Genomic DNA, 144,179 nt, shown 5'->3' with positions numbered 1-144,179 from the left:
ATGAAAAATAGGAACATTTCTGAATTACTTTCCCAAATCTTTGTTTAAAATATGGTAATTTGTGATACCAGCTTCCTTAGAGGAAAGAAGTTGGATTATGTTCTCAAAAAAATGGTTTCCTACAGAGAAGTGCACAAACATACAAACATTTCATGACTTTATCTATGTGAATGACTCATCCTGTTAACAGTTTTAATGAACCTATTTTGTACCTGCATTTGTCCTATTTATTGGACTTTGATAATAATTCTTCACAAATTCATTATTTTTTTATGATTCGAGTATCAATATTTATCTAGCATGTTTTATATCTTTCTATATACCTTTCGCACCTAGTAACTTTCCAAAAGACTTCGTGACTTGCTTTTACACGAAAACTATGTTCTATGTTGGTCATTAAATATCATGCACTTGAACTATACACTTTTTCATATTTTTTTAGCAAGTCTCGTGACTTTGTGAGAGACACCACGTGATCAATTAAAGTATTATTTTCTTTAAGTTAAAATTCCGGAAACTTCAACCAATTATCTATCAGATGGGTCCAAGTTGGCCTTTGTATATTGGAATGTACAATTGATTGAAATCGAACCACGTTAATTTTTGGGAAAACGTAAAAAACTACTTGAAAATTAAAAGGTTAATAAGCTCTACGATTATAAGATTGCGGAAATCAATATAAAAAGCTATGTAAACTCCACCTCATATGCAAAATATTGTAAAACGCCTATCCTACCTCCATGACAAATATGTTGTTGTCCCCGCAGATAAAGCCCCAAACAACATTATTTTTTTGTGTGTAAAACTCATTATATTAACTGGTTGATAAACGAATTAGGTATTGACAATTCACTTAGAAACTTAACATATACCCTCACGACACTTACAAAAGAGGAAATCCTGAATAATCATAGGTCTGTTCTATGTTCCTTTGGAATTTCAACCAAAGATGAAGAACTGGATCTTCCATCACTGTATTGGGTACCTAAATTACATAAGTGTCCTTACAAACAACGGTAAATTGCTGGGTCATCCAAGTGCTCCACAAAACCTCTTTCTAAATTATTAACATCTATTTTATCAGCAATGACAGTTATTGTGAAACTGCCTATTTTAGAGGTGGCGTGAACCAGATGCGGATACTTAAAATTTACAAAGATCTTGCAATCTAACCCTCTTTCATCTTGTAACAGTATTTAAACATTTGACTTTTCTACCCTTTACACAAGTATTGCACATTCCAAACTAAAAGACAAATTGAAAGAGTTGGTATTGCTTTGCTTCATAAAAAAGAATGACCAACGTAGATACAAGTATCTTGTTTTGGGGAGGGATAAATCCTACTTTGTAAAGGATCACTCTGATTTAAACCAAAAAATTCTCTGCAACTGATATTATCAAGATTGACAACACATTTGTTACGTTCGGAGGCCGTGTTTTTTAAAAGACTGATGGCATTCCAATATTGTCGACTTGTTTCTTTATTATTATGAGGCTGACTTCATGCAGGAACTTCTTAGGACGAAAGACAAGAAGATAGCAATATCCTTTAACTCTAATTTCCGCTATATAGATGATGTTCTTTCAATAAATAATTCAAAATTTGTGGAATATGTGGAACGCATCTATCCCATCGACCTAGAAATAAAGGATACTACAGATACAGTTAAGTCATATCTTGACTACATTTAGAAATTGACAATGAAGGTCGATTGAAAACAAAACTTTACGACAAAAGAGATCATTGCAGCTTTCCAATTGTGAACTTTCCATTTCTTAGTAGCAACATTCCAGCAGCACCTGCATACGGGGTATATATCTTCCAATTGATACGATATTCCCGTGCTTGCATTTCCTATCATGATTTTCTTGATAGAGGGTTGCTGCTCACAAGGAAGCTATTAAACCAAGAGTTCCAAATGGTGCAATTGAAATCATCCCTTTGTAAATTTTACAGCCGCCATCATGAGTTGGTTGACTGTTATGGAATAACCGTTTCACAATTGATATCAGATATGTTCCTTACGTCGTAACTATAATCCCCTTCATGAATGTGACCTACCGAATTAGACTATTTACCGGATTTTTTTTATCACATAAGCAACACGACGGGTGCCACATGTGGAGCAGGATCTGCTTACCCTTCCGGAGCACCTGAGATTACCACTAGTTTTTGGTGGAGTGCGTGTTGTTGATTCTTGAGTTTTCTATGTTGTGTCATGTGTACTATTGTTTGTCTGTTTGTCTTTTTTTCATTTTTAGCCATGGTGTTGTCAGTTTATTTTAGATTTATGAATTTGACTGTCCCTTTGGTATCTTTCGTCCCTCTTTTAGATATATATCCTACTGACTGTTTTCATATCGAGAATTTGATATCTATGAAAGATCTTTGGTATTAGTTTAAACTGCTCTTTACTCGAGCGATTTACAATTGAAAGGTTTTTTTTCATCACTTGTGTATTCTAGTAGTCCTTATTTTGACTTTAAGTATTGTTCTCTAATTTACGCACACCTGCTATTAATCTGTTTTCATTTATATTAATTAAGAAGTCCGCTGTGTAGCCTTTCGGAAAAAAAAATTATTAAGAAAATAATTATAACCAGATGAGGATCAAAGTTCTCCAAGGAAATAAGATGTGTCCATGCTAATAAAAGTGAATACCAAATATTATTAATCATTATATATACATCGTTACCTCATATTTGTTGTATCTTAATTTATTTTAGTTCCCTGTAGAAATTTAACATTCTTTATTTTCTTTTAAATTTGTTTCAAACTAGTACCCGAAACTAGTTTGTCATTTTTTCTTGAAAACTTCAACACTTTTCCTTAGTTAAACAAATAATTATAAAACAACTTTTACATAAAAATACATTCAAACCCGAAACCCATATCTATAACTTATTTGACTGCAACAAATACGGCAGGATTCTTATTAAACTACAATTAAACTTCCAAAGTGTCTAAAATGAATATTCAAGTCAGGAAGAGGAAGTCAAAAATGTTAATTACTGAAACCAAAGGCACTTACTCTTTCAGTCGATCAAGGTGATGATGATTAACGCTCAATGAATTTATCCCAAGACTGTATACATTTATTATATCTTCGTATGCATTTTCTTTATATAAAATTATTTAAAGCTGATAGTTTCAAAAAATAACAATCCTTTCCTTGCTCATGAACAAACCTGACATTCGTAGATTGGACAATCTGGTTTACCTTTAATCGTGATTTTGAAAAATTTGAAACACACACAATAGAGCAAGCTTTGTAAAAGTATTTTCGGTCGTTCTTTTGTCCGTCTGTTTGATCGTTCGTACGTTCGTCTGTCCGATTTTCTTCGGGTTAGAGTTTTTGGTGAAGGTTATTGTTTATGGTAATGGTAAAATCACAAAAATACTGAACTCCGAGTAAAATTTATAACAGAAAGTCCCTTATCAAATGGCCAATTCAAAATTTAAAGCTGAAACACACAAAACGACTGGATAACAACCGTTATATTACTGACTTGGTACAGACATTGTCTTATATAGAAAATGGTGCATTAGACCTGGTTTTATAGCTAGCTAAACCTCTCGTTTGTATGATAGACGCATCAAATTCCATCATATTGACTACGATGCTCAAACAAAACAAAAATAATAGATTAAAATGTCAAAAAAAGGTACAGCAGTCAACATTGTGTTATAATCTTAATCCCAATAAAAGAAACAAATATTTAACAAATAAGCACAAAAAGACATATATCAATTTAAACAGCCTCATTCATTGCTTTTCTGCATACAAAATTGTATGTATGTATGTTAAAGCCACTCATAAAGGATTGAAAGATTTTAATTCCTAGGATTAAATAGATTAACATTAACTCTGACGTTGACTCGCGCGTATGACGGACGTCAGTTGATCAGAAACTAAACGTCAACATGGTTGAGATATAAAATGATTTTGTCGTTCAACAACATGTTCAAAGTATAACAAAAATATATTCTTTATTTCTTACAGGCATATCCTCTGCAGAATGAAGTTGAATTCCAATCAACTTGAAACTAGAACACAGGTTCCCTATGCTATGATATTTCTAATTTTGATGCCGAATTAGAGTTTTTATCACCATTTACGGTCACTGAACATAGAAAATGATATTGCGTATGGGAAATCTGTGTTCTTTTGAAGCATTATTGTTCTTCTTTATATTAAACATGGAAAACTGTTTCACGATTTTTTAAGAACATCCATATAATTTCTTCATCGAGTCAACATCTAATCATCAATATATAATTATACTCTCTGTAAAAAAATAATTAGTAGCCAAATGGTATTCTGGTAGTTTCCGTCGTATAACAATGCACTTTGTTACATGAAATAAAGAGAATTTAAAGAGAGGGATTTTACATTTCGTCATGATTAGGTTTTTATAGCCATCAATTTGGTAAGGATTTTGTTCATTATTGTAAGGCGTGCTTAAATAAACTATAGTTATCCTCTGTTGGATATTTATTCAATTGCAATATTACTGCATCTTCTTTTTAATTGCAATTTTGAAAATTATAGTTTTTTTAAACACAAATCGTTGGTGGTATGGCATAATTTGAGGATCAAAGATAAACAAAAATACGAAAGCGGTTTTCTGTTTCTTAACAATGGCAACCAAAGGTATGTGTACTTCTGAACACTCAATTTACATTACCGGTCATAAATTACGAGGCGCATAAATTCAAAGGATTATGTAGTAAATATGAAAGATTGATCTGCAATGGTTCTTGAATGAAAGTCTTAACCAGTCATGCTGATCTTAATTTTCAACAAATAAAGAGGGGCCGAAGATAAATTCATGATGTCGTCAAAGACTTTCAGTCAATTTCGATCATAATGGTGAAATCATTGTATGCCTGTGTGTTTTTATATTGAACCTTGCCCAAAATACATATACAGTAATACCATTTATAGAAACAAAATTATAACAAAAACAGTGATGAATACATAAAAAGAAGATGTGGTATGATACCCAATGAGACAACTCTTTACCAGAGACCAAATGACATAGAAAGTCACAATTATAGGGCATCGTATAACATTGGACAATGAGCAACGCACATACTACATTGTTAGCTATAAAAGGCTTCAGAATGACAAATGTAAAACTATTCAAATGAGAAAACTAACGGCCTAATTGATGTATAATAAAAGAACGAAAAACAAATAAAAAATTATGTAAAACAGCAACATATGACAACTACTTATATATAGGCTCTTGATTTTTGACAGGCACATATAAACAGATTTGATGTATACACATCGAAACTTACAAAAAAAATCACAGAAATTAACAGAGATGGTATTATCCAGATTTTGCTTAAAATTTTTAGCAATACTTTTCTTTTTTGTACTTGTTTTTGCTGTTAAAGAATTCCTCTTTTTGTATATTGGTTGAGGATAATATAAACAAAACGCTTCTGGTATTCAAAATTAGAAGATTTGGATCTTTCATAAAGCTTTTTAAACCTGTACATTTCTAGAATCAAAGATGCCACCTAAAAACCATAGGGAACAAAATAAAAGGCAGTTTCGTCATGTTCATATACTTTGACGTGAAATGAAATGTTATTTTAATCTATTTCAAAAGTATTTCAACGACAATACAATTATCCGTATTTCTTCAAAAGGTAATTTTTGAACATATGATAAAAGACTTTAAGGGGACCTGGAAGCACATTGCCCTAATAATGAGTTAAACATTGCACCAATATCACTGATTCGTCGTACATTTTTAGGAGCATGCAACCAAACTCTAAAAAGTGAAATGAAATATAGCATCATTGACTAGTGTACAAGTATCAATATTATAAGAACATTTATCATACTGTGAGATATGTCAAAATTATTGTGAATACGTTGCAATATTGAAAAGAAACCTTATACAAAACAAAGGTGTTAAGTTTGTAAAATAAAAAAAGGTTTTGTCAATAATAGATAGAAAAATCACAAAAAATACTTAATTTAAAAAAGGAAAGTTCCTTATCAAATGGCAAAATTAAAAGCTCAAACGCATCAAACGAATCGATTACAACTGTCATATTCATGACTTGGAACAAAAATTTTCTTATGAATAAATGGAGGTTTAAACCTGACTTTGAAGCTAGCTAAACCTCTCACTTGTATGACAGTCGCAATAAATTTCATTATATTGACGACGGTGTGTGCATAAAACAAACAAACACAATAAGTAAAATGTCAAAAATAGGGACACAGTAGTCAACATCTTAATCACTATAAAACAGTCAAATATGTAACAAGAAGCACAAAATGGCTAATAGACCAAGCTTATAAACAAAAATTAAATAGGTTAGCATGACTTACCCATTTGACGCCTATCGTTTTCCGTTGTAAGTCCTCGTTGTTCTAAAATTGTGTAATATCTATACCATGCCCGTACCAATGCCTTTAATTCTGGTACGGACATATTTCTTAAATTGTCAAACTGTGTATTAAAAACAAGACTAAATGAACAACTAAAAACCAATGTCAGGGCAAACAAAACCTGCAACGATGAAAATTGACATCTGTAATATCTCATTATCTCTGACTCCTATCGTTGTCCAATACCCTTTTCAGTATGTATTGGAATTTATCCATATATTTATACAAACATCTTAATCTGTTTTGGCGATAATCGAATGATCATTTGATATAAAGGTGATAAAAAGGCGTGGATTATACCACTAAAAAAGTATGAATTGGAACTTAATGTTTATATTTTTGCACGTAGTTACAGGTAAAAAAAATGTTCATTCTTCAACTTCATTTGGTTGTCAATATCTTAGAATATCTGCTGACAGAAAGGTTTTCTGTGAATTATTTATTGCCCTTCTAAAACAACACGGTTAGACAATTTGGTCAATCAAGTTCATATTTTATGAACTTGTGATGGAAGATTATGCCTTTCCAGTATCTTTGATTATTAAATAAAAGTTCCAGACAAGGCGTTTATCTACATTTTTTCTGAGTGAGAGAAAAAAACATGATTAATTCTTAAATGTAAGAACAGACACAATTGTAACCATGCAAGTGCAAAATTTTAAGTCTTATTAATGAGGTCTTTCTTCATTAAATTAGACTTATCATATGGTATTATTTTCAAATTTAGAGTAATTAGTGAAAGTGGCATAAGGAATAAAACTGAGATTTCGATCCAGCTTTTCAAATTGAGTCATTCAAGCTTTCATTAGGATTAACTTAACAAAATAAAAATGATGAAGTTTCAAATGTGTCCTATTCTAATGACTTTTGCTAAAAGGTCATGCAAATATCCAAATAGAACAATGGATGAATTGCAAGCGTCATATATCATTCGGGCTTCAAGAATCTTAACTCATACGCATATAAATGAGCTAAATAATAGCACAATTAGAAGTAATCTTTATTATTTTTATACATAAATAAGTGCTACCATTTCAATTGATCCACGGTATATTCCTGCATCACATGGACACTGACCATTTTATACTTCGAGGTTGTTTTTAAGTACTTTGCTTTCCGTTGAAAGTAATAAGAGATTAAAAAAAACATTTAAGCGAGAAATATTATTATTTTTCATACAATCATTATTTACTTAACTTTAAGTTAAGGCACATTTTATGTACCGTAAGAGAATTTTAACTGCAACATCAAATGATAATTTTGACCCAGCTATTTTAATATAGGGTATGTTAAACTTCATAACATTTTTATACGTATACAAACATTGTATGAATCTATTCATTGTTATATAGATATTGTTATTGTTGTCGAATCAATAAAACCTTAGCTTTTCCCTTTTTTATTTGATATTGTACTTGTATTTAAAAAAGTAAACTATGAAATTAAGGATTTCTTAGGATGGATTGCATTTCATAAGATGGTACTAAAATGATAGTATAGTACGACTAGTAGTTGACAAATGATTTATTTCTTATATTCCTTGATAAAGAGTGAAATAACAAAAAATCCGAACTCTGAGAAAAATTCAAAGTAGAAAGGACATAATCGAATGGCAAAATCAAGAACTAAACACATAAAACGAAAGTTTAACCTACCATATTCTTGACTTGGTTCAGGCATTTTCTTATGTAGAAAAAGATAACCTGTTATTTTAGCTATCCAAACCTCTCATTTGTATGACAGTCGCATGCAGTTCAATTATACTGACAACAACGTCTGAACAAACTAAACAGACATTATCTGGATAAAATGTCAAAAATATGGATACTGCAGTCAACAATAATTTTAATAACTAGAAAAAAAAACAATTATATTATCAAAGACAAAGCACGTACGCAAACATGAAAGACAATAATACACAAATATATCAAAACGCAATAACACAATGACGAGATGTATAGATACAAAGCCTCGTCAAATAGAAATTACTAAAAGAAAAGTAAAATATACAGTTAAAGTATAAATGTACAAAGATAGGTAAAAGAGACTATAACACGTAATAAAGATGATAAACAATGTCAATCCCTTGAATGCGTCAATACCATTGTGTATTTGTGTGAAGTTGATACGAAATATTTAGGACAAGGTCTTGGTTCGATCGTTTGTTTTTAGAAATAGCACAAGACGTTCTTTGACTGAAACCTGCTTCGTAAATTTTTCGCTCAGACATTGGTAAATCAGCTGCAAACTCGTGGATACCAAATGAGTTTGGAAATGTATATTCCAAATGCAGGTGAAATGAGTATAGTGATTCTTAAGTAAAGGAAATTAACAATTTCCAAACTAAAAATTGTCTCGTGTGTCATTGACCCTGGTATATATCTAAATGTGAAATTGAATGGCTTACTTGATCTTCATTTTTTTTAAAGTGTTTGAAGAAATTCCGACTCAAATGAAAACAAAATGAGTCGGCAAGCTCAGTTTGGTAATATAGGAATGCCCTCATTATTTTTTTTAAATCTCCCACCAAAATGTTGTAAACTAGACAATCCAGCAAGCTTATCGCTCATTTCTATCTGTGTACCGTGTTTTATCTTTTTTGGGCAATATTAACAAAATATTCCGTATGGTTTCATAAAGTTACAAGTTAAAGCGTATGCTACCATTTTTATTTTGAAAAATATTGTGGAATTTTTCTTTCGACGATTATTTAATTTACATGGGGAATATTTGTAATACAATCTAAACAAATAGAAATATGCCACAGGCAATTGATTAAAACATTACTGGTAAAGAATCGGAAGTCTATATATTGTGTTCTACAACACCGTTTATGAATATTTGATAAAAATGCAATTTTAATATTGATTTTTTTTACTTCTGTCGAATAATCTATATGAAGCACATCAACTGTTTAAAAACGCGAAAACCACATTATTTGTGAGGTGACAGAATAGGGAAAACGTCAGTTATGATCAAAGTCTAAATGCACTAACATCGCTAAAAACAAATCCAGGAAAACATTTCGTCAAAAAATCGCATGGTGCCGTATATCATTCTGATCTTTTTTTCAAATAAAACGATTTATATATATCTATTCTAATGTTATTCAATCATAACGCATAATAATTTATTTGATGAGCGATAATAAGATTTAAGATGGCCACTATAAAAACCAATATCTGAAGTCTTCATGTGACAGTTTTTGTCATTTGCGATAAATATAGAATATAAAATTGAGAATGGAAATGGGGAATGTGTCAAAGAAGCCATCGCACAGACAATAGCAGAGGGTCACTAACAGGCCTTCAATGCAGCGAGAAATTCCCACACCTGGAGACGTCTTTCAGCTGACCCTAAACAAAAATATATACTAGTTCAGTGATAATGAACGCCATACTAAACTCCGAATTGTACACAAGAAACTAAATATATAGGAACCCTTCTGCAGCAAGCGCTTAACTAATAAAATATGAATGTCAAAGTCAACACCTGTCGTTGCCATAAAGGCAGAACATTATTTGTGAGACATTTTTTTACGTTTGAGCAGATGATTTCCTAATGACTTTACTTGTATGATATGATACGCATTATGTTTGGAGTCAAGGTTTTTGAAAGTTGTTTAGTTAAATTATTTCAACACAATGATTTATCCTGTGATCAGCCTCTTGGAAATGACAGGTATACAACAAATGGAAGGTTTAACGACCTTGACTGGCTATACAGCCCTTGCATGGTTGGTCAGGTATACAAGTTAATTTGTGTTTTATTTCTACAAATAAAATAAAAATCTATGTTATTCTATGTTGAGCAAGAGGTAGTATGGATATTGCTTTTTGCGTAACAATTCATTTTAGGGTCCTCTTCGTGGTCTGCGGTTAAACTATGTCGATTTTTTTGGAATATAATAGACAATGATTCAGATTTTAATAACTAAAGTTGTTGGGTGTAAATTTCAGGATGAAAAACAATATATGTACATTGTCAGAAAATATTAATATCATTTGTACTCGCTACGAATCAAGAGAAAAACTCGACGAGATCGCTTTGCGTCATGTTTATAAAAAAAATGAAGCTCACACAAATACATTTTTTTTTTAATTTTTGACAATGTATATATTATATTGTATTCTTATTTTCTATTGAACTTTGACCTTGGAGCTTCATCAATTTTGGTTTAAAAAAAATAGCTGACAACTAGCCGACATTCAATATTGGTATCATTTTCAAAAAATTAGTTCAGCAAGACAATTGGTATAAGCACTGTCATACTTTTTAATAGGTAACATGTCAATACCTTCCCTTATATCATTTTCGTGATATTTTATATGAATGAATAGCAATCAAACGTCCGCACTTTTAAGAATTGCCGCCCCTCCCGCCAATTTCGACTTTCAGAGTAGGTTCATAGCTGAAAATATTATCAATGACATATATTAATACTTTGCCAAATTTCAGGCTTTTACCACAATCTGAACAATTTTTCCAAAAATCTCCACAAATCGGCTTGACAAGTAATTAACTAAAAAAAAATATACATTAACGTACTACTTTAATCTGGGATATGTTGTCGTTTCGACAGATATCAATACAATACAGAGCAGCGCCAAAATATGAATAGTTTAGAAATTAAGATGAATTTATAAAACCACAATTTCCTATTATAGACATGCAACTTTTATCAAAATAAGATTCTTGAAAACGACTTTTATGAATACGTATTATGAAATAAAAAAAACATTTTCCAGTTGTTTCTTGTTTGTCATTGAGCTGAATTGTTTTCCATATTTATTAAGGAACTTTTTTTATTTTGCTTTGATATATTCTATTTCACTGTGGTATTCAGCAGTACGTCCCATAAACTATTTTTAGAAAAGGATTTGAAACTACGAACTTACCCCTCAAAGAAGCATACACATTATTAACTATCAAGCTATTTTTAAAAAATGATTTGAAACTACGAACTTTCCCCTCAAAGAAGCATACACATTATTAACCATCAAGCTTTTTTTAGAAAATGATTTGAAACTACGGACTTACCCCACAAAGAAGCATACACATTATTAACTATCAAGCTATTTTTAAAAAATTATTTGAAACTACGAACTTTCCCCTCAAAGAAGCATACACATTATCAATCATCAAGAAAATTAGTATTGAATCGATTGTTTAATCAACCATGTAAAGTAAATCATTGTGTTTTGAGAATGTTGATATGCGTAATAATGAATTTTACTCGAAAATGATAAGTGACTGTTGTTCATTCGATTACATACAAAAGGGATATTCGGAAATCATAAAGCCTTCCGGTGTTTACAGTCCACACTCTAATTGACATTTAACGTGGAACCTTATTGTCTGGCATTTTTCATATAAGTACGTAACACAATTCATACAGAAACTCCCCGAGACACTAAGAAAAGTTTGGATTTTACCCGAAATTCTGATGTTTTGAAGATGAACTCACTCTCAATAATTCACATAAAAATTAAAGCTTACATTTTAGATATCCATGTGAGCTTGTGATTATTATACTCCATAAATATAAATATCTATTTTATATCCTGACATTTTCTTTGGTAATGACCTAGCTCGACCACCTATAAATGAAATCAAAGACGAACGTCATGATGTGACTATTTTAATTCCCAAAAATCATACTTCAAGTTCTCTGTTATCAACTAACAGTTAAGCTTGTTTGAGCTTTTGATTTGCTCATTGTAATACAGACTTTACGTTTTGAATTTTCAGAGTTTGGCATTTTTGTTGTTTACATTTTATATACCTCTGCATGACAATTGTCAAATCAGATGCTATATGTTGAAGTATGTTGTAGATTTTGGCGATTGAATGAAGAAACTCATGACTCTGGTCACCGAGCTATATAGTTTTCTTTAAAATCATAAAATCATAAAATCATAAAATCAACAAGTCAACACCCCGGGTAATCAGACAACTTCAATGTTTTATTAGTAACATAGTGTCCAGTGAAATAAAACGTTATAATTCGGTGCCTAAATATAACTAATTTTAAAAAAATATTTCAACGAAATTTTTCATTTTTTGTCTTCAATAGGTTACACAAATTAAGTACTTTTTGTAATTAAATAATATGAAATGTACTTTTTTTAGCCAGTCACATTCCTCGAAATGTAATGGAGATAAAAGTACCAGATGGACAGTCAAACTCATAAATCGAAATAAAAATGACAACACCTGGATAAAAATGAAAAAAACAAACAAACGAACAATGAAAAAACATTACACAAAGAAAACTAAAGAATAAGTAACACGAACCCCAGCAAAAACAAGGGGTGATATAATGTGCTGCGGAAGAGTAAGCAGATTCTGCTCCACATGTGGCTCCCGTCGTGTTGCTTATGTTAAAACAAATCTGGTAAGATAAGATGTAATGTTTGCATAGCATCGCACTCTGTAGACGTGAACTATAATTGAACCTTGACTAGCGGGGATGTAAACACATCTTTTGATTATTGTTTCTGCTGAAATAAACTTTCACTTCGAAAATTATTAACATTTGAAATCATAAGTAAATAAAGTAAAAAAAATTCCTAACATCATTCAAATATTTGTAATCTGTTTTCTTTGGTAAGGAAATACCATTGATTAAATTGGGATTAGGGAATCTAAATTTAGAACACTTTTTCATTTTAAAAAACCTGGAGGCATATCTTCAATTTTAGTATCATTTATTCTGAAACTTCTTTAAACACTTTCTCTAAATCTCTCTCAGTTTCAAGATTTGTCAAAAGTTCCCTGGGCAAAGAAGATGAAGATAAATCTATCTTTTTTTATCAGAACCAAACAGAGCATGATAAGACGATTGATCAATTACTCTGTGATATGATATATTTTTCTGAAATTGCACGAAGTACAAACCTTCAGACCACTGTTGTGTGTCATTGTCATTCATCCATGATATAAGCATTTCTTTAATATCTGCATTTGCTCTTTCTACAGACCCTTGACTTTGGGGATGTCTTGGTCGCCCATAAACTATTACTTATTTTGACCATAACGATTTCAGTTCAGTAAATAAATGTGCAGTGAACTCTCTCCCATTATCGATTTCGAGGATATGGAATGCATCGAAGAGAGAAAAAAATGTCAAGTAATTTATACGCAACTTCAGCAGCTCTCTTAGATTTCAGAGCTCTAAGAATGCTCAATTTGGTAAGATGATCTTGATAGTGCATTATCCATTTACATTCATGGTCGGGGACAGATTGAAGGTCAAAAGGTCAACCTGCCCTCTACAGTTGAAGTAAGCAGAAATTATAAAGTGGGTATTAACAATTTTTATCACAATATTCATATGATAAATTAGTGTACAAGTTATAAATGAAATTAAGCCTTGTTTTGTACAAATTACATGTACAAATTGTAATTTGTACAAGCACTTTCTGTACAAATTGTAATTTGTACAAAATGATAACTTGTACACAGCATATACATTTACCTGTTTTGTTTTCATTACTTATACACTTGTGATCTTATTTTTGTTCTTCAGTGTTAATGCATAATTAGATATAATTAGATGTGGTTTGTGTGCCACGGAGACAACTTTCCATTAAAGTCATAATTTGTCAAAATAAACCATTATAGGTCAAAAGACGGTCTTCAAGTGTAACACGTAGCCTTTGCTCACACAGAAAATCAAGCAGTAAAGGGCCCCAAAAAGTTAATTTTTTACTTTTGATTTTATCGATTAATCTGATTTTAGTACCTTGAACCATTCATTGGAAATATCAAATTTGATTTAGAAATTCGAAATACCAGATTGGATTATCAGGATACTTTATAGATAGTATGTCTTGATAGACGTAACAATTCTGATCTATTATATCATTAATAAGTATAATTCCTTTGTTTATCCTTTTTATATAAATAAAAAACTAAACGCTCTCATTGAAATTTATAATTTTGTTTTCCAATAATAAAAATGTGTGGTCTCTTAAATTTGAGAATAGATAATAGAATTTGTCAAGGAGCCAACCACCCGACCAAAGAGCAGACAACAGCCGATGGCCTGCAATGGGTTTGAAAACACAAAGTTATGTAAATTTTGTACTTTGAACCAGGGCTTTACAATTTATAAGTGGAGTTTTGTTAAAATTTTATGTTTGTCTTCTTTGGAATAGATAATATCCAGATGCAGGTAAAATAACATGTAATCAGCACCAAATCTATTTAAGTAACATGCCAGTAATACTTTTTAAACAAATAGTAAACTAATCTGTTGATATTCTTTTGAACCATGTTACTTGAAGTACATTTATATAATTGTATATATCTGTCGTCTCAAAACCTCCATGAGTAGTATGTTTTGTTTGTTATAGTTTTTCTCTTTTACCCTCTTATATAAATCTGTAAATGAGAGTTTTAAACTCTTGAAAAATCATGTGGTATTTTTGTGATTAGAGATTTATATGTAAGGTTTGGTATAATTGGTGATTTAACAAATGTTATTTTACCTATCTTTGTTTTCCAACTGCTAACTTGTTTGTCACATTTTTGTACATATTTTTTTCAATATAAAGCTCGTCGCATTCAGCTCACATTGTTTTAAAATGAAATCCTAAACATTTAACTAATCCTTTATTTCATTTCAAACCTTATCTTTACAATGTTTTTATAACGAAATGGCATCTGCTGTGATCTGTTGTGATGGGTTGTGACGTACTTTATGTTTCAATTTTAGAAAAATTGTTGTGTCCATTTGGGTCTGACTGTATCCTTTGTCTTTTAACTTTACTATTTAGATTGCAGTGTGTGCACTTGTGTTTCTAGTTTGCCATTTTTGAAATTATATATGAAAATAGAACATTGTCCTCCTGCAGAATTTTTTGATAATCTGGTTACTTGCAATTCAAAGATACAGGCTTAAAAATTCGTTAGCCCACCGACCGTGCGAGTGCTGTAAAGCCAGTCAAGGCCGTTAAAGACTTCAGTCATCATCGTTCGCCAAACTTGCAGTTCGTCTTCATTAATTAGAAGGCCTTATCAAATACCAAAGTTTTAGCTTTTATAGTCAACAACTCGAAAAGGATGTTCAAAATACAACTAAGGAAAACAAGTGAGAGGTTTAGCTAGATATAAAACCAGATTCTATCCACCATTTCCTACATTAAAAAAGTGTTGTTATCAATTTGTTCGATTTTTCGAGCTTTTGATTTGTTTAGGGACTTGTTTTGTAAAATGTTTATATAAAATGAAGATATGTGATATTGTATTTAAATCCATTTTTATCAATCAGGATTTGAGTTTGAAGGTTATGATAAAGGGATTTTAACACGTCAGTGTTTTTTACATGAGATTAGATGAATAATGATGAAAGGTATAAAAAAAAAGTATACCATTTCAATTAACGCCAAGGATATATAATACTAAGTTGACGTCATGCTTAAAAAGATTCTATTTACCTTCAAAAATCATTTTTCATGTAATCATATAACTACCTTGACCACCTGATTTGTATCCAACAATTTGTAGTTATCTAGACAATGTTTGTTAACAGGTTGATTTTTTTTATCTTGAATTTTTTTATTTTAAATAAAAATTTTGGTTAATGTTATAAATATAAAAAAAAAAAAGAAGATGAGGTATGATTGCCAATGAGACCACTCTCCACAAGTGACCAAAATGACAAATAATTTAGCAACTATAGATCATCGTACGGCTTTATAGTTCGCTTTAACTTCAAGTAGCATTTGGTAATCAATTTGGCATATATGTTTGTATATTACACTGTAAGTTCGTGTTAATATCGTTTATAATTTTTTTGTTCAAAAGGCATTAGGATGCTTATAGAAAAATCACAAATATCTTAGCCAGATATAAATGGATCTGCAAACTAATTACCCCGAATTAAGTTCAAATAATTTTGAATGAATAAGTATTGCTAAATTGTTTTCTGTGAAGTGCTTTGGGGACTGTTCCTTTACTGTATTGTGTTATACTTTTGCTCCTGCTATTGCCTTTTTTATTAAATGATACTTTAAATGTTTTGCTAGTTATCATATAATTAATGATAAGATAGATATAAACTGTTCATAGATGACAGGATTAAAATTTTGTACGCCAGACGTATACAAAATGTTTTACTATTTCGAAAATTAAACGTTTTATAAACATTAGATTTATAATTATGACATATGAATGATAAATCATGGCAACTAAGAAATTCCGTCCTTCTTTACCCTTACATGCCTTCATGACAAGGTTTCAATGTTCAGAAAGATAGAAAAGTTGTTATCCAATCATTTGATGTTTTTCAATCTTTTGATTTTGCCAATTGATTACTGACTTTCCTTTTAGAATTCTTATCAAAGTTTAACATTTTTGTGGTTATAATTCATATTAAAGGACATTCAAACTTTTAAGTCTAAAATAAACTGACAACATAAGGGAGGGGAATATAAAAATCAAAAGGCAAAATACAGATAATAAAAGACTGCGCAACACGAATCCCGATAAAAACATGGGCTGATCTCCGGTTCTCTAAAAAGGTAAGTAGATCCTGCTTCACATGTGACACTCGTCATGATGCCCATGTAAGTACAAACCCACTTACAAGTCTAATTCGGTAAGTCTCATTCGATAACAGGAGGCTTGATAATGGTTACTTCGATTGGAACATATTATGTTGTCAGCTGTGAAACCAATATTACAAAAACGCTAAAATAACTCGTGATGGCATCCATAAAATGTCAACCTAGTTTCTGTTGAAGTTCTATTTAGGTTTGAGTGCATTGCTTTGTTGTTCTTTGTCCAATTGCCATTACATTTGAGGTTAAATCTCCTTTGATTTGTACTCTACTATATATATCATGTATGATATTAACTTACTAACCTTTAATGGCACAGATATTAGCTAAAGTACATGTTTAAAGTCGAACACTTTTTATTACTAAGTATTAATAAACAATTGATCTAGAAACCTAGAAACCACACTTTTCATATACATAATTTTATCAAAGGTTGGTGCGCTTATCAAAACAGTTTAAAAGCTTGATTATGAAAATGAATACCGCTCAGGATAAGTAATAAATTTAATTTATGTTTTCAATTTTAACAGAAATTCAAAAGAGTTGATACGCACGGCTGCACCTAATGCATACAGTGTTATTTCGTTTTCATTGTAGGAATATCCAAATCTTCTTTCTACAAGGCAAAGCAGATCACATCAAAAAGTAAAACAAAATTCCTCTGAAAAAAATAGATAACAAGGAGAAACAGCAACGAACAACACATGTTCAATATAGACTATCTTGGTACAGACACAGACTCTGGAAAGGTAAACAAGTTTAACATGAGCACAACTCTTAACTTTGTCTATTTAAAACATATTAAGCGTCAAACTAAAACACACATTCTGTTATGAAAGATTTGCAAAATGCACAACATACACAAAAATGAAAATAAACTATCAATGCAATGACAAAAAGTGAAAAGGACCAAAAGAAAATCATAAGTACTAGTATACAAAACACATCATTCAAAACTGAACACTGAGAAAACACGAACCCTACCAAAATAAAAATAGATATGTCCTAGCGGCCAATCAACTGGTGTTGGCTTCCTTAAAACAAATCTTGAAGGGAAAGAAACTGTTGGTTGATAGCCAGAACTCTCTTTCAAGTAAAATCATCAAAGGAAATGTAAGTACTGGAATATAGTTTAAGATTGGAGATTAATACTCCATATGTAGTTGCTGAGAATGACTTTGAATATTCTTATCATGGTTTTGTAAATCCTTATCTCAATATTATTATAACATCTTTCATCTATTCGTTTAAAATTTATTTGAAAAATGATTAAAATTTAGATATGTCCTTCAAAAAAGCAATAATGGTGCTTCACAAAAACATTAACACAAAACATCAAATGGAACATCTTGAGAGTGAACACAGTTAACATTTCCAACTTTGAAACGGCCATTGGCAAATAATATTGATTTCAAAACGACGAAAAGAAGGAATGACGAAATGACTGAAGGATAAACATATAAGATCAATTCACGGTTCGGGCACTTGGTGTGGGGGAGGGGTTATGAAAAAAATCCACATTTTACATTATGGAAAAATAACAAAGAAAAATTCATTTATGGGTACAAAACCTCACAGTACCACATAATAAAGAATTGACTTGTTTAGCATTTTACAAATCGTGATAATACTTAAAAAAATGTCGTAAGGAGAATAGACATAGATTGTATTTGATCAACATTTGTCAGGTATAACTCACAAAAAGTCATAAATATATTACGATACCGCTTTGTTTTCGTGTCATATTTACCAAATTCTAGAGAACGAAAATGTTTTAAATTTAACACACAACACAATCTCAAAAGTAAAATCTAAGATAAGATTGCAGTATTTTCTTATTTGATACTGTAGGTTCATAAGTATTCGTTGGATAACAATTGTTTGCAGATTTCGTCGGTACAAGGCAACCGCGAAATTTATTGATCAAACAATTATTGTTTTTAAAATTAATACATTACAAATTCGACTAAAACCTCACGGATTTGTAAATCCTTATCTAAATACAAATAAAATATATTTCATCTATTCATTTAAAATTCATTTAAAAAATAATTCAAAATATTTGAATCCATTCAAAAAAGCAATAATGGTGATTCACAAAAACATTAAAACATCAAATGCAGACTCGTGACAGTGCGAAATTAAATATCCACGAACATGCGAGTTTTCCTCAACCCACGAAATTTGGAACCCAAGAAAAAATAATCAAATTCACAGTAATTAGATTATCTATAAATACAAATTAGTAAATGTCTCTTATATAGCAATCATTAAATTTTACACATTAACATATCGAAATCAATGAACCGCATTTAATTCAGCAGTTGATGAAAGGAGTCCTTAAAAGTTCACAATTTTCCATTTTCAAATCGATGTGAGGATCAGGTTCAACAAGCTTGACTTTTATTTCTAGTTTGCATTGAAGGAAAATCCGAGAGACACATCCATTTCATCTTAGTCATGCATATAATACCGGTTGAAAGAATTGTTGACTTTTTATATCAGTTGAAACAATAATTGATTAACCCCAAAGTTATGACATCCAGTCGCAGCCGTTAACCATGGTGAGTAGCATATCTCTACGGTTTTTAAATGATTGAATTAAACTCATAAAAAAATTCTTGTTATTAAAAATCAGTTTTGTTGATGCGAATATATTTTTTCTTTTGAATGAAATTCTTCTAATGTCGTCAATAGTTCGTCAAACAATATAATGAAAAAATCACAAATTTACAGACTATCTTAGGGAATAATTACTATTAGTAATTTGATGATTGCAGGAAATCATTACTTCGAATTAAATAGATTCAACTAAAAAAAAGGAGCCATTACAGGTTAAAAATGACAAGTTGAATGATTGCCAATGAGACAGTTATTCACTATAATAATGTAAAGATACTTGTATATGCTGTAGAGGTATAATGAGCAAAATACATTCGGTATTATAAACTATAAAAAGATCTAGCATGACAAATAAAAAAAATACATTCAAAAGAAAAAGCTTAACGACCTGATTATCCTACATAATATTCAACGAATATATTGTATGACAACCAATGAAAACCACAGAATCACAGCTAGGTTTTTAAATTTTGAAAGGCACATTCAGAACGTTGGGATTTTTTACTTTGTTTTAAGTGCCAATCTCTCCGCTAACCTAGGACAGATTAAGCTACACTTGAACTAAAATCGAATAAACTTAAAATCTCTTTACACCAATCATACACCTTATCGCTATGTGTCCGCCATTACTGGATATCACACAGGTTCCCGTTAAATTTTGACGTCATAAAACTAAATGTCTGACGGCACAATGGAAAAGTGATTGTTGTATGCGTCAAAGGATCAAGCGGCTGGGTCAGCCTGGATTAACAATAAGGTGTATTTGTAGGATTAAATAGTGTCCCCATGAAATTATGTCCCATGAACAAAATTTCACAGACATAATCTATGAAATTTGGTCCAGGACATAATTTTATTATAAAATGTTGTCCACCTCTATGTAAAAGTGTCCCTTCACATGAGATTTTATTGTGACCTTCGTTGGACATTTTTTCATAGTGAAATCATGTCCATATTGCTTAAAAGTCTTGTCTAATACCGAAAAATTTATTTAACAAAAAATAATAAGACTAAATTGACATTTGTATATAAATAAGCAATAGGAATCTATGAATTGTTTTAACATCTTTGAATTATCTTTTTTAACAAGATCAATAATTTCAGGAATAATGTTCATAAATGCTTGATTGCAATTATGATCAAATCACAAGTTGTAATGTTTGCTTTTGTGTTGTTTTTTTTGTCACTATGTATATAATACATTTCATTGTTTTTAATTGTTTGAAACTGCTTTGCCTTCTTTCTAAATGATCTCCTATCATTATTTTTAAATTCTGGAGGGTATTGACCATCAGACACATAATTATACAGCTGTTTATACTCATCACTTTCCATTTTTGTTCTCATCTGTGTTGTCTTTATTTAAATTTCAACTATGATTTAACTAATTGATTAAAACATTTCAATGATTTATAAATTATTTCCCTTCTATAGGGACAGAAAAAATAGCTACACTATGAAATATTGTCCTTTGTGACATATTTTCATAAACATCCATGAAATTATGTGCAAGTACTAGGGACAATTTTTCACTAAGGGAGACACTATTTTATGGTTTACAAATGTGATATGTTGTCCCATGAACAAAATGTCACGGCTAAACTGTGAAATAATGTTCTAGAGGACACAATTTCATGGGACACTTTTTTGGCTTACATATTCTCTATGAAGGGACAGATACGTTTTACACACAAATTTCTTGGACTCAACCATACAATTAACAATGTCATACTTTTAATTAGCTGGAAAAAGTAATAGGAAAGAGAAAATGAGACAGCAAGATGAATTAGCATCAAAACTGATTTTTTTACCTGAGAAATGGAATTAAAACATATACATCCATGCGCTTAACGGAATAATAAGAAAAAGTAAATGTATTCAAACTTTTCCTACTTAATCAAACAAAACGTTTTCAAGCTTATGATTAAAATAAGTCGAAACATATGTCTTTCCCAAATATGTTAAGTGTAGAAGTCATCACGAAAGTTAAATGAAAGATTTGCAACCTTTAAATAAGCACAGAATAAATTGAGAACATATTATTAAGAACTTGAAATTTACAAACAAATGTATTCAATAATGATCCAAATATCAAATTATGGCCACTAGATAGATGGCAGTCTCAGTGTTGATAGAGCATTTTCAGTTTGAACGACAATTGAACATGGGATGATAGAGGACTACCAGCGCGAACAACCCATAGATATGGAAAGTACTCACAAGAATTCTGTAAATCACTACCAACCCGAACGACAAATGAAAATGGTTGGAACTCCAGGGGATGATAGACAACTACTAGCAAGAATGACCGATCAAAATGGATGGTACGTCAGTGGCTGATAGATGACCAATCGCACAAACGACCCTTAGACATTATGGTACTCTCAGGGATGATAGACCACTACCATCACGTACGACGAATGAAAATGGACGGTTCTCTAAAGACTGACAAACGGCTACCGCGCGATTGACCCTTTAAAATAAATGGTACTGTCGGATCTGATATAACACTACTAGCGTGAACGACCCATAAAATGGATGGTTCTCTCGCGTGTGATAAACCACTACCACCACGAACTGATTGATACATTTTAAAGCCACAAATTTATAACGAGCAATAGAAGAGCTAGACGAAGACACTGTTTAGATAAAAAATCATTTCACTTAAACTTGATATGTGATTTAGGCACGTCTACGATAAAGTGTATATGATAAGGTTTTGTCAAGACCACACTATATAATTCCAAAAGCTCAGCTAGATGGATTATTATGATACATGTATGATATTGATAAATTCGTATGATATTCTCAATAAATATATAATAATACAATCACCTTTTCTACCAATGTACAAAACATTTTTAAAGGAAAGGGAATTTACAGAAATACATTGACGAAATTCAAAGCGGTCTATCTTAGAATTATTATTCTCTCTTTCTCGTCAAAATGACCATATTTTCTTCAATGCTTTTTTTTTTTCATCTGATATTCTACCTTTTATCATACTTCTCGTTAAAATGTACATTTTGATCGGCTAAAACATAACAGATTATCAATTTAATCCAATGGCTCAGAGAGAGAGAGAGAGAGTGAGAAAGACGCATTTCTGAATGTCAAACTCTCCTGCTGACAAAAAATTAAAAAAAATCGATAATTGAATTTACTGTAATGAATGAAAGACAATGCCGAAGTTGTTTGTATTGGCCAAGGACGGTTTTTTTAGGCTGTCAATATAAAATAATTATATTGCTTCACTTATGTTACTTTTTTAGTAACTGTTACGTTGTTGTGTACGTGACGTTATAAATTTTTCAATTCAACACTTAGCTATAAAAGATGGTATTCAAAGATTATTTAGTATTTCAAACTAATAACACATTGTCGAGATAGTGAATATAGGTACCCAACGAAAATACATAATCAACTCGACTTCGCCTCAGTTCGCAGTGTTTTTCTTGTGTCACAACCTGCTTTCTCAACCTCTCAACTATGTGTTATTTGTATCTATCGTCTAACTTTATACTTGGTATTTTTTACTTAATGATAAGAAAATATTTTCAAATAAAAAACAAAATAGTTTTTTTTAAACTGTATTTATTAGTTTTACATTTTGGCAGAGAATGATACAATAACTTTGATAGGTGGATAGTACTGATTAATGGGCAGTTATTTATTAAAAAAACCTGTCAGGTTCTTTCAATAGACATTTTTTCAATCCTTACTGAAATACTTGTGTTTTGTTATATAAAGACTATTCAATACAAATTTTAAAAAAGGGTATTTTCGACAATTAAAAAACGTAAAAGCACACAATTTAGATAATATTTACACCTTAATAAAAACGACACGGTTAACTTTATTTTTCTAGGTATCCCTGATTTGTCATGCGATCAAAATTTCATTAAAAATTACAGAGCAGACTCTTTTTGGTTATTTGGCTAATAAATTGTGACACATATATCGTATTCGTCAACCATTTTATGCTGATAAATTAAATATTTTTATATTTGTCATTCTCCGTAACCAAGCCAGCGGGTTTTTTTTTATTTCTTTATTTCTTTATTTTCTTTATTTTCTTTATTATTTATTTTTGTGTAGGTAGTAAACTTCTGTTCATGAAGTGGTATAGTGCAAACGTGGACGAGTGTAGCGTATGAGTTCAGATATTATACATGAGGTAAAAACATCCAGAAAAATGCTTTGTATGTACAAAATTTGAAATAAAAAATCATTTAGCCATACTCTAATTAAGTAATCTTAAGTCTACGCCTACTAACGAAATGTTTACTTATAGTTATCTCAATTAAAACATACATCAAGTATCTGTGAAGCAGACAATTGTTATCGGTTTTGTCTTGCAAAATGTACTATTATTTTCTTCGACAGACAATATCATTGAGCTTATCATATTATGTTTAAAAGTACGATATAGTATACTTTTATATAATTGAACAAAAGACACAAGTCTATGAAAGCAAGGACAAGGTCAAGTGTTAAGGATAAAGTTCCATGTTCGTAGATAGTTATAATAAAAACATTATTAATGAAAACATAATATGCACCGATCGGAGTTAGTTCTACATCTTAACATCATTTCTCAAAACATTTGATGCATGATTTATTATAAAAGGAAGGATATGGGTATACATCTTCGACACAAAACCAGTTTATACACAGCAAAAACACAAAAGCAAAGGAACAGCGGTATGATGGTTGTTTGTCATCGCAAAGTCATATCAACACCTTCAACGTGGAGCGAAAAAACTATTACATCACAATGTTTAAGACGGCCCTTAGCACCATGGTATGGATATATTAAATCAAGATGTCTAATTAGAGTTATACATTATAAAAAAAGAAGAAGTGGTATGATTGCCAATGAGACAACTGTCCACAAGAGACAAAAATGACACAGACATTAACAACTATAGGTCACTGTACGGCCTTTAACAATGAGCAAAGCCAATACATTGCCTATTTGATGACTTGTCTCTTTCAACAAAAAATAAATTCAGCCATTAAAATTAAATTGATGTTTATACATTATGCATGTCGCCTCCATATATTCAAACAATATGAACACGAACGTGTATTTTAGTGTTAATTGATGTTTGTTTGTTTTTTCTTTTCACTTTTTAATACACTTGACGTCTTAGTTAGATGTGCATATCAAATCTCTTTTTATTTACGAGTATTCATTATATATTCATTGTGATATTGTTTCAATATTTAGATAAAGGAGGATAAGGAATGAGTGCCAATGAGACAATTCTCCATCCAAGTCACTATTTATAAAAAGAAACCATTATAGGTCATGGTACGGCCTTTTAACACGGAGCCTTGGCTCACGCCGAACAGAAAGCTATAAAAGGCCTTAAAAAATTCTAGTGTTACACCATTCAAACTGGAAAACCAACGGCCTAATCTATATAAAAACGAGAAACACTTATGAACTACATTAACAGACGACAACCACTGTACATCAGAATATGTGTAATATATTATTTTCTAAGTGTGTTTGAATTGTGATATAACATTATAATACGCATATTTCATAATTCTAGTTAAGAGACAACCAGGGGAAAATAAAAAAAAATAGAACTGGATGAATCTGAATAAGATAGTGATGAAGGAGACTTATGCATCCTTAGATAAAAAAAATATCTGGATGCATATGCCTGCACGCGTCTGATAAAGCTTGTGTGTCTGGTAGAATATAAGGTACATCTATCAAATGTAAAAGTTATTTGTATAGCACTCATTACCATGTTGATGTTAAATTATATGTTTAGGCATACATATAATATTACTACCCTCATCAGTTTGTCTTATTATTTATACACGCCAAGATAGAGTGAATGACTCTAGTTATTTATAGACCCTCTATTTCAATTATATATCATTGTACCTTACATTATAAATTACATATATTATAAACAGTTATATATGGTAAAACATTATATCATGACATGGAATAATTCAGTTAATTTTGATTCACTTGCAAGGAAGGACAAACAACCGTAAAAACAACTTACACCAACTATGAATAACCCTTTTGTTCACTGGCAAATTACATTTTGGGCGTCTTGATTTTAATACGAGTTATTTGCAATGAAAACTGCGTTACACACTTATGTAAACAAAATTGCAACGTTCAATTTACAGAGATCCAATCGCGTGGCAAGCAACAAGGATTTAGACATGCATGTAGTTCCGATGATATTTCTTATAAATGGCCATGTTCTGTGCCTTCCATATTTAAATCAAGATTCTACCTTTGTTGAGAAATTTTAAGGGAGCAACCATGTAATTTCAAAGAGGGGTTATGGTTTTTTCTTTAAAGTCAGAAATGCTCTTTAAACATCGCAACTTCAATGAAAGAATAAAACATAGATTACAATTGGCTATTTCAAATTTTGAAAGGCCTGTTTTGATTTTTTTTTTCATAATGATAGACTCGTTTTGTTATAAAGATTAGATCGTTGGTTTTCATGTTTAAATGTTTATACATATTTCAATTTTGGAACTCTTTATACCTTGCTGATTGGTGTTAGCCAAGACTCCGTGTTGAAGACCATACTTTGACATATAATGTTTCACTTTTACAATAGGATGAGAGAGTTTTCTCATTGGCACTCACTCCACATCTTCTTATAAATATTATCAGAAAACAATTTGTAGACAATTCCCAACTGGTTTGGAATTGACGGACGCAAAAAAAACTGTTGGACAATTGAGCGACCGTGTATAATTTCTCTTAAATGTATTTTGTTATTTCAGTGTTATGTCAAAGTATATAGAAAGGCAAAAATGTTATGGAAATTTACTTTTATATACATAATACATCACTAGCGACATATTTTTGTCGTTTAAGATCTTAAGATGCAAAAATTGCTTTCTGATCTGTAAAGTTATTGGTTGTGCTTTATATTTGTATGTGACAGTTTAATAATTATGGGTTCGTATGACGGATAATGTTGCATAACCTAGCGTAAGTTATAATACGCGCGGCTTGTTAGGAGGTAATATTTAAATTGGCAATACATCATTTTTGTTGGTATATCTTAGATTGCTTATTACAAAACGGCTATTGGACTAAGATATCCAAGTCGAAAACTAAGTCCACCTTTCGAAAGTGCGATACCATCATGATTGTATTATGTATGATTTATGTTATATATGTGTCTTCGGTCACTTCTTATCCACAATCACGTTCCTGTTTCCCTGATTGTGACACCATCGTGTAACACTAATCACCGGCTTTGTACTGTTCATGATTAACGTGACAGGTGTCATATGTGAAACAAACTCTACTCACACTTGCTGGACACTATAAATAAAGGCAACAGTCATAAACCGGTGTTCAAAAGTCATTAAAACGATTGAGAGGGGGGAAAATTCGACGTTCAAACAAACACGGAGGGAAACTCATCAACTCTGTAAGAGGATAAAAAAGGATCCAGGTTTTAAGTGGGGTTCCATATGCTTAGTTTTCAGTTTTCTATGTAGTGTTAAGTAAAATGGTGGTGTCTCTTTGTCATTTCTAGTTTAAGCCATGATATTGTAAATTTTTTCGAAGAACATTGATTGTCCTCATGGTAAGTTTGACCATTTTTAGAACATTCCTATTTTGTAATGTAAATGTTAAAGCATCATGTTATTAACCAATTTACTCAATCATATTTTAAACATTATTAAGTAAGCCAAATGTATCTCAAATATATATGTTATTGAAATGCGTAATTAGCATAATAACATCAAGTTCAATACATCATTTTCTACATGAGAAAATGCGTGTACAAAGTCAAGAATATGAAATTTGTTGTCTTTTTGTTTGATGTGTTTTATCTTCAATTTTATCATTTGATTGGGACTTTCCGTTTTGAATATTCCTCGGAGTTTAATATTTTTTTGTGATTTCACTTGACATTGACAAATAACCTATACCTATTTGATTTCAAGCCAATTGAATCACTGATGTCAGTTTCAATACCTTTACACTACAGATAAAACAGCCGAAAAATCACAAAGTCTAGACGATGATACTAGACAAGCTTTTTTGAAAGGGTAAATGCGTTACTCACCTTTCATGCAATTGGACAGTCATAAATAAAAATTGCAGCCACTTAAAACGGGAAGGTAGTAAATATAAATTCATATATACATGACATTTAGAAAATATCAGTATTGATCAGTTTAAACCTTTAACAAATTTGCAAGACTTAGTGCTTAAAGGGACATTGTCGCAATAAAGATGAATTTTGAAATTTTATTGTTTTCAACATTGTATTTGGTTAATAGGAGAATAAATAATAAAAAAATACCAGACTTATAGTTTTGCTATGCACATTCTTTCCCTTAAAATTCTTACCATGTTAGAATTGAAGTAATAGAAATAATTAAGCTTTATTTAGAGTCGGTAATGTATATAAACATAGACAAACATAAGCTCTAATGCGCTTTTAACCGACATATGAGACATTTTTAACAATAGAACATTTATAACAATACAACACATAATTTAGTACAAATGCAATAAATATCACAGCACAAAAATGAAGCACTACAAGCAAAATATAAGCATACGCTAGGTATTAAAGCTAAAAGCATATAAGTGTAAACTAGGAATAAAATCTGGCAAAAATGTATAGCATAAAATTTGAAAAAATGGGTTTTGATCTAGATGGTAAATACATTTGCAAAATATATAGACTAAACATCTGCACAAACTGTGCACTTACAGTCATTTCCATTCCATGACTTTAAAATATTTTTGAACTGACTAAAATTAGCAATTTTTCTACAATCATCAGGTAGATCATTCCATAAACAGCAGCTGTGTATTCAAAAGAGTTCTTACCATAGGTTGGTGTTTGGACCCTAGGTATATCTACAATATTAGAATATCGAAAATTATATTTACAGTCTTTCAATACAACTAAATCATGTAAGCATGGTGGTGACATTTTATATAAAATTTTAAAACACTCAATAGCCATGTAACGCATACGTCTTTTTTTCAGTGATGGAACATTTGCTCGTAAAAGTAGTTCAGTTCATCATATGAACAAACATAGTCTTCATATATAAATCGTAAAGCCCTTTCCTGATTTTTTTTTTATTTTGGTGGTGTTATTTTTGTTGCACAAATGCCATGCCAAAGGACAAAAATTAAAATTAGATAAAATAATTTTGTGGAAAATGGTCAATTTATTCAATTTAGTAAGGTAGCAGCCTTTGCGTTTTAAAACATTCAGTTGCCGGGATGCTTTACGACAAATATTTTTAATGTGGTGATTAAAATTTAGTTGATAGTCAATATCAATACCCAAAAGTTTGACAATCTCATCACAGGATATTTTTGCTGACTGTATATTAAAAACAGGCTTTTTTGCAAATGTTTTATTTCTAATTGCAATGGTAGGATTTCCCTGCATACAATTAAATCTGAACAAGTCAATTAAAATAGCACTTTCTCTTTCGAGTGTACATAATAAATTATCAAAATCATTGTCAGCATAAGACAGAGTATTGTCATCGGCATAATTATATAGGGTACCATGTTCAATAAAAAAGAATATATCATTTATAAAAATATGAAATAATAGGGGTCTCAGGATTGAGCCTTGGGGTACCCCTTTCTGGATGTCAGCCCAACTGCTTAGTACTCCCTGAAGTTTGAGTTGTTGCCTACGATCTGTAAGTTAATTTTGAAGAATGAAAAAGTGCAATAAAAAATATGAAAATAGACGAGTCAATAGAAAAATTCTAATCATATAAGTGTAGTGTTGACCTTAAATAGATAGCTGCTGTGACATTCGAGTTCATCATAACATTTGACAAAAATTACCTTTTAATTCCTTAACATTTATACGGTTACTGGCAAACTTAAATGTATCGAGTCAAGTAACCAAGGGGGTTAGGTATCCCTTTACGGTTGAACAGGTACCGGATTTGAACCTTCAGCATAAACGGCCGCGAGACAACACTAGATTATATGCCATACATACAAATATAAACTGATCCAGTGTATCAGATTTTCTCATTGTAGTTCAGTTTACATATTTGCCTTCCGTCTTTCTAAGTTTTCCTTCGAATCCGTTTTTAAAATCCTGCTCGATTTCTAATGTTGCAATTCCGATCCACATAATATATAAAACTGAAACATGAAAAAAATGAGGAAAACGAAGACCAATAAATCTGAAAAACAAACGGGTGGTTTTATAAAATGTCAAGCAATTAATAGCAATAGTTCTATAAAAGTTGAAACTACAATAAAAAGTTTCTATTAAAGTTCTACCATCAGCATTATAACCTACGAACTAACAGTAATATATCTTAAGATAGTTTTTTCGATATAGCAAAAGAGTCAAAATAGACAAAATAGTCAAAACATTTACTTAACTTTATCATCGGTACAAAGACATCATTTGTAAATATGATTCAACAGGCAGACATCTTATACGTTCAGGTATTTCACATTTTGTTTAGTTTCTTTTGTTACCTATTCTGAAATCGGACTTTGACTTCTTTTGGACTAGGTTTTACTGTTCATATTGTTGTGTGGTTTTTTTTTTCTACATTAGCTCAAGACATAGAAGGAGATTTATGATCTCAAAAAAAAATATTTAACCCCGCCGCAGTTTTGCACCTGTCCCAAGTCAGGAGTCTTTGTCCTTTTTTAGTCTTGTATGATTTTTAATTTTAGTTTTTTGTGTATGTTTCGAAGTTAAGTATGACGTCATTATCACTGAACTAGTTTACATTTTTTTAGGGACGAGCTGTAGCGGGTGCGGGAGTTTCTCGCTGCATTGCAGACCCATTGGTAGCCTTAGGCTCTTTGATTTGGTTATTGTCTCTTTGACACATTCCCCGTTTCCTTCAATTTTATTTTCAAGTGAAAAATGTGTATATATTGTAATACAACTTAACAATGTTTAATATTATACTGTTCAGATTCTGTATAAAATGATTCATTTAAACCTGATACAGGCATTTTATTTGGCTCCTAGCAACAATATTTTTCGAATAAATTCAGCTGAACTGCAGACATAACAAACAGGGTTTTATAATTGAAATATAAAGCACATGGCGATGAACTAACAAGATCATCAATTTAAATAAAATATCTTCAGTTAAATCAATCATTTATAACGCAAACTTTTTATCAGACAATGGTATTATGAGAGTTATTGTTCAGACGAATCATTCATGATCATTATCATTAAAGGTACCTACTTAAAATGGTACGTACATGTATTGTTGTTCACTTCAGGTTTCTTGTTCTTTGTTGTTTTCCTCTTATAATTGGTGTGTTTTCCTTGGTTTTACTTTGAGACCCGGATTTGCTCCGTCTCAATCGATTTATGACTTTCGAACAGCGGTATACTACTGTTGCATTTATTCATTCTATTATTGTGTACTTTATAAATATATAAAACAAAAACGTGACTTTTATTGCATTAGTTCAATGTATTATTTAATACATTGCAATATACAGGTTCCTTGTTATGAACGTAAGATTACATTAAACATTGAACCTACTACTAAACATACTTATTACACATATCAAAACTACTCTTCGTTATTATCGGATAATTCCCTAAAAAAATAAGAAAACGGTGTACTTTATAAAATAAGGAATGTCAATTGTAAGAAATTCATAATCTTTTCTTCAATAACGAACTTTTTAATCTTTAAATGCTTTACTTTGTAGCTCTTGGCTCCTCATTTTGAAACTAAATATATATATGTGTCTCTCCTCATTCAGCAATGTTTTCCTTATATCAATGGGAACCGTGAAATACAGTTTTATATCGACTGTATCAGGGGACCTTTTTGCTGTTTAGAAATGCTTATTCCAGTACTGCATACATCTAAGTAAATGTTAAAACCAAAAAATGTTGTATATACAATATGATTATGATGGGTTCCCCTTTCAAGACATGTCGGTATTCTAGATGGAAATCGTTGAACTCTTAAAACAGATTGTATTATAGATTAAGATACATTAATGATGTTCACTTTATGAACATTCACTCGTACAGATTTTGTCCTATTTTATTTGAATTAAAAGTAAAATTACAAAAATATTGAACTCCGCGGAAAATTTAAAACTGAAAGTCTCTAAGCAAATGACAATATCAAAAGCTCAAACACACAAAAAGAATGTACAACAACTGTCATATTCCTTATTAATTACAGGCATTTCTTATGTAGAAAATTTTAGATTAACCCTGGTTTCATAGCTATCTAAACCTCTCACTTGTGTGAAGAGTAAAGTATATATTCTGGACAGAATGGATACAATTGTATGTGAGAAGAGGTGAATGGGTATACTTCCTTGAGACAGCGACTCAAAGAAACAACAAAATACAATCAACATCAAGAAGTTAACTCACCACGGTCTCCTGTTTAAGACAGGTGTGAGGTATAAGACAAGTTCCAGTTGTGTCTGGGTTTTTTTAAATAATTAGGTAAGAATTAAATATAAGATGCATGGTTAATGTTATCACATGCAGTTAAGCCATTTTCCTTAGGTTTCACAACAAAACTTGATAATAGTTTAAGACATTGCATTGTTGATACAAATATCTTGTTTTTGGAGAAGATCAACCATACTTTAAAAAAACAATTTAAAATTAAATAAAATTATCTCTGAGAGCATCATCATCAATATGCAGGATGTTTTATTAACATATTTATTACGTTTGAACACATGCTTTACAATTACAAAACAAAATGTTTTACAATAAGCACTGATTTTCTTTATAGTTATCAAAAGTACCAGGATTACAATTTTATACGCCGGACGGGCGTTTCGTCTGCAAAAGACTCATCATTGACGCTCATATCAAAATAGTTAAAAAGCCAAATAAATACAAAGTTGAAGAGCATTGAGGACCCAAAATTCCAAAAAGTTGTGCCAAATACGGCTAAGGTAATCTACTCCTGGGGTAAGAAAAACCTTAGTTTTTCGAAAAAATTTAAGGTTTGTAAACAGAAAATTTACAAAAAATTACCATATAATTGATATTCATGCCAACACCGAAGTGCTGACTACTGGGCTGGTGATACCCTCGGGGACAAAACGTCCACCAGCAGTGGCATCGACCCAGTGGTGTAAATAGTTATCAAAAGTACCAGGATTACAATTTTATACGCCAGACGCGCGTTTCGTCTGCAAAAGACTCATCAGTGACGCTCATATCAAAATAGAGGATTATTACTTACATGCAATCTAATGAATCAAAGGTTCCAAATATTAAAGTTGCACTCATTTTTTTAAATATTTTTACAGACGCCAGGACGACTTGATCTTTAATGAATGTCTTTATCACTGTTCGTTAATACAGTTCTGATTTAATAGTGCATGATCAAATTCAAGGTCAATAAAAACTAATAAAAAGATCATGTTCTCAATGGCGGAAGGGTAAATCGAGATTATTCTAGACAAATTCTAATCTTAATACATGTAATAGGCCTTTGATTGGTTGTTATCCATCATTATAATTTCTGTATCGTTCGTGCACAGAAATGTTCGCTATCATTGAAATGTTTGTAGTTTTGATGTATTGGCTCCATTTGCTCTGATTTTGCTACCAAAGATAAATAATCCATCAAATAATTATGTAATAAAATGAAGAATGGTAAAAGTCTACTGTCAAAACCAAATATACCAAATTTTATGATTGACGTACATACAAGATGTGTTTAGGAATACCTTTAATTCTCGTAAGGAAAATGTTGTAAAACAAAAAATTAAAAAAAAAAAAAAACAAAGGGGTGTAAACAGAACAACAAAAAATCGTCTATGAAAAACTAGGTGAATATAATTTGTTAATTAACTTTTGTAAGTTCAAAGTTTAATACAAGTATCAATGTAGTGTATTATTTTATCAGTTTTTGTTTGTTTCGTCCCCGAGGGTATCATCGGCCCAGTAGTCAGCACTTCGGTGTTGACATGAATATCAATTAATATTTGGTCAGTTTTACAAAACTTTAAATTTTTCGAAAATCTAAGGATTTTCTTATTCCAGATTAGATTGCCTTGGCCGTATTTGGCAAAACTTTTTGAATTTTGGATCCTCAATGCTCTTTTACTTTGTATTTGTTTGGCTTTATAACTATTTTGATATGAGAGTCACTGATGAGTCTTATGTAGACAAAAAGTGCGTCTGGCGTACTTAATTATAATCCTGGTAACTTTGATAATTATATAGACGTAAAAAAACAACAATTTGAACAACACCAACCACGTTATATTGAATTAATAAGATTCATAAGACGTAAACAAATGTTTGTTTGTCATCGGTTTTTCTCTTAAATGTCATGCATCAATCAGGTAGGTATTTTGTGATCTGTATTTATCACGAGAAGCATCCAAAATGAATCAAGAGTTTATTTCACACGTGTGTTAATTTTAAAAAGGTGTTCTTCATTATCATTTGTTATGTTTACATAAGTTAGGTGTTGATGTTTTATTGACCTTTCCTTCTTTTTCTTCTTATCCTGTAATTTGATGAAAGTTTTTTTTTATATTAATATCAGAACCGTAACTTCAAACTGCGTAGTGTATATTTTTTAAATCAAATCTTAAATAAGTTAGGTATTGATTGTCAAAAGTTAAACAATCCATCGGATGTTGAAGCAAAAATTAAAGAAATGCCAATCATAATAAAATTGTTGAACAAACCTTTAACATACAATTTACACTAAGTCTTGTCATTTTCGGGTCCTTCATAGGTTGTTGTTCGGTGTCAACCGATTCTTCATGTTGAAGACCGTAATTATTACTATACTGGTTAAATTTTACAAATTTTGACCTGGATGGAGAGTTGTCTTATTGGCAGTTTTACCACATCTTTTTATATCTATCTTTAATTTATAAATTCCACAGGTTCAACAAATTTTCCATTTTTTTTTTGTTGATAAATTTATGTCAAAATTGTCAATATCTATTGCGAATATTTTTAAGTTGATATATGTTTTTTTAAGTGCAAAACACTATTAAATGCATTGTTTTATTAAGATATCGTCTGATTGTTACAATAACTGTGATCACAGCAACCTCCGTTTATTCGCAATTGTCGTTTACCAATCGGTTGACTTTGAGTTTTCTGTCCAAACACTGTTGCACAAACCTAAAATGAAATTGAACAAAAGATTGAATTAAAACGAATGCTACTTAAACATTAAAGGTATTCAATATGATTGTAATAGATAATTGTGATGCAATGAAAATTGGAAAACCATGCTGTAAGTATTATAACTACTGATAACAAGTGGCTCTCAAGAGCCTGAATCAATCGCCTGTTATTTTTAGGATTTAATCTTTCATCACTCAACATTTATTTTCAATATAATGAGGGGCTGAAAAATGCAATTTAAATGTTCATTGTATCTGTCATATTTTCTTCAAAAGCAAACAAATGCATTATACCGATATGTACAAGTTTTGCCAGCGTCTATGTTTCTTGACGTTCAAAGAAATAAAATATAAAATTAATGCTAGATTCATTTGAGAAGATTTTTAAAGTTAAAAAACATAAACAACTTGTGTAAAATTGTCTTTAAAGGGAAATAACTCCATAAGGGGTCAATTAACAATGTTGGTCATATATAAAAAAAAAAGTTGTAGATCTTACTTTGCTGAACATTTTTGTCGCGCACATTTTATCTGTATCTTATATTCAAGATAATAACAAAATTAAGTGGCAACAACCCAACAATGGTTTGTTGTTCGGTTTGTTTGAAAATTTCAGGGCTTATAGATCTTGACCAATTGAACATGTTAACTCCATGTCAGATTTGCTCTTAATGCTTCAGTTTCTAACATATAGGCAAAAAAAACTGCATTTGACGCCTATTTTCTATTTTCATCCATAGCGGCCATGTTTGTAAATGGATCAAAAATTCGGATACAATTCATAAAATTGATTCCTGAAGGAACATTCATTCAAAGTTTAAAAGTATTAGGCACAAAATTTTCAGATGAGAAGATTTTTAAACTTGATAAAAAATTGCGTAAAATTGTCTTTAAAGGGTAATAACTCCTTAAGGAGTAAATTAACCATTTTGGTCATTTTACTTTTTTGTAGATCTGACTTTGGTGAACATTATTGCTGTTTCGGTTTATATATATATATATCTGCAATAACATTCAAGATGATAACAACAAACTGCATATTTTCCTTAAAACTACCAATGTAGGGGCAGCAACCCAATAATGAGCGGTTCGATTCCTCTGAAAATTTAGGGTTAATAAATCTTGACCAATTGAACATGTTTTTCCCAAGTCATATTTGCTCTTAAAGCTTTAGTTTTTGAGATATATGCCAAAAACTGCTTGTGACCCCTATGTTCTATTTTTAGTCATTGCGGCCATGCTTGTCGATGGACCAAAATTTCGGATTCAATTTATAATCTGAATACCCTAAATAAACATTTATTGAAAGTTTGAAGGTATTTAGTCTAGTAGATTTAGGAGGCTTTTTGAAAAAGTTTGCGACGACAGACAACAGATGACAGACTATGGCGACAGACTATGACGACAGACTACAAAGACAGACGACGGACGACGACGGATGCCAACTGATGTAATAAGTTTGAACCTATGTCACTTTGAACCACGTTGATTTAGAAAGTACATAAAACATCTCTCATATTTTTTTGCTACATATCAATGACTTATGATTTGGTTACATTTATAATTTAAAATGTTGCTTGTATTAAATCAGGGTTTTTATCTATATATGCTCGACCCAATCATGGAACCTTTGAGTATTTTATGAATCAACAGTATCTAAATAAAGTCATCCTAGATACCAGGATAAAGAATTTATATTTACGCACGACGCGCGTTTCGTCTACAAAAGACTCATTAGTGACGCTCGAATAAAAAATGTTTAAAAGGCCAAAATAGTCTAGAGGAGATAAAGAAGATACGGTGAGTTTTTGGTGCGGTTCCTGTTGCTTAGTCTTTAGTTTTCTATGTTGTATTTTGTGTAATATTATTCGTTTTGGGTTTTTTTTCTTTGTTAGCCATGGCGTTGTCAGTTTGTTTTCGATGTACGAGTTTGACTGTCACTCATGCATCTTTCGTCTCTCTTTTGAAAGGGCTAATAATAACAATTCATTAAATCACGTGTACTATTATGTGTATTATAACATACTACATGTAAACTTAGATGTTGTTTGAATAGTATCTCGCTGCCTTGACGAACTATTGGTGACCTTCTGCTGTTGTCTATTCTATGGTCGGGTTGTTGTCTCTTTGACACATTCCCCATTTCTATTCTCAATTTATCACATGATTTGTACTGAGGAACCCTTATATTTCTCTTAATAAAGAATCTGAATTTGAATCTAGTGTAGGTACGAGGCGTTATCAATGACACTTATAACAAAAGTACATATAGACTTCAGCAGATAATCCATAATAATATTACAAACATGACCTGTGTCTGAACTTTATGTCTAACAAATAACAAATGGCTGATTTGCTCTTATAGAAAAAATGCATTTCTGCAATAAAATTTACGATATTAAAGACAATTCTGTTAAAAGTTTTTTTATTCTTCTTTTATTTTATCAGTCTAATAACCATTTCATACGTTTAATAGTTTATCATATTCAAATCTGCACTTTTATCGATACTATTGTTGAAGATCAAAGGTCATTGTAAATTATAATCTTTCAGACTGTAATTTATTGATTGTTGTTTTAATACTATTTTCAGCATTGATGATTTATTTCGTTGTGGTCAGTTTTTATTGGTGGAGGAAGTCGAAATGCCCGGCGAAACCATCGACTTTCGGTAGGAAAACAATCTTAGTCAATATGACACAAGTGCACCTGCCAAGTGCCAGATTCGAACTCTCCACTTTAGTTGTGACTGGATAGTGATATAGTTGTCCGACTACTCAGATTACGTGCCACAGAGGCCCCTTTCTTAGATCGTGACAAATAGAAGACACACAAAAACAATTTAGTGGTATATGAAACTTATAGAATTGTACACGTAGTGTGATAATGAGTGAACATACTGCTTGTATTTCATTTGTCCCAATGAACATTTATCTTAATTACTAAAACAGCTTTGCTTATAAATACATCGATACAATACAAAGTATGGCTGTCGAATGTATTCGTTTATATTTTCTAATCACCAACAGAAAATTGCACCTTTTCATCCTGCACGGTGGAAGTAATTAAAAAAATCAATAATACCATACAACTGTTGCCTATATTTATATTGTCCAAAACGTTCTTACAGTAATCTAATGTCTACGTAGATGTCTACGATTCAGATTTTTTTCATCTTTCTTAATGTTTTCCTATACTTGGTGTCATCTCGATTAGTGTATCGAACAAAACTTTGATAGTGTACATACCTTAGCGTCCATACATCCAAGTCGAAACTGTGGATTGAAGTTGATATCTAATTGTTGCACTTGTACACATTTCTGTGGAAAAATAGATTCAATATATGTCCTGCTTCTTAAACAATTAGGAATCATAATGTATATAATATATATATTAAAAAGTATGTGGAATAAGTACCAATGAGACAACTCTCAATCCAAGTCACAATTTGTAAAAGTAAACCATATGCATGTATAGCTCAATACTGTATAAGCTTTTGAGCTTTTGATTTTGCCATGTGATAAAGACTTGTCGTTTTGAGCTTTAGTTGGAGTTAGCATATATATGAAAAAGAAGATGGGATAGATTGCCAACGAGACAATTCTCCACAAGAGACCAACATGACACAGAAATTAACAACACTAGGTCACCGTTCGGCCTTCAACAATTTTTTTAGAGTTACTTTTTAAATATTATTATGTTTTATAAAAGGTGACTATAATGCTTTATGATCGACAATGCTATAACTTTTGACACTACTTACCATTTGAAAATTATATTGGGTACAGATATATTTCAATTTTTCTTCAGAAAGACATCCCTTAAGTGAAAATGCATCGCACATGTATTGGATAAATAGATACAATGTATTTTCAACGCAAATGCTTTAAAGAAACTGAGTGTAAGTTACAAAGGATTTATGACTGCCGTTGATCATATTGTATTGACTAAATTAACCATTAAGTACATATGTACCCTAATTTGAATATCATCTTTCATGTTACCTAATGATAATTTTATTTCACATTCTTAGTAGCTCAAGTCATAATTAATTGTGTGCACTCGATACGCCTATGTTTACTTTGGTCTATTTATATATTATATCCTTTTTGAGATTATTAAGTGGTTTTATTTTCATATCGTATTGTCAATAGAGATGTCATTACAGCAAAATAGTGAGTAGCTACAGACAACTATCTTCCAATTCGGATATTCAGTTTAACGAGTACTTATCAAAGGAAGCTATCAGATCGACATTTTGACAAACCCCGTCGTGATTTTTTGCTATATCTGATTCACTTGCATGTATATATTTTATCCCAAACCCCATCCTCTTTTCATATAATACGAACTTTTTAACCAATCTTTTTTCACCAAGAGCAACACGATGGGAATCACAAGTTGGACAGAATGTGCTTTTTTTCATAGGTACTTGCGTTTACCATATGGTTTGGTTGGGTTCTAGTTGCTAAATCATAAGTTATATCTATATTGTGCATAGCCTTTAACATATTGGTTTCAACTGGTTGCTGTATTGAGGATATGTTTATCAAACACAATTTAATATATTTTTTTTTTTTAAATTTAAAAATAGGGTTGATTGACATGAAAAGACATTTAAAATAAAATGTATCATATTTCAACCCAGTATATAGTCTTATTCGGTAGGTCACATTCGTGAACAGAGGAGGGGATTGAAGTTGCGACGTAAGGAACATATCCGATATCATCTGTCAAACGGTTCCTCCATAACGGTCATCCAACCCGTGATGGCGTCCGTAAATTTACGAAGGGATGATCGCAACTTCACCATTTGGAACTCTTGGTTCAATAGCTTCCTTGTAAGCAGCAACTCAGGACTGCGAAAACACAGGCCGTTAGTGAGAAGAGACATGCACAGGTTGCGCCTGCCAACCAAATAATTTTGGTGGGCGTAAGGGTTCTGACAGTAATTTACCTTAATGACTCTGTGTTAGCAGTTTTTGTGATAGGAACACACTACCGATATATAAATATGTATAGTGTATACATCCAAGAATTATTAGAAACAAGTGAATTCTTAATTACATCTTTGAAAGTCTAACAAGTGTGGTGTTTAAACAAAATTGTTACGACAAGACATTTTAAGCGCATATCTTAATTGTTAGGGTTTTTTTCGACAGACTTTACCGAAAAGTAAGATTTGAATTATTCGGGAATTAATAGTCATTTATTAATCATGCAGGAGTTGTAACGAAATAGCTCACATTCTTCTATGAAAATCATACATTCTGGTCGTAAATGGTTTTACCTGATCGACGTTGCAGACGGATGTTGTTTTACATTCACTCAGACTGGATATACTATCACATTTCAAACATTTTACTGAAATAAAAGAAACCGATCTATTAACGTTTTATCATAAATTAGGGCGTTAGTTTTCTCGTTTGAAATTGTATTATATTTGTCATATCGGGACCTTTGGTGGCTTACCATGTTGTATGGGTTTTACTCATTGTTGGAGGCCGTATGGTGACCTTTATTTTTTTTATTTCAGTGTCTTTCGATATCTTGCAGCGAGTTGCCTCATTGTAAATTATCCCTCATCTATCATGTTGTTTTATCATTCATGTAATGGTGATGTGTTAATATGTAATTTTGTAATTGTTTGCTGATATTTGATTTACTTTGTATAGACTAACAAATTCAATTAGTTATCAAAGGTACCAGGATTATAATTTTGTACGCAAGACGCGCGTTTCGTCTACATAAGACTCATCAGTGACGCTAATATCAAATATTTGTAAAGCCAAACGAGTACAAAGTTGAAGAGCATTGAGGATCCAAAATTCCCAAAAGTTGTGCCAAATACGGCTAAGGTAATCTATGCCTGGGATAAGACAAATGCTTAGTTGATTGACTTTTTTATCATTTTGTAGGGACGCTATAGTAGGCATGATCAGTTTGATTTTGTTAACAATTCTGAAACGAATTAACTTTATACACGTCGAAAGTATATCTATTTCGATTGTTAAGTGTATAAGTAGCTTTCTCGTATATCTATGAATGTGTTGATTCTTTCAAAAAGATTAACGTTATCCTTGTCACGATTGTAACACTTTTGTTCATCCAATTACTGTCGATAATACAAAATCCATACTCCTTCGGTAATTTTGTTTTCTCTTTTGTTATGATTAAATGTTTCCTTTCTCACTACTCTTTATCCTAAAACAACTTTAGTATTAGAAAATTAATTGTTCACACCAAACCCTTCAGTTCGACATAAATAGATTTTTCTTCATAATTAATCAAACTTAACATATACGAACAATGCATGCTATATATAGGATACCAGCAACGGAATCGACTTAGTGTAAAAAAAAAATGGCCCTTCAAAAATAAGGTGCTACTGAGTGTGTTTCTTCTTTTATCTTGGGGGGGGGGGGGGTTACAGTGGAAAGGTCGGTTAAAATAACCTTATTCAAAAACCCTCGAAACCAATTTGAAAAGTTAGGTATATATACAGAAATTTTGATCTAAAGGGAACTACCAAAAAATTTGAAAATAATTTAAGGTAAATTTTGTTTGATGGAGTTTGAACCCAATATTCTTAATTATTTCTCAATAAATCAATCAAAAAAGGGATGGTAAGAAGAGAATTTTCCCCCTGAACTTGTAATATAAAAAAAATCAAGCCTTTTCTATTTTATTTTTTTTTTGAAAAATTAACAGGTTAATAAAATGTGGATTCTTTAATGCTTAAACGTCACTATTGATGACACTAACTTTTTTTGCTGCATCCGAAACAGTTTCTGGATTAACCTTCATTAGAAACGCTCACATCCAAATATCTGTAAGCAAAGTATGTCCAAGAATCTAAACAAGTAAAGAGCTATGTGATTTATTGTAAAAGACACCTAATTTTATAGCCAAATTCATCTTAGGTCAACTTTGCCTGAGGAGTCAGATCATAAGAATTTTTGAAAATAATTGCCAAATTTAGATATTCGAACAATTTAGGAAATGTTTGTTATAAATCATGTAAGTACCTAAGCACTGACCACTGAGCTGATGTTACCCTTCGGGGAAATAGACCACCTGCATTTGTATCGACCCAGTGCTTTGAAAAATGATCATGTCAAAATATAAGTCATTTTAGATAGATATTAACAAGCCTCTATGTAAGACCCTTACGCATGTCTGTATGTCTATTACCTTATGAATTATAAAAAGAAATGAGCATTGCACTAATATTAATCTCAAGCAGAAAATTATATGCAAGAGATAAAATATAAATATCCATGTAATAACGCATTCAAATTTATTTGGCACAACAAAACTTTAAAAATGACAAAAATAATTTTTTTTAAAGAAATGTTATAAAAAAACATTAAATCATCGCCATGGGTTGCAATACCAGGAAACATAACAATAGAATTTTTGGTTACGATCCAAGCACTGCAAACCACTTAAAGTCTGGAATGGCCTATATCTGTACTCGACTGTAATGAATTTTACTCAATCAGTCTGAATTTGTCTTAATTTTATTTAATATTACTCGACTCAGCATTAACCATACTGAACTACTGATTTTTACTTGACTCTTATCTTTGGTGTTAAAAAAAATTCTCCACTATTACTCGACCAGTCTTCAATTGTCATGGTTACATACAATAACGAGATTACAACAGCCAACAAAATCACTGACATTGTTTTACCTTATATCAGACTAATTTCTATTCATATTTATAATTTTGAATGTGTATATAAATTCTAAAAAGGAATACAAATTTAAATTTATAGAAATGAATAAAAAAAAAATTATGAATATCTGTATGTATAACAGTTCCTAAATTGATGAAATACAATAGGTAGATACAAAAAACCTATGGCAAATCTTAGATTGCTACCTGTTTACATAAGTCATAAAAGACTTTAAGTTACAATAGTGTGAACCATGATATATAATTCAATCTTAAGTGTCCTTTTGCTTTGTTTAAATTTTTTTAAATCAAAAAGGGTGCGAGTTGATGCTTCTCAATAGCATAATTTTATTTCAATGTAATCCGAAAACAATTACGATAATCTTAAAAGAGGAATTTAGGAATTATTTATTTCATTTACGACCATAGAAAATTGCCATTATTAAATATAGCATTGAACTGGACTCATTAACTATTTTGTTCCCAATTTTGGGATATGCTAGAGTCGTATTTGAAACTTTTTTTCTTATCAACGTTCTTTAAGTTTGATAATACTATAACGTATAGGCCCATTAAATATACCAGGAGTATGGTTTTGTACGCTTAACAAACACTTTGACTAGACAAGACTTATTAGTAGTGCTCGAATTGACGTACCTGGAAGACCAAAATCAAATAAAAAGTTGTTGAGCTTTGATAACCGAGGCGCAAGTCTTGCGTATCAAATAGTTATCAAAGGTACCAGGATTATCATTTAGTACGCCAGACGCGCGTTTCGTCTACATAAGACTCATCAGTGACGTTCATATCAAAATATTTATAAAACCAAATAAGTAACGAAGTTGAAGAGCATTGAGGATCCAAAATTCCAAAAAGTGGTGTCAAATATTGAGTCTAGCATGTTAGATTTGAAGCATACTATTGTGTAAAGGGAACATAATACAAAAATAACAACATAATAATACATATATATCTGTGATTTATGAAACTGCGTTAAAATACTTACAAGAACATCATAAAATGTAAACAAATTAAGATGAAGTGCATTGTGAGTCACAAACTTGAACATGTATAAAAAAAACTTAAAACAAAACATAAAGAATACTATTTCAATGAAAGATTAATTGCTTACAAACAAATATTAAAATCCCCGGCCCGAGTTGCAATCAATTCTAGTTCGAACATTGCAAATAAGATACTGCAAATTTTATATTACCCTAGAAAACTACTGGTCTTGACTGGAAAAAAATGGAAAATGTTTTGTATCTTGTATTTTAGAAACGATTTTAGATCTATTAAAATGTATAATCAATCATTGGGTTTTGACCTTTATGTAATTTTTTGGTCAATAAATGTCAGGTAATTTTATCTGCACAACTGATCCTGGGATGGGCTATCTTTATAGACATAAAATTTATTTTGTCATTAAATAGATCATATAAGCATCTAAGTTAAAGAAGTAACACCATTTTTGATATGCTTTTGTAATCCTTTTTTCGTGTAACATCTTTCAAAAAAAATATATAAATTGTACACTGTTCTTCTGTTTTCCTGTCACGTGTTATTTCTAGACTTATCCCATAACTTTAAAAAAATGTCAATAAAAAAAGTTAAACTGAAGACTGGTAATTATAAAAAGTTGAAGTTAATGAGTCTAAATAGATTATTAAAATAGTTACGGTTTGCGATACTTGTGCATGACTTTTTGGACGCAAATTTATGCAGAACGGTATAGGTTATTGCGACAAATATCCAAAATCTCTATCTTAAAGCTGAAATTTAGTTTATCCATTCATATAATTAATTTATTAAAATTGAAGGGACATCGCACTTGAATTTATGAATGTTTTTTTCTATTATAACACCTGATTTATTTGGAACGGCGAATATTTCTAATTAAAATAATTCTATACTGGACATCCGTATAAATAATAAAGTTTAAGAACAGAGAATGAATATATAATGTTTGGTCACTCTTGGTAGGAATGAATAGTGTGGACCAGGATATGAAATTCAGGAAATAATATCTGTTTGCAATGGTTAAACCAATATGGTACAAAACAAATTCGAAAACTGGCTATTATCGCCAAGGAAAAATATCTCATGATTCTCTCATAGAGAGATTTACTACTGTTAACTAAGGAAAACTTTTATTTCGGTTACCAGATTTTACCCACCATTTTCTTCGTAAAATGCCTATACCAAGTCAGAATTATGGCAGGTTTGTTTTATTCTTCTGTCGATTAAAAGCGTTTGATTTTGTAAGTTTTGTGTAACCTTTTCGTTCTGAATTTTGCTTGGAGTTCAGTATTTTTTATATTTGTCTTTTCATAGATAGCGAAATTTATCTCGTAATAATCCTAACACAATTATCTCAATTCTCACTATTTCGAACTTCCCACTCAATTAACGAGAACATTATAAGTATTATCATTTCCTACAATCATGACAATAAACAACTGCCATTGATATCCCGAATAAGATTTTCAATAAATTATAGTTTTGTGTTGAAATGAAATAAACAAATTACTTTTCCAGATCATAAACAGAGAAAACCTGTTGTACACAAACAAATCAATTGATACATTGATATGAAATTAAAAAAAATATTGATTCATTTTTGCCTTATTATATTCTAATAAGAATGTCAATATAGAATACAAACGCAACATTGAGAAATAAAATAACAAATAAACCGAACTCCAAGGAAAATTTTAATTGAGAAGTCCCTAATCAAATGGCAAAATTAAAAGCTAAAACACATCACACAAATAGATAACAACTGTCATATTCCTGACTCGGTACAAGCATTTTCGTATGTAGATAAGTATCTATACCGTTGAAAAAGTTTTAGAAAAACAAATTGTAATAGAAAAAAGAAATTTAACTATTAGCTTTGCATTTAAAAATGTTAAACATCAAATTAATATCAATCCTCAAAATTTCAAAACAAAATTTGATTATAATGCTCTTAATAATCTTTCACAAAGAGAATACGTGTAAAAGATAGTTCAATATTTATTCTGGATGTAAAATGGCGTTACTATACAACTTATCGCTATATGTCCGTCATTACCTGACATCCACAAGGTTCCAGTAAACTGTTGACGTCATGATACAAAATATTAGATGCCGCAATTGAAAAAAGTATTGTTGTATGACGTCAATAGTTCAAGCGGCGCAGATTTCCATAAAGTAAAATCACCAAAATACTGAATTCCGAGGAAATTCAAAAAGGAAAGTCCCTTACCAAATGGAAAAATCAAAAGCTCAAACACAGCAAACGAGAGGATATAAGGCGATAAGGTGTATTGAATTCCGTGTCATGAATTTATTCTTTAGTAGTTAATGACTGTATTTGATGTAGTGTTTGAGATATATTTCAAAATATGTATCGAAATGATATACTCATTGCAGTGCTCAGACTTGTTAGAAATAAAATATTGTTATCCAAAAAAGAACAAGGAAGAAAGATTATGTCATTTAGATTTTCAAATGTTAAATACAAGATATTTCTAAGTTAATGTTTTCCTGATTCTTTACAAGATCTATCCATAAACGTATATTTATAATAAAAAAAGAAACAGATCAACTACAAGAGTAACATAATATGTTTGCAAAAGACTACCAATGACTCGAAAGATTTTATTGCTAATGCAAAGACAAATATTACTGAGTGAGATAATACTTAATTTTTACATAAACTGGATTTTGCTTTGTTCGCTTATGTACAAGTATGGATGTAAAATAACATTAGACAAAAAGTTCATGATTCATGTCATACCAAATTAGAATTATTACCGGTTATGTAAAACAATACAACACGTGCCTCTGACGAGTGCAACATAAGGAGAAAAATCTACCTACACTTTTCCAGTAACTCAGTTTACCTCCGGATTTTTATGGATTTGTGTTTTGATTGGTCATCTTTTGTGTTGTCAATCTGGTGCTCTTTAACGATTATCGTCGTTTTTCGGGGGGAGGGGGGCGGAAGGGGGGGGGGGGGGGGTGCCATGGCATTATCAGTTTATTTTCTACTAATGGCTTAGAATACTTCTGAGATGTATTTCGCCCTTCTTTTACAATAGTATCCAGAAATATATTATTTATGTTCTTAAAATGTTGGTGAATTTTGGGATGTTAAATGGAGAGAGTAAGATGCTAGCAGGAAAAAGGGGGAAGAATTGGATGATAAATCTTTGCAACTTTCTTGTGTAAAGAGTCCCTCAAAATAAATAAAGGATAACCATACAATAATGTAAACTTTTGTCAGGTGGACAGAATATGTACGCATACAGTGCCATCGCTTTAACCATTATAACTAGCCTATGTGTGAAAAATGCAAGACAGACATTCCCCCAGCAATCTACAGAAAAACTATTTGAATAGTGCCACTCACTTGTAAATTGATTAAACGATACGTCAAATCGTGCGACTCTTTTTATAAGCTGATTGTTATGCCAAACTCAAAGAAAAAAAATAAAGTGTAAAAAAAATTATGACGGTAGCTTGACACTTGTTTCGTTGACAAAATTTATTATAAAGTAACGATAGATGTTGTCAGATTTTATGTTTACCTTTGAGCTACGGTCTGTTTGTTGTATTCTTTTATTACAGATATATGTTTCACACATTTAATTGTTTTTATAATCGGGTGAGAATAAAAACAAAAGATAAACATAATATTGTTTTGCATTAGAACATTTATGGCAAGTTTAAAAAGATTATCACAATAACAATAAACTCATGAATATAACTTTGTGAATGGCAATGTCAAATTCAGACCATACAACTGCAGAATTATCAGTCAAATTTAAAGATTAATAAGAACTAACCAATTGTATTCATAATCAAAATGTATATTTGAAGGAAGTTTTATACTTGAAACAATCGTCATTTTTTTAAGTAATTTTGTAACCACATTCTGACGAAACTAATTGACTTGTCAGAACAAAATGTCATTCTAATTAAAAAACGCTGCTATAAGGGAGAAATGGCATTCAACTTCTACTTAAATGACATTATTTATATATATTAGAAAGGTTATTGCTTAAATGTAGGACAAGCTTTAGACTTAATTCGTAAACCTACTTTTTATGCGAAATGAACCATTACCACCGACACAACTTCGTTTATTGAAAGCGATGAATTGGTACTTTACATACACCAGACACAACCGTGATATCATTTGACATAGTTAGCAAGTACACAAATAATATACATATCGAACAAAGGCATTGCAAAAAACTGAAATAAAATGTCACTCACCAAGTGCATATAACGCTTAATACATTTGATGCGTTCAATAAGTGACTTTCTAAATAAATCTATTTTAAGAATGCTGAATTTGAAAAAATGAAAGCCAGGAAACATGAAATCGTCGATTAGCTATAAAAAAAAAGTACGTATTTTGTCTACCTAAGATTTATCCTCGGGAATCAAATTCAGACCTTAAAAAGATCCAAACAATTTTAAAAAAGACTGAACATTAATTACAATTGCAAATATAAAATTTGAAATTTATAAAATTTTTTTAAAACTAATAGCCTTGATCTTTGGTGACTCAAAGAGGTAGTCTTATTCTTTGAATGCTCTAACAAGATTTTTCTATTAGCCGTATTTTTTTCAATAACATGATAATTCAATATACCTTCTCCTAAACACCCATCAATGGTGCTGGCGTTGTAATTTGCAATCCAAACAAGTACAAAGTTGTAGATCATTGAAAACTCAAAACGTTGCCACTATACTACGCAGTTTTTCGTATGAGTTAAGCATTTTAATGTATGCACTTGAGGCATAATATTATCAATATGACACAAAATTATTATTACTGGACTATGGCGTAATTCCTCAAGATAAATACTTAGCATTAAAAATAGGATAAGAAACCATTGAGAATATGCGCAATAAACCTAAGCAGGCTAAGCTTATTAAGTTTCATAAAATATCAAATGAGATTACACCTAAAACATATAATGTGCAAGTCAAGTTTTATTTTCCCAGCCAAACCAATTTTACTTTGATGAATCAAACTAATTCTCATCTATACTTATTGCTAGAACTATCTCTTATTTTAACAGTGTAAATCCTTTCACTATAAGGATTTGGAATAACGTTCCATTTAAGTAGAAAGAATCCCCAAGATTATGTCTATTTAAAAGTAGACTAGACCGATTTTAAGGTACTGCTAAAATATCTAAACCTTTCAATTATGGGGAAATGAAATGCAATATCAGTCATTTGGTTAATCAACTTATTTGTGTTCAAACTATAATCACCCTGTTGAGAATGAAACGTATCTATTTTTTAGTTTTCTTTATAGTTATGAAAAGAACCGGGATTATAATTCAATACGCCAGACGCGCGTTTTGTCTACATAAGATTTATCAGTGACGCTCAGATCAAAATAGTTATCAAGCCAAAGTTGAAGAGCATTGAAGACCAAAAATTCAAAAAGATTGTGCCTAATACGGCTAAGGTAATGTACGATGATTTAAGACAAATCTTATCAGTTACATAGTGTGCTAGTGACCTAATACGGTAGATATGGGGTCAGTAAATTCCATACGGGATGAGAGCGAAGCTCGAATCCCCATATGGAATTTACTGACCCCATATATACCGTATTACGTCACTAGCACACTATGTAACGAATTTATCTTACCGACTATCTTAACGTGTTAAATTTAGACTAGTGACCTATCAAAGTGACCTATGAGCAAGTCTTCAATACAGTTAACATTAGCATGATTAAGAAACTACTTCCTTTGATCCTACAAAAACAGATGTCAACAATGACAACTTTTTAGATTTAAATGTGTTTTGTGATTTGCGGTTTCCACGAGGACGCTTTTAACCAATCATATTCCTAGAAATGTATAGGAGGTAAGATAATACTTGATCACATTTACTCAACTGCTGATGTTGACGTGAATATTAACGTTTTTACTCTATAAAACGAATGACTTTGGTATGGTATAGATATTGCTACTTTTAAAATCTGTTCAGAACTATTTCTGTCACACTCATCGTTCTGCTTGTAGATTTTTTTTTTAATTTTTCAAACATTATTTCATTTATGACACTAAGCATGCATATTGTCTCCTCCAAACTCATGCTTAATATTTATAATGACTAATAAATGGCGTTGATATATACATGTCTAACAGTACTTGATTATCTGGTAACTTACTACCAACAAACTTACATATAAAATCTATTTTGAAATTTGTACTGAAATATGTATTTGTGTGAATTTGCATCTATTAATCAACCGTCGTTATTCCATTTAAAAACTAATTTACACCTTGTAAATGTAATGTGTAGAGAGTGCTTTTGAAGGCTGTATCAATCTTTTTCATATCTTAATGAAGAAAATGGGTTTTATTTGAAAAAAAAATTAAACAGAGCAGCGAAACAGTCAGATTAAAACTTAACAATATTTTCCAGAAAAAAACAAACATTTCTCCAGTAAAAACACAAATGTATATTGCACACAACAAAATATGTAAGCTATCTTTCTTATGACCAAAATTCAACGGTAGTGACATTGACCCAATAAAATTTGTACCAAATAATTAAGTAAAGTATATTTTTTTTCAAATTAATGAAAACGAAATTAAAAATATATTTCTTTCAGATACAAATGCATTAATACAGATAAACAAAACAAGATATGTGAAAATCAAATACTGAAAGGTTTGACGCACAAATAATTATGAAATCTGAAACGTGAAATACTGTTTAACTATGACGTACCACAAGTTTGACACATTCCTTGGCACAGCTTCTCAGCCACACAATGTTTGGAACAAACGTTAGGATCTGCAGCTTTTAACGCGGCACATGCAGTTGCATTTAAATCATCTCCAGTACATTTTATCTGACTTGCCTGATATGTTGGATTTACACCTTTAAAACAATTTTAAAATATTAAGTCGTACAGTATACGTCGTTATAAGTTAATAACTAATCATAGACAAATATGATCAAAAGAAACACCATTGTATGAGGACCATTACTTGAGGAAAGTTGAAAAATCCAATCATATAAAGGTTTTGTAAAATGAGTTTAAAAGTTTATTCCCATGGTCGCCATTTTGAAGGTCCAAAGAGGCAATAAAATCAGCCATACAAGCAGCACGACCTGATACTCCGTACCAGCAACACCAACGCAGTCGGAGTAAAATGAAGGCCAAAAGACAGACAGACTCCAGTCTGTAGAATAGGTTGCTACAGTCCGCGATATCCAGACAGGATAGTCGGACTCTAAACATTCACATATCATCATTTGAAGGTGTACTTCTTGATTTTGACTTACCATATTTAAATATGTGACACAATCAAAGTAAATAAGATGTAACGTTGACTTTACGAAATATGTAAGCATGACTTGAAATTCAAGCATTGAAGTTGTTCAGAAAATAGCGTTTACTAATTTCTAGTGGGTAGATGAGTCAGTTAAATGTTACTGATTAAAGACGATTTTTCTGCACGTTAATCTTCAACTTATATATAAAGCGCCAAAAGGAAAATACAAATGATCAAACTTTTTCGAAAACTATCTTTTGAAAGAACTGAAAATCTAAGTAAATTGAAATTAGGAATTACTTATACCGTTTACCTAAATCTTTTTATTTCTTTGTGATTTAACAGCTACAAATAATCTATCTGAAATGTCCACAGAAACCAACATAAGTATGTAGGGTTGCAGCAGCTTTTGGTATAAAATTTTAAATCCTTTAAAAAAAAATTGTTGGAATAAATGAAGATCCAGACTTTAAAGAAACTTAATTGTGAGTATTTTAACATGTTATTTTGTAGACAGGAGATCCAACAGGCAGGGACTGCATGTCATTTGATCTGTCAACTGTCTTAAACTGTAAACTTCTTTGAGCATTTGAGATATAAAAACCTCATTGATGAAACGTTGTCCGGCTTTTTCTACAATTTTTTTTTCAAAAAGACACAAAAACAGACAAACTGTATAGGTGGTCGATCTCACACATTTGTTTTGCCAATGGTCCTTACAAATTGTTTTATAGTTAAAGCCACTTAATTTCTTTAGAAATCAGTTGATGAATAACAGCCTGTTTAAATCTGTTGTATACCACTTAATATGTAAAAGAAGAGGGACGAAAGATACCAAAGGGACAGTCAAACTCATAAATCTAAAACAAACTGGCAACGCCATGGCTAAAAATGAAAAAGACAAACAGAAAAACAATAGTACACATGGCACAACATAGAAAACCAAAAAATAAACAACACAAACCCCACCAAAAACTAGGGGTGATATCAGGTGCTCCGGAAGGGTAAGCAGATCCTGCTCCACATGTGGCACCCGTCGTGTTGCTTATGTAAATGTATATAACGCTAATAATGAGTATAAGTTAAGAAATTTAATAGGGTGGGTTCAAAAATCAAAATTGAAGTCAAAATTCAATAGTTATCAGTTAAAAGTAACTTTTCAACATAGAGCGTGTTTCACTGTCTATATATAATAATTATTCTCTTTCTTTCATAAAATACCAAATACGTTGAATATTAACTAAAAATTCAACCTTGCGAATAGAGGACCATTTTCGTTATTTTTCACTTATAGTTGATGTATTCACATGGTCTTCGTTGGGTAGCCTGGTTTATTTACCTTAAATTTATTACTTTTGAACAACGGTATGCCGATGTTGCCTTTATATAGTTTTATTAGATAATTACCATTAGGTATAGTTGTTCTGACGTAGCCTGGTGGTTCGGTGGGTTCATTTTCTGGGTCATGAGAGTTACATTTATCTACGTCGCAACAGCCACCTTTCAAAGTTAAAGCTCTTGGATGAAGTGGGTGATCACTCATCGATCTCCTTATGTTGATATTACCAAATACTTTCATGCATACCTTTAATGGAACAAATAAAATTTGTGATTTATCAAATTTAAAAACGTCATAGGTTTCTAACATGAAAAAAAACACAACAGATTTGTTTCTTGATCATAAACCAGCGGTCATGCTTATGGTTAGACTAAAAAAATGTTTTAAAAAACGCATATATCTATATAACAAATTTCAAGTAATACGATTTACATCTGAAAATCTATAATTGGAATGTAAAAGTACGCATTACCGCCTACAAAATGTTGTATTTTATATTATTGACAAATAAAAGTACAAAAATAAAAAGTTGAACTGACGGTTACCTGAAAGAGTGAGCACTTTTATCAAATAACATTCATAGTGTTCAGTAACATTCAGAAAGACTGACAGCGACTAAGGTCATAAGCAACTCCGTGCAGTGATCATTACCGTTCCGGAACTATTTTCCCTTTTTTTCCTAGAGTAATACGCGGTTCGGAGCAGAAATTGACGGGAGTTTTGGTTATAAGGAGTACCGTTATGTTTGTTTCATTTCATCTTGGTTTGGTTTTTGTTATCAGTAATTTTGTTGCACAAATCATTAGATGTATATTACTGTTTTGGTTTGTGCGGCAGTTCAGTTCCGGTTAAGTTTAAAATTTCGTAAAATATAATGTGCGTTTAAAGTGTTATTTTCTAAAAAAAAAAAGATATATCTTAAACCTTCCTGATTAAAAGGTTTATCAGAAGGAAATGCAATTTTCAGGTGTAAATATTTTTTTTACTATAAGGTTCACGTTAATCTTACGTTTTCCTGTTAATTAACAATGAACTTTAAACGAAAGTACTAGATTGTAAAAAAACCTTAACTGTGCACTGCATTTCTGAGTAATAATGACGAAAGGTAATTGATGAAGGTAAATCCAGAAACATGTGTTTCACACTCGGACGGTAAATTTATCAGACGTATATAATAAAGGGCATATCAAATAAAGGATTGGATCATATTCATTGCTTTCAAAGAGCATGTTTTCTTAACAGGTTCCATTTTATTCATAAGATCTTATGACATTTGACATAAAACATTTTTTTTCAACAAAGAATACTTAGTCTAGTAGTTATTGGGTGTAGTCATTTCTTTATTTTCTTTTCAAATTATTTAAAAATGTTTAGAATCGGTTTTCTGTTAATACCTTATAGGTAACGATCAAAGCCGTATTTTACAAGGCAGTATTGTATAAATAGAAGAGGAGTACTAGTATATGGACACAACTTGTTTTTAGTGTTTGCTAATTTCCGATTAATATCTATTTAAATGAAACTATAGCTTGTGTGTACTGTTTCCAGATAAAGTCGGTTCTAAAGAATAGAATACTGGGTTCTGAGGTAAGATTTATGTTAAATTTGTGACTTATATCCACTATTTCTTCTGTTTTTCTATGTCGTTACTGTAAAGGTCAATTATCGAAAAACTGTCAAACAAGCAATTTTCGCAAGATTTATTTTAACTTGAGGAAAATTGGCCGAAGGTTACAGTACACCGTGTATTTAACAATTAGGTCAGTTAGGTTTCTCAATACTCATTAATAAACGTATAAACGTATTCAATGTATAGACTCTTTAGGATTTCATAATCAAGTTAAGTGACAATATCCACTAATTATAGTATTTAAGTGTCTTACTATTCTAGTTTTCAGTCATCGGAAGCTGTCGCAGACATATATTTATAATTAGCATTTTAAAGAAAATGTGATCGAATTCGATATTTCGAAGGTCAGTAAGATACTGAAGTTCTGCATACCTAATTTATCATTCAACAATGTTGTGTCAATATTACACAAATACTAAGGCAGAGCTCAATCAATTAAATAAACTTCTAAGAAGTCAAGTTTTAAAAAGAAACGCTACTTGTATTTGTAGTACATCAAAAAATTGGACTACAGGTTGATTTGTTGGCATTAATGTATCAACCTACTCTTCACCTTATGCACTTAACATAAAAGTGTGTGGATATATTGTTTCCGAACTCTTTTCATATTTTGGGCCTTCAAAAACATTATGTTAAACAAATGTTTCACACTTATGTTTCAGGTTTTGGATTGTAGACATTTTCTACCCGGTAAGACAAAAAATCAGAAGAACAATTCAGCAGACAATCGTACAAATATAATCTTGGTATTATGTGAAAGAGCATTTATTGAATATGTCACCAAATCCTGTGTTTATTCTAAATCACTCTAAGCGTATCATCACGTGCTACACAAATGTAAGAGAAGCATACAATTAAAAGACAAAAATGGATAAGAAATCAGAGGAAAGTGTTTGGAGAAGATACAACGGAGGGTTAAAACTCGATTGGTAACCTCAAAAAAAGGGTGAGGGAAATATGTTCATGTAAAATGACAGGATATAAAGTTGCTATAATAAATATAAAACACAATTCTTGATTATGTGGCATTTACGATCACAATGATAATATTACAGCCGTTTGCTTGCTTGCCTTGTTTGTATTTATTTTTGCTCAAACGTTGTAATTCAGATTGACATACGACAACTATATAAAGAGGCGGAGTTAAACTTCGATTCAGTATATAATTTGATTGGACATTAGCAATAACTCAAGTTTACCTTTTTACAGGTTTCAGTACGCACACTTTTTTTTAACTTGCTAGCATTAGAATAACAGCTGTGCGAGTATTATTTTGACCTCTTAACCTTATATGTGCTAAAAGTCAAAAGTCCAGTACGTATAGTAATTATATATGTATAACGCTTGTTTTAACAACTGGAATGTCAATACAAAAGTGTCGACGGAAATGAATCGGGTTTAGTACACACATCAAACAAAACGAACATGCATGACAAAAATATTCAATAAAGTATCTACTTCTGCTGCACTTTTCTTCGTTTTCTTTATCAGAAAAACTCAAATCCAAAAAATGAAATCAAGGGCAGATATACGCTTTAACATGTCTTGACCAAATGAACGCGGTAAAAAATACTATCTATCTAAGGTAAACCTTGTCGTAAGATTTTTAAAATCTATAAAATATGAATGAACAGCAATTCTTAAACTCGTATACATATGATCAGATAAGTATATAAATGTTGACAGGAAATTGAGATTGGGTGTTAGGGGGTGAATTATTGTTATGCTTATAAGATTAAAATGGCATCCTACGCTACTAGAGTCGCTACATCTATGATTTAAAACATCCATTATCAAAAAGATTTGTTTGGATTAGTTTCCTTTTGCAAAGTAGTTTCTGACATTATTATTTGACATGTGGCCTTATTAAGATGATAAAGTTAATACTGTTTACTTGGCATGGTGCTGTCAGTTTATTTTTGATTGATGAGTTTGATATTCTTTTTGGTATCTTTAACCTCTCTTTATATCGATTAATTATTCAGTATATGTAATTAAGTGAGATTTATATATAACATATCAAAGACAATTCAAAAATCAGTTTGAAATTTAAGAAGATTACTGAATACTTGTGCATTAAACTTTAGCTATAATAGGTTCATTGGAAATTTGTTTCTTACGTCTCTTGTTTCACAGCCGGAAGAAAATAATGGTATAAAATCTGGCGTCAATCGTTGGATAGCGAGGCATACCTGCAAGTAGAAAATACAACAGATATTTATTAAAGCTATTATATAAATTTGATGTATTTACTGTCTTCCGATTGGTTAAAACTATTACTTTTATTTTCAGTGTTGTCATTTTTTTTATGGCGACACGCCCACTCTGACGTTGTGTCTTCATACGCCAACATATGTGTACGTTGTTATTGTTAATATAAATAATATAAAAAGTTCTTTGAGTCTTATGTTTGATAGAAATTTATTTATAGTGAATGGCAATAATTCATTTTGAATTTATTGAACCATAACATTAGTTTTTTACTCTTCACATATCCTCTTCGGGGATTATTCAATGTTAAGAGTAAATAATGTATTAATTTTATGGTTCAATAAATTCAAAATAAATAATAGCCATTCATTATTTTTTTTAAAACTTATTGCAATGTTAAACACTAAATTATAACTGAGGTGAAGTATCACCATTGCTTTCTCCTATAAGTCTTTGTTAATTTTGTACTATTCAAAACTTTTTGCAAAATGTATCTTTGTGTCATACTATTAAGAAATACTTGGCATGGGTAAAGTTTTATCCTATTAAGTAAAAAAGACAAATTTTCACATCACATATCAACTTGTACCCCTTTTATCCTATATACAAGCTTAAATATATAAATATAATGATGCTTTCAAACACCCAAGATAAATGTTTATGACTCAAGAATTTTTACTGCAATGAATGAGGGATAAATTTCCTACAACCGTCAATATCACGAGAATATTTTTTCGACCCTTTTTGTGTGCAAACGGATGTGACATTCTGTGTTTTGGTTGTATTACAGCTTTAAAAGTTTAAATGATTCCCCTTATCATTGAATACAGCTCAATATAAATTTTCCCAGTAATCATGGATACATCAGCTAAACAAACAGTATTGATATCATTTGTAAATTATAATTCATAAAATTGTGCTGTAGTTGTAGATGTTTTTTTCATGAAACGGTATTATTTTTCCCTTTGCGACAGTACTTAAAGTGTCTTTAGATTCTGGGTAATGACGTGTATCGTCTTAATAACGTGTTTAATAATTCTTATTTTGTCTTTATAATATTACTTTTACTGTTAAGTCTGGGTGTTTTTTTTGTGGTATAAATTAGACGTGTACTTATCTATCCCGATTTTGTTCTTCCAGTATTCTTGTCTTTCATTATTGCTCATGTGTTTTGATTCTATATGTTTTTTTGTGTTTCTTTGATACATACAATGTGGTTCTGGGCTTATACATCTCGTCATTGTGTCTTTGTTTTATGATAATTTTTGTATTCTTGTATTTCAGTTATGCTCATGTGCTTTTTCTATATACATGAAGATATAAGAAGACGTGGTATGAGTGCCAATGAGACAGATCTCCATCCATGTCACAATTTATAAAAGTAAACCAGTATGGTCTTCAACAAGGAGCCTTGGTTTACACCGAACAGCAAGCTATAAAGGGCCCCAAAAAAGACTAGTGTAAAACCATTTAAACGGGAAAACAACGATCTAATCTATATAAAACACGAGAAACGATAAACACTTGTGAACTACACCAACAAACGGAACAACTGAACAAACATCAGATTCCTGACTTAGGACAGGTGAAAACAATAGCAGCGGGTTTAAACTTTTTAATAGGTACCAACATTTAACCTCATATATAATATAACATAATAACATAGAAAGACACTATATAATACATATGACATGCCTCTGTACTTAAACATCCCGTCATTATGTTATTGTGCTATTGTATAATTTTTGAATTCTTGTCTTTCATTCATGTTAATGTGTTTTGTCTATATGCCTCTTTGTTTAATATTGTTTCGTTTTATAGTGATATAAAACATTGTTGACTGCTGTACCCCTATTTTGACATTTTTACCTTTTATGCCTGTTTGTTTTGTTCACACATCGTTGTCAATATAATTGAATTTGATGCAACAGTCGTAAAAGCGAGAAGTTTGGCTTGCTATCAAACCTCAATTTTCTACATGAGAAAACGCCTGTACCAAGTTAGGAATATGACTATTGTTATCCATTCGTTTGATGTGCTGAGCTTTTAGTTTTGCAATTTAATTAGGGACGTTCCGTTTTAAATTTTCCTCTTCCTCATATCAAAAAACACTTGCTTTGTATGCCCAAAAAATGAACATCCTGTTATCAAAACAAAACAGACTTTCAATGAAATTTGAACGTGATTTGATATAAATGTAGCAACACATTATGTGTAATAAAAAGTTTGCTGAATAGCATCTTATATTTGTTCCTAAGCAATTACTTCTGCTGCTTAACAAAAAAATTTTGATGAAATTGAAATTGTCTGGCATACCACATTATTCCTGGTTTTTTTCAGAGTTTTTACTTATTCCTAAATATCCTAAGGTCGACACATATTATGAAAATTAAAACTGTCTGGAGTACCACATTATATACTTGTTTTTTTCAAAATTTGTACTTTATTCTTAATATCTGAAGGACGACACAGAGTATTGCAATTCAAACATTTTAATACGAAATATATTAATACAATGTTTGATCCTAGTTTCATATACTTGATATTTAGGATTCATGTGACACTTTTTAATACTTTATTTATTTAGTATTTCAAATTTAATTCATTTTGGTATTGTCTTTTATATTTTTTTATGCAACATAAAAAAAATGATTATGAATATTTAGTAGATTTCAACAAACCATTGTGTCATAATCAATTTTCTAAGGCAAAATGTATAGTCATTTCAAAACAAGGTCCTCGTGTATTCAACATAATGATTCATATCTTTGAAGTGTTATTATATTGAAGTTTATTACGAATTAATATCTATAAGCCAAGTTCATTGCAGGGTTCCTAACATTTTGCATTCTACAGACGTTTAGATTTCTACGATCACAAACCTGACATATGTTGTTGTTTCGAAAATAAGGTTATATAAATCTGTTCAGTTCGTATTTTATAAAGGCACACTTTTCGTTTATTATTTCAATCGGTGTTGAAAATATGATAAAAAAAACTTCACTGGTTTAGGTTGATGACGTCAATCACGTATATTAGGTTAATTCAGGTGTATAAATCCTCTTATCTTCCGGTTTTATATTTATATATCAATGTATGTCATTTTTGATTTTTGTTAAATATTTTGTTATAATTTTTTCACGTCGGTGCCTGTTATAAACGACCTTACGGTATATGTTTTTCTCATTGTTGAAGGTCGTACAATTGCCCAAAATTGCTTACATACACTCCATTTTAACTTTTGGGATAGCTGTCACAGTGGCAATCATACATCTTTCAACATTTAATTGAAAAAGCATTAGTATAAGAATATTCGATGATATATTTTCTAACTTTCATTTAAAAACACAGACACGTAAGCAACACAATGAAGGCAAAATATTACAAATTAGAAATAAAATTGATACGTTTTAAAATATGTTTTCGAAACAAAAATAATGAGGCATGCCTGTGGATTATATATTGATTATACGGGTTGTAAGCCGAACAGTGACTTTCAATAGATTATAACCACGTCAACTGCAATATGGTAGATTTATAGATTATCGTTGATCATCTCAACGAGATTGATTTTCTCGCTTGAGCTGGAACAGCGAAAGTGAGAAAAGCAATCGAGTTGAGATGACCGATGATAATCTGTTTATCGCTATTTTACCTGGGACGACGTTGTCAATTTCAATGTCAATTTCGTTAAAAACGCCACGTGGTCTCCTTAGTTTCTAGCGATAATTTTTCCATATCAAGCGAGAAGCATGATATGAAAATTATCACAAAAAAGATCAAAGGAAAAATGCACAAAATAGCGATAAAGTTGTTTTATTGGTAGTTGAACACCATCTCCTTATCTTTGTACTAAACACACACTTAAATTCAAATTATAAAAAAGTATATTTTGTACAATGAAACAATTATCATTTCATTAAAAACTGTTAGATAGAATGATTACGTATATTTTTCAATCAAAGAAATTATTTCAGACAGAATTGTTTCTTTATCAATAGTAATAAAAGGTACGAGGATTAAATTTAATAATGCCAGACGCGCGTTTCGTCTATACAAGACTCATCAGCAGGGATGGGGTAATTGAAAATGTAATGGTAATTAAGTGTAATGCATTACAATTTTCCATGTAGTTGAATGTAATGTGTAATTGAGCCTTTTTTGGTTACATGTAATAGTAATTTAAGTAATTACAATTACAATAAAAAAAAAAGCATGTCAATTACATGTACTTTTATGGTGTTAAAAAATGTGTTAATATAAATAATATTTATTTGACAAACAGAAATGATTGATAAAAAGTCTTATAACTTTAAAAAACAAAATAAGAATCGTATATATATTTGGTGTTGTTTAGTTCTAAAGAAATATCTCTATCTCAATAGATTTATAAAATGTATATATATACCATTAAAACATGTATGAATGGTTAAACAAATGACTTCTTGTAAAAAAAATCTCAGGCAGTTAAATTAGAATTTTAAATCACTGCACACAATCGTTTTGTCAAATTCGTATTCCAAAAAATTGTGCCAAATATAGTTTTTAACCTCAATTTCAGGTTCATCTAACGAAAGATTTTGGACATTTTTTAACCACTTGAGTGTCAATTTTAATTGATTTAATTAGTTAATGTGAAAAAGCTCCGATTCAAGCTTAATATGAAAAATCTATCAAATATGCCAAACTTTCAGAAGGTTTTTGTCAAAATTGAAAGTGGCCGCATCCGTGTTCACTCTCAACCTTTATATATATATTTAATATCATCAAATACAACTTAAATTTCAATATTATGAATGAACACGAATGCGGCCACTTTCATTTAAGATGGAAACCGTCTAAAATTGAACTAAAATGCTAACATTGTGAAAATTTCAGTAATTTAGCATGACTTAATGATACTAGTATCCGATATATATTTACATTGGATTGTCAAAAAACAGCCCATATTTATGTAGCAGAAGCATTCTACATTCCAGTAAATAACTAACAGATTAAATATTCACAATTATGTAAAACTGCTATATTTTGGGGCAAAAAGGGGTCTTACTGAACCTACTCCTTTATTAAAATGACCATTTAATTGATAATCATGTCAACACCGAAGTACTGACTATCGGGCTGGTAATACAATCGGGGACGAAATGGTCACCATCACTTTGTTTTTTTGGGAAAGATTTAGGTACAGGAGCAGAGCTTTTTTTCGAACGAGGCAACATTTGTTTGGTGTGTGAGCGGGTCTTGATGACTAATTTGGGTTTAAATAATAGATCAAAAACTGTTTAAGGTCACTCAGTAAGGATTTAACGTTTCAAAATACTAGTATCTCGTCCGGGATTTACAGGTGCGTCTCAGATCTAGATCGTGTCTCAGATTCAGGGTATCGTGTTACAGACACAAGTTAGAATCCCAGATTAAGGACAAGACATTTCGTATTTCAGATCATCATGCAGTATTGCTTAAACTACGCAAGTAATTATTTGTGGCCAGTTTACTCCACTTTACTCCTGATTTTTTTTTCTTAATCCCTTGTGTGATGTCAAAAATCAGTATAAACAGCATCAGGATATTTATCAATTCTAAATGAAAAATGCATTGCTGGTTCAATAAAAACTGTAAGTGACATTATGCATCATTGATAAATTATGAAATATATTTATTCTTGCAATTTCTCAAAAATTGTCCACTATTAATTATAGTGATAGCCAAAGATAAATACATTTAAAATATTGAAAGGAATAATTAGAATGTTATAAATATGTCAAATTTCAAAATAAAGAAACGAAATATATAATTAAAGTTATTTCAAGAGGGACATGAAATCAAGAAATTTTTTATTGTAAAGTGTTCTCTTTTAAATACAATAAATAGCCTCTGATATAATATGAGAGGAAATTTAAATAATTAATCTTTTTTAGTGGCCACCAGAGCAACTCAGTCCAATTGAATCTACTCTACAATTGATACTGCAAAATATGTTGTTATATGTATGATCTCGTTTTAAACATCGATACCACAGGTTATTCCAACACTTATGTGACAACTACTTCTAATAACGAGTTATTAAGTGCCAGTATGCCTAAGAATCAGGCAGTAGTGAAAACATGACCAAAAAACCCACCCAATTTGACATTGATTTCAGTTCATAATACGTAGTTATGCACAAAAATAGTCATGTCCATTTTCTGTTCTGGTAATAAAAGATACAATTTGGTCGAAATGCACTTGAAATTAACGAATAAGGGGAGATAACTCTGTAATTTGCTATCATTCTAACCAATTTTATAACGAAGTTATTTGACATTACCAGACAGACACAAACAAAAGACTAATACTTTTTAACTCAGGATGATAGTTAATATTATATAGCATGATTAGCTCGGTGGGTTTCTTCTAATCATGTTTTAATTTTTACCTAAATTGCCGGATTCTTACAAATCATGGCACTTAAAGTTAAAACAGAAACTAAAAAGACCGCTCCTATTTTGATTTTTTCTCTACATAGTTAAATGACTTTATGTTGTAATCAATGATTATAACGCTATCAATTCAATCGTCAACTTTCTATTTCTTAGCAGGTACATAGGCTTGTCCAATCGTATGGCGTCAACACAATTGTTTTGAGACCCTGAATAAGACACAACTTGAGGGAGAGCAAAAATCTCGTCTCTTAAGAAAGGCAGTCTTTAAATACAGGTTCAATCCATATGAAATGTACTACAAAGGGATCTTAAATTAAGGGTAAAAAAATCAAGTTTTTCAAGTTTTTGCTAAAAACAACTCATCTCTTAAGCAGGTTAACACTTTACGGACTTTATTCGCCGAGACTTGCTTTATACACAAAATCCAATCCGAAAGAGTTATGAAGAAAGAACAACTAAAACCGATATTGGATAAGTTTTACAGTCACCACCACGAACTGGTGGACCGATACATTATATGTTTGTCTCAACTTGCTAGCGATGCATGTACTGGAATATTCGTCGAATTTATAATTTTATCAGTTGTGTCCGATTCATGATTGTGATATTTGGACGCAGTGTTCAGTGATTCGCCTGATGGGTGGTGCATGCTGAATCTGTTTGCTCTTTTAAGAGTTCGAACAATTTTGTCAGTTTTTGTTTGTTAGCTTGATTTGTCTTGCTAGTCAATGTTATGGCACATATTCATCGTAAACTACTCTTGCCTTAACAAAAATCTCTTTATCTTCATAGGTAACTTGTGAGGTTACCTGTCTTATTGATATCATTCGAAATGTATTTTGTTTAAAGGAATTTATTGAAAAGAATCAGCAATGAAAAATTAGGAAATCCTCTAGGCATGGAATCTTTTACATAGTATTTTCAAGGACACTGTGTAATTTAATCTTCTACACAATTGAAGCCTAGCCTAACATAATACGTTACGTTAGTGATTGCTAAAGGAAATTATCATAGTTACCTGTTCAATGAAATTTATTATAATGGATTCTAAAAGAAAGGTTTTCGTCATTTGACCTTACTAAATAAAGGCAACAGTAGTATACTGCTGTTCAAAAAAATGATCAAAGGTACCAGGATTATAATTTAGTACGTCAGACGCGCGTTTCGTCTACATAAGACTCATCAGTGACGCTCATATCAAAATATTTATAAAGCAAAACAAATACAAAGTTGAAGAGCATTGAGGATCCAAAATTCCAAAAAGTTATGCCAAATAGGGCTAAGGTAATCTATTCCTAGAATAAAAAAATCCTTAGTGTTTTGAAAAATTAAAATTTTTGCAAAACACGTAAATCTATGGGGAAAAAAATCGGGGTAACGAACTAAAACTGAGAGAAACGCATTGAATATAAGAGTAGAACAACGCAACAACATTAAAATGTAACACACACAGAAACGGACTAATTGAAATTGAATACATTATAAAACTAAAATCCAATAGGAATCTTCTGGGACAGTTCATTTGTATATACAAATGATTGTTCCTTGGGTGGATCAAACAGGTGACTGTTTTATCCATCAGCACTTTGGACAGCAGTGGTAACGAGAGACGATGCTATTAGATCGAAGGGTTTCTTTTTACATCTTTAATGTTGTAAGCAAGTTGCAGTAGAAAGAAAAGCAGAATAAAAACCTGAATCGCCTTCTTGAGTTTTGCAATTCCAACAACTTTTTATGTTTGATTAATCGGATATTTTGACATAACGTTTCTAAACATAAGGACGACAAAATATGGTTAAATTTCTTGCTGAAATTTATTTTTTTAATTTTAATAACAGAATGGCTTATTAGTTATGAATAAATAACTCTTTGGATTTCCGTCATGTTTTTAGTACTTATTATTTTGGTTGCTATTATTTCATTGTTCATTTTCATGCTTTCCATCTACAGTTGATTCATACTAAATGTGCATTATGTTATGAATGCGTCGAGATGCAATAACTTAGTGTATAAAGAGGAAGGTAAAAATATACGCCTTTTCTAAGATTGTAATACATATATATCAATCGAACCTCGTCACTTCTTTGACACTGTACCACTGATTTACAGTCTTCAGGATTCAACTGTTCGTCACAATGGTAACATTTCAAAGCTGAAAATAATAAAATTCTTTATTAAAAAGAAAACTTAATTGTGTAAGTACTGCAATTATTGGGGTTTTAGATGTGAATACATATCTGAACAATAATTAAATGTTGCATAATTGCGCAAAATTGAAAATACTTGATGAAAGCAAATTGAATGATCAATGGAATGTACGTCGCTCGTGTTGAAGGGTGCAGAAATAAAATGTCAATAGAAATAGAGATGCATCTGTAAGTGACGAAATGTTTACCTACGGGAAATCGAATCTCTCGTTCCAATTGTGACTGGTAGTTACTGCACAGTTATACACCCTACGCAGTAAGAGAAATTAGCTCCTCTCCCTTAACATCATACTGTTACAGTGCAGTCGTTGAATATACTGTTACAGTGGAATCGGGTAATATACAGTTACAGTGCAGTCGTTGTGCAGTCTGGTAAAACACTGTTACAGTTCGGTCGTGAAATACTAGTATACTGTTCAATGCAATAGGGTAATATACTGTTACATTTCGGTCGGGAAATATACTGTTGCAGTGCATTCGGGTAATATACGTTACAGTTCGGTCGTTAAATATAGTGATACAGTTCATACGGGAAATATATTGTTACAGTTCAATCATCATTCTGAGAAGAAAGCTATTTCCTTACTTGAAATATCTTTTACTATAATTAGATTCATAGCAATTATTCGGGTTGACTTTGATTGGATATAGGAATATGTGGTGTGAGTGCCAATGAGACAACTCTCCATCCAAATAACAATTTAAAAAGTAAACCATTATAGTGGCATGTTTATTGTCTTTATAATATGATTTAATATCTCTTAACAAATGTGTGAAGTATGTAGTTTTCAGAATGCATTTGCATTTAAGATCTTAATAAAGATTTTACTTGTCTAGTTATGACAAACAGTATTTATGTCTGTGTGTGATGATCATCGTCAATAACCAGTAATAGTATGAATAAAGGCAACATTAGTAAAACGTTGTTCGAAATTCATAAATCGATTGAGAAAAAAAAATCGGGTTACAAACTAAAACTGAGGGAAACACATCAAATATAAGAGAACTACGACACAACAGAAACACAGCATCAAAATTTAAGAAACCCAGAAACAAACTATAATATAACAATAACCATTTTCCTGACTTTGTACAGGACATTTTAAGGTGGTACCTAACACTACAGGGAGATAACTCTGTAAAATCAACTAAACGTTTTAATTACGTTGTGTTGTAGAGGGAATATTAAGCTTCTCAATGATCAAAATTGTTGTTTGTCAAACTGCTATATAACCAGTGTAATTTTTATGACCAAACAGTTGGTTGAAAATATTTGAAATTTGTATATACTTGTTAAAGGGTCAAAATGAATACTTTGTCAAAATTTTATGAAAATTAAACGAGCCAAATTAATTTTAGTGAAAGTGTTGGGTACCACCTTAAGAAAGAAAAACAATAAATGGTAGATTGAACCTGGTTTTGTGGCATGCCAAACCTCCCCCTTAAATGGCAATGTTAATATAACATTAAAATGACAAGATTAGATGACACGAATACAATACAATACAAATAAATGGGAGAACATATAGGACAGAGAAACACACGAATAATAGCTTACAATATATACCAGGTTTAAAAATTTTAAATACGCCAGATGAGCTTTTCGTCCACACAAGACTAGCCAGTGATGCTCTGATGAAAAAAGTTCGAAAGCCAAAGTACAAAGTTAAAAGGCATTGAGGACCAAAAGTTACAAATTGTGTCAAATACGACTAGGATTTTTTGCCTGGGATAAGAACATTTGCAAACAGTATTTTTTTTTATAAAATGACTATAATATGAGCCTGATAAACAATTCAAAAGTAAGGAGATATATATTACCGACAATGACACATCAATCCAGTAGATGTTACTAGTAAATGTCATGGAGGTAAGCAACAATTCGGCAAGAAAATGTCTTCAACAATGAGCAAATCCCATACCGTATAGGAACCAATATGACAAAATGTAAAATAATTCCGACGAAAAAGTAATGGTCTCATTTAACTTGATTGCTTAATCCGTAGAACATTTAATTTGCTCACAACAGTTGCATGTGTCACTGCATATAGCTATGAAATTCAGACAGTGACTTCGTGTGTTGAAATAAAGGCAACAGTAGTATACCGCTGTTCAAAACTCATAAATCCATGGACAAAAAACAAAATCGGGGCAACAAACCAAAACCGAGGGAAACGTATTAAATATAAGAGGAGAACAACGACACAACACCGAAACGCAACAGCACACAGAAACGGACCAAGCAACAGACAATACACCACGAGAATAACAAATATAACATCAAAACCAAATACATGAATATGGGATAGACAAGTACCGTGCCACGTCTTATCTCAAAAATAAGAGAAAACAGAAACGACTCAACGTTAAAATGCAACACACACACAGAAACGAACAATATTATAACAATGGCCATCTTCCTGACTTGGTACAGGACACTTTTAAAGGGGAATAAAAGTGGTGGGTTGAACCTGGTTTTAAGGCATGCCAAACCTCGCACTTTAATGGCACAGTTAAATATAACATTGAAATGAAAACAAAATATTACAGGACTACAATACAAATAAAAAGCAGAACATATTAGACAAAGAAAAGCATGATTAATAGATAACAAAAAGCATCAGGTTTAAAATTCAATACGCCAAAAACGCGTCTAGTCCACACGAGACTCACCAGTGACGAAAAAAATACAAAATTGTACAGCACTGAAGATCAAAAGTTGAAAAGGTTTTGCCAAATACGGCATTGTTTGTATGCCCAGGATAAGAACATTCATATTATATAAAACAATTCACACTATTGCAAACAGTAAATTCTAACAAATGAATATGAAAGAGATATACATAATGAAACTGAAGTAAAAACTAATTACAGAAAACTAAACCCGAATACATAACGCCCAGATATACAAGATCGAAAGTGAAAAAAGTACAAAGTTGTACAGCACTGAAGATCAAAAGTTGAAAAGGTTTTGCTAAATACGGCATTGTATTATGCCCGGGATAAGAACACTATTATATAGAACGATTCATGCTATTGCAAACAGTAAATTTTAACAAATGAATGTGAAAGATATATTCATAATGAAACTAAAGTATTAACTTATTACAGAAAACTAAACCCGAATACATGATGCCAAGTTCAATACAGCATAGACACACCAGAATCAGTCCAGGCGTTAACGCAATTAAAAAAATGACGTCACATACGATGGCGAAAAGGCAAACGTTATGCTACATTTGAATTTATAAAATTTAGAAACAGCATGACGTCACACATGAATCCTGGTACTTTTGATAACTATGAAAAACTATAATTTAAAAGTGAGCTAGAATTAGGATTACTTTAAGATCATATTGAAACTAAATACTGATAATTCATTAAAACAAAATGCATATTGCAATACTTATTAATAGCAATTAAATGTAATATATATATGTCCAGTTTGTTATGAATCCAACTTCAAACGTAATAAATCGTGCAAAATTAGAAACAGAGATCATTATGATATTATTGACAACAGTTGTTACTTATACATAAACTGTAAACCAACTTATTTTCGCGACTTTTGCGAGGAGAAAAAAATATATGTAAAATTAGGATCTTTCCTTGTTGAATTACATTAGGTAAAATATAAATCGCGAAATTAAATAGCCGCGAAGTGGTTTTGAAGGTTAAAATACAATATAAAGTATTCCCGAAAATAAGTTGGTTTAAAGTACATTACAGAGATCAGAAATTACAGACAATAATAGTTTTATATATCTACCTAAAATTAAACATTATTTACTTACGACAGTTATTACATGTGTCACTACAAAGAACAGTAATACAAGGATCGTCACACATGTTTGGCACCATTGTCATTATCGCAGCACAGGCATCTTTATCAAGATCTTGACAAGCCGATTGTACCAAATTGATAAATGAAACTGAAATATGTAGGTACATTTTGTAGAATTTTTTAGCGCTACGTAAAACAACCACAATAACCATTGTATACCAATGGTTAGTATGAATTGCAATAAAAAAATATATTTTACGACCAATATTCAGAGTATGCTGACATTGATTTTGAACAATACAATCATTTACAACTTATCTATGGAAGATCAGGAATATATATAGTGTTATTTGTAAAATGTTTTATTACATGTTCATGCATCAAAAGGCAACAGTAGTATACCATTGTTCATTTGCCACTAGATGTTAAGCAAACAATGATAAACAATTATTTTCAATTTCTTCCCTTTTCAAACATTTTAAATACACGGTGAGACATTGAATAGAAAAATCATTCTGCTTTCTTGAAGTTGTAAAAGGGTAACTTAAAAGATTAAAGCAATATTTAATTGTTTTGACACATCTTTGGATGAATTGTTTTGAGACGACAATTAAAAAACAACGATTGAAATAAAAGGCAAAACGATATGCTAGTACGTGTTAAGTTTGTTTCAACTGAAAATACAAATGTGGGCATTTTCAATATCAGTATCGTTTCTAAAACATTGAATTTTACCAAAGTTGATACAGTATGAACACAAACAAATAATGAAATAACTGTTCATTTAACTATGGATGTCAGATATGTTTTTTTTTTATTTTCGATAGACAGAAAGATACCAAAAACACTGCGAAATTGCCAAATACCTTTTTTGTCTTGGTGATGGAGGGCTGTGGAAGTGAAGCAATTTAATCATAATGTTAAAACCTATATCTTATAACAGCACTATAACATACTCTAACTGTGTCATAAGGATTTTTCAACTCCATGGAAAATTCAATACGGGAATTCCCAAATCAAATGGCAACATCAAAAGCTCAAACACATCAAACGAATGGACAACAAATGTTATATTCCTGACTTGGCACAGGCATTTTCCTTTGTAGAAAAGTGTGAGGTAAATAAAGGCAACAATTAACCTAGTTAAACTACAATATCATCAGTTATTTGGAATCTTGTATGAGAAAATAGTATAGAATTAATTATCTAAAAGAATAAGAAGTTATATAAAAAAAAAGGTATAGATGTCTTCGACTTAAAGGGAATATTAATCATTAAGTAATATTCTAGTTGTGCAGTCTCGATCCTAATCAATGTTACTGGCAAGTATGGAGATTGAAAGAAAGCTGTCATTAAACTGCGTTCATACGTTTATACTTATAAGAGTACAAATTAATGACGTTGGCGCCTTGAAAAGCAAAACTAGACAAACTTTTATTGTTGACTTTATATATTAGAAATATTTTTCCGATTTGTTTTTCTTCAGAAAAAATAATTTAGTTTCTTATTTCCTATGTTGAACTACTAGGAAAACAAGAGATGTTGCGTTTACCATGTTGGAAACCGAACTTTTTTTTGAATAGCATATACTTAATTTGTTTTATAAACAACGTTCAATGCCAATTTCTACTTTTCAAACCTTTCTTTTGTTTCATGTCTGTATTAATACAAATTCGTCTGAATCTATCCATTTGTTTTTTTATAAGTGAGTTTTTTTAACTGTGCTTTGAAAATAGCGGTATGTGTACCGCTCCTGTGCAATGAAATGGATTAAGTCTAGACTTGTAAGTCTACAGTATAGATTATTCTTAATATATCACTTTGGTTTGTTTTTATCATCACGTCGTTTCAACGGTGCTTTAAAGATGGAAGTATGTGTACCGCCCATGTGCAGTGGAATTGATTAAGTCTGGAGTCACAGGAACTTTCAACATTTTCAGTCTTACAAGAAAGAAGAAGTTACGCAGTATACCTTGATCTTATCATGAATAATGAAAAAAATATTAAATTTGAAATTTCTCTTTGTAGTGTTTGAAAAAAGGTGATAAGAGAGTGTAAAATTACTTATAATTAATAAAACAAAAATCGTATATTTTGCAGATATATGTATTATTGCAAATTTCGACTTTACAATCTAGCTATGTGGGTAACAATGGCATGAAAGCGACCCACAACTATCACGTCCATTGTTCTTGTATTATAATAGATAACAGACAAATCAACTAACAAATCCCATTCTCTGTTTTGAACATCAAAATCCCAGGATATTTGGTAAAATGGATCTTTTAGTTCGAATATGATTGAAATAATACGGGATATTGAAGGTATGTTTACTTTGTTCGGTTCAATGAAGTGACTCGTGATGTGTTCTTAATGAAATCTAAGAAGGCCTTATTCATGCTGACATGATCTTGGTTAAATTTCAATTTGAAACAGAAATACCATTCAGTGCTTAAACAACCAGCAATAAAAATAACTTACCATAAACCAAAAAATTGATTATTTTGGCCGCCATATTTGACTTGAGTGATATTAAGTACTGTCTTATCTTTCGCCTTGGGTTCGTAATCGTGACATCAATTGAAACCAAAAGGCTGGGTAAAGTCATAAAGCGTCCTTGGCATTTAGGAAGATCTTATGGTGTCAACGTCCAAAATTTTTATACACAGAGTATTAGAATATGACAAAAATATATATTTTCGAACTGCATTTAATAGATATGGGAAGATGTGTAATGAGTGCCAATGATACAACTCTCCATCCAAATAGTTTATAAAAGTAAACCATTATAGGTCAAAGTACGGCATTCAACACGGAGCATTGGCTAACACCGAACAGAAAACTTTGAAGGGCTCCAAAAATTACTATTATATAAAAGAGACATTCAAATTCGTAAGTTTAAAAAAATATATATAAACTGACAACGCCATGTCTAAAAATAAAAAAGACAAACAGACAAACAATAGTGCACAAAACACAACATAAAAAACTAAAGACTGAGCAACACGAACCCTATCAAAACCTATATGTATTTAGTAGGGATGACAACGAGTACTCGAGTACAGTTTTAGTACTCGGATACTCGTTTGCCTGTTATACATTTGGAGATATTTCTCTTCACATTTCCACTCTCTTTAGTTCCGTTGAAATATCCCCCTCGTAATGATACTAAATAAAATCAATTAACAACATATTTATGTTTATCTGATGCTACTATTTGTTAAAGTAGTACCAGCAACGTCCCTTCCTTCCAAGGACAATTATTTACGTGCACAACTTGAAACAAAACATAAAAAGTCAAACAGTTTTTTTTCTGAAATTGTTGACCAGATCATATTTCTAAACAAGAACAAAATCAAAGTGACCTGCGGTGAACCCTACGCAACTGATTAGAGACATTTTTAACTGTTTTTGTACGGATCATCACTTTCATGGATTAATAATCAATGCATCTCAAGCCGTATAAACTTACCTTTGTTTGTAAATCAAAACTTATATGTAAATGTTATTGGTATGAGATGTACAATTAAATTGACTTAATTACTCTGTATTTGAAACTATACTTGTTTAAATTACAATTAAAAGATAGCCTAGGCGAAAGTACGACAACGACATTCAAACCCAAAATTCGAAAATAAACTGACAACGTTATTGCTATAAAAACAAAGACAATCAGAAAGACGATAGTGCAAAAAAAAACACAGGGACTAAGCAACACGAAAATGCACAAGTAATATGAAGTCCAATAGTGTTGGTGACAAATTAAAGGAAAAGTTGGATTATAAAAAGTACCAAATCCTCAGGAACAGATGATACTTATATTGTCTACTTTGTCGGACTTTATTGCAATTTCGTTCATAAAGTGTTTAACACGTACACAAACAATAATTGCTTTTATGATTGGTTATTTGTAGAAACGGCAGTCGCTAATTCATTGTTTGATTGACACAAAAAAAAAACAGAGAACCAAGCTTTGTGTGTGGTACATTTGTCTTTCGTTTATGAAAGGTAATTAATTTACAAAAACACTGCATCAAAACTAAAATCTAAACTTTTGAATAGTCGTTCAAGATACTTCTGAGTACTCGCGAGTACTCGAGTATCTTGACCGAGTATCCGAGTATCAAAATTCAGATCATTTGACATCCCTAGTATTTAGTAAACTGTGTAACAGTCAGTCTAAAGTACATTGTGTAACAGTCAGTCGATAGTACATTGTGCAGTGTAACAGTCAGTCTAAAGTACATTGTGAAACAGTCAGTCTATAGAACATTGTGTAAAAGTCAGTCTATAGTTCATTATACATTTTAAAAAGATATCGGTTGTTCCGGTAGGTGATGGTTGTCATAGCAGCATAGTCATGGTGGTGGGGTAAATTTGAACTCCATATTTTAAACTTTCCAATGTAATTTGCAAGCTACAATTAATTTTCATAAATGTGTAACATCTGATTGTTTTTGTTATTTTTGCATAGATACAATCGAAATAAATAAGAAGGTGACTTGGCTTTTGTGTGTTTTATGCTGTGCATGTACTTATTTGGATTCATGGGTGGATACCCCCATATCTTTTGTTTTTCTATAATATCTAGTAAATAAATATCACTACAAAAATAAATCGGCGATCTATTTACAACTTAAAAAAATATGCGTATTCACACTGTTTACACATATTTTATCACATTAGTTGATTCATGATTGTTATTAAATCAAACTATATGTACCATGTGTAAAAGTAAATACTTGCTGACGGTGATAATGAAACATTGATCTTAAAATAAACATAACTATGATTTAAATAAATCTGTTTGACACCTTCTTTAAACAGCAGATCAAATTTCTAACAATGCAATTCTTTTCAAGTCGAATGAGATATACGATTTTTTTTATTTTTTTTTATATATATATATTTACGTATAATCTCTGACTAATGTGTTGAAAATCTGCCGGGTGTGCCGCGTATTATTTCTTTTGAAGAAAATCTGCGAGTGCTGCAATTTTCATGACGACTAGTATTAATCTGCTGGGGAGAGTTTCAAAAATGCTGATTATATATTTTTTCATGCATTGTTTTATGGGTATGATAATAATAATCGGGGTTTCACTGTGGCTTTCCTTTCCATACAAGAATGATTGATTCTCGATGTACAAAACGTTGATAAGCCCGTCATCCTTTATTTTTTCTAAAAGTATGACATTCATTTAGGTGTCAACGCCTACAAAGATTTTTTAAAGTTTTGAAATGAGAATTTAGTATATATAATGTTGATGGCGGTGACAGAAGCAATTTAACAAAACAGAAAGTTTCACTCCCAGACGAATCCATTTTATTTTCACATTAAAAGTCATTAGAGGCATATGATATATACGTCTCTGACATAATCAAATAATCATACAAATCTAATCATTTTGTCAATAAATGCTTAATTTTCATTTCCAGAAGACTTTTACAACAGGGATTCCAATGTCAATATTAAGATTGATGGCACTGCCAGGAATTCAAAAACAGTAGTTATTTCACACATACATTTTATATTGTTTATAGGGCAAAGATCATGAGTTTTCAAATATGTCTTTATGGCACACTAGACAATTGAGAAGGGTTCTTTCTCTATCCTTCATGAAATCAATGCATGGAATGTACCCTGAAGTACGCCCGTCGATTTTAGGGTGCATTGGAGTAAAATTGTTCCTTTATTGACATGTTACTATCTGCCTTGCGTTAGCTCGCTACCTTTGGTGTAGTATTATTCAGAATTGCTTTAACTTTTCCATACTTTTTGGATCAAAGGCAAAGTTTAAAGGGTGTTTATGGAAATCTGATGGAAATACATTACACATGACCTCTATATATAGCAATCAATGACAAAATCACTAAATGACAAAAAGGCCCACACATGTGAAACCTGAGAAAAAATTGTTTCGAAGTTGAATAAATAATAAAAGATGAACGTCTTTTAATGTGAACAACAGTACATGTATGCAAAGTTTGGAAAAACGCCAAAAGTACACTGTTGGTGCTATTAGACTAAACGCGCGTCTGGCGCAATACATAAATGCAATCCTGGTCTCTATGATGAGTTTATATGAATGACACACACTTTGCAATAAGTGTTTTTGAAATGGACGGCCGCGGTAAAGGCGTTATTAGACATGTTCTAGTCTCTGGTTATGTTCTTCTCATATATTTTATGATGGTATAATATTTAACCAGTTATTAGAGGGATTGTGCTCGATGTTCAAATGATTAAGACATAATCTTTCCATCAGTTTAATTGAGTTTTGGAGCTGGCATGTCAGTAACTGCTAGTAGTACTTTGTTACTTTATGTATCATTGCTATTTTGCTTAGTTTCTTTTGTTACCTTTTCTGACATCGGATTGAGACTTCTTTTAAACAGTTTTTTACTGCACTGTGCATATTGCTGTGTTTTTTATTATTCTACATTGGCTGGAGATATAAGGGAGGGGTTGAGAGCTCAAAAAACATGTTTAGGGACTAGCTAGCTGTGTTGAACACCAAATGGTGGCCATAGGCTTTTTTTGTTTTTTTGGTAGGGTTATGGTCTCTTTAACACATTCTCCATTTTTATTGTCAATTTAATAAAAAATCCCAACATGACAAAATGTGAAACAATTAGGAAGATAAACAACATCCTAGTTTATGTACAAAACAATAAATGACATACAAATATGACAAATAGCTGCCATCAACAACATCCACTGAATGAAGCTCCTATTCTCACTCTTATCGTGTGGTTTTATCTCCCATGTTAAAGTCAGTTTGACTGTCAACACAGACTTTGTATTTTTCAAAGACAAATAAAACTTAAGTGGAAAAAATGCATAAATCAAAGTACATTTTGCTGAAAAATAACAAGATGTATATCAATTTTTAATATCTTTTAATTCATAAGTACTATTACATGACAGAGGGATAATGCCAATAACTCTATAATTCTTAAAGCATACCTGCTATCATCCAAGAGTTGAATTAGAAATTTTCTTTATCCAAACTTTTCTTTGGATGATAATTTGTGCAATGACCCTGTTTATAAAAACTTGTATTTTACAAAAAAAATATTTAAGAATATAGTTTTTATTGCCAAAACCTATAGTCTAACATAATCTGTCATATGTCCTATAAATAAGAGAAGATGTGATATGAGTGCTAATGAGACAACTCTCCATCCAAGTCACATTTTGTAAAAGTAAACCATTAAAGGTCAAAGTATGGCCAGGTTTGTTGTTTAAATGACAACATGGTATTATTTTTAAAGTTGTTTATCTCCTTTCCTTAGAGGTTCAAACTTTGGAGGAGATCAATTCTGATAGTTTTCAATAAAATGACAACATGTTGTTGCTTATTGTTTAAGCAGTGAATCCCATTTCTTTTGAGGTCCAAATAGATAATACTTCTTTGGGGAGTCTTGCTCAAGACACAACAGTGATAGCAGGTATGCTTAAAGAAGGCAGGCTAACAAATCTGTAAATCTCAAAGCAAAAAGAGGTATTCCAAACAATGAATGCAATACCTAAACATGAATGCTCACTATGTGCAAACTTTTAAGAAAACTAAAAGAAATCTTATTATCTCTCTGATTATAATCAAACTGTCTGGGTCAAAAACCAGCATAATATTTTTTCCATCATCTTAATGCATACCTGCCAACTTTTCAAAATGCCCATGGGGGTTTTGCATGCAAGATGGCTGTCATAGTCCTACAAAACCTTCAAGGGGCCTTCAAATACATTTTAATGTTGTTTTTTTTGGCTACTTCATGCTTTTATAAGTCTAGAGTAATTGTAAAATTAACTGTATTGTTTAAAATTGTGGACAAAATTGCTCTTTCAAAATTTCAATTTGGAAGCCTCCATGGGGGAAATCCCCTGCAAAAAGTGACAGTTAGCAGGTATGTTAATGTAGTATGATTAATCTCTTGAAAAAATATGCCTTTAGCAAAAAGGTTGTTATTTGAAATATAGCTTCGAACTTCTAAATGTTCTCACAATTGAAAAACTAGAGGCTCTCAAGAGCCTGTGTCGCTCACCTGTTACTGTATTTACTGATGTCGGTCATCTTGGTTGGTAGGTGGGTCATTAGACACTTTTTTTGAATAGATACCATAGTGATGATCGTGGCCACGTTTAGTTTAATATGGCCCATAGTTTTAGAAAAGAAGATTTTTGTACAAGTTACAAAAATGACGAAAATTTGTTCAAAATTGACTATTAAGGGCAATAACTCCTTAAGGGGTACTCTTACAATTTTTATCATGCTGACTTATTTGTAGATCCTACTTTGCTGAACAAAATTGCTTTTTACAGTTTATCTCTATCTATAATAGTATTCAAGATAATAACCAAAAACTGCAAAATTTCCTTAAAATTACCAATTTTAGGGCAGCAACCCAATAACGAGTTGTCAGATTCATCTGAAAATTTGCGAGGGGATAGATCTTATTCTGATGGACATTTAAATCTTGGAAGATTTGCCCTAAATGTCTTAGTTTTAAAGATATAAATCAAAAACTGCATTTTACCACTATGTTCTAATTTTAGCCATGTCGGCCATTTTGTTTGGTAGGCGGTGTCATCGGACACATTTTTCAAACTATATACCACAATGATAATTAGCGCCAAGTTTGGTTTAATTTGGCCATGTAGTTTCAGAGAAGAAGATTTTTGTACAAGTTACAAAAACTGACGAAAATTTTTAAAAATTGACTATAAAGGGCAATAACTCCTTAAGGGGTTGACTGACAAATTTGGTCATGTTGACTTATTTGTAGGTTTTACTTTGCTGAACATTATTGCTGTTTACAGTTTATCTCTATCTATAATAGTATTCAAGATAATAACCAAAAACTGCAAAATTTCCTTAAAATAACCAATTCAGGGGCAGCAACCTAACAAGGTTTTGTCCGATTCATCTGAAAATTCTAGGGCAGATAGATCTTGACCTGATTAACAATTTTACCCCATGTCAGATTTGCTCTAAATGTTTTGGTTTCAAAGATATAAGCCAAAATATACATTTTACCCCTGTGTTCTATTTTTAGCCATGGCGGCCATCTTGGTTGGATGGCCAGGTCACCAGACACATTTTTTAAACTAGATACCCCAAGGATGATTGTGGCCAAGTTTGGTAAAATTTGGCCCAGTAGTTTCAGAGGAGAAGATTTTTGTAAAAGTTTACGTACGACGGACGACGGACGCAGGACGACGGACGACGGACGCCAAGTGATGAGAAAAGCTCACTTGACCTTTCAGGTCAGGTGAGCTAAAAATGGATATGAGATCTAACACCTCCAATAAAAAACATCAACAAAACAACAATTATTATTCAAAACAAAACTATATATTGTCAACAGTCTTAAAAACAAAAATAACTTATTCTAAATGATGAAAAGTTATTACCATTCTTCATTGTCATATTATATATCAATAAAAGACAATGATTTAATTACTGTGGATTAATTATCATTAGTGGGATACCAATTTTCGTTGTTTTTGTTGGTACAGGTTAAATTTAAATGTTCGACGAATAACACATTTGATATTGGGTTGTGTACAGACTTTGACAAAACCACAAAATTACAAGATTTCCTTAATCCACGAAAATTGATACCCACGAAAAGTTAATGAATTTACAGTAATCATAAAAAAGTCATGCATAATTCAAAACAAATAACGTTTTGAAACAATTTTTTAACAATATTCACATTATATTTTTAGTGTTATATGTTTTGAAATAGTGCTGGTCATTTAGGAATTTATTAAAGGGGTCAATGTAAAACATCTTGCAAAATAACACTGCAAGCGTCTGAAAAAAAAGACTACCTGTTAAGCAAAATCGAAATAGTTGTCTGAAGAAAACTCAATAATGCATATTTTAATGTCATTTCAAGCAGTGATCAGGACTATGGGTTGGATTTTTATACAGGAAAAAAATGAATGCAATAATCAAATTTTAATAAAGTAACAATGAATTTGATTGGACAAATAATATGAAAAATTAATTCTACTTATCATCATAACAACTTCCATAGCAAATATTTTTCTCTTTATTAGCAACCGTAACATTATCTTTATCATTCAAAATAGATAAGTACTGATTATCAGGTTATCAGCATGTTGATATTGTAAAATATCAGCTGCGAGACATAATATGAAGCTTTTTGTCCAGTGAGCGTAGTGAACGAGATCAAAAAGCCTTCATATTATGTCAAGCAGCTGATATTTTACAATATCAATATGCAGATAATCTGATAATTTATTTATCGGGCTAGATTTGTATGTTTCAGAAGTGTTTTCTTTGTTTCACCAGCACACAAAAGATGACTTCATAAGTTCGGGTCAAAGTTATTAATGTCGGTTCAAACATTATGACGTCGCTGATATGTCCGGGTCAAAGTTATTAAAGCCGGGTCAACGTATTTGACGTCACAAAGACATGATACGGAATAATATTAGGAGCTGAACAGAGTGATATAGACAGTGGGACGACCGATAATAACGATTTGAAAGATGGTGATGCATAACACACCTCGGCTTAGGGATATGTTCTAACAATTAATACTATTTCAAATATTTGCAGAATATATTTTGACAACCACTTAGTACCAGCAATAATTTTAAAATACCCTGTTGATTTTTTAATGAACAAATGTTCCATTTAAAACAGTTTCAATGCTTTGACCCTTTTTTCAAGAAATAGTTCCATCAGAAAATTGTAATGAGGGACAAACCTATATTACCATTATAATAAAGCACATCCCTTGTAAAACTTTCTTACAATTATACAGAAGTTTTATGAACACAAAAAGGTCTTCCAAAATTTGGTCAAATTTATATGTTTAGACTTCCTTCAAAAAAATAATTACAAGGTAGATAGGTGGTCAGGATTATTTTTTTAGTAACTAAATGGAAAATATCCTATCATAGCAATATTTACACAACACACTGTTTATAAAGTAGTATATAGCTAAACATTAATCCCAATAACTCTTCTGATAAACACACTGTTATATTTGCTTTTTGTATACCTAATCGACTTACATAAATTATTCATCAATATATTTTAAATCATTTATCATATGTTCTCCAGAGATCAACTAACCAAGCTTAAACAAATTTTCTAAAAGCTGTGTACAAATAAAAGCTGATAAAATTTCAATCATTTTTAAACCCTTACAATATAAAAACAGTCATTAACGCAATAACAATGATAAACTATAAATGTGCATCTATGCTCAATATAATAACAAATCACAGAATTGACATATGATATGATACAAAGTAATAAGTGACCTAGTTGTTGGTGAAACTAGGTCAAAACTTTAGTATTATGTTAACTCATATCGTTTTTAAGTATAGTAAAATTGTTCAGTACAAATCACCAATAAACACTATTTGATTAACAAATCCATTTTACGCTGAACAAAACACGACACCAAGCCATGTGCTTTATATTGCTCGAATGTTATGAAGACACAGATGCACCAGTGCTGTGTATTCAAATGCACCCCAAATGTGCATCATTAATTGTCAAGTTGATCTTTTAAATTAATCCTCTGGTTGATAAACTATTCCACCTGGACCAGCTAGGGAGGAATGTCCCATCAAATCAAAATCTATCTGTCTAGCAGCCTGTCGACCTTCAGTTATGGCCCATACAACCAATGACTGCCCTCTTCTACAATCTATAAATAGACCAAATAATTTTGTCACAAAAAAGAAATATCCATGTGATATTTATTCTACAATCTATTAATAGACCAAATAATTAGTCACAAAAAAAGAAATATCCAAGTGATATTTATTCTACAATCTATTAAAAGACCAATAATTAGTCACAAAAAAGAAATATCCATGTGATATTTATTCTACAATCTATTAATAAACCAAATAATTTGTCACAAAAAAGAAATAAACATGTGATATTTATTCTACAATCTATTAATAGACCCAAAAATTAGTCACAAAAAAGAAATATCCATGTGATAGTTATTCTACAATCTTTTAATAGACTAAATAATTAGTCACAAAAAAGAACTATCCATGTGATATTTATTCTACAATCTATTAATAGACCAAATAATTAGTCCCAAAAAAGAAATATTCATGTGATATTTATTCTATAATCTATTAATAGAGCAAATAATTAGCCATAAAAAAGAAATATCCATGTGATATTTATTCTACAATTTATTAACAGACCATATAATAAGTCAAAAAAAAGAAAATATCAATTAGATATTTATTCTACAATCTATTAATAGAAGAAATAATTAGTCATAAGCAGGAAACATCAATTTGATTTTCTTCCCTAGAATTCTTTTTTAAAAATATTTGTAGATTATTATCAAGTGGGATTAGATTAACAGATAAACTATTAGTACATCTATATGTCATGGATTATTCATCTAAACTATCTGCAAGAAAAACAATTCCCTTGAGCTAAAACTTATTATATCTACTGTTATTGGGTCATTAGGTCAACTTTAGAATAACAGCTGAGATGAATAAATGTTAAAACAATTGAGGTCACTTGATATAAAACCTAAAGATATCTATGACATTAAATATTTAATCTCACTTTCTCAAATTAAAGATTATTGGAGCTCTTTAATATCATTTAATCTGCTGTAAGTGTGAATTATGTAGAAATAAATCTAAATTCTATTAAAAAGCACACTTATACAATAAGTGAGAACTTTATTCAAAGTTATCTAATCATGATAAAACTGAACTTGTTTCCTCTTATATTAAAAAAAAGCCATCTTTTATTGAAAGTCTAAAAGGTCCATCTAAAAAGTCATCTGTTTTTCGTTCTTTTTTTTTGTACATAAATAAGCCTTTATTTCTTTCGTTTGAATTGTTTTTCAACAGATATTTCAGCCTTTTATTACAGATATGCAGTATGGGCTTTGCTCATTGTTGAAGGTCATACGGTTACTTATAGTTATTAATTTCTGTGCTATTTGGTCTCTTTTGAGGAGTAGTCTCATTGGTAATCATACCACATCTTCTTATTTATATGTGGATCACTTCTTTTGTTTTTTTGTCCAGAATGTCAACCTCCTTTAAAGACCCTAATACTAACCTCCAGCAGCGTATAACCTAGGTACACTAGTGGTATATTTGTTCTTTGGCGTCTGGAAGTTTCCTCTTGCATCAAGCTTTGCTGCTAATTCATCTGCAATCTTCTTCTCCGGTCCCAAAAATCCCATAGCTAACATTACCATATCACATTTAATTAATTTCTCTGATCCTAAAAAAATATAATGGTAGATTGTCAATATCAAGATGGAATGTGATATAAGTACATTTCTCTTTTCTTACATTATTCATTCTTTTCTTGACCTGTTGATTACTGTAATCCTATTTATTTTCGCGAGTGATTTATATTCGCGACTTTCACAAGAAGAAAAATAACGCAAATACTATTTGTTTGCGAATATGTAAAATTTGCAGTTTCCCTATAAAAATAATTTAGTTAATTATAAAATCCCTAGATTAATAGCCGTAAAGTGGTATAGAAAGGGTAAAACGCGAAATAAAGTTGGTTTACGGTATTCTTATTTAATCAAAGTGTGGTCTGTTTGATCTTAGTTTTTCTCTGGTCAAAATGCATAGGCCTATTAATAGAGCAGAATAAGTGGATAACCAAACAGATTTGACTTAAAAGATGAGAGCTTTTTCACAGATTTTACTGTATTTGAAAAAACCATAACAATAAGTATTTTGGAAATTACAGGAGTTTATGTTTTATAAAAACCTTAAAAAGTTGTACCCCTAAAAGGGGGTCTCATTTGGGGTTCTAATCCCGGATCCCGCTTAGTGTTTTGACAGATTTCCGGATCCCGCTTACACTATGTAAGTAAGCAATTCTCATTTTTTTGTAATTTCCGGTGTCCCGCTAGACCTCATTTACCGTTTTTACAGCACAATAAATTGACTTTCACGCGTCCAAAAAATTTGGGAATCCCAGGTCACGCTTAGACCCCAATGAGACCCACCTAAAATAGAATCATCAAACTAAATATAATCACTACAAACTGTAAATCTTTGCAACAATTTTTGTATACCTTCAACATCTTTCATGTTCCATCGACCAGCATCATCCTTTACCCATTCTACCAATGCAGTATTTATACCACAAACGTTGCCATTTCCATCATCAACGAAATTCTGAAATTACACAATAAAATACCTTTTCACATAATTCAAACATGAAATTGACAAGTCACATCCATCAAGAAAATATCGGCAATGATTACACAAATGATTCTGAAAAAACAAGCCTTGACCTTATTAGTTTACTTTGAGATTAAATGAGCAGGTTTAATAAGGCTATGATATGGCCACTATTTTCAGCTTTAACCTAAATCACAATTTATTGACTATTATCTTTAAGGATCATAACTTACATAATAACTATATGCATGGACGCATTTCTTTTAAATTGATGGCTAGTAGTTACCGGTACTTCATAAAAATAGCTTAACAATTACAGGAAATAGTAAATTCAAATTTAAAGCATTGAATCTTTTAAAAAAACTATTTTGTTATGACTCTTTAAGAATGAGGTTAGAAGATCTACAGTTGAGACCTTTAAGAATGAGGTAAGAAGATCTACAGTTGAGGCCTTTAAGAATGAGGTAAGAAGATCTACAGTTGAGGCCTTTAAGAATGAGGTAAGAAGATCTACAGTTGAGGCCTTTAAGAATGAGGTAAGAAGATCTACAGTTGAGGATGTTTTTAGGTGAAATCAAATAATTCAACAATATAAAATTAATACAATAAGCTTGAAGAGCATTACTTAAGGATAAAATTAAGCTGAACAAAAATTTGATAGGTCACAGAGCTCCTTTTTGAATTATTTGATTTTCAAAATATGATGATAAAAGGCTTACTTGGACTTTAACCTTATATTTACGTCTAAAACCAAAAGAAATATTAACAAGAATCTGCTCAAATTTTGGTAAATGACCTTTTTATGAGCTATTTAGTCTTATATGAAAAGAAAACGAGTGTTATTTTGCCAAATATTTTACCTTGTATCTTAAGGGAAAATGCCAAGGAGTCAGAACATCTGACACAAATTCCAAAATCTGACATAAGTGAGGGTGGGTAGGAGGGGTCCTGATCCTGAAATCCCGAGCCTCAAAACACAAAATCCCGAAATTAAAAAAAAAAAAATCCTGAGGTCTCGAAATTTGAAAAAAGGATTCCCGGGTCCCGAAAGTATCAATCCCGAAATCCCGAACTTAAAAACACCGGATCCCGGAGTCCCGATAAAGGTCCTATCCCCCCTCATAAGTACATCCTTAACAACTACCAGAAGATCTTTATCTGATCATACTGAACACTTACAGAACTCTTGATATTGAAGATTCTTGGGTCTCTACCAAACTTCAGTTCCACTTCTTCATGTCCATAGTCCATCTTGAAGACTTTGGGCCACGTAGGCCAAGGATTGTTAGGTGCCCTGCTGGGAGGTGGTGGTGGCAAGATTTCAAATGATGTAATGCTTTTAGCACCCTTAAAATATAACAAAACAAAAGATTATACAATTTGTATCAAAATTTCATGAAACAATATAAATTAACATACTGTGGATTCATTATTAGTCGTTGTATACCAATTTTTATGGAATTTGTGGGTACAGGTAAACCACGAAATTAAATGTTCGACGAATGACAAATGCTATATAGGAAGACCTCGGGAAAACCACAAATTTAAAAATCCACGAACATCAAAGTTTTCCTTTATCCATACAAATTGGTATCCACGAAAAAACAATCTTTCAATATGACTGGATGTCAGAAAGCATGGAATATAAAAATATGAACTCATAGCATACAACTTTATCAAAAACATGAAATACTAACTTGGACATAAAATGTAACCAAAGTCCAAAGAAGAAGGAAAATATGATGCAGTGACACACTTTTGCCTAAGTGAACTAAACTTACATGTCTCAATGATGTGGCAATACAATCACAACCTGTATCCCCTCCCCCAATAATGACCACATCTTTGTCCTTGGCTAACATCTTAGCATATTCTATATCATTTCCTTCTTGTTTCTTCTGCCATGTCTCAAGGAAACTCATGGCATAATGGATTCCATTTAAGTTCCTGCCTGAAAAAAAGTGGTTGTCGTTTATTGCTGTATATCATATTTGTTTGGGTTGATTTATTAATTTTAAAAAAAATTCAGTTGTTAGTTTATTCTTTTGAATTTATTTACATTTGATATTAAAGATTAAATACTCAACTGGTAAAGGAAGGTCATTGAAGTGTAACACAAGGTCAGGTATCACATACATGTACAGCATACTATTAAATTCCTTGAATAGGTAATACAAAAGTTTGGTATCAAACACTTACCTGGTATAGGTAAATCTCTTGGGTGGGTAGCTCCTAGACACAGCAGTACACTGTCATATTTATTCATTAGATCTTCAGCAGACATATTCTTCCCTACTTCAACATTACACTGGAATTCTATTCCCTCTTGTTCCATAAGGTCTACTCTCCTCTGCACAACCTGAAGTTAAAAAGTTAAGTGAAACAGACTGAAATAAATTTAATAGCATGAATTGTTCTTGCAAGTCACAGATATCTAAATTAAATAGCATGAATTGATTCTAAGTCATACTCTATCTATAAAATTATTACAAAAATGAAATAAACAATCTTTACTCGAAACTCACCTGGGTAAGAGTGAGTAAAACTCTCCTTGTTGATGATGTATCTTGACCTCTAGATAGTTTTAGGTTTAGTAATTTGGGTTTTGATTTTGTGTTTTAATGCTCTTTTTGAGCACCGCTTTTGGGCTATTTTGTGGTTGTCAGTTTTTATTGGTGGAGGAACCGGAGTCCCTCTAGAAAACTACCGACCCTTGATAGGACTGACAATCCTAGTCAATTATTAAAAGATTAGAGTAAAGTGCACCCACAAGAGTGGGGTTCTAACTCACAACCTCAGTGTTGACTGGCTAGTAACTACTGAGATCACCCAGCCAATAAGTCCCCTTTTTAGGTTAATTGTGTTGTTGAGTTGTTATTGCAATCCTATATAATTTAAACTTTTTTTTATGTGGACTCTACTGTACTTCAGATTCACCAGGTGTTGGTTCGCTTTTGTTTGTAATTGATTAATCAAGCCAGGTGATTTTTTTAAAATTTGTTTTAAAACAGATAAGAGCAAGATGCTAGTTTTACATATCCAAGATTATTTTTCTACTTGCTAAAGTTGCAAATAAAAGTCCTTTCAAGAATTAGTTGGTTTACAGTAAAATAAATAGAAGAACCAAAATTCAAAAAATTGATAATGTTTAGTTTAATGAAATGGCATTATGTTGTTTCCTACAATTTCTGATAAAATTAGATGAGTATTACTACATTACACATTAAAGCATGAACATTCCTTCTACTTACATCTTTGCCTAACTTCATGGTTGGTATACCATATCTCATTAACCCTCCAACACGATCATTTCTCTCAAATACTGTCACAGTGTGTCCGGCCTAAAATTAAAAAAAAATTTGGAGTGCTGGTCATTACATTAATCAGGGGCTATCCAAAGTTACAAAATAATCTGTAAAATAACTCGAGACATTGGCTGACCCAGATGGCAGTTCAAGGAGTTGGATTCTCCATTTGTTCACCATAAGTTTTAATTTAATATGTTAAAATGGGTCTGGAACTAATTTCTTAGTAAACAACCTGTTCACCTAATGTCTTATTAATGTTCCGGACCATATGAGTATCTGGACCATACGCGTATGGTCATGACCATATGGGTATATACTCATATGGTCCGACCATACGCGTATGGTCGGGGCAATCAACACATATACTTTTAAACTCTTTATTTGGTGTGACCCTTCTGGTTGTTACCTCACTAAAATGTAATTTTATTATATATTAAAACAACTTATTAAAAAAAACCCAGTTTCACACAGTTAATAATACTTACTATTTGTAAGTACAATTATAAGAAGATGTCAAAATCAAATGAACATATTGTTAAAGGAATTTTATTGTTTAAAGTAGGTTACATCACCGGCAAGGATCATGATATTTATTTAAAGTTCATGATATTTTTTAAGACATTTTTGATAAGTAAAATATTAAAAGTGTATGTTTCTTTATTTTTTTCTATTCTTTATTTCTATATTTCTATTCTAATCTTAATTATAAGACCGGTAAAATAGCATTTAAGAGCTATGAAATAGCCACTGCCTTTATTTTGATTTGATCTGTAATATTCATTTTACGATATTGGAGATCTAGAGTTGGACATTTTCGATCTAAAACAAGCAATCGCAGAAAAGCTACATGTATGGTACCATGTGAAGGTAATTCGAAATATACAAACGTATACACGAATACAATTAGCGATGAAAACTAAGATCAACTGACTGTGGCATCAATATTTAATGTTTATGTAGCTTTTGAAATGTAAAACTAATACTTTTTATTTGTAAACACATTTGGTTTTAAGATAAAGTTTATTGTTTTATTTCTATTGTATTTTTGAAAAACATACCTATATGGTCCAAATACTCATATGGTACGGCCCGTTAATAACCAAACGAGTATAATACTCATATGGTCCGACCATACGCGTACGGTTATTGCAACTTTTCCCATCGTGAATAAACAACCAATTGAAATTTTGAGCTATTCCATTAAAAATGATGTAGGGGTAGGAAGGGACTTTCAAAATATCCCTACAACCAACAAACCTTAATTACTGTGGATTCATTTATTTTCGTGGGTGAAGGAAAACTTAAATGTTCTTGGATATTTAATTTAGTGGTTTTGCAGAGGTCTGAATACAAGCCTATAGAAAATTTGTCATTCATTGAACATTTAATTTCGTGGTTCACCTGTACCCTCGAAATCCACGAAAATTGGTATCCAATGAATTGAATAATGAATCCACAGTAGATAATTTTGCATTATGGTAATAGACACATACTAAACAAGAATGTGTCCACAGTACACGGATGCCCCACTCGCACTATCATTTTCTATGTTTACTGGACCGTGAAATTGGAATAAATTCTCTAATTTGGCATTAAAATTAGAATGATCTTAACAAAGGGAACATGTATACTAAGTTTCAAGTTGATTGGACTTCAACTTCATCAAAAACTACCTTGACCAAAAACTTAAACCTGAAGTGTAACAGACGGAAGAACGAACAGACGGACGGACGGACAAACTTACGGACGAACGGACGCACAGACCAGAAAACATAATGCCCCTCTACTATCGTAGGTGGGGCATAAAAAAAACAACATAAAATTGAGAATGGAAATGGGGAATGTTACATTTTAAAGGAGTAGCCCAAACCATTACTTCCTGCATTTTATTACACACAGGAGGGTTCTTACCTTGTTAAGTTGAGCAGCAGCTGCCAATCCTGAAGGTCCACTTCCTACAATAGCCACTGATTTACCAGTTCTAGTTACAGGAGGCTCAGGCTTGATCCAACCTTTCTCAAAGGCATGGTCAATGATAGCACATTCAATGTTCTTTATGGTTACAGCTGGCTGATTGATTCCTAATACACAAGCTCCCTGGAACAAAGTAAATATTCATATCTATATCGAAAATATACATAAACAAAAACAAAATTATTTTATCCAACCTTACCTTTTAGTAAAATAATTGTTTTTTTCAGAATAAGCTGATTCATCCATGCTTACAAATTGTCTTGATTGAAGGAGATTGCATAGTTTACATTTTGATTGTTACGTATGTGTGATTTGAACAATACTTGTAATATTTTAATGGACTCTTAAATACATGGATGAGACCATCGACAAAAACCAAGAAAATTGGTACTGTACCCCTCATTTAAAATAACTTTCACAGTATTTAGACCCACTATAATTCCAAAATTAACCGCCACAAAATGTAAACAGCTAAAATCAGAACAAAACAATATACGACGAAAAAAAATTCAAATTTTGCGGTCGTATAAAAAGTAGACTTACCTCACAAGGGGCTGGACAAACTCTACCAGTGAATTCTGGGAAGTTGTTTGTCTGCAGCAGCTGATTAAGAGCTTCTTTCCAATTGCTCTAAAAAATATAATAGAAATCAAGGGACTGTAAATATTTATCTACATAAAGCACTCAATATCTTTCAAACTAAAATATAATAAGAGTGAACATGCTTAAGTGTCTCCCATTCTTTACTAATCATTGATTTTATGTTGGTAGTCTTAAATATAACGCTTTACTACAACTATCAAATAAACTTAACATGATCCGAGAAAATAATTTCTCTAATTTTTGTGGTATTTTTACATTTCCTGACCAGTGTGACAAAAATATTTCTCCTCACAAGTGAAATATCTGTTCACAGCAAATGATAAGTCGAAATTTGATTATGACATTAAAATGTTATGTTTTCTTCAGAATTTTCCTATTGTGACGTCATGAAAAAAGGTGACCATGCCTGATGACGTCGCTAAAAGAACACAACTTTCTGAAAATCTTTGAAAAAGAAGGATATAAATCATCAGAGAAACAGATTCCAACACTATAACTTGTGTATTACGATATTTCTCCACTCTCGACAGTTAAATTTTAATTATTTGAAAAGTTTGGCAAGCCTCACGCTTTAAATAATAAAATTTCTCGAGTGGAGAAATATCATAATACACTTGTTGCAGTGTAGGCATGTATATGTATCACATGCACATTCAGTTGAGAACATGTGAATGTATCTTGCATTGCACCTGTCTGACAGGCTGAGTGGGCTTTTTCTCCTTTTTAATAGACTTTTGTATACCCACCTTGAAAACTAGATCATTCCATTTAGGGATAATATTACTGAGGGGACATCCATGATCTGATTGGCAAAAGGGTACACCACATTCCATACACCTACAAATAAAAAACAGGTGCTTCTAAAATATCTAACAACCCATCAAAAATAGGTTACGATCTAAATTAATTGGTTTACAGAATTCATGAGCTAGGTTGAAGGTTAATAATTCAATTAGGTATCTAAAATTTTGTTTTGAACATTTATGAAAGAAAAATTTTGAAACATATTTTTGCTATTACCAATCACCTTTTATTAATTCAATTAAATAAGCTAAACAATATTGTTGATGTATTACTGGCTTGCAAGTCAGTAATTTAAACTCACTTGAATTGTTTTCATGCAACATTTAATTTAACATTATTTGGAGATGGTTTGAACATGTGAAACGCATGTACATTGATCGAAACATATGTTGATGTATATATAAATTTTGTGAGCATAAATTTGGCAGCTGATGGCCCTTTAAAGCATGTTAAGGAAATGATCAGGAAATGATATTTACCTTGCTGCCTGTACTTTAAGACCTGCCTTGACACCTTTATGATTGTAGATCTCTTTCCAGTCTTTCTGTCTAGTATCCACTTCCCTATATTGGTTTGATGATCTTGGGTACTTCATAAAACCTCTAAGACATATAAATTCTCATTAAACCTCTACATCATAAATTCTCATTAAATCTAAAATTGTTTATGCCTTAGATTCAAACTTGACTTAATTTTACTTGCAAACCATAGGTGACGACTTTATGGTGGAAAAAATCAGGATGATTTCATATACAGTGTAAGACAGTACAGAATAAAATTAAAGTCTTCTTATATTTCAGATTCAGATCAAATAATTTAAAAATTTCCTGGTTCTTTGTTTCACCAACAGGAGAACATCTACAGTGGATGAAAATATGACTAGTAAGCCTTGGTCCAATGAAAATATGACTAGTAAGCCTTAGTCCAATGAATATATGACTAGTAAGCCTTGGTCCAATGAAAATATGACTAGTAAGCCTTGGTCCAATGAAAAAATGACTAGTAAGCCTTGGTCCAATGAAAATATGACTAGTAAGCCTTGGTCCAAAGAAAATATGACTAGTAAGCCTTGGTCCAATGAAGATATGACTAGTAAGCCTTAGTCCAATGAAGATATGACTAGTAAGCCTTGGTCCAATGAAAATATGACTAGTAAGCCTTGGTCCAATGAAAATATGACTAGTAAGCCTTGGTCCAAAGAAAATATGACTAGTAAGCCTTGGTCCAATGAAAATATGACTAGTAACCCTTGGTCCAATGAAAATATGACTAGTAACCCTTGGTCCAATGAAAATATGACTAGTAACCCTTGGTCCAATGAAAATATGACTAGTAAGCCTTGGTCCAATGAAAATATGACTAGTAAGCCTTGGTCCAATGAAGATATGACTAGTAAGCCTTGGTCCAATGAAGATATGACTAGTAAGCCTTGGTCCAATGAAGATATGACTAGTAAGCCTTGGTCCAAAGAAGATATGACTAGTAAGCCTTGGTCCAATGAAGATATGACTAGTAAGCCTTGGTCCAATGAAAATATGACTAGTAAGCCTTGGTCCAATGAAAATATGACTAGTAAGCCTTGGTCCAATGAAAATATGACTAGTAAGCCTTGGTCTAGTAAGTCTTGGTCCAATGAAAATATGACTAGTAAGCCTTGGTCCAATGAAAATATGACTAGTAAGCCTTGGTCCAATGAAAATATGACTAGTAAGCCTTGGTCCAATGAAAATATGACTAGTAAGCCTTGGTCCAATGACAATATGACTAGTAAGCCTTGGTCCAATGACAATATGACTAGTAAGTCTTGGTCCAATGAAAATATGACTAGTAAGCCTTGGTCCAAGCATCAACTATCTTGCATTAACTTCCAAGATTGTATGGTTGGATAGCGTCACCAATTTATATGACATCAATTCACAATTGATGCTTGGAAAACGTACGTGCAAACACAGACAAAGTATGACACATTGCAAATGTCTGGTTTGACATTGTTCTTGTTTGAATACAAGCAACAGAATATTTGGGGTTCATTGTTACCCATCAAATTCCCCAAAATTGAGATCTCAGAAATAATAATGATTCCACAGATATATATTTTTATTTCAGAATACATAGAGTCTGTAATACTTGCCTTAACTTATCAAGCTTCTTTTTATTCATTTCACCATCAGGGATTGCATCCTCTATATCCACAACCTTCTTGGCTTCTGGTTTAACCTGAAATTAAAGAGTATGATCATGCTTTTTAAAAAAAAATAGTTCTTAGGATGAATATTTCAGGAATTATTTATCTTTTGTTTGCAATCTAGAACATTCAAGTTAATAGGACCAAATTCTCACTCAATCATTGTTTAGACAATGCATATCATGTTTAGACACTACAACTTAAAACAACTGTTATCACAATGTGTTGCATAGAGCAAATAGAATTGAGAATGGAAATGGGGAATGTGTGAAAGAGACAACAACCCAACAAAAAACAGCCAAAGCCCACCAATTGGTCTAAAACAAGAAGATATGATTATTTTGAATTAAATACCTTGCTCTCTCCTTCATCATCTTCCTCTATAGTATTTATCATATCCTCATCGTATTCCTTCTCATCTTCATCATTTTCCTCTCCATTCACCAATTTATCCTTCATTTCTTGTTCCTTTTTCAATTTTTCAGCAGCCTCATCTGCAGCTTTTTCTTCTACAACTCTTCGGTATTCATGGGGGTATACCTGAATAAAGCAAATGGTAATAAAATAATTTCAATTAATATGACATTTTTTTGAGAATAGATAGAATATAGAATTTATTTTCCTAAATGTAATCCAGTTGCAGATAATTAAAAAGTTAAATCCCATAAATACTGAACTCTGAGGAAAATTCAAAAAGAAAAGTCCTAATCAAATGGCAAAATCAAAAGCTCAAACAAATCAAACAAATGGATAACAACTGTCAAACTGCCTCAGAAAATTACAAAATAAAAATAATTAACAACACTTTATAATTGCATATGGGTATGGAATAATTAATTTAAATATAATAAGCTTATTCAACTTTGGTACATTTTGATCTTTACAGAAAGTAAATGATGATGTCAATGTCAGTTCGTTGGAGTTCATGTTGTTTATTCTTTAGTTTTCTATGTTGTGTCATGTGTGCTATTGTTGTCTGTTTGTCTTTTTCATTTTTAGCCATGGCGTTGTCAGTTTGTTTTAAATTTATGAGTTTGACTGTCCCTTTGGTATCTTTTGTTCCTCTTTCATAATATCAGTTTATCAAGCTGAGATATTCTTACCTTAACAAAACATTTCCTTTCAGCTTCCCAGTTATCTAGTATGAATGCTGCAACTTCTGACCCTGTTTTACCCTTGAACTCTGCTAGGAGGTCCTTCACAAAGGTCAAATCTTCCTGAAGATCTAAAGGATTCAGGCTGACAGATTCCATGTTGCATTTTTTAGCAAACACTTGTGTTCTGAAAAAGCAAATATGACACTGTTATTAACCCCATATAGTCTAAATTTTTTAAGATTTCATTTAATAATTATGAAGTTATCATTTAGTTTTGTCTAATAATCAGTGCCTAAAAAGGGGACAATAAATGGCTGACCCGTGTTAAGAGAGAGCCATATCTCTTGCGCGTTAAAGACACCTTTGTAGATTTCGAAAAAGAGCAGGCTAATGCTGCTACAAGCCAGCACTCGCACCCACAAAGTGGAAAGGGATTTATATAAGTTGCAAAACTTGTTTCCAAATCCACTTTAAAAACCAGATGCTCCGCAGGGCGCAGCTTTATACAACCGCAGAGGTTGAATTCTGAACAGTTGGAGCAAGTATGGACACAACATTCAAGCTGGATTCAGCTTTAAATTTGGATTGTGATTAAATAGTTGACACAGCATAGGTTTCTGACACAGAATGAATGTGATCTAATGAACTTAAAATATTTATTTTGCCTTTGAGCAATTCACTATGCTGTTGAATATTAATCCTCTCAAAAAAATGTTTGAAGAAATTTTCTTTTTATTTATGACTCTGAAATGAGAAAAATTGAAGACCTATTGGTGACCTTCTGCTGTTGTCTTTTTCTACGGTCGGGTTGTTGTCTCTTTGACACATTCCCCATTTCCATTCTCAATTTTATCTATGAAAATATTTATTTCTTGACATAGATATCAAAGGACACCAGAATGAGAGTGGTAAACATTTTTTACTTACTTATCATAAATATAAGCAATTCCACCAGACATTCCAGCAGCAAAGTTACGTCCAGTCAGACCCAGGATGACCACTCTACCACCAGTCATATATTCACATCCATGATCTCCACATCCCTGACAAATGGATAACACAATTAATTCATCTTTTATCTCAAAGTTAACTAATATAGTTCTACAGCTACTATTCATAATGTCTGTTTGGTTGTTTTTTTTCTCAACTCAAATCTAAATCAAAGACAATTTTTTGAAAATTTTGGGATTTATTTTGGAACTTTGAGTTCAAGCTGCGATTCCAACAAAATCTTTAAGACACCTTTCAGTCAACAATTGAATGCAGACATAGATATAAAACAGCCACTGTAAGAATTCCAGGTTTTTCTGATACATATGGTAACAGGTAACTTCAAACTGAAACTACATGTGACTTATGTCAGATTCAACCTAAAATTGTTATTTATTGGTAATATTAATTATGAAGATAACAAAGTGGCCTGGTAGTGTTCAATTTCAAATCAACACCATTGTTCTATATAAGTTATTTATAAAGTGAATTCTTTGATTCATCATTTTTACCTTATTCCAATTTACAAATTAGACCTTGTTATTTTAGTACTATATAAATTTGTTTTTTAACTTTTGCATACCTCACTGACAGCTGTTACACCAGAATTCCTAACACAGAATCTCTCAGCTGTCTGTCCTCTAAAGAATGCCCTGCCAGATGTGGCGCCATACAACACTACATTACCAACTATAATGTTATTCACAGATTGAAATCCTTCTGAAATATTCTTTGGTGGGTAGATCACAATCTCTCCTCCAGACAGGCCCTATAACATTTTAGTATTATCATTGATTATTTACTTATCAAAGAAGAAGGCCTTCTAGAATGACAACAGTAACAGTCAGTAGTCATAAGAACAGCTATAGAAAAAATTATTGTGATGATATAATATAGCAGCATCATTTTTTTGTAATCTTTTCAATTTAGGACAGTTGTTTGGTATCTGTCTTTGGCTAAAATGCAATTCATTTTGTATATAAAGTCAATCAAAATATTTGATAGCAAATAAGTTAAGTGAATGACATACCAGATTATATGATTGCATTTACCATCTTCAGTGTGGATTCAAAATGCATTGCTTTTCATAATAATCTTGTCATTTATTTTAGGTTAAATAATGTTTGGTGTATGCATCATTTATAGCACAAATTATTCTGATATCATCATTTTCAATTGAAAAAAAAGCCCAACGCAATTGTAGCAACTGTCAGACATGAGCCATTTACAAAAAACACATTATCTTTCTTTCTGTCGGTGCTATAAATATATGGTAAACAATATATAACCTACCTTTCCAACATAATCATTGGCATCTCCTTCAAGTTCAACATAAACACCTTTAGCTAGGAAGGCACAGAAACTTTGACCTCCTGACCCCTTCATTTTCAGCACAATACTCTTATCCGGGAGACCTGCTTCTACTGTTTTTCTGAAAAAGGAAAATCAACATAAAAATATTACGCAACATTCATTTTCAGAAACTTTAAATTAACTCAAGATCTAACATTTTGATAAGATATAATGAAATGTAGTGAATAGATATTTATCAAATAAAATCTAAACTACCAGTATAGTTGTTTAAATTTTTTATTAAATCAATTGACAGAATTGCTGAATTCTCAACAAGTGAAATAATTCCCATAACAGAAATGCTGAAAATGTACTTTTGTTAGGTGCAGTATAACACATACTAAAAGCACTTAAAAATACAAAGCTGCAAAATAATTAGGTCAGAACAGATTATTTTCCCAAATTCAGAACCAAAGAAAGAATAACTTCGGCAAATCAATGAAACTAAAGTTTCATTATAAACAATAAATTCTCAGTGTTTTTTAAAGTTGCTTATGTTAACAAAAATCCTTTATTTCTTGTAATTAACCTTACTTGGATATGTAGTAACTGAGAGTAGTTCCAAATGTTCTATCTTCATTGGTAATATTCATCTCTATTTCCACATTTTTCTTCAGTCCTTCTATTACATCTTTGGCTTGTGCATACACTTTATAGTCCTGGAATCAATCAAGATTCAGATTCAATAGTTTATTAAAGTCTCTGACACCACATACAACATGATTAAAACAAGATACAATTATAAAATTAATTATACAGTAAACATAGTTAAAACAAGAGGCTCTCAAGAGCCTGAATCGCTCACCTTAATTTTTTTGGTTAAATCTCTCATCAATGATTATTTTGGCTTTTCAAGTTATTTAAATGTTCTTTGAATCGTACTATTTTCTTCAAAAGCAAAAAAAAATCATTTTCTCCTATGTTCTACTTTAGTCATAGGAGCTATGTTTCTTGACATACAAGGATATGAAATATAAAATTCATACTAGATACTCTGAAACTCATTTAGCCTAAGTTTGGCTGAAATTGATACAGCAGTTTCAAAAGGAGAAGATTTTTTTAAAGTAAGTCAACATGATGAACAAATTGTGAAAAAAAGTCTTTAAAGGGCAATAACTCATTAAGGGGTCAATTGACAATTTTGGTCAAATTGACTTATTTGTAGATCTTACTTTGCTTAACATTTTTGCTTTTAACAGTTAATCTGTATCTATAATAATACATGTATTCAAGATAATAACCAAAAACTGCAAAATTTCTTTAAAATCTTCAATTCAGGGGCATTATACCTGAAAAACCAGTTACCCTATTCGGCTGAAAATTTCAGGACAGGTAGACCTTGACCTAATAAATACTTTAACTTCTTGTCTTATTTGCTCTAAATGCTAGAGTTTTTGAGATATAAGCCAACAACTGCATTTTACCATGTGGTCTATTTTTAGCCATGATAGCCATGTTTTTTAACGAAATAAAAAATAAAGCACAAACTTTATTTTATACACCCTACTGATCATTCAGTTGAAGTTTGGTTGAATTTGGTTGAGTAGTTTTAGAGGAGAAGATTTTTTAAAGTTAGCAAATATGATGAACAAATTGTGAAAAATTGTCATAAAAGGACAATAACCCCTTAAGGGGTCAATTGACAATTTTGGTCAAATTGACTTATTTGTAGATCTTACTTTGCTTAACATTTTTGCTATTAACAGTTAATCTGTATCTATAATAATATTCAAGATAATAACCAAAAACTGCAAAATTTCTTTAAAATCATCAATTCAGGGGCAGCAACCCAAAAATGGTTTGTTTGATTCATCTGAAAATTTCAGGGCTGATAGATCTTGACCTAATGAACATTTTTTCTGAATTTCACAAGAGGGATTATCAAGCAGAAATTAAGAACTTATTTTCTTATGATTTACAATAACATAGAAAAGAGTATCATCTAAATGATTTGTATGGCTGATTTTGTTTTCCCTCCTCATCTCTCATATAAATTAACAGAGATTAAAGCTCTCACCATAGCCACACTCTCCACATGGTACCTTCAATGACTGCTTAAAATTGAACAACTTATGCAATCATTTATAACTGATGGCAAATATGTTCACAAAGGCATGATTCTTTTAATGTACATTCAAAAGTTTATAAGACTTTTTAAAGAAAGTTTTGTTAACCATTTAATTTCAACATAAAATTGAGAATGGAAATGGGGAATGTGTCAAAGAGACAACAACCAAACCATAGAAAAAAACAACAGCAGAAGGTCACCAACAGGTCTTCAATGTAGCGAGAAATTCCCGCACCTGGAGGCGTCCTTCAGCTGGCCCCTAAACAAATATATACTAGCTCAGTGATAATGAACGCCATACTAATTTCCAAATTATACACAAGAAACTAAAATAAAAAAAATACAAGACTAACAAAGGCCAGAGGCTCCTGACCTGGGACAGCGGCAAAAATGTGGCAGGGTTAAACATGTTTATGAGATCTCAACCCTCCCCCTATACCTCTAGCCAATGTAGAAAAGTAAATTCCATAACAATACGCACATTTAAAATTCACTTCAAGAGAAGTCCGAGTCTGATGTCAGAAGATGTAACCAAAGAAAATAAACAAAATGACAATAATACATAAATAACAACAGACTACTAGCAGTTAACTGACATGCCAGCTCCAGACTTCAATTAAACTGATTGAAAGATTATGATTTCATCATATGAATATCAGGCACAATCCTTTCCGTTAGGGGTTTAGTACCATCTTCACATATGTGAGAAGAACAAAACCCGTGTCATGCCAACAACTGGTTTTTGAATAAATGTGTTTAGTTCTGAACAGTAAATCTTACCAATCGTTTCTCTAGTTCAAAGAGCTGTGGTATACTACCTCCTTTAATGTTGATTCCTGGTCTCATATCTAATGCATTCTTTAAGATCTTACTGAAATCCAGCAATTTAGCCTTGTGATTTTCTGGATCTGGTGCAAATTTCAATCTATCAGTTTTGCCAATCAAGTCCTGTAATCTTCTAAATCCCATCTTTGCCAGTATACTTCTTACCTTAATAGACACAAAGTATTCAAACAGTGCTAAACAAAATGTTGTACAACATTAAAGTAACTAAATTGAACCCAATTTGCAGCCATTTTGTAAAAAAAGTAACAGATATATGTTTTCTCAGAGACCAAATTATTCATATTTTCATCTTTTTATGTTTATCCTTTAACATATCTATTCTAAGAAGAACCACAGAAAAATATTGACCAATTTGATGTTTCAGAAACTAACAGCCTATGGGTAAAATGATAATTCTTGAAATTTTGCTGAAAGAACAATATTGTTTTGGCCAATGATGTTACGGTATATTGTTTCCAGATAAATCAAAATATTTAGGTGTATGTTTCACCCACAATGCATTAGATTCTGAAATGGGTAATTGAATAGATTGGCACCAGGGAATAATATGCTGAGGATTCAAACAAAAAAAACAAAAACAAATTCTGATCAAAAGTTTTAATAGGAGGAAATAATATACAAATGTGCATTGTTATCAGTGGATTTGACAAAGTTAATGTCATGACAAAGGTAAATTGGAAAAATCTTTCTGATGAAAAAACGGAATATAAACTTGCGAAGAATATCATATGAGTCAGATTTAGTGAAAGTTTCAAAAAAATTCTGTCAAGCATTTTAGGATAAATAGTGGACACTGAAGTGGGAAAGAAGGAAGCTAGTGGCACATATATATCACTTTATACTACCTGATTAAAAAGGGGGGGGGGGGGGTAAAGATATTGGATTAACAATATTGGGTTATCAAGGTTTTAAAATATTTACATCTTCTGCAATCAGGAACAAATAGTTGACAACATATTCTGGTTTTCCTGCAAACTTCTTTCTCAATTCAGGATCCTGAAATATATGAAAAAAACTGATACTGTCAGAGAATTATGAAATCCTAAAAATCTTGTACTAAAAGTCAGATGAAAGCGATCTGGAGTTACTTTTATTGGTTTCAGGGAACAAAACTCTACCAGGATTGTGGTCAATGTAAACAGTTCAAAGACATTTAAAAAAGGCATAAAAAGAAATTTGTATTGAGATTAACATTAACATACTAAAAACTGACATAAATAAACCTTTAATTCAAAGACCAGTATAAAATCACTGTGTATCATCGCCACCGGAAATTGGGTACTAACGAAGCGGAGAGAAATAGAAAAAAAAGTAAACAAGTTAAGAATTCATTCAATTTAAAGCATTTCCACTTATTTGATGAGGGTGCCGCTTAAGAAATTATTTTCTCATATATAATCCTTTAAATTATTAGGCCGATAAGTACAAAATTAATACAAGATATTGTGTAATACTCCAAAACTTGCCACTTAGTACCGGAAAATTTCGAGGTTGATCGTCCTCTGTCGCCCCATTCTCAAGATATTGAGCTGTTTTTCATTATTTTTCCAGACACGTTTTTAGATTATTATAGTGTGACATCATATTAACTGAAATTTGTTGCCAAAAAGATGTTTTTTAAAGAATATAGACAAAAACATTGTTTGTTTATTGTACGGCGAATTGCAGGACGTTGTACGGCGAATTGCAAAATAACAACTTTTGTTTGTATGGCGTCTTGCAATATATTATAATTTCAAGAGGGAATTAATCACTGTTTAGATAATATCAAGTGACGATATTTTGTTGATATCAAAGCTTTACAGGCTTACAAATTTAAAAAATGACTTACTTATCAAATATTATTAAATATATGTCATTTATTCCGTTCAGAAATCGTCGTTGCATACCGTTATTCGACTTTGTACAAAAAGGTCTTTTTCGACCATATTATCTTAAATACATTCATATATCGTTATACTGCTAACAACTGATGTCTTATTTGTTGTTCGGGTGAAATTTTGTAATTTTTATAAAATAAACCGCATATTTATATTTTGTTGGTGCTAGTTTTTTTCAGATACAAACAGTGGAAATATGATAGCAAATAAGATAACTAACCACCAGGATCAAATAAAGGGGGGCAAGGGGTTAGGCTGTTATGCTGTTATGGGCTTTAATTCTTTGTTATCTGTTATTCTGAAAATATATTTGCTGTTAGCTGTTATTGTCTCATTCTTTGTTAGCTGTTATTGGGCTTTTAGTTTTTTGTTATCTGTTATTGTGATAATGTATTTGCTGTTAACTGTTATTGAAAATTGGAATGTTAGCATTTTTTTGACAGCAAAAATTCAGTAGAAATTGAGGATCATTGGTCATTTGAGTCTACCTCTACTAATATGCTGGTCCCGTATTCGGAGAAGGATTCCATTAACATATATATCCATCACAGAAGTGAGGTCGAGGACAATTCCAGTATATCTTATTATTATCCTGTGTAATACACTACATTTTTAGAACATTTATGTAGAATGATCTTGTTTTTTGATTGAGGATAATGTTCCTTGTTTCCCGTACTAACATATTAAATTAGAGCAATTCTTGATATGACAAAAAGGAAAACATATGGCCAGGAATATCTGACAAGGATCTCAACTAAGGACTAGAGTTTGGTTTGGAACCGTATCTATTGCGATTATTACCCAAGGACAGATATTACATATCTAAACTTCGATGCTCGAATTTGAAGTTACCTATTGAGACGGGTAGATGGGCGGGGATCGCAAGGGAAAATAGAATATGTACATTATGTAATGAGGGAATAGGGGATGAGTTTCATATATTGTTTACCTGTAAAAATGCTGATGTTTCTGCTCTTAGATCAAAGTTTATACCAAATTACTATGTAATGAATCCAAGCAAGAACAAGTTCACTGGCTTGTTGTCTATTTGTAACGTACAAGTTCAAAGGAATTTATCAATTTTTGTGAAGAAAATCATAAAATACTTTATTTAATTATACCAATTGTCTTTTAAAATATACTATGTATTTGTGTTCCGTTTGTCCTGTCTCGCTATGTATTATCTTAATATGTATGTATATATTGTCCTCTTGTACACAAGTATGTGTCTGAGGTTATGAATAAAATCTTGAATCTTGAATCTTACTTTATGGTATATGGTACATAGACTCTTTTCAAAGCAGAACTAAATACATTGTACAATGTACTGGGTTCGGAAGCCGCACATAACTCATTACAAACAAAGATTAAAATCATTTTTGTCGTCTTCAAGTCATTGTTCCCCAACTAAACTATGTATTCTACTTACTAGTAGACTTGATGCTATCAAAAATCGAATAAAAAGTGTTCAAATAAGGCCTTTGAAAATAGTGGAATAAATTACTTTTGGAGTGTCAAAATTCGTTCAAGGTACTTGATAAATGGCATGCTTATAATTGGTGTTTATGATTTTTCTACCCTATATACAACTTTGCCTCGTAGTCTTATTCAGAAAAAAATCACACACCTCATTAAATGGGCATTTAAAAAAAAGTCAGAATGCGAATATATATATTCAAACTCTTGTAGGTCATTTTTTAGTGGCAAAAAACATAAGAACTATGTCAATTGGACCTATAAGTACTGTGATACCATACTGCTTGAATTTTTACTAGATATTATTTTTGTCTCTTTGACATATTCCTCATTTCCATTCTTATTGTTATTACACACTATTTAAATTGCAAGCATGTGCGAGTTTCTATTACTGTACAAAAATAAATGCTGAAAAAAAGTGTTCTATAAAAAATAAACAGCTACGCAATGAGCTCATGCTACGCCCGTCACCTTTTTGAAATATTCGGTAACTTCTCAATGTCATATCAGATATTTATAAATATCAGTCAATATATATATCATGTATAAAAACAATAAATCAAAGTTTCATGAGAACTGCTGAAACCATTTTGAGTTATTGTCCGAAAACTGGAAAGTACCATCTTTTTTAATGAATAAACCCCACAACTGAAAAACATAAAATCGAAAATTAATAAAAATCGAAAAGGCGCTTACAATAATAGATAAAAACAATTCACCAAACTTCCTTGCAAATTTGTGAAATAATTTTTTAAATATTATCAGAAAACTGAAAAAACACCATTTTTATTGAATAAAACCCCATTACTCAGAAACTTAAAATCTAAAATTTATAAAAGACGATAGAGAGCTCACGTCAATAGATTTAAACAATTTCCCAAAAATTTATGTAAATTGGTTAAAGAGTGTTTGATGTAATGTCCGACATGTTGACGACGGACGGACAAGAATACACCAAATATACATATCTAGATACATAATTCTATAAACCATGTTCAAGGAAAATGGAATTCATTACAAAGGATTATACCCGTAATAAGTAATACTGGGTTTGTCAAGGACCCGACTTTTGTAATATTTCATTTACTGTTATCTGTTTTTTACCATTTTAATTCCTTGTTATCTGTTATACTAGTAAGCCAAATCAGTTTGCTGTTTTACTGTTATTGGGACCCCCTTGCCCCCTAAATAAAGTGAATGTAAGCAATTATATGCTATCGTACAGCCTTCAACAACGAAAATTCGTACCTCATAGTCAGCTATAAAAAGCACCGACCGAAAAATGTGGATGGATTCAACAAGACAACTAATGGCCTAACTCATAACAAAACAATTTATGAAAAACAACAAATATGATAGAGATGAACCAACGACAACCACCGAACCACACGATCGAGAATTCGGACAGACGCATACAGTATGTGCTGGGTTAAATACATTGTTTAATTATTTAATTTCTGAAATGATTCATTTGTAAAAAGAAAAGTTAAGAAAATACTGTACTAAATTTTCATCGAAAGTAAGGAGAAACATATCGTGAATTGCATTTCGAATTAATTTTCTTGCCAGTTTCTTTTTGAAAATATATAATGTATATACATCTTAAATGCTGCCAAGCGAATGGTATTTCTATCTAATGCATAATTAGATGGGGGGGGGGGGGGGGGGGGGGGGGGGGGGGGGGCAATAGTGTGATCGTTAACATGTTAACAACACATCGATTTTGGTATAAACAGTTAACAACAAATTTTAAATGCTGATAACAGTTAACAGCAACTTTAATTTACACTTTTCCAAACGAACACAACAGCAAGTATCGTCAATGTATTTAAAAGTTTGAAATAAACTCATCATAGATACCAGGACTGAATTTGGTATATACGCCAAACGAGCGTTTCGTCTACAAAAGACTCCCCAGTGACGCTCGAATCCAAAAAAGTTAAAAAGGCCAAATAAAGCACGAAGTTGAAGAGCATTCAGAACCAAAATTCCTAAAAGTTTTGCCAAATACAGCTAAGGTAATCTATTCCTGAGGTAGAAACACCTTAGTATAAAACCACTGTACAAAGTGCCGAGCTCTATAAGGAATCTTTTTATAATTAAGCTGACAAATTTTCAGAATACGTAAAGTACCATATTTGTTTTTGACACATGGACAGACAATTAAACGGATGGAAAAGCAGACGGAGTGATTGACTCCAAGAAAATGACTATTATGTCATGAAGAATCGAAAATGCTTCAAACTGCAAAAGGAAGGCTTCTTCTGGTTATGTGTATTGTTGAGTAAATGTTTTATTTCAATCAGTCGTAGTAAACTTGAGTTATCGTCATAACGTAGGAAAGTGTAACAAACAAATAGACTGAATGAATACTATATGGCGCAAACATTATTTTCTATGGCGGGGGCTCTCATAAGTTATGGTTACATCTCAGGGTAGTCATACGACTCATTGCTTACATGATTTTATTAAAAGGAATAACGAAAGTTTACTGATTTTTATTTTAAATAATCAAAACCAGTGTATAAATCAGAAAGTAACATGTAAGGTGTCACAAGTTGAAGCACTTGTTAGGAAGGAAAAGAGGGTGTTTAAAAAATATGAGTGTCAATTTTAAGTTTTTTCCTATCTGTGTATTGCCACCCCACCCTAGTGCACAATTTTCTCGCTGTGTTGGGTTGTTTTCTGCTATTTCGTCGGGCTTCTGTTTCTTCTACATTTTCCTTATTTCCATTCTCAATTTTATCAAGGAGTTACTATACTCAAAGATTTTTAAAGACAGTTACATACATGTATATGCTGTTTATGTCACTCCTTTGTGGAAGCAACGTAAAAAAAGAGATGGACAGAAATTTTAATGTAATTCTTGTAAATAACAGTGAACATTAGTTAAAAGAGAAAATGATGTCAAAACAGTGTTAAAAGTAACAGATGAAATGAAGCCCAATTTCAAATAAACAGTTAACAACATTGCAAATTTTAACAGAACAGATTACAGACAGTGTCTCGAAAACAGTAAACAGTTTAAATTTATCTCAAAAACAGTTTTAACATAACCTTGAAAAGTAAAAAAACAGTGTAACATGAAAAGGTACCCCCTTAAGATATTTAAACTTCATACTTTATTTTCTTTGAACTGAGGACGGTAAATAAATATTTTAAAATTAGCAAGTTGCCATACAGTTGAAAACAAGTTGCCATACAGTAAATTTGTCAACACGAGCAAGTTGCCGCACCCTATACTTTATTTTTTATGGTCTATATTCTTTAAAATACATCTTTTTGGCAACAAATTTCAGTTAATATGATGTCACACTATAATTTTCTAAAAACGTGTCTGGAAAAATAATGAAAAACAGTTCAATATCTTGAGACTGGGGCTTCAGAGGACGATCGACTTCGAAATTTCCCGGTACTAAGTGGCAAGTTTTGGAGTATTACACAATATCTTGTTTTAATTTTGTACTTATCGGCCTAATGATTTAAAGAATTATATATGAGAAAATAATTTCTTAAGCGGCACCCTCATCAAATGAGTGGAAATGCTTTAAATTGAATGTATTCTTAACTTGTTTACTTTTTTTTCTATTTCTCTCCGCTTCGTTAGTACCCAATTTCCGGTGGCGATGATACACAGTGAAAATGATTATAAATAAAATAGAGTTAATCATTTATTGTGTTTACCTGAGTTGCTACGCCAACAGGACAGGTATTGAGGTGACATTTTCTCATCATTGTACATCCCATAGCTATCAATGGTGCTGTACTGAATCCCATCTCATCTGCTCCCAACATGGCAGCTATCACTACATCTTTACCTGTTAAAATTAAATTACCCCTTTTTAATCAAATCATAAATATTTTAAATACATAGTTCATCACTTTAATTGTATCATGGCTGCTTCAGGAAAACCTTGATGAAACCTACAAAGCGGTGATTTTGACCTACAATGATATCAGTCCCCAAAACCTAATTTTAAAACAATTTTTATACAATATTCTACGGTTACCTTCTTTTCAGAGTTACTTTGCAAGTTATATATATTGTTACAATGATGATTTAATCTCTCATACTATTTTAATTTAATTTAATTTGTAAATATATGAACAAATGACCACAATTAAATGATGATAAAATCCTTAATTAAGTTAACTTGAAACATAATTTTTGCATCTGTACCCTATTGAGAGGGGGTAGGAGGGGTCCTGATCCGGAAATCCCGGGCTTAAAAACACCTGATCCCTAAATCCTGGGCTTAAAAAAAAAAAATCCTGGATCCCGAAGGTCAATCCCAAAATTCCGAACTTAAAAACACCTGAAAACACTGAGTCCTGATAAAGGTCCTATCCCCCCTCCCTATTGTTTAGTTTATTGTACAGACTATCAAATATCTACAACAAATACATATTTTGTCACAAGAATAAATTTTACCAGTTCTGATCTGTCCATCAGCCTGCAACACAACTCTAGATCTGAGATCACTCATCACAAGGGTCTGATGTGTCTCACTGATCCCTAGTTCCCATGGTAAGCCAGCATTCTTTATCCCTGTCCAACTACTGGCACCAGTCCCACCATCGTGACCAGATATAGTTATGTGCTCAGATTTACCCTATCATAATTATAATTTAAAAGATATTGCAAATGAACTGTATAAATAAAAGAATACAATGAACTTTACCAAATATGCTGTTCTACAAGTAAATTAACTTTAAATATTTGAAAATAACACTAAACAAATTTCTGTGAAATTCTGGATAAATCTTCATCAGGAACTATATTTAAACTTTAAAAAAAAACGTAGATATGCTGTGTCAAAATAGCTTAAAAATTCCCAAGTCTACCAGATTTTTTTAAATGTCTCTTAAAATGTTGAATTTGCATCCTGTCTTTAAAAAATCTATACATCCATCACAATTCCTCACAATAATTGAAACAATACAAACATTTCTGAATTTACAGTAGTCAATAATGCTATCATTCCTGCACTAAAATTACAAAATTACAAAGTCACAGATTATTTTTTTTTAAGAAACCAGTACTTACCTTGGCCACCCCAGCTGCGATAATTCCTACCCCCACTTCTGATACCAACTTTACACTTATACGTGCTTCTGGGTTAGAACATTTCAGATCATAAATCAGCTGTAAAATATGAATTGTTCTATTTAGGATATAATTGATGGAAGTAATACAAATACATATTTTTATTGGTAATTCATATATTTTCCCTTTGATCTTACTGCCTAATATTTTCGAGTATCAACGTACTGGCTGTATCACTGAAAATATTAGGCAATACATTGCATGATGTCATAATTACTGATAAACAGAATAATAGGTAGTTTCGTTTTTGATAATGACTATATCACATTGAATATCTTAACTCGCCCTAACGGGCTCGTCTAGATATTCCACATGATATAGTCAAGTATCAAAAACGAAACTACCTATTATTCTATATATATATGAATATATCCTACATTTGTATCAGCTTTTTCTGTTTCTGTTTCATTTTTTTTTTAATTTAATTAAGAATTTTAGGTTTGTTTTATTGATTTTAGTAAGTTCTAATCCTGATTTCAAAATATTCAATAATTTAAGGAATGACTATAATATTTTTTCTGTCTATGAAGAAATAACATCAAAAATGTGCTGCATACTGAATAACCTGTGTATTTCGAATACCAAAATATTACTATAGTCATTTCTTATAATTCAAAACTAAATTTCATTTTAAACCAGAGTAAACCTTGAAAAAACGTTGATGACGTCACGGTCACATGACATAATTATGTCTATGAGCTGATAAACAAAACAATGTCTAACAATCAGAAGATGTATTACATCCAAAATTAAATTATTTGCTGATGGACATTATTTAGCCATCAATCAATCCACTAATCTTTTATTATACATTAAGCTGGGCTGATTAAAATAAATCCATTTTTTAAACTACCTCCACCAAAACCTCTTAATTTGTTTATTTTGATCTACATTATAGCAGTAAAACAAAATTACCTCTGCCAGATCTTCAATGGAATAAATATCATGATGAGGTGGAGGACTGATAAGTCCTACTCCTGGTATGGAGTGTCTTGTTGTTGCTATTTCCTTTGACACCTGAAATTTAAAAAAAATACTGATTAACATATGATTGGTATCATGTGATGAAGTGCTTTGTTCAAACCAATAATAATGAATGCATCGTCCTTGCTATGGTTGTAGACATGTATAAAATATCCCTCTTGAACATGCAAGAAAGCTGCTGAGAATGGCATATCAATCAAGAATGGCTTTATTTTTCAGTATTTGGGAAGTTTCCATGGTAGGAACCCTTTGCTTTCTAATCTTTTAACAATGTAATTATCTTCCATTTCAAGGCTAAGCTCCTTGCCCTTTCCTACCTTATGTCATCTAAACTCTATTTTTGTGGAGAGGGCTTACATAGGCTATGCCTGTTGCCCAATCCACAAAAATTTCTTTGAATGAAATCTTGTTTTTTTCCCTGGGTCATCTTACCTTATGTCCTGGTAATTCTCCACCTTCTCCTGGCTTAGCTCCTTGTGCCATCTTTATTTGTAGTTCATCAGCATTGGCTAGGTATGAACTGGTTACTCCGAACCTTCCAGAAGCTACCTGTTAACAAACAACAAAAAGTAAGATTACAAATCTGTTGAATTAAGCATCAATTTTTCATTTTGAAGAAGACAAATTAAATAATTGTGAAGACATATGTTTTAATCAAAATTTAATATAAAACTTAACACTGTGAATTTAGGTATTTGTTTTCAAATGCTTGTTTTATAATAAAAGTCAATCTGACTTTTCTGTAATGTATGCAGCTACTTGACAAAAGTTATTTTTCTTGAAACAAAAAACAACTGCTCATTTTGTACCCATTCCTTTAATATCCCAATCTGCAATTCAAATTTGAACTTTTGATCACAAAGCATTCCTATTCCAATCTGTATATTAAGTGCTCCTTACCTGTTTGATCTTTGACCTTTTGTTAAACATAGGATCTTCATTGAGATATCTTTCAGCGTCCTCCCCACCTTCACCCGTGTTTGATTTCCCTCCAGCCCGGTTCATAGCTATTGCTAAAGTGGTGTGAGCCTCTATAGATAAACTACCAAAACTCATGGCACCTATAATACAAAAAAACATAAGTAGCTGAAAAAACAACTTCAAATCATAAATTAAATACTGTATTCAGAAATTGTTGCATGCATCTACTGTTGTGACTGTTCTACAGTAACATGAATGTAAGATTAATTTCATTTCACCAAATAATTTTATTAAAATTTAAAATCAGTTTTTATTTTTGCAAAACTACATGTACTGTGGATTCATTTATTTTCGTGGGTATCAATTTTCGTGGTTTGCGGAAAAAGTGTATATTCGTGGATAGTTAATTTCGTGGATTTGACAAAGTCTGCATAAATTCCTTTGGAATATTTGTAATTCGTTGAACATTTAAATTCGTGGTTCTCTTGTACACACGAAATCCACGAAAATTGGTATCCAACGCATATTAATGAATCCACAGTAATACTTTTTTTGTTGACATAAACTTTCCCTAAAATGACAAATTTCTGTTAGTTTACAATACACCCCGCCCCAAAAAAAATGCATGGACTATAATCATTATTATCTATCAAGGAATTAGAGGTTAATTTGCTAAATAGTCCTGAATATTAATGAATAAATTTCCTCTTGTCATGTGGCAAACACAAGTCAATCAATTAAACTGCCAGAAAGGATAAGTTATTGTCCCATCTGTTGCTATTATTTCCCATTAAGGTTAAAAAAAAATATCATTTATAGATATATTGACATTAAAAGTTTGTGCAGAAAAAATCTTATATTGATTGTGAAATAAGCTTACCTGTACAGAATCTTTTAACAATTTCTTTGGCTTCTTCCACTTCTGATATATCTATGGGATTATCACCAAATATGAAGTCCATCTGTCCTCGTAAAGAACATTTCTGTGTACTCTCCTGAGAAGATTCTTTAAATCTATCATAAGCATCTGTGTTATTGTTCTTCGCAGCATCCTTAAAACAGAAATCTAATTTTACTCAACACAGATACCAGGATCGATATTTTGTATATGTGCCAGACGCACTTCAAATAAAGTAGGAAGTTGAAGAGCATTGAGGACCAAAAATTCCTAAAAGTTTTGCCAAATACAGCTAAGTTTATTTATTCCTGAGGTAACTGACATAGTCCAGAGTAAATCTTATAACCAGTGGACGGACCAAAGTTAATCTCAAACAATTTGGAATATTTCTTTGCAGTATTTCTTTTTCTAAATTAACATGTATCTTTGGTTTTTCCTAAATTGGAAATTGGGAATATTTCAAACTATATCAAGTTACACTGTGTTTAGCTGGTTCTAATTTTGACATGAAAGAAATGCCTGTTTTACTGATTATTAATGTTCAGAAGAGCAACGGCTATATTTGGGCCTTTTATACTGACTATGTGATATGGTTTTTGCTCATTGTTGAAGGGTGTTACTGAACAGTAACCTATAGCTGTTAATTTCTGTGTAATTTGGTCTCTTGTGGAGATTTGTCTAATTGGCTATCATTCCTAATCTTCTTTTTTATATATATTTATTCTGACACTACAGAATACAGTATCTTTGAACATTTTAGATATCTTTGATTACATTGTAAAATCTGACCAATGGCAAACCTTACCTTTAGATTGGCTATAGTCATAGGGTCATTCAAACCTTACCTGTGGATTGGCTATAGTCATAGGGTCATTCAAACCTTACCTGTAGATTGGCTATAGTCATAGGGTCATTCAAACCTTACCTGTAGATTGGCTATAGTCATAGGGTCATTCAAACCTTACCTGTAGATTGGCTATAGTCATAGGGTCATTCATGTGCTTTTCTCCTCCATCTCTCCAATGGTAAAGACCTGGATTCATCACAACTTGATTGTCACAATTTCTCTCTTCATATGCCAACTGATGTCTGTTAAATGTCTGAAAATAAAAATAAAATTATTATTCATTTTTTTTATATTTCAGAGGGCTTTGATATTCTTTTCTTTAAAACAATATTGGTTTCGATTCTAATGCATTTCTATCTCTGCTTTTAATCCTGAATACAGAAAAACCTTTTCCTTTTTTCTTTTTGAACTTTGTTAAAAAAGTATTCCTAATACTAGTGTGAAACTTTAGGTGTTCCTTGTTTACCAGTAGAAAGCACTTAAGTTTTATTATATACTGTGGATTTATTTATTTTTGTGACTATCAATTTTCATAAATTGCTGAAAACTTATTTTTTCTTTAATAAAACTTGCATGTTCGAGCATATTTTAATACATGATTTTAAGAATCTCGGTATAAAAAGTCTATTGAAAATATGTTACTCATTGAACATTTGAACCCACAAAACCCAAGATGTTGGTATCAATTGTTCATTCTACAACTATTTGTGTACAAGCAATATTCAATACCTCCTTTGCTAATTCTTTGAAAGTGCAACCTCCTATGCGAGATGCTGTACCCTCAAAACACAAATCAATCACTTCCTTGTGTAGACCAACTGCTTCAAATATCTGAGCTCCCTAAAATAAGAAAAACAAACTTTTAACCAAATATATTTTTCATTTTCTATTAAATCTTAAGAAAATGCTTTGGACGTTGTCACATTTTCTTAAAATGATAATTATAATTGTAACATTTTCCTAAAATGATAACTATAATTGTCACATTTTCTTTAAATGATAATTATAATTGTAACATTTTCTTTAAATGATAATTATAATTGTCACATTTTCTTTAAATGATAATTATAATTGTCACATTTTCTTTAAATGATAATTATAATTGTCACATTTTCTTTAAATGATAATTATAATTGTCACATTTTCTTTAAATGATAATTATAATTCAAATGTTTATTTTCAGTTTAATATGTCTATATGTCATACTCCACTTAATTCTTTCTTATTATCTATTGGATATTTATATTGTGTAAATCCAATAAGCTGTATTTGCTTACGGAAATAAAGTATTATTAATTGTCATATTTTCTTTAAGGGATAATTATGATAACATTTTTTTTTACAATTAATGCACCTTATACATATTATTACTTCACTTCATTTTCTTTTCATGAATGATGTTTCACAAGAAGATCAGCAAAAATAAAATTACTATAAATGTTTTACAGTTTGTAATACTTAGATACCTTGTAACTATGAAGCGTTGAGATTCCCATTTTAGCCATGACCTTAGATATTCCCCTAGCATTAAGGTTTATAATACTTAAAAGATACCTTGTAACTGTGAAGCGTTGAGATTCCCATTTTAGCCATGACCTTAGATATTCCCCTAGCACAAGCATCCCTGTAGTTGGTATAGATTTCATGATCAGACAATGGAGGGTCTAAAAGTCCATCTTCTCTCACTCGTTTTATTGTCTCAAATACTAGGTAAGGACAAATAGCATCTAATCCATAACCCAGTAAGGTACACAAGTGGTGAACCTCTCTGAAAAAACAAAGTAATGAAAAGAAATAAAATAAATTAGTAATATGAAATAAAAAGACTTTTTGGATGTCCTTATCATTCATATAAAAAATACACAAGTTGCAAGTACAAAATTAGTATTATGCATATGGTAAAGTTCAACTTTAATGTCCATTTAAAAAAAACCTGATTGCAGTATATATTCACATTGGATTGATTTCAATTTATAGTAAATATTTCTATTTTTTATTTTTAACATTATTAAAGGCAGAAAATAAGGAAGTTCTTCTGCAACGTTTATTTTTTACAATTTCTTTTACCGTTTTTTTAAATGATTTGATCTGAAATTAACTGTGGCAAAATGTCATGTGCATAAATTATAAAGAATATTAAATTTTTCAAACACAAATACAGAAAAGCCAATGTGAAAATTGAATTGTTGAAATCCTAAATGGGAAATCTTACCTAGCTTCTCCAGTCTCCAGTATGATTCCGACCTTTAACCTCAGTGTCTTTTCAATCAGGTGGTGATGTACAGCACCAACAGCTAACAAACTCCTGTAGTATATAATTGAAAGTAAGCGATATGAAGTTAAATTGTATAATTGATGACAGAAATTTTTCAATGGGTTTGTGATTTCCTAATTTATGTAGATGATTTGTCATTTCTTACCCTTAAAAATAAACCAATAAAATAATTCTTTCACAATAATTATATAGAATTTTCATTGAAGTTATAAATAGCCATAATCAAACTTACGGTACAGGCACATGGTCCTTAGAAGTCTTCCTGTCTGACAACAAGATAAGTTTGTAACCTTGACTAGCAGCTTCCTCTGCTTCCTTCATGATTCTTGTTAAACAAGGGACCAGTCCTTCAAATCCAGCAGACACTGGATATACAATGTCTATCACCTTTGTCTGTAAAATAAGTTTGCTATAATTTTTAATCATTCATGGCAATAACTAACAAATTAAAGAACAAAAGGTTGCAGCTTTTAAATCAGATCTCTCTGTTTAAGTTTTTTTCCCATAACTCTAAGTAATTATTTTATCCAGCATTTTCAAGCCAAACTAAATATTTTGTAGACTTATGACTATCTGATAGGATTTTTTGCTCTAAAGCAAATCTAGTTAATCCTATAATTAATCTTATTTTGAAGAAAAAAAAAAGGACATTTATTACCTCTTCTAAGAACTGATTAATGCCAGACCAATATTTCATATCAAAATAAAATAAGCATTATGTACAAGTTTCATTACATTTGTTCAGGCAAACAGAGAGGACCGATTTCGAGATGTATGCATGAACTAAAAAGAGTAAACCTTAATGCCCCCTCCTCCAAAGTGGAGTAGAAATTTTTAAGTAGAGAATAGAGTGAGTGGTGTACTGAAATTTGGAAGTCTCTAAACTGTTGATACCAATGGGTTTTATCATCAGGCGCTATTGTCTAGTAGTAACGGCATATATTTTCCTATATTTTATAGAAATTTTTAAGTACCTTCCATCCATTATGATCCACATATTTAAGGACCTCAAGGTCAGGCAATGACAGAATAGGTTGTTCCAGCCAGATCCTCTGACACTGTTGTTCACTGGGCTCCAATATATTAGCTTCTGGTCCTATTGGACAAGCCTACAATAAATGTTTGTTTTGATCATAATAATATGCATGGATGCTAATTTCCATATGTTTTTGTGTGAAGTAAAACATATCCAGCTTTGATTAAAAATAAACATTCATTAAGTGTGTTTTTCTAAGATATCAAAGCAAGAAAACAAGCTTAAATCCAGATAACATAAATGTTTATACAAATCCCTTTTCTTCAAATAATTCCTCTTTTATTATTTGTGAAATATTAATCCTCCCTTATGTTGGCAAAAATGTAGCTAGACAGTTAGTTCTTATTTCCCATCGTCTAACAATTTATACAAACTATTTTTGGTACTGAAATAATATGTATTTTTAGAAATCTTACCAATGACATGACAATCTTCTCTCTGAATGGATCTATGGGTGGATTAGTAACCTGGGCAAACAACTGCTTAAAATAGTCAAATATAAGTGGATTGTACTTGGACAGACAGGCAAGTGGAGCATCATTACCCATGGATCCTAATGCTTCTTTCCTGGAATAAATATCAAAGTGAATGTAGTACTTTTATACTGTGGAATTTTCTTGTACTGATACATTGTACTTAATATAAAAAAAATGTGTAAAATCACACTACAACCACTTGTCTTACAATGAAAGAGCCTCCTCCCTTCCATCATTTCTTCTTTTCTTTGTACAAATATTTGTATACAAAACTCCAATTTGATATATGAAAAAAAAAATACTTCCTATAGGCTACAAAGTTGAAGCTTTATAGATTTGAAGCAGTTTACAAGAAATAACTTTCATTTTTTTCATTAAAACCAAGCATCACAAAATATTTGTATGTTCTCTGGTATGCAAAATACTTTTATGAAGATGTAGGTAGACAGGTGGCATACATGTCCTGTATAAATGGGATATAATATTTATTTTACAGCTAAATATTAATAAAGAACAAAAACTACCAAATCGATTGTCAATTCTAAAATTAAGAATTCTACCAAATCATTATAGTCCACAATAAACAAAACTAACTTGTCTTTAATCATGGGCAGGATCAGTAAGTTGACAATTTCCACGGAGAATCCATGCAAGGATAATCTCGGATCTTCTTCCATCCAGCCACCATGTTCTGATTTGACACGTGTTACTGGAACCCTGACAACTTTGTTCTGATCATGTACAGCTCTCAATTCTTTCATCGTCACAGTCTGAAATATCCAGGAATAAAAACTTGTAAAAAAAAAAATTAAACTTTTTTTTGTGAGCTTTGACCATCAATCATAAAAGCATATCATTTATGACAGGAATTTTGTTATCAAAGTTTATATAATAATTCACATCATTTCACCTATTCATTTATCCAGAAGAGAAAGTTGAATCTTGCCAAAAAAAATCCAGAGTTTGGATTTTGGTTGGATCAGTACAAAATCAAGATTTTTTTTATGGGCATTTAACGTATTTTTTCTGAATTTTTTTTTATTAATCTGAACCTTTTCAGTTTCAAATAAAAATGTTAATTGATGTTAACAGAAAACTCATACCTTATCAGTTATATCAAGGAGTAAGATGAAATACAAATTTCTCATTCCCTCCCCTTCTTACTAGTAATTTCAATTTTAAATACCTGCTACATATATTTTCTATAAAAAGTTGATCAGGAACCGACAAAGATATTTATTACTCTTAACCATAAGATAATTTCTTGACCATAAGATTATTTGATAGGTACCTGTTGTAACCACTTTGCTACTGGTCTCAGATTTGCCATATCAGCTTTCAGTACGTCATCATTCATAAAAACTTTCTTTTTGGTGTCGACCAACAACATCCTGCCTGGTTTAAGACGCCCTTTCTGTAGAACCTCTGATGGGTCTATATCAACAACTCCAACTTCACTAGACATATACATATGATTAGACTTGGTTACATAGAATCTAGATGGACGTAGACCGTTTCTGTCCAGAGTAGCCCCAATGAACCTTCCGTCCGTAAATGTCATCAATGCTGAAACAGAATAACTATGTTGACATCCAAACTATTATATATACGAATAATACCTCTTACAATGTAGTTAACAATGAGAAAACATTTGGAGAGTTGTGAGAGCTTTTTATTCAATCTATTTACACAATTATTGATCTTATTTTGAATAGTAAAAAATTTTTCAACACAGCTTTATGCATACAAAATTTCTTTATTACATTTTCAACCAGATGCTCCGCAGGGCTTAGCTTTAAACGACCGCAGAGGTTGAACCCTGAACGGTTAGGGCAAGTATGGACACAACATTCAAGCTGGATTCAGCTCTAAATTAGGATTGTGATTAAATAGTTGACACAGCATAGGTTTCTGACACAGAATGAATGTGTTCTAATGAACTTAAATTTTTTGTTTTCTCTTAGAGCAATTCACTCTGCTGTTGAATATTAATCCTCTCAAAAAAAATGTTTGAAGAAATTTTCTTTTTATTTATGAAATTTCAAATGAGAAAATTGAACCTAATTTTTTTAATCACATCCCCCTTTCCCTTATTCCAAAACTAATCTCAATTAAAATTTCTAATGGAGTTTGCAACAATAGCTACTCATTTAAATACATCAAAACTGCTTGTTATCACTGAATGGTAAAGATTATTTTAATTTATCAGTTGGTAGTAAAAAGTGAATATACATTGTATATTGTATATATAACAAAGATTTAAGTTGATTCTGGACAAAGAAAGATAACTCCAAATAAAAAAAATTCTTACAATTAGATATTTCTTGCTTACTATTCTGGACAAAGAAAGATAACTCTAATTAAAAACAAAATTGCTATTTCACAATATTTTGCAATAAGATATTTCTTGCCATTGCGCAATACTGTGCAATTGAAAAGACTTGCTATTGCACAAAACTTAATATAATAATTTTAGATCCTGATTTGGACCAACTTGAAAATTGGGCCCATAATCAAAAATCTAAGTACATGTTTGGATTCAGCATATCAAAGAACCCCAAGATTTCAATTTTTGTTAAAATCAAACTAAGTTTAATTTTGGACCCTTTGGACTTTAATGTAGACCAATTTGAAAACAAGACCAAAAATGAGGAATCTACATACACAGTTAGATTTGGCATATCAAAGAACCCCATTTATTCAATTTTTGATGAAATCAAACGAAGTTTAATTTTGGACCCCAATTTGGACCAACTTGAAAACTGGGCCAAAAATCAAGAATCTAAGTACATTTTTAGATTCAGCATATCAAAGAACCCAAAACGATTAATTTTTTGTCAAAATCAAACGAAGTTTAATTTTGGACCCTTTGGACCTTAATGTAGACCAATTTGAAAAAGGGACAAAAGTTAAAAATCTACATACACAGTTAGATTCGGCATATCAAAGAACCCCAATTATTCAATTTTAATGAAATCAAACAAAGTTTAATTTTGGACCCTTTGGGCCCCTTATTCCTAAACTGTTGGGACCAAAACTCCCAAAATCATTACCAACCTTCCTTTTATGGTCATAAACCTTGTGTTTAAATTTCATAGATTTCTTTTTACTTACACTAAAGTTATGGTGCAAAAACCAAGAAAAATGCTTATTTGGGTCCCTTTTTGGCCCCTAATTCCTAAACTGTTGTGACCTAAACTCCCAAAATCAATACCCACCTTCCTTTTGTGGCCATAAACCTTATGTTTAAATTTCATAGATTTCTTTTTACTTAAACTAAAGTTATGGTGCAAAAACCAAGAATAATGCTTATTTGGGTCTCTTTTTGGCCCCTAATTCCTAAACTGTTGTGACCTAAACTCCCAAAATCAATACCATCCTTCCTTTTGTGGTCATAAACATTGTGTTTAAATTTCATTATTTTCTATTTACTTAAACTAAAGTTATTGTGCGAAAACCAAGAATAATGCTTATTTGGGCCCTTTTGTGGCCCCTAATTCCTACACTGTTGAAACCAAAACTCCCAAAATCAATCCCAACCTTTCTTTTGTGGTCATAAACCTTGTGTCAAAATTTCATAGATTTCTATTCACTAAAACTAAAGTTATAGTGCGAAAACCAAGAAAATGCTTATTTGGGCCCTTTTTTGCCCCTAATTCCTAAAATGTTGGGATAAAAACTCCCAAAATCAATACCAACCTTCCTTTTGTGGTCATAAACCTTGTGATAAAATTTTATAGATTTATATTCACTTTTACCAAAGTTAGAGTGCGAAAACTAAAAGTATTCGGACGACGACGACGACGACGCAGACAACAACGCCAACGTGATAGCAATATACGACGAAATTTTTTTCAAAATTTGCGGTCGTATAAAAACCAAGGCAACTTAATTCAGGAAAACATCAGATGCTTACTGCTAGAACTTCCTTACTCTTGATAAAGGAGTTAAAACTATCATCATATCAATGCCTAAAATTTTGACAGCAATGAACTCATTTTGATTGGTTGATTTATTTACCTGGTCCATCCCAAGGTTCCATGGCATAGGCACTCCACCTGTAATAGTCCTTCTTCTCCTTGGTCATTATATTGTCATTCTGCCAGGCTTCAGGTACCATAGCCATCACAGCCTAATGATATAAATAGAAATGTTACAATACAGGAACACTATTCACAGTAATGTTAGTCTAATCAGTTTTTGCAAAAATTTAGAATATCCAAACTATTCAACAGATTTTATTTGTGTTCAAATTGATACTAATAAAGGTGAAATTTAGCTTAAATGACAACTTTAAAATATTTACAATACTACTGGTATTAAAGGAGTATAAATATTAAGCTTTCTGCACATTGCAATTCAGATATTTCTATATCTTTTCTATTTAACTGACAAATTCAGGATAGAATTAACCATTTTATGAATGTTTACATTAATTCCATTTTTTACGGTAAAATTCCTTAACAAATTTTTAAACATGTCATGTAAAGTTTATCAGAAACACTTTTTGGTATCATTCCACATGTAGTGGCTCTTGCATCCAACTATTTTTTATTTTATTTTTTAAATTTTACATACTTAATTGAAAACTTTCACATTTGTTAGATGGATACAGAATGTACTGGTACCTTATCCTGGCTTAGTTAGCCATTATATTGTATCATACATTTAACAGAAAGTACATTGAAGTACCTCAGGTAGCTCTCTTCCTCCAGCAAAACAAAGAAACTCCAATACATTGTCCACACAGCCAGAGTCTGACTGGGCTTTCTCTACTACAGGATAGAGGAGATTTAACTTGTCTCCAAACTTTTCACTGTGCATCACCCCTTCTCTGGCCCTCATTAGATTCCTGTTACCTCTTAGTGTGTTTATTTCTCCATTGTGGGCAAGATATCTGTAGAAATATTATACATCATTACAGTAAATTAATGAGGATACCATAATCGGCTGTGTATAGTAAGCAGTTATGTATAGTATGCACCCCCTTTTTATCCCCAAAAAAACTTAATTGTCATGGTATTTAAAACTTGTATATCATGTTTGATTTAAACCATAAAACTATATCCAATGAAATGTGGTTCTAGTTTATCAAAAAGCCATGGAATAGATCATATTTCATCAAGCCACAAATAAGGGAATGGTCAAATGTAACTTTCACAGTTACTTTCATTTCCATAAATTCTGTGGTTTGAAAATATATCTATTCAAAATAGTACTGAAGAACAAATGCAAGGAGGTTAATAGTATTACCTGATTTTTTTTTTACTCGTGAGGACTATTCCATTAGTTCAAACTATTTATTTATAGTGGATTGGGAAACAAGTTTTGCAACTGATATTATTTTGAAAGTCCGATCCAACCCTTCCACATACATTTTAATTGAAAAGCCATCAACCACTTTTTTCTGTTTGTCTCTCCATTACACAAGCCTACCTGTTCTAAGCAATTTTTCAAAGTTATCTCCCTTAGACTGTTGATATTTATACACACCTCATTGGATGGGCTCTTTCCCAGCTTGGAAATGTATTGGTTGAAAACCTGCTGTGAACTAAAGCCAAATGAGTTAAAAACTCCGGATTTATCAGGTCTTTGTAGTACTTCCATAGCTGACTGGTGTTGAACAGTCCCTGAAAATAGTTTGTATAATAAATGAATAACTGTATAAATAAATTACCTTGTAAATAAATTCCTTTGTAAATGAAAAACAGTATAAATAAATTACCTTGTAAATGAACAACTTTGTAAATAATGACTTTGTAATATAAATGTATAACCCTGTAAATGGATTATCTTATTTAGGTGAATTACCTTGTAAACAAAAAAAAAACTTATTTAGGTGAATTACCTTGTAAACAAAAAAATACCTTATTTAGGTGAATTACCTTGTAAACAAAAAATTACCTTGTAAACAAAAAATTACCTTGTAAACAAAAAATTACTTATTTCAGTGAATTACCTTGCAAATGAATTACCTTATAAATGATAGTTTGTAGAGATAGATTACAAAAGTAGAATCTCAATCCACTTTCTGGTATCTGATGAGTACTATACTTGTAAATAAATTACCTTGTAAATGATAGTTTGTAGAGATAGATTACAAAAGTAGAATCTCAATCCACGTTCTGGTATCTGATGAGTACTATACTTGTAAATAAATTACCTTGTAAATGATAGTTTGTAGAGATAGATTACAAAAGTAGAATCTCAATCCACGTTCTGGTATCTGATGAGTACTATACTTGTAAATAAATTACCTTGTAAATGATAGTTTGTGGAGATAGATTACAAAAGTAGAATCTCAATCCACGTTCTGGTATCTGATGAGAACTATACTTGTAAATGAATTACCTTGTAAATGATAGTTTGTGGAGATAGATTACAAAAGTAGAATCTCAATCCACGTTCTGGTATCTGATGAGTACTATACTTCCTCAGTAGGTACACCTATAAATACAGAGAACAAAATATCTGATCAGTCAGACAAACATAATGTAAACCAAATTAATTATGTGGATACTGTATTTCGCTTTAAACCCTTATAAGCCAATTTCGCAGTGATTAAATTTTGTGATTTTCAAGTTGGATTGGTGAAGGTTAATAAGGAAAGATCGAAGTTTATCATATTCAGGATGATTTATATAAGTGTTATTTTTCTACTCATGAAAGTTGTAAAAATAAGTTGCTTGAAAAAATAAGTTGGTTTACAGTTATCTGTGTGGCAAATTGGATTTACTCGCATTTAGTTTGAACCAATCCAGATATTCAGTGGTTGAAGTTTGTTGATGTGGTTCTCGAGTGTTTCACTTATTTACATAGATTATACTGTTGATTTTCCCATTTGAATTGTTTTGCACTTGTCATTTTTTAGCCCTTTATAGCTTACAGTTTGTTGTGAGCCAAGGCTCTGTGTTGAAGACGGTACCTTGACCTATAATTGTTTTTTCATTTACAAATTGTGACTTAGATGGAGAGTTGTTTCATTGGCACTTATACCACATCTTATTATATCTATTTACTAACAACTTGATATCATTTTCACAATTAAAGTCTTACTACATGTGGAAATTAAAAGTACATCATCCAGCTGTTTTGTGTAAATTACATTTATTGTTACAGAAAACTTAATTTATATATAGTTAACTCTTTCTTAAAGAGAATTCATACCTGTCTTTCAAACTCTTTCGGATCCTTTTTGCCAGTGACAAAAACCTGAAAAAGAAAGATGTTTTAATTTTCGATTCTTTGGTAGGATAGTTAAACCATCATAACAACTAGTCATTATCAAATAAAATTATTATAAACATTTTTTTTCTTTCGATAATTTGTTTTGTCTCACAACATTAAATTATACACTGATGTGCATACATAAGTTTTATTAAGTTTCAATTTTTGAATGTGACTTATAAATGGAAGTTTTAACAACCTTGACTGGCTATATATACAGCCCTTGCAATGTCGGTATGTGACCTATATCACACTGCTAGCAATTTATAACAATTCTTACTCAGTATTGGAGTATATCTGTATTTTTTATGTCAGAGGGTGTTTGTTTGCTGGTGTTGATGTTTTTTTATGATGTGGTTTAAGTGAATTACATATACTTTATTTGTCAACATATAAATATAATACTTTTTTTAAAAACAACTTCCTAATTTGTCACAAATGAAAAACCAAAAAGTCATCTTTTTTTTACATCTCAAAAATAATCTCATTGGATTACCAACAAATTATAAGACAATGCACAACTGCTCAAGAATTAAAAGTGCATGGTAATTCTGTTTTACTTCATTGGTATGAAAATTGCTGGAAATTTGCAACTAACTTTCTTGCATATGAAAATGATGGTTCATGGTTTTTTTCTATAGGAAAACCTAAGAAATAAATCTGATGAAAAATTTGAAGACCAGAATTTTGATTTAAACAGTTGGAAGCACTTTATATGATTAGCAGAGGCACAGACAGGATCAATAGGGCTCCCCCTATATTTGGTGGATACATTATATAACCATTCCAAAGATGTAATCCAAACTTTGTTTTGCTTTTAAAATAGTTTGAATAAATAATGGATGACCTTGTACATAAATTACCTTGTAAATAAATTCTTTGCTATTAAAAGTGGAAATGGCATTATTCAACTATCTATTATCAGACATTGTACAAGACAGAGTTGGATCAAGGGACCCCCCCCCCCCCTGCCAATTGAGGAGAAAATTTGGTTGATTTTGTAAGGAATCACTGCAGCATGACTGAATAGCCCCCCCCCCCCCCCCCCCCCCCCCCCCCCCCGGGCAATCAGTGGGTCCCCCTCCTTACAAAAAGTCCTGGATCCCAAACTGAAAGACTCATTTGCATAAGGCCAATATATTTTTGGCAACAGTCTCTTTGACCTATATACCACATCTGACATCTTATTCATTATGCTCATGTCTATTATACATGTTTGCAAAATTCATGTGACCTCCAGAAAATTTTCCATTCATTGACACAAATTAATCTAGAGTTACTTCCCTTTTATCACAATGATGAGATGTTTAAGTGTGCAAATTCTATCATAAATCAGTCAAATTCAACTTGTTGTACTGACCACTATAGTTTAGAAAAAAGGACTTTCCAAAACAATTTTAATTTCTTTAAGCCTTGCTTAATTAAAACTATCTTCTAGTGAGGATCTCAGATGTGTGTGTGTATTGCCAGTTTCAATAAGACAACAACAATTTATAACTCCAAAATGGTTGCCAGGGTTATGTTATAATACTCAAATTTCCTTATTTGAAACCTATCTATAACTGTTCACATTTGGGCAAAATCAATATCTAGGGCAAGTAAACAAAATAGATAAACCCAAAATCTGTTCCCTCCTATTTCTGGGCAACATGATAATAAATCCATGTATATTTTCTAACATTTCTAACACACCTTCACCAGATTTCATCGGACAGTGATTTTTCACAAACACAGTGAGGGAGGGACAGACAAGGTGACAAAACCACAGACTTTGTTATTCTAAAAGCGAAAACTGTTTTCCTCTCTGATTTTTTTTTCATATATATATGTTAAGTCCTGAATGGTGTAACTGATGCATCTGATGCAGATTAATGAAATGCATTATATGAAGTCAAACAATGAAGAAAAGTTGGAGCAACATTTTAAATATATATATACTGATCCTCACTCAGATATTTTTATGTCTAAATTTCAGGTAAGATAAACCAAATTGCACAAAAGACCAACTTACAAATTGGTTGATAGATGAAATGAAAGAATGATAATTTAGTTTGAATATCTGTAGAAAAAAACATTCTAAAGAGATCTGGATAGGTTTTGTTATTTTGAATTTTGAAAACAGTTCCCCTAAGGATAATTATGTTGCAGTCAGTGTTTTTGTTTTCAACTTTACAATTTCTTTGAAATTACTGGTCAAAGATTATCAGAATCCTTAAACTTCCATTCCATGATTTTTTTAATGTAAATACATTTAAATTTTTCTGAAAGAGGATTGCAGTAACATTTATCTCATTATGTTTCCATTATGAATAAAATTAATGTATTATAAATTTTTTTCACTTCAAAATGTAAATCAGTTTCAAGTGTTTATGTGTTTTGAATACAAAGTCTATGTTTATAAATTTATGCTGCAATAGAAAATTATGGTCATTATTCATTTACTTAGTAAACACTTATTTCTGAGTTGCCTCCCTTCCTTGGAACTCTTCACCGCCAGATATGATGGCTGGCTACTCCTACAAAGAAACTTTTCATGTGCTAAGGCCATATCTCAACAAAAATGAACATGTAGAACACAATTATCAGATAGCAGTACATAATTACTTTATTTAATTACACACTTTAAATGTATGCAGTACGGACATTAAATAAGGATGCTCATATATTTTCAAATCAGTACTAGATGAAAACTATATCGTAGATAACTGTTGCATTTTGCATAGTAAACAAGGTTTTAGTCTTAATTTTCATTTAATAAGATGACAACTGGTTCTTGTACATGCAAGAGCAATGGAAGGAATTCAAATTCTATAAATTGTTTCTTAATATTCTTAAAAGATTGATACTGTGCTTTCTTAATATTCTTAAAAGATTGATACTGTGCAATATCACGTCCACTAAAAACATTGCTCATTCAAATATTTTCATTTAAAGCAAGTTAAAAGGGAAAAGAGTGTTCTTTCCATAGCTCCTCATGGACATGTATCAAGTTGTCTATACTTCACAGAAAATAATTGTTATCTTATTTTAAAATCAAGTCTATTTCAGATATATGGCTATTTTTCTTTTTATATCAGCATACTTAATGTACATTTGAGAATATCAGAAAAATATCAATATAATTTATAATTAACATTAATAAAAGAAGTAATCAATAACACAATTTAAGCCATGAAATTGTTGTCATAGTTAAACAAGCTTATGTCAAAAGTATTTAGATTTTTTCAAAAAATCAAATGGAAAACAGCTTGAAGATTTTCTTTACTGAAATAAATAAACAAAAAATAAATCCCTAAAATACGGAAATATTGTTATAATGTTTATACCCCTAAAAAATACATTTGCAGATGAAACAAAAATGGACGTTAAGCAACTCAGAAACAGTGTGCTTTACTAGTAACTTTTTTTAAGTTTTAGTCTAGTTATTTTTATGTTTTAGTCGAATGAACATCATTAATATGTTTGGAGCGGAAAATTTATTTCCCTTATGTACAACATCAAAATCATGACTGCAACAGCTTGTATGTTTAATAAACTTTGTACATTCTTTATAGGGATACAACATATTTTATTGAGATTTAAGGAAGATAAGGGCAAAGTGGAAAGCTTATGAATACAAGGTTTCTTTTTAACATAAAATAATATGATACAAATTAATGCAACTTTGTTTAACTTGGAAAAAAAAGTTTTGACAAATTAGAACTAAAAGATGTTGAGGTGATATGAAGCTGTCAGATGCATTTTTATGAAAATGAAATGAGTGAACATACAAATTATTCTAACATCCATGTATAGATATAAATCTTAATTAAAATCTAGAGCATGAACAAGAGGTCAAGAGTTCAAAACATTACCATGTGTATCATTTTTCAGACAGACAAGTATTCATACTTCTCATAATCAACCATATGGTGTTGACCTACATGTTATCCCCTTATGGGCGTGTCACCTTTAAGGCAGAAAAAAGTATCCCCCTTTTAACAAAAAAAAACCCTCTTCCCCCTCCCACTTTTCATGACTGGAGTTGGGGATATAGTATTTTCCGTTATTGATTTTTTCCCCTGTTTTGTTAAAATACTGCGTATTTGCATAGTAAAAAGACTTCCAAGGTCATCAGGAATGTTAGTATAGCTAATTAAATCCAGGGATAGATAATTAAATTGTATCTGTTTCGGATAAATTTCAAAATTATTACAAAATTTACTATAAAAATGTTATCAATCATGCATAGTCTATCCCCCTTTTAGTGGAGATGGAAAGGTTGGCAGCTCTGTATCAGTATAGGGACTCAATCAATAAAAACTTGTATAAATAATCCCATACTTTTGTCTGGAAAAGTTTTAACTTGGTAATAATTCATTATGCCTTTTTCGTTTGTTTAACTAACCATTAAACTACATTAAGGTTATTTTGGTCATGATTTCAGCATGTTCTTATGCATGTACACAGATCGTGTATTTAAAGTTTACATGTAATTTTTCTCTAAAAGCAGGTATTTTATAATCAATAAAACTTTGAACAATACCATTATGTCTAATATATCAAATATTCATGTAAGCATTCAATAATTCAGACTGGACGGAGATCAAAAGCCTTTTAAACCTTAAACAATGATTGTTAATTTGATTATACTGTGACCCACAAATATCTTTTAAAGGGCAAACAAAATACTTAAAGTTTTTTGAATGATGTTATTTTAACTTTATAAACATGAAATGGATATGGGGACACTTAATTTGTATGTGATATCTATGATCTACAAGTATAATGTGAAGGTTTATGCAAAAGTGCAAATTTTGGATACACATGAATTATTCATTGATAAACAAATTCAAAGCCAAATAATGTGTTGCATGTAGCTTAACCGACCGTGCAAGGACTGTATAGCCAGTCAAGGTCGTTAAAAACTTGCATTATGTAGCTAAATGACAAGAAATGTACTTTTCAAATCATCATGCCTATTTTTGATCATCTGAGAATTTTTAAATTGAAACTAATATATATAAACTTAACTAATTTATTTTTTTATTTCAAATATTCATTTCAATAAGAAAATTATCTTCAGGTTTTCTGTTTTCCATTTGAAAACGGTATCATTTGTGCAAAAAATTTTTTTTAACCTAAAGTCTATACATCTTACAAAGTTGCTTCAGTAAAATATTTATATCTTTTTTTTAACACTGGCTCTTGATAATGAACACCTCTGATCAAAGTTTTTTTAAACATGACAATCAATGCTTTGATAAGATGCACCATTTCTTCCTTATAAAGAGACTTGAATTGCTCACCATAATACTGATTCATGCTAGATGCCCAAATATGAGACACAAAGTTTTAATTCATAATTTTCAATCAAAATGAAACTAGAAAGACTGACTAAAATGTCTTCCCTGTTTCATTGATCATTTATATTATTGAATGTTATATTGACATCCTTGAGATAATAGTTGACTGCATGACTGCATCTATTGTGAAAATCTAAAATTAGGTGAAGGTCAGATAAAGACATACATGTGTACCCTAAAATTGATATGTATACACCAAATATAGTTGACCTCCTTATTACAACTAGTAAATGATAAAATTGATCAGATAATAATGAAAATTTGGTCAAACACCGATAAAAACTGAAAGCTGGACACGGCCACCGAACAATGATTTTATACACCTGAAATTTATCATAGAAATTGAGAAAACAAAATAAGCTCAAAATAAAAATTAATCATTGAGTTTTTGACTCAGAAATATTAGACATATTACAGTGATTCCATAGACCAACACTGACAAAGTTTAACACTAACATGAGTAAGTCTTCATGAGGCCACAGACAACTGACACAACTTTTTATGCCCGAATATAACTATTGACAAAAAGCCTTTTGCAATCAAAATAGGAGGATCTGTCTTATAAACCTTCTGAAATGAAAGCTTAAAACAACCAGTTTATACTCTTGCCCCTGCCAGATTAAAATTCCAATGTCTCAATGTCGTCAAAGACAAATAAACTATACTAAACATTGCTTATGACGAAAACCAAGTGATGGCTTCAATAAAATGTCCTTCATTATGATAAGTCCTAAAACATCATCATCTTACTCAAAAAGTTAAATCAACTGTAATTAAGTTTATATTAGAACTGACATAGCATCTTTTTGAAATTATTTTTGAATTTATTTATTTTTAATTCACACTATTTGCTAATTGAATTATATATTTACCTGTAATATTAATGGTTCTGTGGTCTGGGCTATACTCCCAATAACAGACCTATCCACTGGTGGGCTTCTCCATCCTATTACCTACATTGAGAAATTATAAATGTGAATAAAAATTTGACTAGTAAAATTTCATTTGGACTAGTGAGTATTTGAAACATGAGAAAAATGTCAGAATATCGTTGTTGGGGCTTTTAAGTAGTTGAAGTTTTTGGTACAGAATATGTTCTATATTAACCAAAAGTTGACTTTTACCAACTGTTCTCCAGCATTTTCAAATATCATAATGGGATGATTAAAAGCACTGTTCTTGTCAAATTATAGCACAACATTTATAATACAATCTTTATACATTTTAGTTCATTTATATATTTGGTAGTTAAGTATGACATATATTATCGCTGAACTAGTACACATTTAGGGCCAGTTGAAGCTTGCCTCTGGCTGCATGATTTTCTCACTGTGTTGAAGACCTGTTGGTGGCCTTTGGCTGTTTTCTACTCTTTGGTCTGGTGGTTGTCTTTTTGACATATTCCCCAATTCCATTCTCAAATTTATCAGATAATCATTATGTCCGACCTTGGAGAGAACACTCAGGCTCAGACAATTGAATAATCTAAAATTGATGTATCACACCTTCAGACAAGAATCACCAATGACACTGCCTGTCTATTTACAACATTTGGTATTGATAAAGATGGATTGAAGATGAAGGTCAAGACAGTTTGGAACTGAAATTAAGTCTTAACTAAAATATATGTATAAAGCCTAATTTTTTATAGGTTTGGAGCTTGACTTATAATGTTGCACCTGTGCATTCATGAAGACTATATGTTGCCTTCTAGAAGTCTCTCGCTAGTATTTGTGTCCTTAATTTGCTAAATCCAATTCAAATGTTAACATGGATCAACTGTATTCCACTGCTAAATTACATAAAACATTTCATCAATTGCAAAAAAAAGAAATTTTCAAACAGCTTATCTGCCTTTATAAAGACAAAACTAATGAAAAGTCATAACTAAATAAAATTCAAAGCCACAAAAAAATATTCTTAAACCAAGAAAAGAATTTTATACCTTCAATTCAAAGTTCTCAGCAAACTTCACAGAAAAGAATTTTATACCTTCAATTCAAAGTTCTCAGCAAACTTCACAGAAAAGAATTTTATACCTTCAATTCAAAGTTCTCAGCAAACTTCACAAAAATGGATTTGATTTCTGGACCTTTATCCTTGTCTATAAACATCATTCCTGTGGCATAGCTCCCAGCTTCTGGTAACTCAATACTTTGTTCTTCTCTGAAAATAAGTAAATTGTGTTTTAAGGCACTGTCAACAACCTAGGATAAATTGCAGTTTTTATTGGTGGAGGACCCCTGATACGGAGTACAAATACAGAACCTGAAAACTGGCTATCCCCTTCAATTATGCTGGGAGAGAAAATGAAATAATTTATATTGTATTATTGTCACTGATACTTCCAAATGTGAAAGAACAATTAACAACACATGATTAAGAGTTATGAACAAAATATGCATATAAGGTCCATGTTTACCCTTGAAAATGTTGGGTTTATAATATAATACCAGATTTATTTGAAAATATATCAAAATAGTTTCTGATGACTGCATCCAACTACGGGCAAGTCCAGTACTGTATCCGCGCACCTGAGGCTTATGACTTCACTTCATTCAACTGATAAAACCAATCATTGGATGATTATGTGTTAACACATTCTCATAATATACTTTTATTTCATAAAATCTTCTGTTTGTATGGTTTCATCATCTAGATTTTGTGTAATATGTGTCCAAAATTAGGAAAACCCCCTGTTCTGAGACTTCCTCCAATGTCCAGTGATTTTGCGCATGCCTTCCAAAATTAGCTTATTTGGAATAAAGGAAAGATTTTATACTACGAAATATTAGAGGAGTTTGTACCAAACACACTGCCAAGGATGCAGAGCAAAAAATATTTCAATCTGATATTAACTTGACTTAAATAAAACTAATCTGATGATGTAATTTTTTTAATGAAAATTGGTCAAATATGGTAAATCACGGGAATTCAGTAATTCATTAATTCTTGAACTTATCAATTTAATTCTTTTTATCCCTTCAGAAGGCTAAAACAATAACAAGAACGATTTTGTATGTGTTACTGTGTTACTGTGTTGATATGATGAAAACAGCTAATCAGCTATAACATGGCTATACAGACACCCCGGACTCCACTGTACTTTTACTTAATTTTTTTCATTTTTTTGCAGGCTTTTACACTTATATTTATGATCTAGTCCCTTTTTATTCTCCTGGAATATCTTGTACATGTATCATCATTTGAATATGAAAAGAACAAGTGTCTACTTCAAAACCAAGTTCATTTGCATGCACTAACTATATTTTCCATTTTATTTTCTATAATTACTTGAGTTCCTTAGCATAGAGGTCATGGGGTATGGCTGTGATGACACCAGCGCCGTCTCCAGTATCGTTGTCACACCCACAGGCTCCCCTGTGTTCCATACGCTGAAGCATAATCTGGGCATCTCGTAATATCTGAAATTAAATACAAATACTTCATCAATAAAACTCAGCAAATAAGTTTATCTCTATCTAATATTAAATCTATATTGTGTAGAGATGAACTGGAATAACTTCCATTGTCTTTGTCTAGTTTCCAGTTGCAATAGAATCAAAGTAGCATTTCTAATCAATATAGCTAATATCAATTCTAATAGCTAGTGTAATGAAAATTTCCTCATTCTTCTAAAGTTTTTTCTTAATGATAAAATTTTAATAGTTCTTCTGCGCCTAGAAGCTTCACTCAGGATATTCCTAATTTTTCAAAGTTGACCAGTGAACTTGGTTGAGATAATGTTCATTTGGCATTTTTTGACTTATATATGCACAGAGTTGCAACTTGAGAATATTCTTTTAGTGGGAATCTTAGATTTAATAGGTAATTTCAAACTAGTAAAAAGTTGAATGGGGTAAATATGCATTTTTTTTATTTTTTAAGAAGTGTCTATCAACCATCCACAGAGGTAACAAAATATTAAGGAAAAGTACAAAATGTTCCTAACCAATTAATATGATTTAAACCTAAATGACTCTGTAAACACTATCTTCAGCAAACCTTTCAATGAGACATGTAACTTAACAAGGCAAAGTATTGATTTCACTAGCTTCTAGTCAATGAAGCATGAAATGTAGATAGATTAGAGCACTAGCTATTAGTATAAGTTTGCCTGTCATGTATGCACTTCAAGATTGTTCCTCATATAATTACAAATTACATAATATAAAATTTCTATCTGAGAATGTTAAACTGCACAGAAAAGATCTAAAATCAAAACTAAGTACTTTTAAAAAAAAATGCAGTGTCAGCAAAAATACCCTTTCATAACAATAATGATTCATGTGCATGTAATACTAACATGATCATAGCATGCCTTATTTCTGAACTTTTCAAATCACTTCCATGTTTATAAATAACATGTAAACATACTCTATGACCATTTATAGATGAAGGAAGAAATAGGTTATCATATTGAGTAAAAGTAGGTATGTCATTCACACAACTGGCAGTTTACCTACATACCTGATTAATTTAAGTGATATCATTATCAATTGTAACAATGTACATGTATCTGTACTAGATACTGAAAGAGCACTCTTAATATAAATCACTTTGTTTTGACTTGAACATTTTTATCTGTACAACACATTTTTTGTTTGTTAATTATTATGTAAATTCCTTGTAATTAGGATTATGCACACATTGATGTTTGATCAAAAGTGGTGGAATAATTGCTAGTAGCAGAATGCCAAAATCAATCTTGTACAAAAATTGGTAGTGCATATTGTCCATTCAATGCTCTATGAGGTGCAGCCTCGTCCTTCATTCTCTATCAACAAAATTTGAAATAACACAATAGTGCTGAAAGTGATGTTAAACACCAATCAATCAAACAATGAGTTGTAAATAGGAAAACCATGTCTAGTAACAGAAAAATTGCAAAAAAAAACCATAATAGGAGGTGTTCCATATTAAGGTACTTCATAAGAATAATTGCAGTTCAATAAATTAGTTATTTAGAGGATAAGAATATCTCAATATTTACTGAGAGTAATAAATGAATAATACATGTATAAAAATAGTTGATTTTCAGTGGCCAATCCCAGCATTAAAGCAATTTTGAAGAACTAAGAACAAATTTGAAGGTGCCTTATTTTCAACTTAACAAACTTCTTCATGTGGCCTTATCCTTTACATAAAATGAAATGAGAAAAGGTAAACAACTCCAGGCTACCGCTAAGTGAACTTCTGTTTGTCTTTGTTTTTCTGCAACAAAAATACATTTTTCAGGTTTATAAGTGGTTATTGCACCTAATGTTATGATGAACCTACATGTACCTGTACCACTGACATAGCTACAAATGAAAATGGCTTCATAGAATAAATGTTTACCTATGATTATTTAATTATTTCCTAAAGTTTACAAAAACTTGTTGATTACTTTCATTAGAGAGGAGAAGAGAACTTTATTAATGGATGAAATTTGAAGATAACTAAGGGGAATAACTCTAAAACAGTAAATTTCAAAACCATCAAAACTTATTTTGACCTGTGTAACAAAAAATCCAAATTCTATAGAAATTTCAAAAGATTTGGTCAACTAGTATATATACTTTAATTATGGATAAAGGACAGAGGGAGGTGCATGCGCTTACAAATAGGGGCATCACAATGGATAACCCCCCTTTAATGTGTGTGTGGGGGGGCAGGGGTATCACATTATGAGTGTGGAGCAATATTCTTAGCACATACTACCAGGGATGATATTTTACTAGTGAACTCTAAAATGACCTTCAATAGAACAAAGGAGGTTCAACACTAAAATCTGAGAAACTTTGATTTATGAATTACCGGTAATGGTAATGACCACAATAACTCTGACAGTTATTAAATCTATAAATGTAAAGCCACCAGAGAACAAAGTCATTCTATCTATCTATCTTTCTATATCTATTAATGTTATTTCATTTAGTTCTGAAGAAAAAATCAATACATGTACATTGTTTTTATACTTATAATTGTAGAAGACTTGTTTCATGTATCCAGTGGGACAAAACACGTTCCTTAATAGTCTTAGAACCAATGATAAAAAAGTTCTACAAATTTGTTTTAGAAAGAAGATATTATTGATTATAGAAGGGCTTAAAACTCCTCCACATACTTGTATATCTACGTCAGAATTGGTATTTATGTTTTACATCAAGTACTGTATCGATTTAATATAAATATATATAGAATTTGATAATAAAGTGATTTTCCTTCACTTTATTATCAAATTTTAGTATTATGTAACATTTTGAAATCAAATCTTTCTTGCTTCATAATATTACTGTTCCTCAATCAGTTCTACATGCTAACAGACAGTGCAATGATACTAGGATTTATAACTAGATTAAAAAAACAACTATTCAAAAATATCAAATATTCATAGATATTTTGTTGTGTTTAGGTACTGGTTTCCAGACATGATCTCTATGTTTCATCTCATAGAAGTAATTTGGAAATGTTACCAGTATAAATAGGTGGATAGCAGCAAAATTGAATTTTCAGGAAGACCCAGAGTGAAGGGAGGGGTAGAACAGGTTTTTAATATAAGTTTAACCTCTTAGGAATTTGGGGCATACAAATATAGAAAATATGCTGCACAGCCCAATTTTTTTACTTTTGAATAAAAGAGTGTTTATGTGCATATCAACTTTCCGTTCAAGGATAATTGTTTTGAGAACTTTCATACCGTGGCACAGTTTTTGTCATAAGGGAGTTCCTATGAAAAATTGCTTAGTCTATAATTATAGAAGTGGAATCTCTATCTTCACATTTTTTTCAATCTGGTAGTAATGATAAAGCATGATGTCTCTTATTCATCTGTGAAGATATTAATTATGCTTTCAATTAGACTAGAAGTAATACATAATTACAGTATTGCCATCATGTTATGTAACATTTCAAACAGTGCCTGAACACATCGAGGAACACATGGTACTGCTCTTTTTATCAAATTTTGGTAACAAAGTCTTTTAATGATTGAATTTAATGGTATGTTATCAGTACAGCCTGCATGGGAAAACTGCCTTCACTACATCATGTGTATTAACACCAGATATCTGTTACTTTTACTGATATATCTTTAATTCACTTTAATAAACTCAATAAATACAATGATATCTTTGTGACAAAGTAACAGTTGAGAAAGTTAATGAATTCAATTTTAAAAGAAGTAATTAACCATTTTATTGTTCCCCCTAAATATTTATTTCAATTCATTAATCTTTAATAATGCAAGTTAAAAATAAAGCTGGCTGTAATGTTGTTTTAATTTTGAAAGTTCTTCTGTACCTTTTGCACAAGACTTCCTTAATCTGTGTTCAGTTAAAAAAAAAGCACATTATTCAACAATTTGATTGAAACATTGTACTCTTAGTTGTAAAATGCTTCCAAGAATATTCTTGATCAGCACAAACTGTACATCATAAACACAAGAAATTTTATACTTTTTTTATAATGGAAAATATGATTTTTTTTTAGCAGAACATTTTCAAAACAAAAATTGCTTTGATACACTCTGAACTGTTTCTTCAGGTTTTAAGGATTTACTCCCCCACCTCTCCTGTTCAAAAGTTCTAGATCCCACCTGTCACCCAAATTGGTTAGGGGCAGAAATGATTTGATTGATTGTTGTATGCTTAACGTCCAGTTGCAAATATTTCATATATGTTCAGGGCGAAGGGGCAGAAATAAGTCAGTCAGGTAACCAGAAATAAAGGTATACTTTTTTACATATTAAAGTATCACTTTAGTTAACATCTATATTCATAACGTAGGTAATCTCATATCTGTCAACCTGTTTTCCACCTAATTACTTATTGTCAGAAGCTGTATGACATATGATATTTCTTTTTTTTACTATGACTTATACAAATTTATCACTGTTCTAAATACATGTACCTATGTAATCTGGTATTCCCCACTCTATAAAAACTTAGCTTAGGCCAAAAAAAGTATTTGTGTTTACTGTACCCCTACATGTACCTACCCTGATTTTTATCCCCTAACCTAAAGTTTGTTTGACCATTTTTTATTAAGCACTGTTAAAATCATAATGTTGCTCACATAGACTCAATGTATAAAAAAAAAACACCCAAAAAAACCAACCTAAATACCTCCACTCAGGGTTTTTTCCGCATGTGACAGTAAACACTCATACTTTTTTGTTTGGCCTTAAAAGACTAAGTGTAAATATGTCTAGCATTTAAAGGTAACTGGCCGGTTACAATTACAAAGAAGGAAATAAAAAATTTATCACAAGTATTAAGTAAATATCCTTCTAAAGATTAGGATTAATCATAAAAAACAACAAACATAGTGTGTTTACATCTGTTACCTATCAGAGTTTAAATTAGCAGGACTCCTCTATCCAGTAGTCCCCAAATATCATAGGGAACATATGTATGTACTAAGTTTCAAGTTGGGTAGATTTCTACTTCATCAAAAACCACTTCGACTAAAAACTTAAACCTGAAACAGATGAAGGCACAGACACACAAGACTGAAAAACATAATTGCAAAATATTGAGTTTTTCATTGGCATCTCTTTCTTTTTTTAAACTAAAAGGTTCTGTTATATTGTCACTCTTTTGGAAGTCTGCTTGTTTTCTTGGTTTGTGAATGTCATTGGTATACATTTGGAACATTTTCTTGGTTTATGGGATATCTTAGATATCTTAGATGTACATGTACTTGAATGAAAAATTTATACCATCTTTGGCAATAAGTTGCACTCTCAAACATTCAATCTTTCATGTTAAATGTGCATTTTATGACTTGAAATGTAATTATAGGACTATTTATCGTTCCTTGAGCCTAAAAAGTAAAATAAATATATGACCTTATGGATTGAACATTTCTTATATTACCAGCTTAATTTTTCAAAATGTATCATCATTTTAGGCCTTTTGTATTTTAACAAGAATGTGTCCATAGCACACAGATGCCCCATCCACACTTTTCTATGTTCAGTGGAAACCCTTTTTAACTGATTATCTTTTCAGTGGCAGATCCAGGTGGAGGAAGGTTCATGGGGTTGTAAGTCCCCTTATTTTTTCGATGATCAATGCATTTGAATGGGGACATAAAATTGGAACACCCTGCCCCCATTATCCTGGGTCTGGAACCCCATGCCCCCTTTATCCTGGGTCTGGAACCCCCCTTTTAAAAATGGCTGGATGTGTCATTCTACCAGAAATAGTTCATATGACTACAACACCAAACGCTCAAATATTTTATATAACCAGCATTTTCAAATTTTAATTAAAATCTAACATTTGTTGAATGTCAAATATATTGCATAATATTTTTCTTCTAAAGTCACCTTGTAAATCTTTATAATCCAAGTAAAAAGCTCAAACTGAATTCTAAAATCAATATCTACTGGTAAAACAAATTTTGTAAAGCAAGTTACAAACATTTAATTTTAAAACAAAATGTCAAAAAATAGACATGGAGAGGATTTTCATCGTTCATGAATTAATATCTCAATTATATAAAATGTTAGACATGTACACTAGTGTACGCTATGGACTAAGATTACTATATACCATACATAGTTTGTATCTATTAATCACTAATCTTTTACATGTACAATACTGTGGTAACTGGTTTGTGTATTTTGGCTTAGATATTCAATTCCTTTCAATATTTTCCAAAAATCATGCCAAAAAGATATGCATAGAAGGACGAGAGCAACTGAATTAGATGTGAATGTTTTTTCTGTTCATTAATTTTGCAAAGTTAGGGGGTAAAAGAAAATCACATAAATATATATATAACCAGCAGATATCTGAACTCATAGTACACCACATTTTGATATTTTAGGTTTGTACAGAAATAGCGGAGCAATGTTCAATGAATCCTTTATTATTTTGTTTAAACTTTGTACAAATCAGCTTTCATACAAAATGAAAGTATATGCAAGAAGTGAAGATTGGTCTTTTAATTTTAATGATCTTTCCTTACCTTATGCGACTTGACTCCATCTATACTGACAATATATCCTACACCACAGGCATCACTTTCATATTCTGGATTATATAGTCCCTGGGCTCGTGGAATTCCAGGAATATCCCCTGGTACTGCTGGCATTCTGATTAGCTATGGCCTTGTTAAATGCTGCAAATAATTAATCAGTCTCCAGTTTATAAATTTGAAAAAGATATTTTTGGTTCAAGTTTTTATTTAAGGCAATTTAGAATTGAATTTTGCTTTCCCCATGCAAATGCAATTTCAAAGGGACTGGAGGCAGGGGGGGGGGGGGGGGGGGGGGGGGGGGGGGGATATTAAATGTGGGTACATCATTTTGAACATGTACTTTAGCTCTACAGAGAAGTTTTTCTTTAAAACAAAAAATATTTATCAACTAATAATAAATGAAACATTTTCTAAGAAATTAAGACGCTGCTTAACTACAGCATTAGCATCAATGCTGCATCATTGAGTCCTAATAGAGACCTTCTGAATTATTTTTAGCTGTTTGAAAAAATAAGCTTGAGAGGGTACAAAATAACCTGGCTACAGGGTGGGGAAAAATCAACAATCTGTTTTGCACAACCTAAAAGTAATAAGTTATAACACTTGTTGTTAAACAAATGTAATTATAAAAAAAATATTTTCTAAACAGCAATAGAAAATTCATCATTTATTTTACAGATATTAGAACTTGATTTATACATGTACAGAATATGTGTTTCAGCAGACCATGTTCTATTTGCAGGTATCCTGTATCACATCCTCTCTATGTTTATATGGTACATTGAACTGTACATGACATTCATCACTGGGTTTTCACAATAGTAAAATTTTTATTTTCTAAACAGCAATAGAAAATTCAACATTTATTTTACAGATATTAGAACTTGATTTATACATGTACAGAATATGTGTTACAGCAGACCATGTTCTATTTGTAGGTATCCTGTATCACATCCTCTCTATGTTTATATGGTACATTGAACTGTACATGACATTCATCTCTGGGTTTTCACAATAGTATTGATGCCACAAGTAATGTGACAGTTACTCCAGTAAAATATAGCATCTGTAAATGGAGTGTTGTTTATTTACCCTTCTAACTCTAAGACAACTAGACAACCATATCTAGTTGTTTTTTATTTATTATGATTCCTAAAACTTTTCTATGTTGACAATCGTCAATTGCTAATGAGACAAACATGCATCGTCTTTTGACAATTGTGTATTTCAGTTAGTGTTGTCTATTGGGTCTCATTGGGGTCTTATATGAAGTGAGATTGTCGATTTTTTTTGCAAGCGTGACATGTGAAAGTATTGTGCCAGGAAAACGGGAATTGAAGTATAGCAGGACACAGGAAATTACAAAAAAATGTTCATTGAGTAAGCGGAATCCTGGATCTGACCCCCCTCCCCCCCCAAATGTTACCCCCTGTCTAGTTGCAATCTCATTTAGCCTAGGTAAACACCACATCTAGTTGTATTTATTTTTTATGATTCCTAATACTTTTCTATGTTTTTGGTGTAAACAGGGACAGTCTGATACTTGTACACAAAACTGTCTGGTAAAAATAATCAAGTTCATTTTATACAATTACTTTTAGTTATCTCCCTTATTGTGCATTTTATGAATACGTCTGCAAATAAGGATGTTTATTATTTTACTTGCAAAATCGGAATAAATAAAATTAAATGCGATTCAGTTAAACAATGACTGTTCTCATTCATATGCAGGTAAAAATGTGATGTGTCTTTTAATACTTATATTATAATAAATGTCAAATGCACACATTGCATAAACACCAGACGCTGCATCATGTTCTATAAAATATTAATTAGCAGGTGCGCGGTCATTAAAATGATAATACTCTAAAATATTTACCAAACTTTTCTGTTGTTGCTGCCGTAAAATTTGATACTGTCTGCTTCCCAAAATTGTATAAATACAATAAGTTTTCCTTAACCAATTTAATAGTCTTTCCGGAACTCACCGGTTTTTTCCACTTACTAGAATGGTAAGAAACAGCATGTGAAGAGAGCATGATACAGCGAAATTTGATTGGATGACCATATTCTCACGGTTGATCCATTTAATTTGTAAATATTGTTAAATTCCATCTAGTTTCAATTTAGAATTTCGATTTGTAAAAGAACGTTTTATCTTGTTTATAACCGGCTTTGATTTATAGGAAATGAATGTAAACAAAATGTAAATGACCAACTTTTATTTTTTTATGAATGAATACTGTCGTCACACACGCACTTGTCTCAGCTTTTTTATACAACCTTAATATAATAGGTCATAACTCTCTAGATACCACTAAGGTATATAGGACAATTTTTTTTCTGAGACAAGAGATTAGTGCCTGTGACCCCTATTCAAGGAATTGTATACTTTAAAAAGAAGGTAATCCCTTAAACATGGTAATTAAAGTCGTTAAAGTAAGACTACTATATACTTAACTATCAGCTAGACATATACTATATATAAAAAAAAAGACTATCATAGACATATACTATATAAAAAAAAAGACTATCAGAGACATATACTATATAAAGAAAAACACTGTGTTGTACTAGCACGAATCCAGAGGGGGGTTCCGGGGGTTGTACCCCCTCTTTTTTTTTTGGACGGTCAATGCATTTGAATGGGGACATGTAATTGAACCCCCCCCCCTTTTTTTGTCCTGGGTGGGGGCCCCCTTTTTTTGAAATGGATGTATCCGCCCCTGTTGTAATAGAAGTCTCAGTCTTATCAGTATTACATCATTATCATGCCAGTTTTTCATTTTATCTTTGAGTCTGGAAATCGTTCTATTTCGGATGCGGAGGCAGTGTCATTCTCTATTTAGATGTGACCTCCATCTTATAATATACGGGATCCTTTATATCTGTATTCTTCTCTTCAATTTGAGGCTATTTTTCTGTTCTTTATATTTAGCACCTAGGGATCATTACTCTCTATTCTTCTTTTTTGTCCAATTTTCTATATTCTTTATTATTCTTTCCCGGCATCATGTATAACAAACCAGTGACAACCCCACCCTCATAAACGATATAGAAAACAAATAAGAACTTTCTTGGTTGTTGCCATTCTTCTTTTCTGTATGTTTTTAAAGAAAAAACAAAGTCAATTCATATATGTACTAGCCAACAAAAGAAACAACATTTTTGCTATTTGTTTATGATAAATTAGAGTTCAAAGTTGTGTATCGTTACTTTTGTTGACTAGTATTTTTTCTGTAAAATCGGTTGGTTCTTTTCTTTTCTTTTGTAGATAACAATTAAAAATTTTGAAAACATTCTTTTTTATACAGTAACTTAGCTTTGAAATATGCAGTATTCATTTTGGATTCCACTATGATGGGATTCAGCAATACTGAGCAGACGAACATATTATGATATATTACTAGACGCCTTTGGTCTCATCGAAACAAATAACAAAATAGACATTTTCAAACGAAAGACTGAAAATACAGACTTGAGATAGTCAAAAATTTGTATAGTAAGAACAGGGATTTACTATATATCAGTATATATCTCACTATACTAATCCTTGAGATAGTTGAATGAGAGTTAACCACATTCTAAAACATCTTACTGTTCATTACTTTGTAATTTTGGTTGAATTCTGAGAGATAACTGACGATAAATTATTTCATTATTCAATATATTATATAATTCTGACTGATACAAAAAAGAATGACGAAAGATACATGATAAGAAGGGAGTTTCAAACTCGTATTATAAGCCGAATATAAACTGACAATGCCTTGACAAAAAAAACGACAAGACACCAAAAATAACAGTATAAAAATAGACAAATAAAGACTGAGCAAGTAATGACACGAACCTTTCCAAAACCTGACCGGTGGTTATCTCATGTGCTCCAGAAGTTAGGCCGGTAACTTCGGTAGATTATGCTCCACATGTGATACCGTCGTGTTTCTTATGAAAGTACAAACTCGCTGATGAGCGGCGTCTTTCGGTAATTAACAATGTGCAGGGAGGGGGGGGGGGGATTTGGTTACACCGATATGAGCATATCAATTGTCATCTGTGAATCAGATATTCCATAACAGTCAACCGACTTTTTATGGCTTCGGTTACATTTTCGAAGCCAATATTTCAATTTCACCATTTGGAACTTTTAATTTGATAGCTTATACTTGTGAGCAACGACATTATGTCTAGTAATTCATGATCGGAAATGCAAGCTGTGGATAATAAAATATCAACTGAGAAATATAAAAATTATACTCAATATAGAGGCGCTACTGGAATGTTGCTACATAAAAGTTCACGTCAATTGGAATACTGAAATCATCTTATGTGCCGTCAAGTTTTAATCTGAACTTACTCTCATTGTAAATTTCTAGATGTAAGTGAAGATATGAGACAGACTTAAATTAACTTTACCTGTTGTGTCTTTTATTTCAAGTTCGATGGGACAGATGCGTTCAACATAGTTACCAAATTTTGAAATATTAAGTGAGTGATTATCATCTATCATGAAAGCTGAACGTGAAGTTAAAGAATAATGCTAGCCTCTTTTACTTTTTTTCTAAACAGCTCCTGTATGAAGTCAGCCTCGTATGAATAAAGGAAAAAGTCGACACGAAGAATGAAACAGTCGATTCCCGGCATTATTATGCCAATTGTTTGTTGAAAAAAAGTCCTGCAAATCTTACAAATATGTTGTCAGTCAAGAAATCAAGCATCTTAAATAACGGTTTACCATTTTCGGACATTCGTTTGAAACAGAATATATTTTTTTACAAAGTACGATTTATCATTCTTATAGACAAAGTATTTGTATTAGTTATTCATAAAAGTGGTGTACAATACAATGGCGGATCCAGCGTTTGAATGGGGGCATCTAGTTGGACCCACTTTATCTTTGGTTGGGACCCCTTTTACAAAATGGCTGGAACTGCCCCTCCAATAACATAAATCCATTGTAGTTGTGTGTATTATGGTGAATTCAATAAAGTGGTGTGAATTATGTTGACTTCATTATAGCGGTGTGTGATATGGTGAATTATGGTGACTTCATTAAAGCAGTATGTAATATTGTGAATCAATTATAGTTGAATGTAAATTGTTGATTTCATTAAAGTGGTGTGTAAATTGTGGTTTGTATAGTGGTGCAAAATTTGGTGAATCAATTGTAGTGGTGCACAATATGATGAATCGTTAAAGTGATATGTAAATTGGTGATTTCATTATAGTTGTGTGTAATATGGTGATTTTATCAAATAGGTGTGTAACATGGTGATTTCATTATACTGGTGTGTAATTTGGTGATTTCATTTTGGTGGTGTGTAATATGGTTATTTCATTATAGAAGAATGTAAATTGATGGATCCATTAAAGTGATTTGTAAATTGGTCAATCCATTATAGAGTTGCATAATGTGGCGAATTCATTATAGTGGTATATATATGGTGAATCCATTATAGTGGTTTGTAAGTTGATGAATTTATTATAGTTGTGCGTAATATGTTAATTTTATTATAGTGATATGTAAATAGGTGAATCCATTAGAGTGGTTTGATAATAGGTGAATCCATTAGAGTGGTGTGTAAAATCGTAAAACCATTGTAGTGGTGTGTAATATATTGTGTTAGTTGGCGAATCCATGAGAGTTGTGTGTTAGTTGGCGAATCCATTAGTGTGGTGTGTTAGTTGGCGAATCCATTACAGTGGTGTGTTAGTTGGTGAATCCATTAGAGTGTATGTTAATAGGTGAATCCATTACAGTGGTGTGTTAGTTGGTGAAACCATTATAGTGGTATGTAATATCGTGTACATATTATGGTGGGATGTTAATAGGTGAATCCATTAGAGTGGTTTGTTAATTGATGAATCCATTAAAGTGGTGTGGTAATAGGTGAATCCATTACAGTGGTGTGTTAGTTGGTGAATCCATTATAGTGGTATGTAATATCGTGTATATATTATGGTGGGGTATTAATAGGTGAATCCATTAGAGAGTGTGTTTATTGGTAAATCAATTAAAGTAGTTCGTTATTTGGTGAATCCATTATAGTGGTATGTAATACATTGTATTGTGAATCCATTAAATTGGTGTGTTAATTGGTGAATCACTTAGAGTGGTGTGTTGATTGGTGAATCCATTAAAGTGGTGTGTTACTTGGTGAATCCATTAAAGTGGTATGTTAATTGGTGAATCACTTAGAGTTGTGTGTTACTTGGTGAATCCATTAAAGTAATATGTTAAATCGTGAATCCATTAAAATAGTATGTTACATCGTGAATCCTTTAGAGTGATATGTTATTTGGGAAATCCATAAGAGTGGTGTGTTAATTGGTGAATCCATTATAGTGGTGTGCTGATTGGTAAATCCATTATAGTGGTATGTAATATCTTGAATCCATTAGAGTGGTATGTAATATGGTGGATCCATTAGAGTGATATGTAATATCTTGAATCAATTAGAGTGGTATGTAATATCGTGAATTCATAATAGAGGTGTTTCATATCGTGAATCCATTAGAGTGGTGTGTGAATTGGTGAATCCATTAGAGAGGTGTGTTAATAGGTGAATCCATTATAGTGTAATGTTTATTGGTAAATCCATTAGAGTGCCTTGTTACTTGGTGAATCCATTATTGTGGTATGTAATATCGTGAATCCATTAAAATGGTATGTTATATCGTGAATCCATTAAAATGGTATGTTATATCGTGAATCCATAAAAATGGTATGTTATATCGTGAATCCATTAGAGTGGTATGTTTTGGGGGAATTTCATAAGTGTAGTGTGTTAATTGGTGAATCCATTATAGTGATATGTAATATCTTGAATTCATTAGAGTGGTATGTAATATTGTGAATCCATTATTAGAGTGGTATGTAATATCGTGAATCCATAAAGTTTAGTTTCAATTCATTATGGTGGTGTGTTAATTGGTGAATCCAATATAGTGGTTTGTAATATCGTGAATCCATCAGAGTAGTGTGTTAATTGATGAATCCGTAGTGGTGGTATGTAATCGTGAATCCATTAGAATGGTATGTTATATTGTGAATCAATTTGAGTGGTATGTTACTTGGGAAATCCATAAGAGTAGTGTATTTATTGGACAATCCATTATAGTGGTGTTTTAATTGGTGAATCCATCAGAGTGGTGTGTAATATAGTTAATCAATTATAGTGGTGTTTTAATTGGTGAATCCATTAGAGTGGTATGTAATATCGTAAATCTATTAGAGTAGTATGTTATATCGTGAATCTATTGGGGTGGTATGTAATATCGTGAATCCATTATAGTGGTGTGTAATATCGTGAATCCATTATAGTGATCTGTTATTTGGTGAATCCATTATAATGGTATGTTATATTGTGAATCTATTATAGTTGTAGGTTAATAGGTGAATCCATTAGAGTGGTATGTAATATCGTAAATCTATTAGAGTAGTATGTTATATCGTGAATCTATTGGGGTGGTATGTAATATCGTGAATCCATTATAGTGGTGTGTAATATCGTGAATCCATTATAGTGATCTGTTATTTGGTGAATCCATTATAATGGTATGTAATATTGTGAATCTATTATAGTTGTAGGTTAATTGGTGAATCCATTAGAGAGGTGTGTTAATAGGTGAATCCATTACAGTGGTGTGTTAGTTGGTGAATCCATTAGTGGTATGTAATATCGTGAATCTATTAAAATGGTATGTTATATCGTGAATCCATTAGAGTGGTTTGTAATATCGTGAATCCATTAAAATGGTATGTTATATCGTGAATCCATTAGAGTGGTATGTAATATCGTGAATCCATTAAAATGGTATGTTATATCGTGAATCCATTAGAGTTGTATGTAATATCGTGAATCCATTAAAATGGTATGTTATATGGTGAATCCATTAGATTGGTATGTTTTATTGGGAAATTCATAAGAGTGATATGTAATATATTGAATTCATTAGAGTGG

General features: G+C 31.3%; 3 protein-coding genes across 4 annotated transcripts in view; all 3 read right to left on the bottom strand.

Moving 5' to 3' along the window:
* Positions 1 to 6,601, bottom strand: part of LOC134686134 (uncharacterized) — a 10,080-nt gene extending 3,479 nt beyond the window's left edge. Inside the window, exon 1 of the mRNA XM_063545807.1 lies at positions 6,360 to 6,601. Coding sequence (XP_063401877.1) covers positions 6,360 to 6,576 — 217 coding nt within the window. The 5' untranslated portion in view covers positions 6,577 to 6,601. The remainder of the gene's footprint in view (positions 1 to 6,359) is intronic.
* A 28,017-nt stretch (positions 6,602 to 34,618) lies between these two features.
* On the bottom strand, positions 34,619 to 70,928 carry LOC134686133 (uncharacterized). Its single transcript, XM_063545806.1, has 9 exons — positions 70,825 to 70,928; positions 68,354 to 68,491; positions 64,425 to 64,504; positions 55,840 to 55,911; positions 52,158 to 52,335; positions 50,200 to 50,352; positions 40,047 to 40,120; positions 38,005 to 38,076; positions 34,619 to 34,752 (listed from the first exon to the last, which is right to left on the bottom strand). The coding sequence occupies exons 1-9, from the start codon at positions 70,856 to 70,858 to the stop codon at positions 34,636 to 34,638; spliced, it is 918 nt and encodes a 305-aa protein (XP_063401876.1). The 5' UTR covers positions 70,859 to 70,928; the 3' UTR covers positions 34,619 to 34,635.
* A 7,195-nt stretch (positions 70,929 to 78,123) lies between these two features.
* On the bottom strand, positions 78,124 to 136,357 carry LOC134687136 (uncharacterized). Of its 2 annotated transcripts, XM_063547153.1 has the most exons (45): positions 136,204 to 136,357; positions 129,538 to 129,668; positions 128,283 to 128,409; positions 127,116 to 127,196; positions 120,839 to 120,883; positions 120,023 to 120,118; positions 119,165 to 119,301; positions 118,364 to 118,568; positions 117,692 to 117,803; positions 114,963 to 115,237; positions 114,266 to 114,441; positions 113,612 to 113,762; positions 113,134 to 113,268; positions 112,392 to 112,552; positions 112,097 to 112,189; positions 111,439 to 111,652; positions 110,614 to 110,724; positions 110,003 to 110,137; positions 109,020 to 109,191; positions 108,119 to 108,279; positions 107,651 to 107,767; positions 107,150 to 107,251; positions 106,175 to 106,273; positions 105,560 to 105,740; positions 104,812 to 104,945; positions 98,693 to 98,767; positions 97,706 to 97,915; positions 95,392 to 95,516; positions 94,798 to 94,936; positions 94,088 to 94,273; positions 93,442 to 93,557; positions 92,521 to 92,698; positions 91,772 to 91,957; positions 91,364 to 91,449; positions 89,712 to 89,834; positions 89,175 to 89,265; positions 88,369 to 88,455; positions 87,763 to 87,948; positions 85,795 to 85,884; positions 84,743 to 84,902; positions 84,325 to 84,494; positions 83,723 to 83,890; positions 82,435 to 82,537; positions 81,450 to 81,617; positions 78,124 to 80,046 (listed from the first exon to the last, which is right to left on the bottom strand). In XM_063547153.1, the coding sequence occupies exons 1-45, from the start codon at positions 136,327 to 136,329 to the stop codon at positions 79,910 to 79,912; spliced, it is 6,261 nt and encodes a 2,086-aa protein (XP_063403223.1). In that variant the 5' UTR covers positions 136,330 to 136,357; the 3' UTR covers positions 78,124 to 79,909. The 2 variants fall into 2 exon arrangements, with proteins under 2 accessions (XP_063403223.1, XP_063403224.1); XM_063547154.1 differs by lacking the exons at positions 127,116 to 127,196; positions 128,283 to 128,409; positions 129,538 to 129,668; positions 136,204 to 136,357 and adding an exon at positions 123,341 to 123,408.
* Between the last annotated feature and the right edge of the window lie 7,822 nt (positions 136,358 to 144,179).

The sequence above is a fragment of the Mytilus trossulus genome, chromosome 10 (genome assembly GCF_036588685.1).
Source record: "Mytilus trossulus isolate FHL-02 chromosome 10, PNRI_Mtr1.1.1.hap1, whole genome shotgun sequence".
Lineage (NCBI taxonomy): Eukaryota > Metazoa > Mollusca > Bivalvia > Mytilida > Mytilidae > Mytilus > Mytilus trossulus.
Note: the sequence above shows the minus strand (reverse complement) of the source record. Positions and strands in the feature narration are given on the sequence as shown.

Bases quoted from the DNA above. Each gene is read 5' to 3' on its own strand.
- LOC134686133 (XM_063545806.1), bottom strand. From the start codon at position 70,858: ATGGCGGCCAAAATAATCAATTTTTTGGTTTATG. The intron at 68,492-70,824 runs GTAAGTTATTTT...TACATATTTCAG, and splicing joins AATCAATTTTTTGGTTTATG to TTTCATTTATCAATTTGGTA. The intron at 50,353-52,157 runs GTAATTATCTAA...ATTGTTTTAAAG, and splicing joins CAGAACAACTATACCTAATG to GTGTAAATCCAACATATCAG.
- LOC134687136 (XM_063547153.1), bottom strand. From the start codon at position 136,329: ATGCCAGCAGTACCAGGGGATATTCCTGGAATTCCACGAGCCCAGGGA. The intron at 114,442-114,962 runs GTACCTATCAAA...TGGATATTTCAG, and splicing joins TAGCAAAGTGGTTACAACAG to ACTGTGACGATGAAAGAATT. The intron at 92,699-93,441 runs GTAAGTAAAAAA...TTGCTTTTTCAG, and splicing joins ATTGCTTATATTTATGATAA to AACACAAGTGTTTGCTAAAA.